This window comes from Telmatherina bonti, assembly GCF_933228915.1.
Source record: "Telmatherina bonti genome assembly, chromosome: 6".
Taxonomy (NCBI): domain Eukaryota; kingdom Metazoa; phylum Chordata; class Actinopteri; order Atheriniformes; family Telmatherinidae; genus Telmatherina; species Telmatherina bonti.
In genome coordinates this window covers 26,443,026-26,568,073 of record NC_136624.1, presented here as the reverse complement: position 1 = coordinate 26,568,073, position 125,048 = coordinate 26,443,026, and the positions used below count along the sequence as shown (strand labels likewise).

The 125,048-nt window shown below is 37.6% G+C and overlaps 1 protein-coding gene across 8 annotated transcripts; it reads right to left on the bottom strand.

Annotated features, from left to right (window-relative positions):
* Nucleotides 1-19,798: 19,798 nt before the first annotated feature.
* Nucleotides 19,799-87,179, bottom strand: atp2b2 (ATPase plasma membrane Ca2+ transporting 2; the record flags this gene model as incomplete). Of its 8 annotated transcripts, none has more annotated exons than XM_079242989.1 (22): nucleotides 19,799-20,110; nucleotides 25,032-25,214; nucleotides 25,339-25,446; nucleotides 25,541-25,752; nucleotides 25,838-26,051; nucleotides 26,294-26,485; nucleotides 27,767-27,873; nucleotides 28,023-28,110; nucleotides 28,287-28,466; nucleotides 35,385-35,619; nucleotides 36,992-37,233; nucleotides 45,862-46,104; nucleotides 46,285-46,499; nucleotides 47,936-48,100; nucleotides 50,223-50,264; nucleotides 52,326-52,418; nucleotides 54,075-54,107; nucleotides 54,578-54,703; nucleotides 57,542-57,667; nucleotides 58,711-58,968; nucleotides 61,864-62,064; nucleotides 86,981-87,179. In XM_079242989.1, the coding sequence occupies 22 exons, from the start codon at nucleotides 87,177-87,179 to the stop codon at nucleotides 19,799-19,801; spliced, it is 3,774 nt and encodes a 1,257-aa protein (XP_079099115.1). The 8 variants fall into 8 exon arrangements, with proteins under 8 accessions (XP_079099115.1, XP_079099117.1, XP_079099118.1 ...); XM_079242991.1 differs by having other exon boundaries at nucleotides 54,075-54,098; XM_079242992.1 differs by lacking the exon at nucleotides 54,075-54,107.
* Between the last annotated feature and the right edge of the window lie 37,869 nt (nucleotides 87,180-125,048).

The window sequence follows — 125,048 nt, the reverse complement described above, 5'->3', positions numbered from 1 at the left end:
TCTCTGCTTTAATGTCTGAGTTTTAGTGAGTTTTGCAAATAGTTTGGATGCAACTTCAGTATCCACGCCTGCCATATTACTAAGAATTGGCAGGATGGTCCTTTTAATCTTTGTTCCAGAGTACATAAAGTCCATTTTTTCAAAGAAATGTTGAACATTAATTAGTCTAACTATAGGTTTGTACAATGTGATTTTACAGCTAAGAGAAGTCAGTGCTGCCTTTGTACAAGCTTAACACATTGTTTTTTCTTCTGCATTGTAAAATTTTAGACGAATGTCTGAGAAATTCAAGATCATTGGTGGCTAACTCAGATTTGTGCTTCCATCCTTTTATACAATGAAATTCCTCCAGATTCTTTGCATTATTTGGTAATATTGTTAACTTTCTAAAGCATATTCTGTCAGTTCCAGGGTGTCCTACATGTCAGACGTGCCAGAAAATCCAGAGGTGTCCTCCCAAATTTTTTACAGCAGTTTTTCCATGACAGAATATGTTAATATGAATAATAACAAGAATGACACATTTTATTTGTTTGGACATTTCAGGTCACCCAGTGTCACTTTACAAGTTTATACAAGGATAGAAATAAATATAACATCAAACGATAATAAAACAGTGCAATTATAGCAAAACAAACAAAGGTAGTTAAAGTATGCCAGTTTGAGCAGGTGTCTTTAAGTTTGTATTTGAGTGTTGTGATGTACAACTGTACACATACACTCTAGTCAAAAACTTCAAGAGTGTCATTCAGAAAAAGGTTAATGGCATTTCAGCAAAACAGCAATAGAAAAACTGCACTTTTCCTGTGTGATATTATTAGATCAAATTCTTATATAATAATATTTTTATCAAAGTAATGAAACAGATAAGATAAGATAAGATAAGATAAGATAAGAAATGGAACCTGTGATGAAAAAAAAAGAGAGAGAGGCATGGGGGGGGGGGGGTTTAGACATAGCAATCCTGATATATTTCATACTGTACTTCATGTAACTATTCAGCCAGAGAGAAACTAGCCAAATGATCGATGAAAACTTTATCAAGCATTGTTGTTTAGCAGTGAGACATGTTTTTTTAAATATTGGAGTTAAACATTATTTTCTCTTTATACCTACTATAGCTGAATGCTGGGGTGGAGGAGGGTCTCAAATCAAAAGCATCAAATATGCAGTAAGCAAGAAAACACACATTGGATGGCTATGTTTAATTTGTTGAATTGTACTTGTACAACACTTAGTCACATTGACTATTCAAAGTAAATTACACTACATGCCTTTTTTACACATACACATACCCCAAGGTATGATAAGTACAACAATAATGTATATGATTTATACCAGAACCATACTATACTATATTCTGTGACCATAGCGGTAATGCATGTTATACTTTTGGATGTCCATGTTCTTATATAATGATTTAAACATGTGCATATTTGGACATTGCTTCTGTTTTTCCCCCAGCCCATCCCACAATTTTGATCATTCAGATAGAACCATTTGTGAATAAATCCCAGTCGGCTTGCTGGCATGTGTGTGTAATGTGTGGTGCAACAGTAAGCTATTGGATTATATTGATGTTGTGCACTGAGATGATTCAGATATGTGTTTTAGGCTTGGTCAGCATTCACTTAAGCAAAGAAAGAATGACCATGACAGATTGTGGCCTGCAGTTTCGGCTCAGAAGATTAATTTCTGTTGAACAGGTCGTCCATGACAGAAGCTGCTGTTCAACCTGGCCGGAAGGTCTTTGTGGAGCCAATTTGCTAGAACCTTTAGTTCAGTATGAAGATCCTAGAAATGAGACTATCCAAGTTATGAATGTTTAAAATGCTCCATTGGTTTTATGTGCATCAATGAAAACATCTAATGCTGTGAAATAAACCCATCATGCTCGATGAGCTGCAGTTATGAGCAGAACAATCCAAACTAGAGATATCCACGTCTTCCTTCACCTCCTATGTGAGTCACATTTCCACACTTATAGCATTTTATCCAGCGGATTTTTCCTGAATGATGCTTGTCAAATAGAGACTGACTGGCCAGAAGAATAAATCTGAGCAACTTTCTGGTGGTTAACCCCTTCAGTTTTCACTTTGTCTGCTGGAGATTTATTGTTTCACTGGAAAGATTCAGTTGGTGTCTGTGACTGTTTTGTGATGGAAATATTTTATGAGCTGATTCTGCATTAGCAGGTTTTATTTAGCTTAAGCCTAAATGATACTTTTAATTTGTTAACACGGGACTACAAAAGTTTCTCTGAGGATCTGTGACATAGATCTGGGAGTTCAGACTGATACTCAATCCACAAATCATATCGATATCAGAGGCTGACACCAGTATTAATTCAGATGGTTCTGAACTCTATGGGACTTGTCTTTTGACATGTTTTTTTTTTAATATATATAATCAAATAACAACTCATTGCATCAGTTGTGGTTAAATAATTTTTTACCAGGATAGTGACTCATGTACGGAAGCATAGAGCTGTCATCCTCATAAAAAAAAGTTTGGGACTTATTATGTTATAACATGATAAGTTCTATTGTAAAAACGTAAAACCACTTGAAAGCTGGAGGTATTATATCTCTCGGCTGGCCTGGGAACGCCTTGGGACCCCCCTGCAGAGTTGGCAAATGTGGCTGGGGAGAGGGAAGTCTGAGCTTCCCTGCTTAGGCCACTGCCCCTGCAACCCAACCTTGGATAAGTGGAAGAAGAGGGATGGATAGATGGATGGCACTTGAATGCAGCTAAGATGATGTAGTTTGTATTCATAGCGATTTTTGTGCCGCTCAAGTTTCAATCAGAAATTATGCCACGTCATGGGGATCGGACCCGGACTCATTCTTCCTTCTGTACAGACCCATGCCTTTTAAAACTGTCCTTAAACTACACATATTAATTACAATGTCATCCAAAGTGTTCCAAAGCACCATAATTTCACAATGTCTCAACCCAAGTATGAAGAAAAAACTCTATCAAGTCTTGTAAATGAGCCATTTGTGCTCTCCTATCCACCCCGCACACAATTTCCTCATCTAAAGTAAAAAATGACCAAGTTTGCGTTTTCAGATACGGGGTGTTTCACGTTTTTACAATAAATTTATCACATCATAACATGATAGTTTCATGTTTTTACAATAAACTATCAAGTTATAATGTGATACGTGTCACATCTTTACAATAAAAAGGCCCAAACTTTTTTTTAATTAGGATGACAGCTCTACGCTTCCGTACCCATGCAATAATTATCCCAAAGGAGGCTCAAACCTGTTTGGTTATTTAAATCCAGGTGGTGAATTTGTTTTTAGTCAGGCAGTGTGTTTTATCGTGTGCCCATGTGGGTATTAGTTGCTTAGTTGTGTGTTTGTTGTGTTTATGGCTACTTTAGTTTGTTAGTACTTGTTCAAATAGATTTTTGTGATTTCTGTTCTGTTGGTGTGACTTTAATGGGATTTTTCTGGTAATCTCAGCAGACGAATGTTTTGTTTTTTTTATTTTACATACATTATTTGATATGTATTACAAGGTGAAGAAGATACTGAAATATGTGCAACAATCAGCTGACTGACTGACAGGATTTTGCAGCTCAAACTCCGTCAGTTGTGTCAACCGGATGTGTAAATAAAAAAAAAGGAAAAGAAAGGAGGATGAAGACCAAACTTGTACATGCTGTCCTGATTAAGTATTATTCTATAGGAGAAAACTGAATGAAATCCCCTGAAAGTTTGCATTTGGTGTGTTTGTTTAGAGTTAAGCAGACTCAAAGGAAGAAACTAAACTGACTGACAAAAGACAGTCATAACCTGCGGCCAAATCTGCCATTTAGCACTCTGTGAAGCCAACCCTTCGCCAAGTGTATAAACATCAATCTCAATAGAGACACCACCCCACATCTTCATATCAACAGCAATTTGTTTGAGCAATTCAACCAGACGCCCCCAGAACATTTAAACACGGGTCACTTCACCGAGAAAGCTTTAGACTGCATTGATGCACAATTTTCACCAACAACAAAAAGAAACTGTGAGGGAAAGTGGACAGAAAAGAAGCAAGGGGGAAATGCAAGACAAAGGAGCCAGTGCAACAGATCCCAAACTCAGGTTCAACAAAATGAGCTGCAGCCAGCCAATCCACTATAACTATTCAGGCTAAATCGCTTTCATCCTCATGCAACAATTGGTCCAACCAGAGGTATTTACAGAGGTATTTACACTCAACAGCAGTGTCAGAGTAGCAGCATTGGTAACAATATAAAACTGTGATAATATGAAAATTTAGCTTCTGTTATGAGCACTTGCATATTGCAAACACTCTAGCCAATCATTAGAGCTCGTTTCCAATAGTTTTCTACATTTGGCAGGAGAGGAGCATTGAGCAGCTACCAACCAGGCCACCCAGTAGTGAGTCTGGCTACAAACACTCTAGGTCACATGCTAATAGAGCCAAGGGACTGATATTGCTATGCTGAATATTAAAAGGTTGGTGCACGTTAATAGAGCAGAATCAGATGTAAGCACAGAGTTTTAAAAAAGTAAAAGCAAATGTATTAAATATCAGCTGGATTTTTCCAAATGTATTGCAAATATAAAAGAAATTTTGAGAAAATAAGCTTAGTATAATTTCAAGATGTGTGTATGTGGCTTTTCTGCTGTTATGTGATGATTGAATCTGACCTTGGAAGTTAGCTGGTACCAGTTTTCCAGCCAGAACTGCAGAAGAGCAGGAAAAACATACCACCAGTAAAAGCTATTAGATTGGATTATATCCAAAGCTATTCAGTGCTGAGTGCATAAACATATACAACCATAATACCTATGAAGTTGGGATGTTGTGTACAACATAAAGTCAGCACAGCAGTAAACAGCCAGATCACAGCAGGAGAAGCCAGTTTGGCAGAAGACAAAAGACCAACCACTTTTAACCAGCCAGGATCTGCAGGATGAAGTTAGGCCACATGAAAAATAAAAACACCTGTGACATCAGAGTAGGCATCCCAAAATGCCAAAATGCCAACACCAGTGAACAGGCCTCCAGAAGTGACAAACAGGAGAGATTAATAAGATGTGCGGCCAGTTTGGATAAAAAAGATGGAAGGACAACTAAAAGCGATGCATCAAACTGAGAGAAGCTTAAACAAGGGACACAGTGAAACTAAAACAGTGGAAGCTCAGCTGTGATTAAGGCAATCAGCTCTGGTCTGAGTAACTGGGATATTCTTCAGCATGACCTCACACTTCCCCAGCTGAAGACCATCTTAAAGGGGCATTTCAAAGAAGACAGTTCAGAAGACATTTATCACAGGCTTAAAAACATCACACAAGACAGAGCAATGGAGCTCAAAGAAAGGCTTTTAGTTTCATCCAGGCAGCTGGGGTCAGACACACAATGTAGTTCTGAGTTCATTCAGAGGAGATCGGTTAGTGCTGGGAAACTGTGTGACCATATCAAGTTCCAGCTTGAGCCCCATCTTTATCATCTAGGTGTGACAGATGACAGGCTTACAGATAGGATGAATGACGCCGTGAGTGTTCAGTCAGAAAGAAACCAAGCAGAGAAAGACCACAACCAGAGTTCCAAAAGTTAATAAACTGCATACAGAAATGCAGACTAACCAGCCAAACCAGGATGCAACTGAACCAAGAGGGAAGGTGTGAGAGCAGACAGGAGAAGCTGTAACGCCCAGATATTCCAGAGCACCTCCAGTTGTCAGTTCAAGAGAGAGGGAACTCTGTGACACAGTGAGGTTATGTAGGGAGGAAGTAGCTCAAATGATGAAAAGCATGTCTAGCCCCAGCCACCATGTGAGGAGAACCACTAAGAAAAGGACGCAAAGCATATCACGAAAAGGGTCTGGGCAACTGGTATGAGCATGGTTTAAGTGTTGGCAAGCGGGACACTTATCCAGAGGTTGCAGAGGAAATAGGAGACTGGAAAGGAACTCTGGTGGCATGAAAGTGGCAGTTCAGACTGTCATACACTCCTGATTATTCATTCTAAGCCAAGTGGAAAGATATGATGAAATGCATGAGCTGCTCTGTGACTGAATTAAGCAAACAGAGGAGCAGTCAGACCACTCCTCATTTAATGACCTGTTACCACCTATGGGCCTGACTCTGACGCAATGGTTTGATGTGATTGGTTCACTAAATTCTGATTTCTCCTTTGTTTCCCCACCCAACAATACACTTATCTGGAAAGTAGAGTATTTGACAGATGGCAGTCAATGTGTCAGTTACATAAACGCATAATGCCATTGAATTATGTGATATGGAAACAAAGGAGGAGGAGGATGAACATCCAGCATTGTGTGCCTTTTTCTTTTTGGCATGGGGTCTTAAAGAACAACAAAAAAAAGATACAATATTTAAATGTGGCACTGTTGCCATTTTGTTCTTATTGCAAGTTTTTTTTTTACTAACAAACAAATGGTACAGTGTTAAGCTTCACTCTCTTGGGTTGGATGATCAATAAAATTACGTGCCAGGAAAGTTGAATGGAAAGGATCAAATATTCCTGCACCAGTCTCATCATTTCATGCTTGTAAAAAAAAAAAGAAAAAAAAAAAAAGAAACAATCATAATGCATACAAGCCCATCTTGTGGAAGCAGGGCTTAAGGTGATATTCACACTGGCATGTCTGCTTTAAATTTGATATTATTCGATTTGACAGACAGTAAGATTTGTTTGGAGCAGTTTGATTCACTTGCAAGTGAACGCTGGTGCGGTTTATTTGCAATGTGAATGCAAACAAACCAACCAGTGAGCAGAGGAAGTGGCAAAGGATGCATCACAGCATATGCTGGACAGCTCGCTGCCTCTCCTGCTGCTCATACTGGAGACATACTGGTGAAAGTGACATTAGATTTGAGCACTACAGTAAAAATCAGAAACCCTAAGTTTCTAAAAACAGATCCTACTCCATTGTTGAAATGAAGAAAGGAAAGAGGGATTTTCAGTCCTGGCCAATCAAATCAGTTAGAAAGGAAAAAAAGAAATCTTTCTTTCTTTTTCTTGTTCAGTGGCTGGTTTGGGGAATGTTACTCATAGCAAGCTATTGTTTTAACTGCAAGATATTGTTTGGCCTGTGCATAAATAGAGGGCAATGCAAAAGCAAACCAAAAAAAAAAAAAAAAAAAAAAAGTAGCTAATTATTGGAATTTTCTGTCCAATCAAACTGAGTCTTCCCAGACTATCCTGGTGTGAATCCACCTTAAATCGTGGATTTTTCTACAGAGATCTTCTGAAAGCTTTCTGTGTGATTCAGTATCGAAAGATAAATCTCTTTAGCCAGGGACCTTTCTGGGGTCCTTTGCATACACTGGTCAAATAACAGTTAAGAATAATATTTATCTTTATTACATTCAATTATTCCTAATGCTTTATAACATTATTATACACAAAAAGTTTAGTGGGTTAATTTTCAAAGTGTATAAAAGGAAGACCATCATTTTCACTCAGACACCAGCTTGAAGAGCTTCAGGGAGGTCATTTTACTGAAGCCTTGCAGATTTATTTTCTTCTAATCTGTGACAGGAAATATTAAACCTGATGTGAAATTTTATATTTAACCAAATTTCTAATGCTGTCTCCATACTTATCTGCCAGACAAGCTATGATGCATGAGATGCTACCGCCTCCCAGAGTGCATTGGACCATGGGTAATGAAGACAAACAGGAGACATCAAACAAATAATTGCACCTGGTGGTCTCCATCTCTCTGTTCTGCTTTCCACTTTCATCCATCACCCTCCTCTTCTTTAGCTCATCTCTACCACAAGATGAAATGTTGATCAGTCTGGGAAATGTGACACCCCCGCATCTTTCTCTGAATTTGTCATTTCACTTATCGCTGCCTGACATCTCAGTATCGACAGAGTGAACAGGGGGAATGGAGCAATTATACCTGTGAGGTTCAGATGTGGAACAGTAATCACAGACCTGTCCATCTGCTGTCATCTGACAATTGAGTGGGATTGTGTGTCTGTGTGTGAGAGAAAGCAAACCTGCCTGGCTGACATTTTTACGTGTATTTTATTTGTGTGCAACTCTTTCTAGGCTATGCATCTAATTACAGGCTCCTAGAATTTATTGAACGAGTTGGAAAAATCTCATATGATACATTTTCTGTCATCAAAGCCCAAGAGGATTTAGCTTCAGTAAAGCTTTTCTCTACTTTTTGGTCAATTAATTCTTCTTTATTTTGTCCAAATTTAAACAAAGAATGACAAAAAATCATACATCTCAAATGTTGATGTTTATCTTTGTAACTTTACTGAGAAAAGGAACTATCTGTATTCATCTTGACTCGTCAACACATAAGCACAAGTGTCATGGTTTGGACCTTTTTGTGGTTTTTTTGTACCTTCCTGTTTTATTTAGTAGTTTTACTTACCATGTGTTTCGTAGTCCAATTTGCTTCCTGTTCATTACTTCACCTGCTTTGATTTATGGAATTATTTCACCTGCTCCTTGTTACTCCATCTCTGCATTTATACACCTGTGTTGCAGTTTTGTCTTTGCTGGCACATTGTGTGTGTTACCTTCTAGTCTTCTGACATTAATGTTTTTGAAGAACAGGCTCAAAACTCATCTTTTTAACTTGGCTTTTAATTAGTATTTACTATATTAGTCTGGGCATTTAATTTATTTATTTGTACCTAATTCTATTTAGGGATTTTTTTTAAAAAAAATCTGCTTTTATAATCTTTATTGTATTGTTTTTACTTGAAATATTTCTTGTTTTATTATTACTACTATTTTATTTTTCGTTTAATGTATTTTATCATTTTTAGGATATTTTCCGGTGTTTCCTGAGAGGGAGCTCTCTGCACTGGGTGTCATAATGGCCATGGCTGCAGGGACGCCATGGCTTTGGTCTGTAATGGTGCCCCTGGTACTGTGGTCTGGTCGACTCCTGGTGCAGAGGGCTTCTGCGATGGTGTTCCTTACCAGGCTCATCTGAGCTCAGCAATAAATAACTAGGTAGGTGTATGCGTAATGTTTAAGAGTAGAGTTGGAAATTGATGTTGTTTGGGTGTGTGTATGAGTGTGTATGCATTTGAATGTGAAAAGGGAGTGGCTGATGAATTTTCTCTGTTGTGTTTTTATATCATGTAAAGCACTTTGTGTTGCATTTTTTTATTGTAGAAAAAGTTCTTTATAAATAAAGTTTGATTTGATTCTGACGTTTCCTTGTTCTATCTTCCATTTAGTGAAGCTTAGAATTAAAAAATCTATGTTTAGCATCCTGCCTCCCATCTCTACTTTTGGGTCCTCACCTCCACTTTTCATGACAATAGGCTTGTGGTATTTTTTTGATACAATGATTAAAGTCTGGCAAATCAGTTATGCATATTTTCATCATGAAGTCACATGATAGTCCACAAATAATACAAAAAATAATATAATTTACAAAGTGATTATCAGTACTTACTATTCTTCTGAGGTCTGTTGGTACTGGCCATGATGTCCATGAATTGAAGAAAGTGCTTTACTGCCACTATTTCTGCTGAGACTTAGCAGCGACTTACTGTTAGATCATTTGTTGGAAGAAACAAAAAGTTTAATCATAAACTCTCACAGTAAAAACATTTCAGTAGAACAAGCTGTTTTTTTTTCCACCTTCTGCCATTTTCTACATATGCAAAAACAAATGCCGGTTGTAGCACTTTATATTTTAAATCATCACAACAGTCTCTCCCACACCAGGAATCCTCAATCCTGGTCCCCAAAGGCCGGTGTCCTGTAGGTTTAAAGTGTCTTTGCTGGAACACACCTGACTCAGACTCAGAAAAGCTCTGCATATGTCTGCTAAATACACACTGCTTTGAATCAGGTGCATTGCATCGGAGACTCTTGGAAAACCAGGACACAAGCCCTCCATTTCATTAAATTTCTACATTTATTTCTTATTTTCTTGACAAAATATTAAAAAAAAGTTAGAGGTAGTTCAAGATGTACGCAAATTAATTCAGTTCATGTTACTTTGGAGAACCTTTTTTTTTTTTTTTTTTAACTCTCCACAGCTTTTTCTTTGTTTCCTGCACAAACTGACATTTTCTAATGTTCTTACATCCTGTTTGCCACAGAAGTTGTGATTTGTGACAAATGGTGTTTTTGGTAGACAACAGCACTGTTGATGAGACTGCTATGGCAAGTGCAACATTATGGCACAAATGACTCCTAGTGGTCAGAATAAGTCACTGCAGCCTAAAACCAGCATACAATCATTTCATTCTCCTCGAATAACAGATTATGAAGTGCTCTGATAAACCACACACAAACATAAAAAAAAAAGTTACCAAACCAAATCCAGAGTGTTGCTTCTGTTTTTTCTATAATGTTTTTATTTGTAGTTTTGTGCCTCTTGATGAATTTGCAGAAAATTTACGGCTATGAAGTGATTGAAGGGATAACAAGTCACCAGATATTATTTTTGTTTTTTAATCAACCAGTAACATCGCTAGATTGTGCGCATGTTTTCCCACGTCAGTCCCACAGCTCCATCCCTCAACAGGAACTATAGCTTCCCCTTATCCCATTAAAACAATTGCCAACACTGGCATTCAAACATGTGCACGTGTGCACATTTGTGTGCACGTAACCACAAGCAGAAACACACATATACGGACGAATGCACACAAGTATACCAATCTGTACATACACTGGGCAGAGAAGAAGTAATTTCAAAATCAATCCATTTAGGGGAAAAAAAAGAGTGAGAAAAGAAACAAGAGCCCCCAAACCTCCATCAGTGTTGGCTGATTGTAAAGGACTGTCAGTTACTGCAACCTCCTTTTGGGCCAAAGGGAAGCAGCAGGATTCAACTTGGGGCCCAGTAAAGGGCTATTCTTCCTGGAAATTGGCCCTTGCACATGGGCCTGAATGCACTACGTCGCTAATCTTCTGAGCTGTGGGAGCCCACTCTATATTCACAGGCCATGCCACCACAGCGGGCATAGCCATGCATGCTGATCCTACAAAGCACACTGTTAGGCTAATGCCATGGTGGACATAGGGTTAATGTCTGGCATACATCTCAAAAAGCTTGTTTAAGGGATCAAACAAAAAACAGCTTAGTGTTAAAGATTTGTAATGCCTAAAAATCCCAAAAGTTTTTGTTTTGAGAAAAACAACTTCCATCTGAAGTTAAATGGGACATATTTACACTTCTAGTTGATTCATTTTAATTGATATATATTTAACTGTTAAAACCTCTGAAATCAAGGAAATGTGCTTTTAAGATGTGTGGAGATGGATACAAAGTTTTTTGTTGCTTTTTTCTTTATTAAAACAGTGTTAATTAAGTGAAGATTATTTATAGAATTCAGTCTGATTCAGTGCTATTTGTATAGCACCAATTCACAGCGATGTCATCTCAGGATACCTTACATACAATCAAATCAAGCCAGTTTATTGTCATCAAATCAGTATTCATACAATATACATATATGTATATATATATATATATATATATACATCATTTATATTATGCACTTTAAATTGTCAACTCCAGGTATTTGTGAAGTTACATATTTTGGTCACTAGATGGCAGCGTTGGGCCTAAATGTTGATTCTGCCAAATTTCAGCAAAATGCATCTTGATGTCTCCTCCTTATAAAGAGGAGACATCCTCATAAGGAGGAGATGGAGGAGACATCAAGAGGCACGTTAAGATATATTTGTGTAATTATCTCTAAGAAGTTATCGGATTGTAGCTAAGTAAGATGGTAAAGGTTAAGAGTTAGAGAAAGAGTAAAGCAAGAGCTAAAATGGTGGTTGAAAGATGATAGTTGTCTCCATCTATTGATTTTCAGACAAACTACATTCACAATAATTAATCACTGACTTTGTTTTCATTGCCTCAGTAATGATGCTGTGAGCCTGACAGGCAGCAGTCAATTATTGCTCCAAACCTTGAACATTTTTTTTTTCTGTTCACTGCAACAGTGACCTTAATTTATCTATGATAGACTAAATCCCATCAGTCTGATGAACATACAATGAACTGTCATTTTCATTCCTACTTTTATCTTCATAACTTTTAAATATATATAAGAGAAATACAAATAAGAAAACAGGGGATTTATTTAATTGATATATGCACATTAATGTGAGGATAAGTAGGTCATCACTTCAGGGGTTTCATGATTCAAAGCAATTGCAGCATATCCTGTTTGTAAATTTATATATATATATATATATATATATATATATATATATATATATATATATATATATATATATATATATCTTTGAATCGGTATTGTTGCCAGAAACATGCTGCTTTAAAATAAATAGAAAAAAATAAAATAAAAATCTAGAACATCAAGGGGGTCATTATTTCTATAAAGCTCCACTTGGCAAAGTAAATTTGTTCAGTAGAACACAGCATCCAGACAATCGATCTTGCTTAAATGCTAAACAAGACAAAAAAAAAAAAAAAAAAAAAAAAAAAAGAAACATGCTTTATATTAGCTCATTAACTACATGTAACAAAACAAAACTTGATTGAGCCTCAAAATCAAATGTAGAGCTTCAAAGTCATGATTTTTGTGTCCATAATGGAGGAGGACTGAGTACATGAAGCAAGAAACACTGACTCCACATCAGACACTGATACAGACCTACCAGAGAGTATTTGCCTCGGGTTTACCACCATCGAGTTATTTGTTTCTGCTTTGTCAAAGAAAAATCTCTTCCCTGGATGCCTTAAGAGTTTCCCTGGGATCAATATATATTTGTTCTTTGTTTTTCTTTAACTTAATCCCATAGCAGATTTAACAGAACTTAACCTGTCCACAGAAATGACTGAAAAACAATGAAAACAAGAAAATAATTGATTAATTTTGTGAAGAGTGTAGCTAAATCCAAGTCCCATCAGAGGCCTTACAATCCAGCAGCAGGGCAAAGCGAAGGTTTGAGCGCAGCACACCTAATGAATTGAGCAGACTGAGCAGATATGGACTTGGACACTTTTAAGGTTAATTTCATGACCACCAGGTACTTTTACAAATACAATGATACACTCCTGCAACCACCAGTCATTCATTCTTTCTATTCAGCTCATACTTCACTGAATCCTCTCCAGTTTGGACATGTCGAATGTGAATGTGACATGAGAATGTTTTATAAATTAACAATGTTGTTCTCCGAGTTCACAGCCAGAAAAATTTAATATCAGCTAAATGTATTTTTCATTTTTACATGAATACACTTCCTTAGTTAGAATGGAGCACCGTGCATGTCACCTGAGATGATCTGAGATCTTTCTTCTCTGACAGCAGAGAGCACTGTTTATTTTCCCAAGTATGTCTGATTGCAAACTACAATTATACCCAAATCCACGTCAAAATCCAAGTCCATCAGTGCCCGGTTTCACTGGTGGTGCAAAGTGGGTTTGATTAATAAAGAGATCAAATTGCTGTTAATTTTTTATTCATTCATTATCACTGAGAGATTCACAAGATGTGTCTTTGATGTGACAAGCTCCAAACTCATTTACGCTTAGCTAAAACTTTAAATGAAAGCGTTTAGATATTTCCCGTCAGTTTGGACACTCTCATTAGCAAAGTTATAAGTTTGTTGGTGTTCTAAAATCTTAAGTCATTCACTTTTGACCGATTGAACATGAAATGTCATCTGTGTGAATTTTTATAAAGATCAGGTTGTGGATTATTCAGTTTTACCTTTGATAACTGAATTAGTACTACAGTGTTTAGACCTAAAATATCTCTAGTGAAGTGTTGCCCCCCAGTGGACATATGTATATAAACATCACCCATCACCAGGCTGTTCACCTCGCTTAAATTATATATATCTCAAGAAAAATGTCAATTTTTCTTCTTTTAATCTTTCAGTTTTGCTAGTCATCTCATCATTAAATAAGAATGAATTCTCAATAAATTACCTGGTAGGATAAAATTTAAGTTGAGAAATGACAATAACAAACAATATCAAGATACAGCCACTTTTTCAAATAGATGTTCTTTAGTTAATAGTGTTGCTCACCATCAGAAATGAGTCCTTCCGAAGGCTACTTTAGAAGTGTGACAGGTATCAGCATTGGCATGAAAATTCCACCATTTTGAAATATTTCACGTGACTACACCACCTTCAAATAAGGATAAACAAGTCATATCATCCAACAGCTTCAGCAGGGCAGTAGTGTTATCACTACAGTTTGATGGAAAATATTAAAATACTATTGATATGGAAAGGCAGGCATTTCTAAGATTTGATTTGGATAAACTTGTGAGATGAGAAGGAAATGTTTCTATGTCATTACCAGTTAAAGCAAGGGGCTTAACTCCCACAAAATCTTTACAATATATAAATCTTTTAGCTGGTTGCTTAGATGTGTAGATGTGTTAATATGAGCACAGAAATTCTAACAAGTAGCTTTAATGTCTTAAGAGCATCTTTAACTGAAATATGTAAAATGTACTGCAGTTTAAGTTCAAATTAGCCTATTTTCCTTGAGTATTGTGTTCAATTGTTGTTTTCTGTCCTCGCATGTACAAAGATGCAAACCTGTTTTACCTTTTACTACAATGAGCATCAGTGAGGCAGTATCCAGGCCTCCAACCTCATCCAGAGCCCAGACACAAATATTCATAGCTTTGAATACCTTTGTTTCCCTGATACATAGTATGAGCGTTTACTTTAGTATATCTAAGCCTTAACCCTCGAGTCAAACATATCATCAGACAGTTTCTGAGACATTTTGCATCACTTTATAAAAAAATGTTCAAAATCTTGTTGACCATTTTTTCATGGGTTTTTCATTAAGCAGGTTTTGCCTGACAATTAAATATTTTAAGAGTTGTTCAAGACATTGCCTCAGTATTGTCCGCCATGAACATGCCAGTGTTTTGATACTAAAGTTGTTCTTTAAAGAAACATTCCCTCACTTCTGAGTTTTATGACATATCGGCGCGGTCCAACATCTTATTAACATCTAAATCTCATTTAAACCTTCAATTGAGTGACAAAATGGTGACTGTGAAGCCAGCAGAATACAATTGGCATCACAGTTGTACTCCATAAACTATTAATAATCTCTGCCTGCCCAGTTGGCGACGCTGTCATTCTTGACAAGGACACTCAAGAGAACATTTCAGTGTCAGATGAAGGTGATCGTTCAAAATGTTGTGTTGATTTTTTTAATGGTCTTTTCCTCTGAGCCATGCCTGCAAAATCCCTCCACAAGGACCCTTGCAATGCATGACACAGTAGTTCAGATTTCGTCTTTCTTCATCTAAGAGTGTGACACTACAAACTGGGCAACCTCCCAAAGCTCCTTAAAACTTTCCCCCAAGTGATTCTGATCACTGCTCAGTGGTTAAACTGAACGTACAACATTAAAGAGAGATTAAATACATATTTATGTCCATGTGACAGTTTTGCCTGCATACTCAGTTGTGGTAAGTGTGGTCAGGTGTGGTTAGAAACAGTGCACTCACCTCCCTCCATCAGTTTTCTGTTTTAAGGGAAGGGAAGTTTAAAAGGAACCTGAGTAGTATCTCATGACTGCTGTACACTGGCATTTTCCTTTTATTTCATTATCTGTATGAAAGTTTTTATCATTAGGCCGGTCCGTTTGGTCCTTTCAGGTATGTTTTTTATAGTAAAGGTATGCTGAACAAACACTTCTGTGTTAGAAACCTATGTAGTCTGACAGGAATGATGCTGCACACTTACTTTGTCCTGGTAAGAGACTGTGATGAAACTTGATTGTAGAACGTAAAAGGAAAAACAACTTCATCATAATGTGGGTGGAAAAGAAATATTTGCTCATTGACTTCAGGGAAGCTTTAACCTGCTTGTTGTGTATCCCAGTCATGAGACGGTGGACACAGACATGGACAAGAACCAAGGAAGCTGCAACTGCTTGGTCACTGGATGCTCTGGAATTGCTGCATTATATCTTAAAGGCTCTGACCCTCCTGTCAATGAATGATGATATCAAGAGTTATTTGTTTGTAAAATAAAAATCCAAACCGTGAGCACTGGTTGAATCTTTAGAAGTAAACCAGTAAGAAAAGGAGAACAGCAAAACAATCAAACTGATAGTGGACATTTAAAAAGTGAATCACAACAAAATCAGAACACGACATGTCACACGGGGCCAGGACACACCATGCTGGGTCATGCTGCTCTGGGAGATTTATTTAGTGTATTTTTGTTTTTCTTTTTATTATTATTTATTTTTATTATGTTTTTCACTTGTGCTCCTGTCAGGAGTGTGGTAAATGGGACAGTTAAGCAGCAAGAATCACAGTCCATCATCATCATCATCATCATCATTGTCACCACCATTATATCATCCTCCTCATGGTTTCATAATCATTTTCAGCATCATATTACTTCTTCTTCAGGCTAGAAAATAATTTACATCACATAGTTTTTACTGACTTTTGAGACCACAAACATTCCAGCAACACACTCTAGGATTAAGGGTGGGTAACAATCAGAAAAGCATGACTTTTTGCATAGTATTAAATGAACAAAGACATTGAGTTCTTTATTTACAATTATTGTATAGATAAAAAAAATATCATAAAAATGAGATGAACACTTAATTCACTTACCCATAAATGGCTAAGTATGCCAAAAAGCTATCTGTTGGCATTTCTCTTTTTCTTGGTTCCACAAACTGCATGCTGCTAAATACAGTACATCGAGGCAGGTGAGAGTATATTGCAAGAAGTATCATCATCATGATCATCATCGTCATCATCATTATCGTCGTCATTATCATCATGGGCGTCATCGACATAGTGATTGGTTGTTACAACACGTGTTATGATTTGGATGTAATCACAATGGTTCAAAGTTTCTGACAGAAGCAGTGATTGATTACATGCAGCCAAACAGCTGCATCGGCAGTTATGACTTGTCCTGGTGTGTGATGGGAGATGTGGTCAAGAAGAGTTCCTTATTTTCACACCAGTCTGCATCAGAGTTTCTGTCCTCAGTTAGACCCATCGCTGTATTTACAAAACTTATCATTAAACTGGGTGTCATTGCATCCTCTTAAAGCTGAACGTCCTCCCGGGTGTAAAAGTAGTTTGAGAATGTTGGCTTAAGTCTTCTTTTTATATCTCTTGAAATTCTGCTATATATATATATATTTATTTTTTTTTTCCTTTAATTTTTACAAACAAATAAAACAATGTGTCAGGTTGAAACATTGGCAAGAAAATTAAAAGAGATCAACATTGTCTAAGGAGAATATCAGAATACAGACCGTTTTCTCTCAACAAAAATGAGACAGATTTTAATAGATGGTTCATGTTACTTTCTCCAACACGCCTGAGCTGATTAATAAAGCTTGTGCATCCTGTCCAGATGGACGGATCGGCTGGGCGATAACATAGGAGGAAGATATCAAAAGAAAAAAAAAAAAAAAGACAGAACTACTTGGATAAATGATTGTTTATATTCTGTACTGTATAGGAATTTTTTTTAAAGTAGAAAAATTTGGATATTTTTTTTTTCAAGTTGCATAATGAGTCCATCACATCATGCTTGCCACTGACTTTCATTAGTATTAGAAATAAGAATAATAGAGGCTAGTTAGGTAGCCTTGCTTTCTGAGTGCAAGACGGGTAAATGTGCCTTCTGTATGTAACTTCTCTCTGGTAATGTCTGATTGGTCAAAGCACAATAAATAGTTTACAACTAGTGAGTACAGTTGAGATGCTAGAGTACTGTATATTCTGTGACGGCAGGAAGACAAGCTTGGTTAAAACACACAAAAGCACATCTAGAGTTACATCACAGAAGTTTTCATTCATAACCAGATAGTGCAGAAAATCCTTTTTTTTAATATATATATGTAGAGAGATATATATGAAAAAGAGTCAAAGCAACATTCCTTTTCATTGTAATTTGTTTTGTTTTGTTTTTTGTTTTTTTTGTCAGTTTTTCCTTTTTTTGGGATGTTAAAAATGCCGCCAGCTTTGTGGCTCTCTCTCTCTCTCTCTCGCTAGCTCGCTCGTTCTTTCTCTCTCTTCTAAAAACAAAAAAATGAACCTAAAATAAAATAGAAATAAAACACCAAATAAACAACATCATATGTTCAATATATTCCAAGTGCTAAAGATGTTTGACTTTCCTGCATGCAGATAAACCAACCAGAACTTTGCAAGTTTCTATATTGACTCAACTGTAGCCTTTTCGATGGTCACGTTTATCTGTCAACAACAGGTTAATTTGGTGGACAGTTGGATAAAAATGTCAGCTGTTGACTAAATTTCCGACCCCATGTCGGAGTGTAAGCACAGCAAAAACTGAATATAATTTAAAAAATCAAGAAGAAGTGAAAAAAACCAACAAAAAAAACCAAAATCAACGATTCACCTCTGTCACAAAAAGGAGGCCTCCGTTAAGAAAAACCAAAGGCAAGCTGCTTCTACTTGATCCCAACAATCATATAGAGTAATACTAAGATTCCACATATACTATTCATTCCTTTATATTTTGGTTTCTTTTTATCGTTAATCCTCTAAAAATATCTACATTATTTGACAATATAGCAGGCAATTTCCAGCACATGGTTTTTCAGTAATACACCAACACAACTCTGAGCTCCAACTTCACCTGCCTCCTTTTAGAAACCAGGAAGTTTATCTCTACGAGGTTGTAAACAATTACATTCTTTTTAAGACATAAATAAGTCAAAGTAATTCGAGCCATTTAAGCAGGAACAAGGCAACATGCCAACAAACAAAGATAAACTCTCTAAATATAATTTTATGAATTTATATGTATAGAATATATCCCATAAATGCTATTATTATTTTTATTATTATTATTATTATTATTATCATCATTATTATCATTATAATCATCATCATTAATATTATTTTGCTTTCCTCTTTTTCAACAGGTGCAAAACTACTGTGCAAGTTGAGCCCTACCACCACGATACACATTTCTGTTTATGGATGAAATCAATTTTTACAGTCTGGAACATGTTCATGCCACACAGAAGAGGGAGCGTTGCAGACCAGGAACTCAGAGAAACTGTCTTTAAATATGCAGTCCGCTGTGAGGCCCAGCCCATCAGAACCAAAGAACTCCAATAAAATTAAAACCCTTTTAAATAAAACTTGAGTAATGTACATTCATGCAGGAGCAATAAGAATAATAACAATAATAATCAGAATCAGAATAATAACAGTTTTCAATTAAATTTAAACTATTACTGTATTAACAATGTTATTGTTGAAGAGAAGGAGTTTAAGGAGAGTTTAAAGTTGGTCCTGCTTTGTGTTTATTCCTCAGTAGTCTCCCTCCTCATCGTCCTCCTCCCGGTGCCACTGCAGAGACAGTTCATACATCAGCCGCTCGCTTATACAGTACATGCTAACCAGTACAAGCGTATAGTCATACACACCACCATGGCTGGCACCATACACACACAACCACAAAAGCAGGATGGCTGTGTAGGTTTTGTGGCTTTCTCGCGCTTTTTTGATTGTGTATTGTTTTTTCTATTTTAACCTTGCCATTATTCTAATAATCGCCCCCATTTGAAAGGAGACGAGAGCTTTATGGGCTCAGGTTGATGGAATGGATGGGCTTTTTTTTTTGTTGTTTTTTCTTTAAACAGGACCGGCCCTGTGTTAATGCTAAATTATGCTCCGTGGTGGGGAGGGGGAAACGGTGAAAAGAAAAACTGGGTGAAATTTTGGGCAGACAAGGTTTTCAGGAACGGATAAAAGTCTGGAGGGACTTCCAGAGGTGCCGCCGAACTGCGAGGTTAGAGCTGATATAAGGATCAGGGTTAGAGGCTGGTCTCCAGGCTGTGCAGAGGACTGGCGGGGCTGGAGGAAGCAGCGGATTTACTGATGTCGATGGTGAGATTGATCCCACTGTCAATGGCGTTGTTGTTCTTGTTGGGAGATGAGGGCTGGCTGGAATACTTCCTCCTCCTCCGGGCAGAATCATCGTCCGTGTCGTCAATGAGGGGGATGTTGGGTGTCGAGTCTTCTATCCTAAACTCGGGGTGTGTCATGAAGTTGTGGATTGATGTTCTGGAGTCTGGTTTTTCCAGGCCTTCATAGAGGGAGCTACGGAAAGCATTCACAACTCGGATCTGTTGTGAGAAGGAGACGAAAGAGAAGAAGATGTGTGAGATGATGTCAGAGATTAAACAAAAAGGGTCTGAGGGAACCTTGGGATGAGAGAAGAGAGGGAATTTGAAGAGAGAAGGCAAAAGAAAGGAAGATAGTCCTCTTAATTGAGAACATAGATGTGTAGGAGGAGGAAAAAGTGAGGGGAGAAACATGAGAGAAAGCAAGTTCAGTCTGTGTTCTGCTTTCATAAGATGACTACAGGTCACGAGTCAACTTTGGCGTGCACTAAGGAAAACTGTGAGGAACACAATCATAAAAAAAAAAAAAAAACACAAGAAAATCATACATTTCCAGAAAAAACCAAAGCAACACAAACGCTCGTTGTAAGTATACGCTTTAGTCCAATGTGCTGTATACCTAGAAACAAGCCACGTTAATAAATGGAATGCTCACAGAAAAAATTAAAGGAGAATATCACATGCAAGTTGGAAGATATCTGGTGGACGAGGTCAGTAAGAAGGAAGGAGGTTAGATCTGAGAGATCCAATCAGGCAGTTTAAAAACTTCTCGAGGTACCAGAGCACTGTCTGGGACAATATCCACACAGACTCTGGATGGGACACACTAACACGTAAAGATAGCACAGGGTGGGTGAAGCATGGTCCCAAAATGGAGAGAGTCTGCGTGGGATCTGCTCAATGCAAGCATCACAGTGTAAACTCACATCAGCACAACACATAGTGGCATGTAGACGACAAGCAAACGCAGCAGGTTGGAATATTATGAAGAGAAAAGTTAACTGAAATCACATGCAACGAGACGACAGGACGGTAAAGACACACACGCACAAACAGATGACACAAAACACAGGGGAGTGGATGATGGAAGTAAGTTTTATCGTCAGTCTGACGTTTATAGCGTATTCTCAGCTCCATGCACGCCTCAGTAAACACTCAAGTATAAGTCCCGAACCGCAGTTGAGTTGTTAATGAAACTAAACAGGTTCTTGTGTTTATTTAATGAAAACATGATAAATTGTGTTGTTGTGATCAAAACAGCAAATCACATTAACAGCCTGGGGTTTGCACAGGGCTGACTAAAGTAAAGGCTATCGGGCCATTTTGGATGCATCAATAATGTTCATGTTAGCATCACATTTGTCTTAAAGGATTGCTTAAAATATGCTTCTGCATAAACATTGCCTAAATGCCTCTTTGTTTGTAAAAGGAAATAAAGTTAGATATTTAATACATTAATTCTTTTTGTTCCAGTCCTACATAAACACATGATCTTATAAATATAACAAATCACTTTATTTTTCCTTTTCTGGATAGAATATCATCTTGTTTTAGACCTGCAGGTAATCATTGTGTGTGTAAATGAAATGCCAGAAAGTAGCAACAGTTGCTGATAACAAGGTGAGGATGTTCACTTGAAGCAAGTGTCAATCACTATCAATTACGTTGATTAAAAAGAAAAAAAAGCTGTTTCCCTTTACATTTGCAAGCTGTAGCAGTTTCTACATTTTCACTGTAGAAATCACTAAAATTATAAACAGCAACAAAACAATATCAGAATGTTGGGAAGTCTTGTTTAGCTTCAACCTTTTACAGTAAAAGCTACTCTCCCATAGAGGCTGATAATGATGTGTTTATTTAGTATTTAGTATTCTGTTTTAGGTAGCTGCTTGTGTCAATGTAACAGGTGATGTACTGATCGTACTGAGAAGGAATTTGGGGATTTTACCTCATAAAGTAACTAGTACTATTTAAATATTAACAGTTTCCAGTTAAATCTCTGCACGAAATGGTAAAAGCTGAAGATTAGTGTTGAATAGCTATTTTCAGGCCGCTCAGGCAGAACTGCACTAAAACAGACTCAATCCAGCAGTAGAAGTCATGAGCTCAGGAACAGTTTTTTAAAAGCACGGTCAGCAAGCACATTTTTACTGGTGCGCTCACTAATGCAAGTAAAGACTTTTGGAAATCCTGTCATGATATCTGCTTCTTCATTTAAGCTGAAGAAATGAGGGACCATTCAAGTGTTATTATTCTTAATACTGCAGGATTTAAATGATTTTTTTAAGGAGTTGGCTTATGTTTTTGGAAACCGAGTTATATAAGGTTAAAAAAAGGGAGTACGGTATTGTTATAATGCACCCACTGTTCTGCAGTTCCATTAGCAACTATGGTAGATGATGTGGCGGACATACAAAATAAACGCGGAGCCTTCCTGATGAATGTGTATGACAGGATGTCTGACAAGTAACACTGATGGAATGTTAGGAAGAAGAGGAAACGGGGCAGTCAAATATTTGTCACGGCTGCTGCAGAAAATCTGTTACTATGGCAACGTGATAGTCAACTACTCTGCCAGTATTCAGTGAAAAGATGGGATGAATTATTGGTAGAGCACTACCTCGTGGAGATTTGAGTTTCACACATCTGACATCCTGGATGTTGCTTTGATCTTTATCAAGCATGTGAACATTACATGAAGACAGGACAGGTGTGTGCGCGTGCGTATGAGGGAGTTAGAAAGAAGATGAAAGTGTTGTGAAAGTCTTGACACTGAAATAGTGTCTACTTGTGGATTATTTCTGTTTCTCCTTTCTGTTTCTTCTTTTTAGGAACAATTTTTTTTTTTTCAATCTTGCAAGGTGGTAAAGATAGCAATCCTTGAAGTGTTTTAAGCCACAAAACCATACATGGTACAGAAGCTTTCTTAATGTTTCTTAGAATTAAGGAATTTAATTTAAACACAGGCAAAATGAGTTTAGTCTCAAATCATTGTAATTTGTCACATTAGTTACAACCTTGAAGGGAAAGTAAGAAAAGACTGCTCCTTATACTTGAATGTTCACCCAGTCTTTTCACAAGTTGACTGGAATTAGTTCACATTAATGTTCGCTGAGACATAAACATGAGAAGACTGAAAGATGGGGTGATATATGGGGGGGGGGGATGAGCAGAGGGAGACAAACTCACAACCTGAAATGTCACGCCGTGGGTATCACCCTTAGTCCTGCGCTCCTAGCACTCTGGGGAAACAAACACACATTGACCAATGAGAGGACAGTACACCCAACCATGGGAGGAGATATCAAGATGAATTTGAAACCAATATGAACAGCAAAGGACAGAAGAAGAGAGAAAATGAAAAAAAGCAGAGAGCAACAGAAGAGAGAAGACAAGTCTTCAGAGATGCCAACCTCAGAATGGAAACAGTCAAGGTAGTTTTTTTTTCTTTTTTTATTTTTTTTTATGTATTATTAACTCATGTAAATGATTGTCGCTAACTTGGATGGCACCCCTGAAGCAAGGAGAGCAGACAAGCAGACTGACAGAGTTCTGACTCACGGCCAGTAGTGGGGGGAGCAGTAGCAGCAGTAGTGCTTGTAGGAGAAGAAAGGGCATTGGACAAGGACACGTGACTAGGACTAGAAACATTGGTTACATCCTGGGTCTGGCTGGTGGTGGATGACTGGCGTCTCAGAGCCCCTGCCCCCTGAAAGGAGGTGCCGCTCTTGAAGGTGTTGACTACTTCAATCTGTGAAGGAAGAGTGGGACAGGAGAGGACAAATGGCTGCTCAGAGTGACACAGACCAAATGGCAACATGGGTTGATTGGCTGGGTAAAGGGAGTACAGTGTCTCAGTCTCAGTCGTGACACGATGGGGGGGGGGGGGGGGGGGGGGGGGGGGGTAGCTAAAGGTCAGGGTGTGGTATCCCATCAACAAAATGGTAAGTCTGACTTCAAGGGTTGGTTCACCCAAATGGAAAAAATGAAAAGCTGTCATTGCCATTAAGAATATTGTTTAAAAAAGTGTATTTCTGTCTCCATTCTTAATAAACAGAACTGCAAATCGTCAGGTATTGTTTAAGAGGCAAATTATCTGCACAGGCAAGTACCATGATTAGAACGAGGTCAGTAAAAAGATGATGGTCCGACCCTTAAAAGCTCAAGAAAATATCACATTTTTAAATGTATATATCTTCAACTACACCCTAATATGAGGTGATAACTGTATGTATGGAGTTAAAGAGAAGGTAATTGTTTATTGTTTATTCAACTTTTCATTTCATTTTTAATTTCCTCTTCCATAACTAGTGAAAATACAATATCAAGAGGCTCACTCTCTGATCTTAGCAACAAATCAGTGACTAAATCCATCTTATTGACTGAACAACTGGCTGGACTTGTGGTAAATTTTTTACTGTCTAAAATGTGTAGATCTCCTTTGCAAGTTCACATTGGTCAGTTTTATATTTTTCTTGACCCTGTTTGGCTGCATCAGTCAAACATACCATGCTATGGGATAGCTACACCCAGAACAATCAATGACACATCAGTGAGATGAAACCAGGTTCAACGCAGCCAGAACTGTCCTAAATATCACAGTGATAGCGGTCTGCAGAGTTCATCGCAGTCACAACAGTCCAGGAACCATGTCCAGTTCATGTCCTGTTGTATTTAACCTCGAGGAATGACTGTCCACAGGTCCACAGTGGTGATCACCGCTGTCCACAAAGGCAAAGCAGCATCTTCATGTTCCTAAATTACTCAGCTTGAAATAAAATTACTTAAAAGCTGTAACTTACAAACATAAACATCCTGAAGCATCTAACATTACTCTAAAGGACAAGTTTTTCCATTTTTTTTTTTTATAGCTTTATCTTCCATTAGGAAAAGAATGTGACAAATACATGCACACAAAAATAAAAAAAAAGACACTCCAAGTAACATCTTTGTCTAGTTTTGTGTTTTTGATTTGACAAAACAACTACAAAGATTCAAAAGTAACTGTATGAAAACTTCCTTCAGAGTAACTTGAGAACTTTAGTTTTTTTTCTTCTAATTTTAAAACCAGTCCTGTGAAATCTCTGAGTAAAATGAAAGTGAACATGGGACTGCATTTAAAGTACCTGACGTATGTCCTCACCTGAGTCTGGATACGGTTAAGCCCTCTAAACCACAGGATTTGTCCTCTCCTCAGCTCCCTTTCTGCATGGTCGATCTCCTCGTTTTCTTCATTTACGTCCTCTTCGGGCAACTCATCTTTCTGAGTTAACTGTCCCGCCCTCCTCAGGAAGCGCAGCCTGCTGTTTGGTATAGTGGCTATTACCTAAGATCAGAAAACATGCAGCACTTTGTTAAAGGGGAAAGTGTCACACTTTGTCTAGAATAAAACAAAAAAAAGTTGGAAGTCAGGGAAAAATAATGACGTTAGAGAAACATGCTTCTGTTACCTGTCCCCAGACAAGCTCTCCCAACCCGAGGAAAACACACCACATCCACTTTTCCAGGTTCAGAGGTTGGCAGCTGAATGGCTTCCCTCCAAACTGCACAATTACAATCTGCACAAAATAAAATCATACAATGTATACTTGGAGCAAAAAGTAATCATTGCAACTATCTTGGAAAATTGTATACCAAAATATGGGGGTTCACCTGTACTGCAAATGTTCCGAAAACAATGGAACAGAAGATAGGGTTCCTGAAAATACCATCAAAGACATTCCTCTCTCCGTGTATTTTACGGGCATTTATCTCATTAAACAGTTGCATCATGACGAAGGTGTTGAAGATGATGGTGTAGTGCTCAGATGGAGGGGAGTGAAGAGGAGCATTGCGGCCACTGTCAATGTCAAAAATTTGCTCACCTAAAAGATCAGAGAAGGCAGTGTGTCATTAACTCTGAATTCGGTAATGCGCCACATCACCAAAGCATAAAATGACTGTACACACCAACAAAGAGGAGTGTGAAGATGATGACCAGCTGATAGACTCCATGTCCTAAGATGTTCTTTGTCATAGTGCTGGAAATGAGAGGCTTATTTCGACCATACGGCTTCCTCTTCAGCAGTGACTCTGTTGGAGGCTCTGTCGCCAGGGCCAGAGATGCAAATGTGTCCATGATCAGATTCACCCACAACATCTGCACTGCTTTCAGTGGCGAGTCCTGAGGAAATTAAATAAAATTAGTCTGAGTCTGTACAGTGCTACCTTAACATTCTTACATAAAACATTCACATTTATTATATTTTTGATGAACTACACTCTCATCTGCATTTGAACTTTAGATTAGCTAGCTGCTACGCCTTTATAAGCCATCCAGCAGGATTCTGTAATGTGTGTCTAATATTAACAGAAGTAATACTATTACTACGGATAGTCTTAATCTGTCTGTTTAATCCCTCTTACCTGTGTGATGCAGGCTCCAGTGAAAGCCACTATGACAGCTACAACATTGACAGTAAGCTGGAACTGAAGAAATTTGGATATACTGTCATAGACGTTTCGGCCCCACATAACTGCTTTGACAATGCTGCTGAAGTTATCATCAGTGAGAATGATATCCGACGCCTCCTTCGCCACATCCGTACCGGCTATACCCTGGAAGAGCAATGACAAGCTGCATTCAGAACAGAACTGTATTTTTAATATAGTTTAGAGTTCCTTTTTTATGTTTATGATATGATTAAAATATAGTTGTAATCACAATGAAATAGTTAGAGATTATTTAAGACAACTGTTAAAACAAAACAAAAACACAAAAAGCTTTATGTTTATGTTTATATATAAAAAAGTACAAATTTATACATAGAGTACTCTGGCACACATGAAGCTATCCACCTGAAATGTGTTGCTGACATCGGATTTAAAATTTTTATTATTTGTTTTGTTTGGTTTTTTCCCCCCAAATTAATGAGTCTCAGTTTCACCATTTGACATTATTACTTTGTATTTCTTTAAATTAGAGGCAAGACTACAATAGTTTTTTTTTTTTTTTTTTTTTTTTTGCAAACAGTATAGAACTTTATGGATTAATAATGCAGCATACTGCATTGTTTGCCCAGATATCATGCACAACAACAAAAATCTCTTAGATGTGCAGGTGATCACTATATAGATTTGGACTCTAGACATGAGTCATCTTCACTAATTGGTAAAGATAAGAGTAACTGAGGACTCAGCATCTGCATTGGAGTTTAATATTAACAGAGGGTGCAGATCCTTCATCTCATATCCTGTTTGTTATGCACAGCATGATAAAAAGCATGCGCCTTAAAAGCAAAGGGTGCATTTGGAGAAGTTCATGTTTAACATTGAATGTGTGAATACTTTACCAGTTAGGACATCTTTATGTGTACATAAAGTCATGTTATGTTTTTTTTTTGGTAGTATAAACTGCCTGAGACAATGCTTTTCCACTACAGTACATACATAAATACTCTTGTCTAACATATCATAATAAGAAATTTATTGTGAATCACGACTCAGCCAGTAGTTTCACATGTTAGCATCAAAAGCACAAAAAAAACAACACTTTCTACCAGAGGCTGGCAAAGCTGGGGTACAGACACCGTGGGTATACTGTAAAATAAACTAAAATCACCAGGGAGAAGAAAAGAAACACCAACTCTTTCAGTAATCTGAATGAGAGGAGCCAGTATTTATAAAGTGAAGAAGGTACTGCAGGCAAACGGTGTAATCATATTTATTCACTAGGGGGCGCTCCTAATCTGCAAAGATGGAAGCAAAGTGTGCCTGAAAGGAATCCTTCATCATGCAGAGGGGAACAAGGCATCTTCATATGTTGACTGCTATCAGTCTAAAATGGATAAGTAAGATTAAAGAAGCAATACATAGAAAGAGAAGAGCTGCTCTGCTTACCATGGCAAACCCGACATCTGCTTTCTTTAGAGCAGGTCCATCGTTGGTCCCGTCTCCTGTCACAGCCACCACCTGCCTCTGGTCTGCCATAGTGCTGTCAATAATACCTGCCAAGAACACGCACAGCGGCATGTACAGAGGAGCATGTTTACTGATCAATATATTTTTACTTTGACAATAATGTTATAAAAATGTGTTTTTGAAATTAAATCTTGTAAATCAGAGTTAAAAAAACAAATATCTGCAACATATTCACCTTTGACAAGTGTGTGTTTGTCTGTTGGAGAGGATCTTGCCAGGACTCTGAGTTTAGGCCATACCTTATCAATACGCTCTTGTTCGACCTGAACACACACACACACACACACACACACACACACACACACACACACCCACACACACACAGACACGCACAAACATTTGGGAATAGAGAAATGAATGGATGCAGTTCAGGTATTTTTTTTATTTATTTTTTTTTATCGAGTTTGAGTCTCAGTTACTCTGACAACAGTGCTCACACCTCTCCTTTCTCATTACGGATCCTCCTGTTGAATTCTTTGCCATCGATGCAGAGGAAATCCTCTCCTGGATGGATGATGCCACATTTGATAGCTATGGCCCTGGCGGTGTTTATATTGTCTCCAGTCACCATGCGCACTGTGATGCCTGCACGCTGGCACTTCTGAATGGCATCAGGTACCTAAATGAAGTTAGAACAGAGACCGATTATTCAAACCTCTATTCAAACAAACTTTAAAACGATTGACTTTTCATCACCATCTAAGTGAGCCTGGCAAAACATTTATCAAAAGTTGCCTTTAAAAGAATCATTCAGACGTACCTATCTTTTATTTCAAGTTGCATTTTTGCTAGATCAATTGTAAGTTTTTGCACTCGTTTTGATTTTCATCACGTCCAGATGGAATTGTTGACTCTATCTGCCATTTGGAGATGTGTGTACAACTGTTGTTTAAAACTTTAGTACCAACTTTAAGTCTCTGCAGCACAGTGCATCTGCAAACTGGAAAGCCAAAACAATGAACTTTATGGAACCTACATAAAGTTGTTATCAATGTTGAATATTAAAATATTATGTAAGTAATTTACATAGGAGCCACATTTTTAAAAAATATACATTATAAAAGATCATTCATCTTTCTTATTTATTTTCTTTGTATTAATCAATTACATACTGATGCTTATCGATTTAATTTCAATTCACTCAGACCATTTTAGCGATCTAGTGAATTAAATTCGGTATGTCAGTGCATGAAGTCTGATCTGTATTAACAAAAGCTTGCAAAAGCACAACATTAATTCAGAAACACTTTTTCTTCGTTGGCAAAGGTCATTGTGGGCGAGATCAACTCTGCAAACCCACACATAAACAAATGTGTCCACATACAGTAATGAGAGCTCCCATCGATTTGTACACACATGCAGCATTCTACTTTCTGTTCCCCTGTTTTAAATGCAGGTACAGATAGATATCACTCTCACACATCTACATGAATATCTGTATACTTTTTTATTTATCATACACTTGAGTACCGTCCACATGCACGTGGAAGCACGCTTGCAGGTACAGCTGCATTCACTTAGACAGGCGCACATGTTAAGAATGTAACATGATTTAATCCAGTACAATACAAGTGCTGCACATTAAAAAAGTCAAATCAAGCTGATCACGCACAAAAGCATAAGGAAACACACATGTCTTTAATGAGCTGGATGTTAAACAAATAAGAATAAGAATAAATAACTTATTTGTTTCCGCAACAATTTATTGGACTAAGCGGTTAGGATAATGAGTTAATGAATGAGACTTAATTGTCAGCTCATGTAAGGTTAGCTCAAAAGCTCCAATACAGGAGAATGTTTCTTTCAAAGTGTAAAAACCTGCAGCAATATAAAGAAGATCAAAGTACATTCTCTGACACCTATAAAGCAGTAATAAGCTGCCACAAAAAAGACATAAATATGGAGCCAAATTTATCTTTTCTATTTTTATTTAGTTAAAAGAAATAATCAGGTTGCTGAGTAATAAATCTTAAATTTTCTTTAAACCTTCTTCAGTACAGCCAATAATTTAGAAAAATGAACAGTTAGTCAGTTATTACTTAAACAACTTAGCTAAATAAGGGTCGCAGGGAAGCTGTAGCCTCTTCCAGCAATCATTGGGTGAGAGGCATATATATATATATATATATATATATATATATATATATACATATATATATCTTCAACTTAATAGGAAATAATAATCCAACATTATATATTCTATTCACATATGATACTAAAAGAAGCACAGCTAGCTACCTGCCCCGCCATTTTCAAAAGGAAATTTTATTAAAATATTATGGTGCCATTAGTTTATTTTTCATCCTAGGACTTTCTCATAAACTCTCATTACCTTTGGATTTTCACTGCTCACACTGAATGCAAAAGAGGAAGATTGGAAGCTTCTTTAAATTACAATCTGTCCTGACAGAGGAAGAGGGTAAGAGTCTAGAGGTTAGATTGTAAAACAAGCCTCTTGAGTCTCTGATATGGATCTGGTTACAGTCTAATTTTCCTCCATTTCGGTCCTTACCCATCTTCCTCCTCTTCCTGTGTTCCATCATCTCTGTGACATGAATCTTGTTTCTAATATGTTTATCCGTCTCGGTCTGTGTCTCTTTTTTCAGTCCCTGTTTTTCTCTCAGAGCCTCCTCTCTGCTCTCCTGTCTCTCTGGGGCAGCCCTACACAGCAGCCAGTTATTAAACGAATATCACATTCTAGAGGAAGAAATTAGAGACTAATAAAGAAACAAAAAAACATGTTTACCAGTGTGTGTGGCCTTTTGTAGCAGAGGGGAAAGTCATCTAATTTGAAAGATTAGTGTTTCTTTGCAGGAGACCAGAAAAGTTGTTAGTGTGCCATTGTTCTGTGCACTGCTTCTCATTGGCAGTTATTCAAAATGACTGAAGCTATGTAACATTTAGGGTAGAAGAAGCAAGGAATTATGAAAACTATCAGGTTTTGCTCAACATGCAATGCTTTACTCAGATACATCTTGTTTTTGTCAAGTTGTTTCCTCTTAGTTTTTTTGTTTTTACTTTGAATATCATCCATATTTAGGGTAATAGTGCAAATACTATTAAATACGCAGAAACAAACACAGTATACCACTGTAATACCACTGGAGTTCCCTGTAAACGTCATCAGATTTTATTTTATGGATTGTTTGCTTTTTTTTTGTTTGTTTTCTTATTTTTCTGTCCTTGGTTTGTTCAGATTCTTACATAACTAAGTTTAAGACAGAAGAAGAGAAAGAGGTGCAATGCGATAGATAACAGAAGGTGCGGGGGAAAGCATTGGAATAAGAGCAACCAAAGAAGGGTGAAAGTCAGAGCTTACAGCACAAAGAAAGGTGAAAAGGGTAGAGGGGCGAGGCAGAATGAGAGATGCTGTCAGGGGGTGAGGAGGGAGGGGTGAAAAAGAGATGAAAGGAAGAAGTTGAATAATGCAGTAGTTAGTTTCCTGCTTTCCTGTACCATCACTGGTGCTGTCATTGGAGGTCAGCTTTCTTACTGTACACAGCTACTACTTTCTCCTAGTTATAAAATCGCTTTTGGGCAAAATTTATCAAAAAATTCCATCTTATTTAAATTCCATCTTATTTAAATAGTTTCTATCTAGCAAACACTCATGAACATATTTCTTTTGGCTACTGATACACATCCCAGATTATGCCATTAAAATAGCTTAAATATGTGAAAAAGTAGGATATACCTTTTTTTTCTCATAATTTATTCTGGAGATAAAGACTTGTCCTGGATGTATTTTCTCACAACAAAAAATATATATATATTTCTTTTTATGTAAAATATTAAGTATGACAGTTGCAACAGCGATTATTATCATAATCACCTTTTTGCATTTAAATTTAATCATCTTGATTGTAATTTCACAACATGCAATGCTATAACTCCACAACATATGTAAGCAACAACAGCATGTTTACAATATCAGTTCACTGTTTTGGTATTAAAACTTTAAACTTTAAAGACAAAGATTATGCAGATGACTGCAAGAGATCGGCCCTTTTTTTAAATGTACATTTTTGACTCAATATTTATTTAGTGCAGCTGTTGTTAATAAAGCAACAAATCTTACAAGTGTCAGGATCTACATGACAGATGATCTCTTTCCATCGGAACACTGCATAACAGTGATTCTCAACCTTGTCTGAGCCAACGCCCCTAATCTATCATCCAGGTCCCTTTCTGCCAAAATCCCATATATTTTCCTGTTCTGGATCATGGTATCCAATTTTGCCAGAATCCAGATTTAACTTTCTTATTTTGTAAAATCTGTTGGGAACTTCTCCTGAACGTATTGGCCCAGCACCTTGACTATTTGTTGTGAAGTTATTTGGATATATTCTGAAAAGGGCCCTATCTTGCAACAATATATAAGAAAAATTTCCTGGATCCAGATGGTGATCTGGATAACTTCCAAAATTCAATGGAATCTAAGTTAAAACAAGACCCAGCCTCAGAAAAAAATTATAAAATCCATTGATTGGTTAATACATAAAGTTGCTAACAAACAAACAAACAAACAAACACTCGGATAAACAGACAAAAACATAACCTCCTTAGAAAAGGTAATAAGGATGATAGACATCTTTCTGTGTATGTAACCATTTATTAAGATGTTGTCCAATCAGAGGTCGTGTCTGTCTCATTTCAGTGATATAACACATGCTGACGCCGCGGTGGGGCATGAGAGCGAGAGCCTGGTGGCTGGGCCTTCACCTGTGGGGCCCGGTTGGGCTTAGCCCGAAAGGGTTACTTTGGCCCCCCCTCCCATGGGCTCACCATCTGCAGGAGGAGCCGTGGGGGCCGGGTGCAATGTGAGCTAGGTGGCGACAAGAGGCGGGGACCCTGGCGGTCCCATCCTCGGCTGCAGAAACTGATTCAAGGGACACGGAACATCACCTCACTGACGGGGAGAAGGAGCCTGAGCTTGTGCGCAAGGTTGAGAAGTTCCAGCTAGATATAGTCGGACTCACCTCAACACATGGCTTGGGCTCTGGAGCCAGTTCCCTCAAGGGGGCTGGACCTTCTTCCACTCTGGAGTTGCTAACAGTGAGAGGCGCCAAGCGGGTGTGGGCATTCTCATTGGCCCCCGGCTTGGTGCCTGTATGTTGGAGTTTACCCCGGTGGACGAGAGGGTAGCCTTCCTCCGCTCTCAGGTGGGGGGAGGGGTCCTGACTGTTGTCTGTGTCTATGCACAGAACAGCAGTTCAGAGTACCCACCGTTTCTGGAATCCTTGGAGGGAGTGTTGGAGGGTGCTCCCACTGGGGACTCCCTTGTTCTGCTGGGAGACTTCAATGCTTGCATGGACAATGACAGTGAAACCTTGGAGGGGAGTAATTGGGAGGCATTGACCAGCACTATACCCTCTTTGGGGTCCTGGAGGGGGCATGAGAGTTTGCTCAACCAGTCTACATGTGCTTTGTGGACTTGGAGAATGCATTCAACCATGTCCCCCGGGGGCTCCTGTGTGGGTACTCCGGAAGTATGGGGTACCGGAATCCCTGATTCCCATCTGGGATGAGAATCAGCACCTCAAAATCTGAGACCATGGTCCTCAGCCGGAAGAGAGTGGATTGCCCTCTCCAGGTCGGGAGTCAGGTCCTGCCTCAAGAGGAGGAGTTTAAAATTCTCAGGGTCTTGTGAGGGAAGGATGGAGCGTGAGATCGACAGGCAGATCGGTGCAGCATCTGCAGTAATGCAGACTCTGCACCGGTCTGTCATGGTGAAGAAGGAGCTGAGCCAAAAGGCAAAGTTCTCAATTTACCAGTCGATCTATGCTTCTATTCTCACCTATGGTCATGAGCTGTGGGTTGTGACTGAAAGAATTAGATTTCGCATATAGGTGGCTGAAATGAGCTTTCTTCCGCAGGGTGGCCAGGCTCTCCCTTAAGACAGGATGAGAAGCTCGGTCATCCAGGAAGGGCTCAGAGTAGAGCCGCTGCTCCTCTGCATCGAGAGGAACCAGTTGAGGTTGCACAGGCATCTGGTCAGGATGCCTCCTGGACGCCTCCCTGGTGAGGTGTTCCAGGCACGTCCCTGCGGGAGGAGACCCCAAGGAATACCCAGGACACGCTGGAGGGATCATATCTCTCGGCTGGCCTGGGAAGGCTTTGGGATCCCCTCGCAGAGTTGGCAAATGTGGCTGGGAAGAGGGAAGTCTGGGCTTCCCTGCTTAGGCTGCTGTCCCTGTGACCCGACCCCAGATAAGTGGCAGCGAATGGATGGATGGATGGATGAATACCTGGCTTAATATTGATACTTCTGTTATATCTCAAAAAAGACAAAAAAAAATATGCGGTGAAACTAAAACCATGTGAATAGAAATTACATATGCAATGCTTATCAATACGAGAATATTATATGAGAAAGTTCAAATATGTTTAATTTACAAACAGGGTCACAAAGCATCCAATAAAAAGTAGTGATGCTGCTACACGGTTATTCTGATCTCTGTGTTTGATGGTTTTTCACTCCAGGTTGCAGAAAAGAACATTTCAGCTGTAATGTCAAATCCAATGAATTGCTGTACTTTTAAGGGTCTGGAAAGCTTCATTGAGCAACAAACAATAACACAATTTAAAACCATGAGATGAACCAGGACTGGTGTATTGAGGAGCCATAGCCTTCTCTGTATAGAACACCTGCCCTACCAGCGGAGCTAAATACAGGCCCCTGATAGCAACACTATAAATGCATACAGCACAGACATGCTATCCATGCTATATATATATATATATATATATATATATATATATATATATATATATATGTATATATATATATATATATATATATATATATATATATATATATATATACATTATTTATATTATGCACTTATATATAATATAAATATATATATATATTTATATATATATATATATATATATATATATATATATATTTATATATATATATATATATATATATATATATATATATAGAGAGAGAGAGAGAGAGAGAGAGAGAGAGAGAGAGAGAGAGAGAGAGAGAGGCTACAGTTTTTCCATCTCTTATAGTATTCTGTCTTTGGGTTCACTTCCTTGTTGGTGTTTCTAAGGTGAGTTTGAATATTAGCCCTTGTTTTTTCTGATTGGTCGATAGAGGTGTTAACCATCAACATAGAAGAGTGAATTGCCAACATCTCTCATGAAAACCTCAGTGCCCTCTTTTTTATAACATGCCTTTACCTCGTACATAATATTTTTAATGTTCTTTGTAAGCATATGATGATTTTGACTTTGAAGTAGCTGCTTTGAAGTAACACAAATCCATCGTCCATGAAATCCATAAAAATGTTAATTTGCTTAACCCTGAAGGACAAGGTTTCGAGAACCACAATCCAACATGTTTTCCATGTAACCCTGCTCCAACAAACCTGACATGAATTAGTCAAAATGCAGAACTTGATACGTTGTTAGTTCTATTTCATTTGAAGGGTACAACAGTGACAAAGCTGCTGACAGCTGATTTAAGGGACCTTTACCCCTACATCCACTGCTCTTAACAACACATCACACACTGTCTTACCTCTGGTCTCACAGGGTCCTCTATTCCAACAACACAGATGGCTGTAAGGTCATTGAGGATGTTGTTCTCGTCATCCCAGTTGGGCTCAGGATTACTGGGAAAATCACGGTACCCCACACAGATGGTCCTCAGACCATCACAAGCCATGGGTTCAATCACCTTCTTCACCATCTCATCCTTGTCTCGTGGACGGAATACCCTTGGCTCACCAACTTCATTTAGTATGTAGCTGCATCTGCAAAAAAGGTTCAGTAGGTGTTTAGTTGTTTTTTTTGTTTGTTTGTTTTTTTCTATAATGACTTTAATACAGAGCACAGTTTTCTAAAAGGCTACTTCTCTTTTTTTCCAATGCAATAAATTAACGAGTCCTGGTCACATTTTTATTTTACAACATAGTGTAGCAAAATCAGTCACCAATGCAGTGACTGTGGATTCCAACCTGAACACAAGCCAAGACCAGACAACTCACATGCTCAGTGGAGAAAGCTTCAGGAATTATTCCTTTACAGCTAAGTTACACGCACAATGAGGAGCTGTTCAAGTGACAAAGTAGGGAATACTACATGGAAAAGTTGACACATGCTAGGAGAAGAAGGAAACAGAATCGAGGAGAAGAAGCTACTGGCAAGATGTCGCTCTTGTTGTGATGATAGCAGATCTGATTTATTCTGTTTAGGACTGTAATTTTATTGTATCCAGTCCCATCAACACATCATGTATAAGCCTTTTCATCTTACCTAGAAATGTTAACTCCAACAGAAATTTGATTCACTTCATTTTGGGACTTAGTGGTTTTACATCAAAACTACCTGAGAGCACAGGGGTCTACATTATGTATATGTAGAAAATCTGCTTTTACAAATTCAGTTGAGAGATTTATTTATTTAGCCAAAATATAACAAATAAAACAAACATTTTTAACTGGCTTTGAGAATGGGGATTAATCCTGATCTTATCCCTTCATATACACATACAAAACACATAAGGCCACTCTCAGTGAGAAACTGCGCCCCAAACTTTCCACTGGTACTTTATATTGATATGTAATAGCCCACAGCATCAATACATGCAAAGCAAGCAGTATTTTAGCACAGTTCTCAATGTTGTCAAATGACTCATGAGTGCAGAACAAAACCACAGCAGGAGCATTTTCTGATTTTCTACAGCTCTCTAAACCAAATGCACATCTGATATAAAGTAAATGGATTTCTCATTACTGAATAAATTAGCATCTGCACAGAAGACAAACAGGTGTACTGGCATACATCCACATTTAACAGCTGTACACTGTTAACAAAAACAAAAAAAAAACAGCAAGTGAACCATCATTTTTGCAAAAGGGATTTTCGGCATTAGTAACCTACTGTTCTCTTAAATGCCGTTTCAATGCATGTGTTTTGTCAGGAAATATCTTTAGTTAGTCCCTGCCATTCTTAATGTAAGCAGTCTGAAACAAGTTTTACCTTAAGTTTACTTTATGTAACTAACAAGAACCTATGCAACCTTTTTTATGCTTTATTATGTTTCAATGGAATTGGTAAAATTACCATAAAAATGTTATAGATTTCTTTGAAAAAAAAAATTTTAATAAAAAAACGTGGACTCACTTTTTGAGTACAATCTCAGAGGCTCCCTTGCTGTACATGCGGAAGCTCCCATCAGGAAGTTTGATGACAGTACTCATGGATTTCCTGACGGAGTTGAAGGTGTAGACTTTGTAAAGCTTCTCCTCCGGGATCTGGTTTCTTATTGGCTGGTAATCTCGCTTCAGGTCTAAGACCAATCCCAGCAGGCCGCACTCTGTCTTGTTGCCCACCTGTTTTGGTAGCCCACCTTCCTTATCTGGAGGCTGAAGAACAGAAGAAGAAAATAAGTTTTACTTTTAACAATATAAACATTTTTTTTAGAATGTGCATCTTTAATATACAATAAATGTGTATAGCAGTGTAATTACAATTGTTCAGTCTGTACCATTCTTGAATTATGTCCTCAAATCAATGGTTGCATCTTCTGATAAGTATGTATGTAGCTTTTTAAAAGCATTTATAACTTCAGCTGAATATTATATAAATAAATACTGTCTAGTTTTGTAAATGATAACTTATTTCCTTCAGATAATTTCCCTCTATTCTATTCTATTCTATTCTCCAAAGCAACTTACATCTGAAAATATGAAAATATTTAACACCTGAAACTGCTGCTAGTCACAATTAAGCAACCAGCAGGTGAACGGGTTACTCTGTGTGGGAGGACAGGAGATGAAGAGGCAGGGATTAAATTTAAAAGTTCTTACTTCATGCGAGTAGCTCTACTCTCTAATCTTTAAAATGTTCTTTATAACAATGTAATGAAGTAGTTTAGTAACAAGTTTGTTTATTCGAAGCTATAAAAGGCAGCAAGTGCAGCACTTTTTCTCATTACATGTTCATTTTACTTTGACAGGATATTTTTTAGGATGTGTATGTTTCTGTTTTAGATTTTAAGTTCTTTTTCTGAACAAGCAATTTGCTCCTAAATTCTTGATTGAATGCTCATTAACTTCCAGAAATGATGGAACGTTTAATTTTGAGAAGTCAAAGTTCAAGTAGACTGTCTAAACAACAGTCCAGTCCATGAAAATCAAGTTTGAAATAAAAAAAAAAAAAAAATAAAAAAAAGAAGACCAGGGACTAATTAAAATTTTAATGTACACCATAATAAAAAAAAAATACATTTGGTGATGGCAAAAGACTTGTTTTTTTTTGTGTTAATTAACTGAAATGTGATTAAATACATTCTTTTTAGTAGATGTGAATACCTTATCACGCATCTTTTCCAATCTGAGCATGAGCCTGGTGAGTTGCTACAGTACACGTGTACAATCATGTGCTTACTGTATGAGCAAGTGTGTGAGTGTGGTCAGCTTGTGGAAGACTAAGCGTTGCCATGGGAACACTGGGCAAAGCACACTTGGAAGATGAGACTTGGGAAAAGAGAGGGTGCGTTCTCCACCACTTGGGGGTTCTTACCCTCTGGCTTTGATTCTCTTACAAGATTCTCACTCATCTCCACTTCACACATGTCCTTGGATTATTTTTTATTTCCCTTTTTATCATTTCCCAAGCCTTGTTTATTAGTGTTTTTTCAGAACCTCACTCCTTTTTGAAAGTCTTCTCTTTTTTTTTTTTTTTTATAGATATCACAGAGAAATACAGGGAATACCGCAAATAGAGATTTCTCACTGAGATAGAAAATTCTCGCTCATACACAAACATGACCGTGACACTGACGCTCACAGATCTGGACACAGACACGCACTCAGAGTACATAACATGCAGCCTTCACTGCACTTTTTATGACATGCCTCTTCACACAACCACACATTCTCAAGCTGATTTAACGTACATTCAATAAAAGACAAAAATGCTGGTTTCACTCAACAAATGTATCAACAGAAAATGCCAGCTTTACTCATGCAGTCTAGGAAACAATCAAAAAGATGAAGAACAACCACGTGTGAGTGTTGACAAATGTTGTTCAACAGTATTAATGAGCACAATCCTATTTGCTTGTATTTTATGTCAAATCTGCTTCGTTTAGATTCCTATTAGCTGGCGCTGAGCTGACAGCTAGTCTCCCTGGGGTTTTGCCTCATACAGTAGTACCTACAATACGCCTGACACCTACACGCACAGCCAAAGAACAGTTTGTCATGTACACTCACTTTCTCTTAAGCACACAGACACACCAGCATGTAACACACTGAACACAATTCTTCTACCTTGCTCCTTAGCAAACTCCTTCAGTCTGTGTTTTGCCTCAAAATAGATTGACTGCATAGTTTGCTGCTCGGCATCTGAACAAGTCTCTTACCAAGATTAGATTTAAAAGAATAGCTTGACATTTTGATGTTTTGTATTTCATGTCATTACACTCTTGTATTTTTCACTCTGAATTTGCAACAAAGTGTTGGAAAAGATTTTGCGCTGGGAGTGTAGCTATTCGAATTAATAACGTTCACATTTTCCATGAAAAACTAAATAAATAAAAAGCCTGCTAACAAGAGTTCAATTGCATATGCAAACAGACTCTGTCTAAGTTCCTGTTTTAGGCTGGCAGACAGATAACAGAATTATAAATGTATTTTTGTGCAGCGAAAAGAAAAACATTGCAAAACTGCAGAATGTATTGAAGGCATTTACTTATCCATACAGTTTACTGCCAGTCTGCTGGACAAGGTCTTTGTCATCCTTCTTCTTCCTTTACTTCTTCATTTAGTTATTTTTCATATTCAGTGGTTGCTTTTGCAAAATCTACGCTAACAGTGTGATCTGAATTGCAGTAACATTTGGGAATCTGGACTACGCATTTAATAGTTGCACCTATGTTGATCAGTTACACCACGATTACCACGATTTTTTAAAGCACATTCTAACTTCTGCAATTTCTTTAAAAACTTAATGAATTTGTCTGGAAGGTCTGTATCCAACATTAGTTTAACATAATGAAAACACAGTAACCTGAACATGGGTAAATATTAATACCAGCTCTGACATAGTTTACTTACACTTTAGCTGCAGTGGCGTAAGCAGCCAGGGCGTATAGCTGAGAGGTTAGAAAGTCTGTTAAAATCTCATTAATCATTAAAACCCAGTGACAGTGTTGGCCCATCTTCACTTAGTAATTGGACATATCTGGTTGTTGTCCAGCTGCGGGTCTCATTGACACAGACTGGAGTAAAAAGACTTTTCTGCTAAATAATAGAATTAATGCCTTTTCCTAATGACCAGTGATTACATCAGGAAGACACTGTCTGTCATTGGCTAATGACAGGATGGAACAAATGACCTCATCTTCACTGTCTGGTGGTGTGCGAGAGAACGGGCTTTCAACCAGAGGACACCATAAAGTTAAACCACTAAAATACATGACTGCAGAGGACATCTTGTAGCTTTATAAGATCATTTTAGATAAAAACTGGAAAAATCTGGTGCAGGGAGAACAGTGGCAACCTTGAAAAAACAGTGGTTACTGTTTTTGAATTCAGATCTGGGGTTGCTTTTGTAGCTGACACAATGAGTGCTAAATGCTGTTTAATAAAAGGAAAAATAAATAATGTTTATTGATATGTGTTAATGTGTATTGATTTAAGTCACGGCTACATGAAAATCACCTTGGGAAAAGGCCTAACTCCTGCCACAGTAGGAATATTTCATAGAGAGTCAAAGAGCCTGACAACTGCTGCAATAATCAAGCGAGGCAGGCGCGAGCAGTGAATAGGCTGGTCATAAACAAAAGACAGCCTCAAACACTGCTGCCATTTATTATCTGAGATTCCACAGAGGTTTAGTTTGACGAGGATTTCGGCACTAGAGGACAGATACTGGCATGAATCACTCAATGTTGGCATGATTGTGCTGTTTCTGGCACATTCTGGTCTTGGATGTGGCTTAAGACCAGCTGCCCTCTCCCTGGTCCTTGGGTGTTCCTGCAGGCAAGGACATATGCCAGAGGGATAGCTGGCAACTTTACTTCCTATTCCACCTGGGGCTCTCCTTAATCCATCCCTCCTGTTTTTACCCTATCCCTTGTCATGATTTCCCATCTCTTTCTATTTCTCTTCCAAACCAACTCACGTTTTTACTACTCTAAGTGCTCCTTGTTTTCAGTCTTGTTCTGTCTGTACCTGTTTCATCGCTTTGCATTTCTCTATTCCACTGTTGTATATAGAATTAATTTTATTAACCTTAATATCAGTTTCCATAGTTTCTTATGAGGTACTCCACCTCTGCTGTCTTCTTTTCCTTTTTGCTCCTTCTGTGCATGGAGGGGTAGATGATATTTTAGCTCTCCACATGACTGTACAAGCCAACTGGGCTAAAGCCTTGGAGGTGTGCTGGAGGGCCGTGATACAGTCATGGAGTCCAGGATGAGGACACCTGTCACGTGACTCTGGCTTCTCTTCTGTCTATTCTGCCATCCTTTTTTTTTTCTGCTCTGATCCTGGCTTTGCTTTTCTCTGCCTCTTCACAACAAAACCCCTCCTCCAATTATTTCAGCGTACATTTTCAACATCTATTTTCTTTTATCCCAATTAAGAGAAGAGAAGAGAAGAGAAGAGAAGAGAAGAGAAGACAAGAAAAGAAAAGAAAAGAAAAGAAAAGAAAAGAGAAGATTTCCTCAAATACAAGCAAACTGGGGGCTTCCAACTCAAGACATCTCACCTCTACTCTAACTCCCCTCCACAAGTATGCAATGTTCAGATGACATAAGCACGATGAACACCCACTGTAATTACATGAAGACATCGCCACAAATTCCCAAACATAAGGAAGGACGTTATTTTTAATTACAAACTCTAAGTTGTTGATTGTAGACCAACATGGTAATGTGTTTTGATAGTGGCTCCTCTATTTACATCTAAACACAAATAGTTGCATGAGCAAAGAGAAAACAAATGATTAGTTTTTTATGTTTTATATTTATATATATATATATATATATATATATATATATATATATATATATATATGTGTGTGTGTGTATTTGCAGTGTTATGTGCCTCTCTCTTTCCAGACTGGAAAAATGACCTGGGCAGGTGGTTGAAGCTACATGAAACTGAGCGCCAAGGATATTCACACAGTCATGCTAAACACATGCCACTGTGCAGTGAGAACACACACCTGTGGTCTGAATACCTCCAACAGCACTAGAAGGACTGACATGACAGATGTGAGATTGTGTGCTGCTGTGCAAGCATCAACTCGCTTGTGTTTTCGAGTTTCATTATGGTACATGCAGGCTAACTAAGAGGAAGGAGAGGAGGGGAAAGGAAGAGAATTTAAGCGAAGCTGAATATTTTGGCGGGGTGGGGATCCTGCCACTGAGAATGGTGCATGTTAATCCAAAATGACGTTGGTATAATATCATCACTCGATGCTTCATAATTCTCACTGTGGCACGTTTGACCTGACTGCTGGAAACATCCAAAGCAAACTACTATGGTAAGATTCTACTGTGCCCACTTGCATGTGTGAATTTACAGATCCTCAGAATTTATGAATAAGTGCAGACGTGCACCAGAAAAAGTATTTATGTACAAGTGTACATGCAGCATGTGAGTCTGCATATACTGTTTGTGAGTATAGCTTACTGTGTAAACGAGTACAGTAAATATGTCCCCTGGGGGTGAGGTTTTGCCACTGGTTACTGTTGTATGCATGTGCAAAGGAAAGAGGTGGAGATGTAGCAGTAGCTGTATTATGGAGCCAGAGAGCACAAGGGGGATTGATATGGGTATCAAAGCGTGCCTCTTTGCCTTTGTGCCTTTGTGTAGTGGCCATCAAAGACTTCCATAGCCATCCTGGCATCCCACAGGATTGGCCTCTTATATAAGAACACACCAGCCAGCATACTGCAAGACTGAAGTGGTGGTGAGGGAGTGGAGGCGGCTGACGGAGGGAGAGGGAGACGGACTAAATATTACTCAGAAATCTCTCTTCTGCATCCTGCTTTCCTTAATTAATTCATCATTCTCTATCTTACTTTCCCTTTATTCTGCTTTCAAATAAATCCATATCACATGTACCAGTAGTTAGCTGCAAACTTGTCAATGTAAAGTCCAGTTTCACACCTGAACATTTACAGTGTACTGCAGTAAATAGATGGCTATAAAGTCACTACATGGTTTTGGGAACAGTTCAGTCAATTATGTGCTGTATATTTGCCATATGTAAACAGTATCTGAACTGATTATTCAAGCAGCTTGTACTCAAACTTACACATGTACATGCCAGTCAGCTAGTGTTATTCATTGTGATTTTCTTAAAAACTTCTTACTAGGTGAAAAGTCCGAACTGAGAAGAAGACCTCCAAACACACTCTCACACTAAAAGCTAGTTTAGAATCCCCGCTTTACCTTGGACACCGAGAGGAAGACAGAACACCTGGAGAAAGTTCATATATGCCAAGGTGGACTGTGTTATTTCCTCACTGAAAGTGGCCAAATGTCCACTTCACTATGACAGTGTTAACCTCTGTGGCACTATCCTTATGTAAATTTAAAAAACCAAGAAAACTAAAGTTTTAAACACTGCGGCCTTCTAAAATGTGTTCACTGAAAAAAAAAAGTTTTCTGTTAAAATGTTTAACACCTTTTCAGCTGGCACTGTTCTGGCACAGAACAGGGACCTATTTGTGACAGGGCTGGGGTACGCTCCTGGAGAGGTTCACCCCTTTCTTATCACACACACCATGTTTGTGGAGAGCCATGCGCTAAACCACTTGCAGATGGCCTGCAGTATACGTTCCGAAATGTTCTGGAGTTTGGAATTATCATAGAGAAGGATAATCCTGAAACAGAAAACTGTTTAAATTTCATGATAAATTTACATTTAAAGTGTCGTTCCTGTTTATCTATAAGATACGGTATAGTGTATTTTACATATATACATATATGTATGACCTGCTGTTTGCGCTCATAGATGCGTTTGCATGAGTGTGACATAATTAGGTGTACTTGAGTTAAAGAGAAGCTTATAACCATATCCAGTTATTATGGTCATATCTACTTGGAGGCTTTATTCTGTGCAGGGGCTTCCCAGTGCTTCCACTTGCTGATGAGGAATGCCAGAGGCAGGGAAAGCAGCAGCAAAGAAAAGCCCAGTGTACGGGATGGTGCAGCATTCATAACAGACATGACATTGATTAAGTCAGACAGAATGTTATGAGAGACCCTTCACTGTTCCCTAAAAACACATACAAATCTTAAATAGTATGCATGCATTTCACACGAGTGGTATTTGCAAACGTTTATGTTTTTACACAGCGCATCAAGTGTTAGTCTGGATATTATGCACGAAAAGATGTAATGCAGTCATGATCAACTAATGCTTTTTGTGGCAATCACACTTTTTATACATTTTTCAGCATTTCTAAAGATAACTGGTATTTCTGAAGAAAGAAAAACCTTTCTCCTTCTTTCAAATCTATCCAGCCAATTAATATTATTTCATTCATTTCTTTTTGTACTAAGTCTGATTCCTACTTGTCATTGACTCAAACTCAGAACTGGTCTGATTGGTTTTACTCATACATTAAACTTCTTGGGATGCAGCAAAGTTTACTTCAAATCAACACAGATAATCAATCCGGGTCAAACACAGTGTGAGAAGTGAAAGGAAAGAAGCGACTTGTACTTTTCTAGAAAAAGCCATTTCTGTATTTAAAGCAGAAATAGGTTTACGTGTATGGTTTGCAGAGGAGATTTGATTTTGGTGAACAGTGTACATCGCTGAGGAATACATTATTAGAGTTATTCATTGGATATAAAAATAAATGCACTCGTTAATATTAGGAAACTGACAAACTAATTATTACAACCAGACAAACTGAAGTGCAGCTGTCTGCTGTCAGAAGAACCAAATCAGAAGCCCTCCATTTTAAGAATCCCAAGTACCAACATTCAGGTTTACCAAAAACTGTGAGGGGTCTTGAGGGGTTAGGAAGTGAAATCAGCGGGATGCTTCGATCGCAGATGTCCCCCCTGTTCAACTCATTCACATGGGTGTCCCATGAAGGCATTTGTCAGCTGCTCAGCCATCATTGACAAGACTCTACAGGAGTTTACAAGGTTGATCACACTTCCACTGTGTGATCAACCTGGTGTGTGTGTGTGTGTGTTTGTGCATGCAGGTGAGTACACATGGTCATGCCAGGAAAAGGATTACTCAGACATCTTGTTCTAACAGGCTGAAGACATCCTGATCTTGGCAATCTTCGCTATTAGAACATTTACTCATGAACTTTATGATAGAAATAGTGTCTCCGACCTGTAACCTGGACAAATACACACACATCCCTGTTTCATATGCTGCAATGAGGACATGTTATAGTATTTGAGCGAGTCTCTATGTCCAAATATCTCTCCTTTTCTTAATGCAAGTAGATCTAAATTGGTTCAGAGGAAATCTCTGTCCACTGCATGCATTGTAAACAAGAGACCATCTCCAGCACTTAGACAGATTGGATTCAATTACAGTCTGCTACGCTCTGAATATCAGATAAGACAGAATTACACAACCGTTCTCAAGGTGACAAGTTGAGTGAATGCCTGATGAATCTAAAGCAGCAGCCAAGGACATCGACTGCCCGCTTTACCAAGAAGGAAGTACTGCCAACCTGTCTTGCCTTTTCTGGGAGGCTGTCATCATATGGGTTACAGCCGACACAAAATAAAGTGATATCCAAAGACCCTTTCCAAGATGTTTAAACCTTATTCTTTAAAACAACAATAACAGCATATCCTAAATATTGAGATTCATTAAAAGTGTCAATCACAGTTTACACTTATTCAGATAAAAAAAAAAGAGATTTTTCATTTTCAATTTACAGCCATGACATTTCATTTCCTTTTTTAAGTGATAAATAACTAAATATATAAGAGAAGGCCACTTATCCAAGCTGACTGTTAGAGGGGCTATAATCACAGATGGCTTACCAGTATCTTTGTAGTATATGCACTGTTGATAGCGATGGCATTGATCAGTAATTCCAGGGTTTTGGGTGGTAGTACTCCAGGATCTGGAATTTCTTTGTAGTGCACATCTCCGACGTAACACTGCACGGCTGTCATGCGGTTGGTGGTAAGCGTGCCTGTCTTGTCAGAGCAGATTGCGGTGGCGTTGCCCATTGTTTCACATGCATCCAGGTGACGCACAAGGTTGTTGTCTTTCATCATTTTCTGTTGGTGGGAAGAATAAGTGCATTTCAAATCGAGTGAATGCCTCCAACAGCCCAACGGCACAGGTGATAATTGTAACAGTGTCATATTAGATAAATTATAAAAACATGAATTATATGGTTGAGTACTGGGCTGCAATGTCTTATCTGAGGAGCTGTTTGTGTTTTTGCTCTTCCTCACCTTGACAGAGTATGCCAGCGAGATGGTTACAGCGAGCGGCAGCCCCTCTGGCACGGCCACTACTAACACAGTCACACCAATGATGAAGAACTTGACAAAGTACTGGATGTAAATGGGAGCACACTCTGGCATCCAAGGGTGCTTCTTCATCACAAAGTTGTCAATGGCAAAATACAGGACCAGGATGATGACTGTAATGGCTGACATGAGCAAACCTGGAAGATGTACAGAAGGTGTCAGCTGAGGAGAGGAATGGTGGAAGTAAAACCTGGAAAGAAGAGTTACTTTCAATTCATGCTCTTGATTAATGACTCAGCCAATGAACTGTGACTGGTTATTGTGTGTTTGTGTGGAGGAATTTGTTTTCTAAACTGAGCAACTCAAGATCTTTCTCCCCCACAGAAAAAAATAACCTCTGAAAGAAGAAATTAGGAGAATGTTTAGTGATAAATAGATAGATTTCACCTCAGATATGCCACACTATACTCATACATTTTTCTAGCTGTCATGTTAGCGTCCACAGAGAGGATTCATCTTAAGAATCAATTGAAAATAAGCTAGGCTAAATTCATACTGATGCTGAACTGATCCCTTGAAATGTTTTCAACAAAAAGCTGGACATTATAACCTTTATAGCAGGTGAGCAAAATGCTGAAGCACAGTTTATCACACAACTTGTGCTTGTGCTTCCAAAAATGAGAAGGGAAAGTTGGGGGATTCATTTGCCAAACTATACCAGAAACTATTTAAATGGAAGATATTCTACTGAGTGTGTGCTGTAATAAAATGTAGCAATAATATTTCTTTAAGTCAGGGGTTTCACAACAAAAACCTGCAGGATACCGGCCCTCGAGGACTGGAGTTTGACACCTGTGCTTTATATAGTCTGAAAATTGGAGGTCCATATCCCTTCTTTTAAAACAGGCAGCTACACGACAGGTGGACTGTTCAAACAACAAAAGTTATGAAGAATAATAAGTCCAACAATTTTACAGGAAAATGATATCATGTCCCAGTGCTGCCTGTATGCTAATCCACCCATAGCTTGCATTTGTTCTGACACCATGTCCCCATTCTATCACTCAGGACAACAGTCTGACACAACAGCACACTTTAAAACAAAGACTTGGGTGGATTCTATAAAAAAATAATTAAAAAAAGAAAAGGTTGACAGGAAAAAGTTAAACTCCAACTCTCACAAATAGAATTTATTCCATGGCTGTGTTTCTGCTGTGTTGCTACTGGAAGGACACCTACAGGGCTACTGGGAATCGGACATGTTTTACAATATCTGGTATATACAAATAATATGCACTAACCCATTTAATAACATTTGTAACAACTGATTAGGACACTACAAAATTAAAGAACATAGTTGCATTTTATAATCTTAGTTGTTTGTCATTGAAATGATTAATCAAGTACCGCAAGGGAATGTCATTTAGACAAATGGTGAACAGGCTTTTACAGTTCTGCAATCCAGACACCTCAGATTCTTTCGTAACTGCTTTGATTGCTTCAAGCAACTACAAAGTAGGCCCTCTGAGTACAACATATTTCTTTGATGGACAGGATGATAGTTCAGTAACTTGTTGTTGCTGATTTTCTGCCTGACTGAGTGATGGATTTGTCCATGTGCAATTTGCTTTACCTGCTTTGCCAATCTGGACCGCTAGTTTGGTCAGCTTCCCTTGCAGCACAGACTTCTCTTTTTTTGGAGCTGACACTTTCTTCCTCTCCTTCTCATCAGCCTCCCCGCCTTCAGCACTCTTCAGAGGCTGCATTTCCATGGCAGCTGCTCCATCCTGCTTCTTCACTACATACACATATATACATAAGACAGAACAGGAACAAGAAGCAAAAGAGACAGAAGCTGTGTTAGCGATAGAGATAAGACTAGTGAAACGAGAAGGAATTGCAGCACCTGAGTCAGTGACTTGCTCTGGGATTTTTTTTTTTATTGGAATACAATTTAGATTTAAAACCAATGAAAATAAATTTGACATCCTATGATGAGAGGGGAATTCAGTGACATTTACGAAGCTCACAAAGGCTATCAAAATTTCTACTGAAAGAAGTTGAGGAGGGTAACTTAAACAAATCTAGTTAATATAATAAATAAAACCTCATATTAAACAGACATGGGCAAATAAACGTGTTTTACATGAAAACAAAAGACAACCTGAAAGAAACGTAAGTAGAAAGGGATACAGTGGAAAAGCCTGTATTAAAACTATTTTTTTTTTAAAAAAACAAAACAAAAAAAAAAAAAAAACAATGCAGCAAATACAGCTTTTTACTCCAATTTTTTAACTAAAATTGAATAAATGTGTAAAAAGCCCAAAAGAACTTCTGGTATAAACTTCTGTCATAACTGATGTGATGTACATGTATCATAAATAATATATACATATATATATATATATATATATATATATATATATATATATATATATATATATATATATATATATATATATATATATATATATATTAAAACTGGTTTTCAATTACTTCAATCCATCTTTATCCATCTTAATCTTATTCTAACACAGTCACACACATACACTGCAACACACACAAAACCACATACATCCACTGCTCCTCTCTTAATGTGGCCCATTACAACAGTCATTGCAGCCTGGCTTTCTGATCACAATGAAATGGTTAACAAAAATCATTTAGTGTTGCACATTTGTCTTTCTCTGTGGTTGTACATTTTGCTTTTCCACCCATGTGACACAAACAGAATGTGTCATCTGTATCCAGTTGTCATTTAGCAGATGAGCAATACTTGGTATTAATACAGTTTGTTCTCTTCTATTATAGCTGAATGTGATTACATCTTCATAATACCACTACTTTGGTCACAATAACTGCTCCGTGTTATTCCTATATGATAAAGGGTTTTTACGGTTACTGATATTTACACATCTTAAAAATTCTCACAAGTGTTTCCTTTATTATTACTCCAAAAATGATCTAGATAGACCTTGCGGTTGCAATAATATACTTATTTCACTACACATATGCATTTCTTTTGATAAGTACTACAGCATAAGTTAACAAACCAGTTTAGCTGAAAAGTGTCTTTGACCAAACTCTGGTGTTTGAAAATAAATAAATAAATAAATTTCATTGTATAATGCTAAGAACAGCTTCTGAAATGTGACTTTTCTTTTAGCTTTTTCCTGTCGGGAGTTTTCAACACACAGGTGACAACTAGGGACCATAAGTTAAATCAAATAGAAATCATTCAGAGCATTGCAGAACACAGAAGCAAACGTAACAGTAACTCTCTATGCCACGTCAAATTATGTCAGATTGTGAGGGGCAAAAGTCTTGAAGCAGTGAAAAGGGTAAATATTCTATGACGAGAGCTCAGATGAGGGTTTTGTGTGTCTGGAGAAAAGGCAGTTGTGAGGTCAGTGATAAGGACACAGGATAGCTAAGGGAAAGGTTACTGTTCTCAGAAAGAACAAGATGAGCCAACAACAAAACAGGAACAACAGACCACAGACGACACATCAGTGACAGACAGTGACTCGGTAAAAACAGGAAAAATCGTCTAACCTAAGGAGAGTGTGGGTAAAACCTGGGTCTTATAAAAATGTCTAATCCCTTCTAATGCACGTCTGAAACTGACTTCAGCCAGTGATGAACTCCGCTGTCAGCAGAATCCAGTCTGTCTGTGCAGTTCTTTTAGATGCAGCCTGTTGTCAAAAACAATGTGAGCTGACATAAATAGAAAATGGTTTGGTGGGATTCCCCACATGCTGTTGACCCAGAGTTTATGCCGTACAATACAAAAGGTAAAAAGATAAATAAATAAATAAACAGAAAATCTTTTTAAATTAGGATAAAAAAAAAAAGACAGGAGAACAAAGGAGGAGGGAGGAAGATCAGGGAGGAGAGAGTGAAATGAATGGTTTGGTTACCTTTAATCTGGTTGCTCTCCATATTGCCATCTTGCATTTTACCTATGATGAAGACATACAAGACAATAACGACAAAAATAACCAAGGCAGACAGGTCAACAAATTAACCCCATGGAGACATCACAAACAGTGAGAACCAAAGGTTACAAACAGGGAGACAGGAAAATGACTTTTAATACAACATCTTTGTGACAGTAACATAGAAAGTCTTCTGATACATAAGAGATGTTATGTAACAGTAAGCTACATCCACTAACAAGGAGTTAAAAAGCATAAATTGTGTTAATTAAACAGGCTATGTCAGTTCACCTCTGATATAACTGAAAGAAATTAAATTTCAAAAGTATTATTTGATATTTTACAGCATCAGCAAATATTCTGACTATCAGAAATATTCAATGAGTTTATTTGTGATGAATTTTTTTTTGACAAGACGTACATTAAATATAAATGGAGTTATGTAACACTGAAAACTTCACATCTTCTGCTGACTTTCCCTGTTTTATCATAGCATAAACATTACCAACAATATGAATCATATCATCATAATTATAAAATGAAGTTTAGGACAAACAGTAGACAGAGCATAACACTGAGTACTAACAGAGCGAAAATACACCACAAACACACACGTATGTTACACACAAACAAGAGACAGCATGCATAAGAGGAAAGTTCAGAAAACACATGCAAGATCACACACTCAGAGGGAAGCAGATTGGAGATGTGAACAACACACAGAGAGAAAGAGTGCCTGAAGGAAAAGCCTCCCACATGGTGAAGTTACATAAGAACAACTGTAGGAATATTGAAAGCTCAGCTCAGGGACAATAAATTCATTATGCTGTTCGAGTCTTAAAAGGAGTGAACTTAATTAAAATGTGCTGTTGAGTCAAACAACTATCAACTTGTGGGCAGTCTAATACAGATGCTCAAAACCTTGTTAGGAATAGAAATGTACATTTTTTGTTTGTTAAATCAGAATAATGATATATATATATATATATATATATATATATATATATATATATATATATATATATATATATATATATTATAGTGTATATATATATATTATAGTATATATATATATATATATATATATATATATATATATATATATATATATATATATAGTGTAAAGAGTCTATCAAAATCAAAGGGTCTATTTGGAGAAAGCTTACATGACAGGATATTATAACTGGATAAAAAACTATTATTTTAAAATCCTGCATTGAGTCATCTTTTTTGTCCTTTTTCACTATTTATGTCTGTGGGAAGATAAGAAATTAGACTGGTTTTAAATGCTTTGAACACAAATGTCACTGAGAAAATTATTCAGGTAAAGCCGAGGACCGGCAAACTGGAGCAGGGTCATTTCATCACCGCTTCCACATTAGCCAGTTCCCTGGAGTCACAATAAAGCTTAAAATGACAAATCGCTGTGTTCCAGCCTGGGACAGCACAAGGTCACCATTACAGTGCAAATTACGGCCCTCCCCTCTTGGGTACAAACAGTCTGGGGCCGCTCTCCAAGCAGATGGAGACAAGAGAGAAGCCCATGCAACAATTAAAGAAGTTCATCTTCCTGCATCTTTACCAGCTAACACAAAAATAGAGGGTTTTTCCAAACTGATCTCAGAGGACACGTAACAAAAGCAGTGGCGTTTTAGCACTCTAACGTTTTAGCATTGAGCATCCGCTCCGAGATTTAGATTAATGTAATCATAAGTGTATTAGCTCTCTTTAATTCTATTATAAAGGACTAAAACTAAAATAATTTCATAGCTTTAACCTAAAATATTAAAAGATTAATTTATTTGCTGTTGTTTAAAACCCATCACAAATGTTTTCATGGCAGCACCACACGTTGACCAGAAAAGCATTACAAGACAGTATAAAGACAGGAACAAATGACAATTTCTACAACTAAAACAGGCATGCACCAACAGTATGGACACGGAAAATTTTCAGAACAATTGAGGGCAGAATTAAGTAGAAAGGTGTGCACCCATAGTGGGAGGCAGTCATAGAATGGAAAAGGTAGAGGAGTCAAAAGTCACAACAGAAAAGGGTCAGAGATCAGACGTGTTGTCAACCTACCATTAATTAGGCTGGCACTGCCAGGGGCATTAATGCCTGCAGCCCCATCCGTGGCTATAGTCGCAATGGGGTGGATAGGGGGATGGGAGCAGTCTAGCAGTAACAATGAGGGCCAAACATGAATAAACAAAACACGCGCGCCCCCACAAACACACCAAACCACATGCACACACAAGACAGTGAACAGAAATAACATGGTTATAGCACATAAAAACGATTCAGCATATTATGCAAACTGTATGTGGTCAGTGTGGATTGTAAGCCTGTGTATTTGTAAATACAATCTACTAAAGTGAGAGTAAATGTCAGTAGACATCTGCAACTGTGATGACAGGCATGAAACATGAAATTTGAAAAAACGCGGAAAACTGTCATTATGGATAAAAGAAAACAAGTTACAATAAACAACAGGTTTGCTGTCGGATGGTTTTTAATTGCCTTTGCTTTAGTACACAGCGTGTGATATGTATACAGAATCTGGAGGTCAATTCCCATGTTTGACTGTGTTCATGTAATTCAAACCATGTTATTCATGTATTGACTTTTAGCACTTAGAAATCATCATTGCATTTGTTGCCGAATCAAATTAACAATAAAACTCCCAGTGGAAAATAAAGCATAAGAGGTATCCAATTATTTACCAGGGAAATACACATGTGCTAACCAGTTAACTGAAGAGGATAATGAACTGTAATGGTGTAAATGAGAGAAGGAGTCATTATTTTTGACACAGTAGTTGCTGTTTGTATATCTGTGACAGCTTCTTTATGACTTGCAAAATGAATTAGTGCAATAATGAGGGTCTATAATTGCATTCTTAAATAATTTAATGTTTCACACAAATGCTCACATTGGAATATTTAGAGGGTATATTATAACGCTTCTTTATATCTTATTAGTATGCAACAGTCCAACAATAACATGCTGTAACACCGTAGATAAACCAGTGAGACCAGATGTATTTCATTATGTCCTGGATTTTTTTAAAGTTGTGATTGATCACATAAATGTCAGTTATTGGCTCAGTCTGATGAAATTTGCTAAAAAAAAACAAACAAAAAAAAAACTATCTTCCTCCCTTCCTGCCCTTTTTCCTTTGTGATCTTTACTCAGTTAAATTGCAAAACAGACACTATAAAACTAATACCAAGAAGACATACAGTATTTGTTAGTTTTGGACTAGTTAAAAATCACATTTAGTTTTTTCTTTCTCTGAAAGAAATCTACAACAGTGTTAAAATCTGAATTTTTCAAAACAGGAAAGCTTGTAAAACATGTAAATTGATACCAGTTGTAAAATATGTGGGAAACAAACTAATGAGTAAAATGTAAATTCCACCGTAAAGACAAGTTGATATTGTCTACTCTTCTCTCTACTGCTAGTGGATGTACTGTAAACCTGCAAGGTTTTTACTCTCTTGTCATTGTTCTATAAAAGAGCTATGACATGAGACTGAGCGCCAGTAAACAGGGCTGATATTGGGTATGAGCCAGTTAGTTTCATGACTGCAGTGCCCAATACGTGAAATACTGTGAAATACTTCTGTCATTTGTCAACACTTAAAAAGATGCAGTATTGTGAGTATGAAGCGTCTCTTTTTAAGTGAGGAATTAACCTGGTGGAAGGGTGCATAACTCCAGAAAAAGGATGAGGGGGAAATCAAGGGCATTGACTTGGAATCACTAAAGGATTAAAGGTGATAAGGATCAAGTACAACTCCCAGGAGTCAGAGAAAGGTGATACTCTACCTGTATTCTGGTGTCCGTCTTCCACTGCCCCTCCTTTGAGGCGAATTTGGAACAATAAGAGAGTAAGGACAATGATGCACCTAAACCCACAAAACCTGGATACTGCAGCTCACAAGTGTTCCACCAATACTCATCTCATATTGTGTTCATACAGACTCAGGTACTGTGTCACAAATACCTACAAAACGTTTGTATAAATTAACCCAGACTTAACAAATAGATATTTCTTTATTTGTATGTTTATTCTTAGAAACTCTTCAGATAACAAGAACACTTAAAAAACACCAACAATACACAATGAACTACACAGACTGTAAGTACATAAAGTAATGAAGTGACAAAAAGTTGTTTTTTTTAATGGTATGTTGCTGGGCAACACTAACCAAAATACCCCAAAATATAAAAGAAATAGAAAAACAGAAAAAAAAAACAAAAAAAAACTTGCTGCAATTGCAGAAGAAATCTTGTGGAAGATGTAAGAAAATGAGCGATAAAGGTCTTACCTTTCTTTTCTTTTTTCTCTTCTTCCTCTACTCCAGCTCCCAGCAGGGTGAAGATGATTCCAGTCTGAGAGTTGACACCAACAGCAGTCACCACCATACGTCCTGACCCCTCCATCACATGAGTTCCTAAAGAAAGAGGTGGTGTTAATAAGAAGTACAAGACATATTTTTAGTAATAAAAGCAATCTTATTCTGGGGTATCTATCTTGACTCCTCTGGACTATTCTATAAACTTGTAACATACAAAAATCTGCCAATCATCAGTAACAATTATACACCTGTAAGGCTAAGTGGAGAGCCTTCAGTCATAAGAATACACAAAGAAATATGAAGCGGACATCAACATAACTGAGGCAGTATTTGTTATAATTAACACATTTTGTCTTCTAGGTGAGGAGATCCTGGAGAAATCTGTTTGAGCAAGCTACATTTTTAGAAAACACAAAAAGTCCAAACTCCTTTTTTTTCAGACTTCCTTCCAAAGTCACACCTCTAGAGCCCAGAAAGACACAATGCTTGTCACCAAGTTTTTTTTTTTTTTATTATTATTATTATTTATTTATCACAAACACATATACAGTACAAGAACAAAAAATTCACATTTGTATAACCGTGTACCTTATTTGAGATATTATAGATACTTTAAATACTACCCCTTACTTACAGTCTTCTGTTTAACACCATTATAAAGCAAATGTTTACATACTGAATCATCAATCAAAAGACAAAATTAAAACATATCAAATCATGAATTGTTTTCTTTTTTTTTTTATTTATCCAATAACCATTCCTTATGTTTTTTTTTGTTTTTTTTTGTTTTTATGGAAAATATTAATACATGATTTCAAATCATCAATTAATCAATTTCACAAGTTTACTCCATAAAGGGGTATAGATCTGCTTTTAGGGCAGTGTGTACATATGGCTTTTTAGTTCATAAGCATGTGTACTGTATTTTGATGTATAACACCATTCATTCCTAAAGATGAGGTCCCGATTCATAAGCAGGACACAGGAGATTTAATGTGGGCTTCCAAATAAAGTATTTTTCCTTCCGTCCTCTGTAATGATCAAGATTTGAATGTGGAGTTAACCTATCTGCCACAGGTTTTTGCTGTACTCATGGTTTCTTATTTTCTTGTAGCTTCAGCCCTGAATGTTTAAAATCTGGCCCCGGGTTGCCAAAACTACTGTAATCTGTTCTGTACATTCACTGTTAAACTTAACTGCCATCGAGAACAATAAAATTCACAGTGTATATAATTACTGTAGCTTGTTTAGTCTCTTGTGTTATGTTCGTAGTGATAGCTCATAAAGTTTGGGAACTTCTGTAATATTCCAGCTAATGTAACTACCATAGCTCTGGCTGTTCCTTAGCTGCCTTTACATGTGCTCTGAGCCTCTCAGAACATGTGCTTCGTGGACATAAAGGGGCACATGGCAGAAGGGTTCGAGGGGCAAGGGAACAAATGACAGTTGAGTTTGACATATCACCATTCAATTGTTTAGAATAGGCTGATTAAAATGACTGAATGGTGGTTTTTCGGGGTTTTTTTTTTTAATGCTGTCCGTTCCACAGTTTTTTTTGTTTGTTTGGTTTTTTTTATTTTTGTGTTAAAGTCCATAATTAATTGGCTGCAATCAGGGTATGAAAGGGATTGTAAGCAATGAAGTAAAACTTGCTCCTGGAAAACATCTCAAAACCCTGCCTTTAATACATGTTAAAAGCTATTTTAATTAAACTTGCTGAATTGTGGAGCTGAAACGTTGACAGTTTTTCATCGATTTTCTGTTCAGAATTTTCAAGGCTGCTCTCAAATAAATTTTCCATGACAAACTAGGAGTGAGTGCGCAACTTAATACCACCTCAAAGGACTCGAGGGAAGACGAGATGATGATTTATAATCATTATAGTCAATTTAAAGTTTTCTTAATAATCTGTCTCCCTGTTAGAATTTTCAGTCATTTTTACAAGTTTAAAAGGGAGCAAATATAGATCACCTCAGAGTGTGCATTGGTCGTTCACAGTCTGACTAAACAGACGAATGATCATGTGGACCTTTCTTAAAGGTAAAAATCTACCTAAAACATCATTAAAGTGTCAGCACATATCATTATTTCCTATTTTATTTTAAAGAGAGAGTGAATAAATGTGTTACTATGCAGATTTCTGCCGACTGAGGACAACATTAAACCTCTGTGCATTTGCACCAGTTATACACACTTAATACACACACATACGCACAAAATGATCACCCTTTGAGAGAGTGAGTTGATGTGGGTGAATATGAGGCTAATTAAGGTTGGCAGCAAAAAGCCACAGAGCTAATTACCCACAGAAAAAAAAAAGATATTTAAAAATGTAACACGTGAGATCAGATTGACTCACATTTGTGTTATCGGTGTTATTCTTCTTTTCTAAGAAATACCATGATAAATTCTGTGATCTGATGCTGAAAGTAATCCACCAATAAAAAAAAGTGGAAGAGAACAACAACATCACCCTCCAGGCTGTTGTCAGGACCTCCTGATTTGCTATTCACATTGTAATGATGATAATTAACACACTCTGTCTTCCCCTCTGAGGTAATGGCATGAATGTGGCTTTAATTTTGAGCCACTCTAACCTTAAGCCTAATAAATAATTGAAAGAAACGCAGCATCCACAATAAGACAAATGAGATTATAATTCCTTTAACAGATCTTTCAAAGTTTCTTTCTTCCTTTTTTTTTTTTTTCAACGCCATGACATTTGGTTGGTCAGTATAATAAATCGACCTACTTTATTAACTCGTGCTCAGTGCTGGTGACGGGATGACAAATCTGTCTCAGCATGCTGACCAAATAGAATGCCTGAGACTTAATTGTTTGTCCCGAAGTCAAAACACAAAGTGCATGAAAATAAGCCTGTCACTTTCATTATGTATTATCTAAGCCATGGGAAAGCAGCAATGCTCAACATACCAGACAACAGCATGGGGTCTTTGTCTGCAGACTTCTTGACGTGGTCAGACTCTCCAGTCAGTGATGACTCATCAATTTTCAGGTCATTACCTTGGATCAACACTCCATCAGCAGGAAGCAGATCACCTGCAACATAACAGGCAGATGAAATCATATCGAACAAATATTCACAAACAAGAATGAGGTTTTGATTGCGTTTCTGACAGTGTTGTGCTGTATCATGGAGGTAGGACTATTAACTATTAACATGTTACTGTAACACCGGTACTGTTGTCAGAAACTAACACTGTCACGCATTGCTCTCAAAAAAGTAACTCAGATCCTGTTACCTTGTGGTGTGTCTGTTCGTTGCTAAAGACGAACTAAATTAAACCTTTTTTCGCCAGTAGCTGAGTGTTTCTTACTGTTTACAGCAGCGTGGCGTGCAGTCTTACCATGTCCACTTGTTGGGATTGTTTTTTCTGTGAGGTTGCTTGTAATTATTGTTAATAGTAGATTTTTGGGTTTGCTTTCTAAAGCGTATTTGCTAACTTGGGATTCTTCTGCTCCCCTTGTGAAGGAGCCATCATGATTCTTTCATGGCTGTCAGCTATAAAAACAAGAATTCCTGGATACAAAGCAGGAAACACAAACACAACTGTCCCTTTGTTTTTTGTTTTTTTTTTTCATTTTTTTCAGGAACTAACTCAGGAACTTTTCTTTGGTTTGCACGGCTGTCCGAATGGTCACACATGCACGCACAACTTTACTAAAAAGAGAGACAAATCTAAAATGCCTGGAAAAAAACTAAAGATATATGTAAATGAAAATATGATAAATAGGACAAAGAGTAGGTATGCTCACTATGCAGAGCCCATACCCCCATCCATCCTCATCCTCCATGCGACTGAGTTACTTTTTGAATGGAGTAACAGTAAATAGTTACTCATTTCAGTAACTTGCAAGATTCTGGTCTTTGACTATTATCAAGTTGCATGTCTGAAACTGACATATGCTGTTTGTTGGAACATATACCAGGCTTTTGAATCATGACGATTACTTCACAGAGAATAACAGGTTGTTGACTTAGTTAAGACAGTTTTGTTCCAAAGTCAAGAACCCCGCCAAAAAGAAAAAACACACAAAAAAAATCAAAAAAACAATTTTATCTCTTTATATGTCCCACTCACCGTATTTGATCTGGGCGATGTCTCCCACCACTATATCTGCCACAGGTAGCTGTATGACCTGACTACCACGGACCACCTGGAATTTCTGCTCCTGCTCAATGCGGCTCTGCAGCCCCCGGAACTGCTTCTCCTTCGACCAGTCGTTAAAGGCTGTGACCAGCACCACGCACACCACAGACAAAAGGATGGCAGCACCCTCAATCCAGCCTGCATCCGCCTCACCTTCATCTTCCACTCCACCTGCTGCCGTAGCACATGCTGCAAAACAAAGAGCAAAAGATGTCAAATGTACACACACACATTTAAACTGAAATATTTTCATGTATAAGCCAAGGGTTTGATTTACACAGAGGACTCTATTTGCACACAAAGTCAAATTCAATGAGAATATTTTTATTGCTTTTACTGCTTTTATAAGAGGGTTTAATCACCCCACTACTTGGCAGAAATGATAGAAACAGAAAATGTGTGTAAGTGAAGTGTACATACATGAGGTAATGTCTGAATGTGGGCAACTTCATATAGATCAAACTAAGTTTGCTCACACTTAGTAATCCTCTAAATGCATCCATCTAACAGATCCGTTTCAGTATAGACGTATACTTTAGACATCAGTGAAGTGCTCAGTCTTTTGCATGGATGTGCATCCTGCTAATACAAAAAGGATAGCTGACGCAGGATGCCATAACTGCCCACACCCGCCACAACATCCTTCTTTAGGGTCTGAGTTTGGCTTCCATTTTGTGGGACTATTTTTTCTCTCCACATCCTGCTGAGATAAGTGTGATGTAGAAAAGTCAAGATCCTAACGTAGATGCCACATATGTGCATATCCACCATGAAAATATAATGTTTTCTGTGTAAGCTGACTAAATGCACATGTGCAATCACTCCAGTCATGATGATGTGTACAATATAAATAAGAACTCGGAAATTAAATCAAATCTAGCTGGAATTGCCCCAAGAAAACTAGATTCTCATTCATACATCTTGTTTAAAATAAGCCTCTGTATTCTGTTGCAGTGTCAGCAAATTTATTTTGATTTGGATGGATCAATGCAATTTAATTAACATTTAATAAAGTATGAATGTAAACATGCAAGTTTATAGCCTGACTGTAATTTCCATATATTACCCACAAAACAGGATACTCCTGGAGTCATTTTGTTCCAAACTTCTAGTTTGTTTAAAACCAAAACCCACACATTGAAGTGTAATGCTTTGCACTATTAAACACTATATATATATATATATATATATATATATATATATATATATATATATATATATATATATATATATATATATATATATATATATATATATATATATATATATATATATATATATATGTGTGTGTGTGTGTGTGTGTATATATATATGTGTGTGTGTGTGTATACTTGGGGACTTAGCAAAGACTTCAAATTAAAGACATCACATGTCAAGGATTCCATTTTATTTAGACCTTAACAATGGTGATGAAACACTAAACCAAATGTGACTCTTATTCAATATGTTGTTCACGAATTAAACTGCAATTAGAAACAGACCACACCTCTCTCACGCTGTAATATCTGTAAGTGTGAAAGGATGAAGCAATTTAATTATGTGTCAAAAGCAGAAAAAAAGGAGATAAAATATGTGGCGAAAATGTCAAAACAAATCTTATGTCAGCATTTTAGACAGAGTTTTTTTTTTTTGTTTGTTTGTTTTGTTTTGTTTCCTTTACTTGACTCTTTTTTGCTCGCTGAAGGCAAAGACAAGACAGCAGGACGGTAAATGTAGTATCTGTCCGTGGTCCTGAATGCCCTTCTCAGAGCTCAGCTTAACTGAATCAAATATGGGTGAAGACAACAGGCTCTAAAACTGAACACAATGTGGTGAGGTCCTAACACTGCAGTCTTTTGAATTACTAGCTGAAAATAAATCCTCTTGGTTGAATTGTATTTTAAACAGTACTTCATTTGTTTATTTTTTATTATCAATTCTTTATTGAAGAATGTACATAATATCCACAGATTTCCCCTCTTTTAATCCTCCAAAATTTGTGGACACAAACATCGTTGTAAACCAGGTGAGCTGATGAACAGGAAGCAAAACAGGCTTCAATATGCAAGGGAGCTAAACAGGAAAAACTACTAAATAAAACAGGAAACAAGAACCAAAGACCACACAAACAGTTCAAACCACGCCATCTTCTTGCGCCTGATTATTACTCAGTATCACTAAATGTCGATAAATCAATCAAATTGATATCTGCCCCTTTAAAACACAAATAAATATGCATTCAATATGTTACAAGTGACAACTCAAAGTGCGTCACATCCACATGCCTCTAATCTGCTCTGCTATTCTTATCTGTTCATTTCCACAGCAGTCGGTTATGATTTACATTCATATGCAATCACTTCTCTTTTGCATAAATTTAAAGTCAATTTTGACTCTGCAGATGTATTCTGGTATTCGAATTTTTATGTCTACAGCATTTCTCATACCAACTATTCAGGACATTTACCACACAATTATGCTGTTTATTGAATAAGTTATGACTCGCCAACATAAAGATCTTAATTACAAGTAAACAACTAAAAGTTTTTCTTTCTGATTTTATTAGTGTCATAAAATGTTTTAAACCTCCAAAGTGATGACTGGACCCTTTGGCAGGGGAAATGAATTTCATTCCCGTGATAATGTTAGCAGCGATGAGTGATGTTGCTGACTCAGCGCCTCTCTATGGTCGTGTGTCTTCATTTCCTGTTTCACAGCTCACAGAACTGATGTATGGGCCCTGAGAGCTCAAGGTTATTTCTCTACTCAACACTTCATTAACCTTCCCAGTACCTCTCTTTCGCACATTTAACAGTCATAATGTGCACAAATGTACACACAAATACACACGCATAGGCACTCGCACAAAAATTAGCCGCGTGCTTGATGAGTCACTTGACCTCTTTAGGCAGGCCACAAACAAACTGTGACCTGCCTCACCAATTAAAAAGCATTTGTGCACACAGTGTGTGCCTGTAATGTCACTGGAAGAGATGCCAGGAGCCCTTTCCCAGTTCCCAGGAACAATAGCATGTTTTTGCCTCTAAACAAATGGCAGACAGCAAATTTCACAGGCAACAATGTTACAGGAGCTGCATCACTCACCCTCTCCGCTGCTTTCTCCAGGAGGATGATAGAAGGAGAGGCCCAAAGAGATGAGTGCAGCGATCTCCAGGATGATGAGGGTGACGTCCTGCAGGGCCTCCCATACCAGCTGGAGGAAGGTTTTTGGCTTTTTTGGAGGTATCAGGTTTCTTCCAAATATTTCTCTTCTCTTGTCCAGGTCAGTTTGGACATCTGCAAGACCTGTTTAAAGAAGGAAAAGACAAAAAATAAGAAAAATTTCATTTTTGATTATACAGTAAATCACAGTTTACATGGGACACAATGATCACAGCTACATGTGGGGAATTTATGTTTTATTTGTTAATACACTGCATTCATTTATCTTAACCTAAAGTGAATTACAAGTAGAAAAACAGATTAGAAGCCAATCTGGAGTTAATTCAAAAATATCTCAACAAGTAGTTTGAACCACAAACTTTTATTAGAATGACAACCATTTTGCTTTAGTAACCATCAGCATTTCACATCACAGGCACAGACAGCATTCTTATTTCATTTCACAATTAATAAAAAAAAAAAAAAAAAAAAAAACTGAGCTCACTTTTCTTCACAGCACTGCGTACAATTGTTTTTAGAATATTCTATGAAAATAGCAATCTCCAGCAAGCTTTGCAATTGATCTTTTGTTTCAATCTCCTTTTCAAGCTTTCCCTCTTTCACACTATCAAACCGCACACAAACCACTTCTAATTACCAGTTAGTCATGATGGGCCACAGATCTGCATTCCTTATATAATTCTGCTTAAGCGAAGAGGGCCTTACGCTTTGACCACATCCACCTCCTCACTCACTGTTAACTGTTGTACAGAAATATCTTCAGCTCTTCTATGTGGAGAGCTTCTCGCTGGCTCGAGGCACAGTTTACTTTTAGTAAATATTCCAGTGAAGTATTTTTATACGTGAGTTTGAACAGCCTCAAATGTTTTGGCAAAAGCAGTGGTTGAACCTCGCCGTACCATCGTAGGGATTGTTTCATATCAGAAAGCCTTTGTTCTTTGTTTTTTTGTTTGCATTTTGAGAGTGACGTTATTATGCCAACATAAAGCGGTTTACTAGGGATCAATTTCACAAAGCATCACAGCCTCCACGTTAACTCAACCATCACAACCAGAACAGTTTCTGCCTTAAAACCACACTAAATACATTTAATGTGGGATTATAAAAGATGATTGTGTGTCTTAAAAAAATGTAAACTTTTCATTTTATATTGTCTGTTAATAAACAAACTTAATCATTGAAAATAAATGAATGATGGAAAATAAAAACTAACAAATTAGAATGAAAGGATGATGATCATTTTATTATCAGGAACACTGTAAACAGACTAATTAGTTTTAATTTTAGTTGCTTTTAACAATAATTAGAGATGGCTCTAATTCTCTATGGTATGTGGGTTTTTTTTTTATCTTTATTTTGATTTTACTAAGCCTAATCATTTGGTTGGCATTGATATGAGATTGTAAATTAAATATTGACGTAGTAGAGGGCGAAAGATTTGCAGGTGCTGATTTAGTTGAGCAGCCAGCATGAACTCGTGCTATGGGACGAACAAAAAGCATCAAAGGAGCCAAGAGAGAGCATCAGTTCTGTGGGAGCGGGAGCAGCAGGCAGCATGGCAATAAAACTAATGTTACTTAAAATGACGAATGATAATGAATGCAGAGTGATCAAGGCTAAATCTGCCTTTAATCACATCCTTTCTTTCTCATTTCTGCTGCATTTTAATCTGATAACATGGACTGCAGATTAGAATCTTCTCTACTGGTCAAGAGTTTTTTTCTGATTGATTTGTGCATTTAAAAAAAAAAAAAAGAATAATCAATTTAAACAAGAACATTCAGGTTTGTTAGAAAATGTCCTAATTTTGGTGATTTTTGTAAGCTGTAACTAATGCTGTGTCACAATATAGAAGTTAGGCTTTTTTCTGAGCTGAATCTGCATTATTGATGATTCAGAAACTGCCATGGGTTGTAAACTACCTCAATAATCAAACATTCATACATCTATGGATAACATTAAATGCAGTAGCTGCAATGCAAATTCTTTCTTTCTTTTCATCACATAGCATTATCAGTGTAGAATAAAGCTTCCTTTTATTCCTCCCATCTGGCAGCTTTTCAGTATTGTATCATTATCTGGTTGCTGAGTGCACATATGACCACAGAGTATATTCACAGTTGCTCCCTCTGTCTGTCTCCCCCACAACCACATGAATTGCCACAGCATTATGTCATGCATGCTGCGTCACTGGGTCTCCCAGGAGCAGCCATGGATTGCACCTGATAACTCTGCTGCTGCATTGCAATGTCTCACACTGGAATTTATATGGCTGCTGAGCTGACTTATTAACATCTGTAGAAAATGAACAACAAATCAAAAAAAAGAAATCAATAATGACTGAGCCAATATGTTACAAAGAAAAAAATAACATGTTGAAAAAATGCAATAATATGTGAAGATATACAAAAAAGAACAAGCAAAAGATGGCAAAGGTGTTGATGTCGTTGACATCTGACGCACAAGAATAACTCCTAGATTAAAGAGGGTTCTGGTTGCAAATAGATTAGTCTGGAAACAGACCAAATAACAATTCTCTAAATTGTCTCCATGATCAGACATATTGCTCACTCCCATTGATCCCAGAAGCATCTTGATTTATATCACACATAAATGCATGAGGGTTGAGAATGCATGTGAGTGCGTGCACTGGTTTTCATAAGTCATGGCCTCATGTTTTTGCTTTTTGTGTAATAAGGCTGGACAAGCATGCCTGCAGTTGCTTCCACTACCATCATAAATAGAGCTCACTTTTTTGCCAGTTAAAGTTGGCCAAATGCACATAGAGTAACACACACACACACACACACAAAATACACACAAACAGAAAAATGCTGTAAATGGGAAGGCACAAATAGATGTACACACAGACAAATTAGCACACAGCTTTTACGGAGCCCCGACCATCATTTCAGCTGCATGTGGCGGAGATCAAACATAGCTTTCATTTTCTGCCTTACAAACTGCATCCACAGAAGTTTGTCCGAGGCCGCCTACAGCAACAAATACATATTCATTTAATAAATACATCGTATTTCACCAGCACAGTAATTATTTATCATTTTACAATGATAAACAAAAATAATTGTAGATTCTGTTCTGCAATGCTAAACTCAGGGTGATAGATTTTGCTCTGTGTGATGGTGCTTTGGTACAGATTCATGGTCATTTTTGTTCTTTGGTCATTACAAACTCAATGCTTAATTGGAAGAAATCGCCACCACTAACTTATTCTCCCGCGAATCTGCAGCTGCAGTACTATTTACCAAAATACAATTATTTGCTGGATTATCAAATTTTGCAAGCTAAAAACTGTCGGCCCATCTCGCTGCTCTGACTGTGGTTTTTGAGGAGGCAGAAAATTGTGATGGTACACAGATGAGTCACAACTTTCTCAGGAAGAATTAAGGCTTAAAGCGAGGGAGTCTTTGTGTGTGAGCACCATTACAAGTTGTAAAACTGAAATACAACAAACAGGCTTCGTTGTTGTCAAGATATGAGAAAAATTTTTAAACCATTTTAATACTGAACGAGAACACATTAGAGGATCTCAGAATATATCTTATGCGTTATTTGCCATCATTCTTACTGCCTGTTTCAACCAAGATCAGTTCTCCGTCCTTTAAATAAGAAAAAATGAACTTTTTGTTTACTAATTTTTAATTCATTTCATCCATTGTCCCACGGGTTGTTTGCAAGTTTGTATAGCATTCTTCCTCTAAAGTCGCTCAAAATCAGAAAATGTCTTCCTTCTGCAACACATTGTTCCACAACAAAGATTTTTAAGCTACAACAAATAACAGAACATAATGATTCCATGTTTTACTACTAGAAGATTTACAATCATTGTTATAAAAGGACTGGATGTGCGACCAACCAAATGTGGCCATTTTTTTCTTTTTGCATTACTTTTTCCTGCTCATTATTTTTTCTCATCTGATTAGAATGACTTTTTTCAGTCATTTCTAGGAAATGAGGAAGTCAAATAATCCTGCTGACAATTATTACATAACACTTCATTTCTGTCACTGTTGGATCATATACTGACATAAAAGTTACCTTACACACAAACCTTGTCACCTTTACACGTTTGAAATACTTCATAACATTTCAATATATTCTTATTTGGGAGATTCATGGTTAATAAAAGCTGCTCTTGTGTCTGTAATTTAAAATACTTTTTTTTTTTATTTGACACCTTTTTCTTAAAATCTATAAATTGGTCCTTTAATATTATGCTTTTATATTTAACTGAGAACAGTGATGAAGAATGCGATGATGATGATTATATTTTCTAACATTTTTTTGTGAAAATAATCTTAAATGCAGTGTTAGATCAGGGGGAAAAAAACATGCTATGATTCTACAACCAGTGTCTCCTTTTAAACGCCATATTTTTTGCCTCTCAGCATGCTTTCCACTAACCCGAAGATTTATGACAAGTAATGCATGGATCTGTCAAATCCAGCCCGCATGTGATCTAAATCTGCTTTGACAAATGGTACATTCCTAATATCCTGTTTTCAGATGAACAAGACAGGGAGAAGACAAAAAAAAAAAAAAGAACTTGGTTCCTTCATGTTTGCAGGATCTTTTTCAGCCAGAGAGAATATGATGGCATATTTTAACAGTTGCCCTTTTTTTGTCAGTGGCTAAAAATAGATCTCCATGGAAACACTATGCATCCCACTCACGGAACGGAAATACCCACGACTCTGAAGCATGGAGAATGTTTTAATATCTAAGTAAGTGCATGTTTCATAGGTGAATTTCAGTGTAACAGGGTGTGTGTGCATGTGTAGTGACATTTCCACTAAAAAAAAAAAAAACAGTAAAGACTGAAATAATGTAATGACCTCTAAATGTCCTTGCACAGCGGGGCCATCAGAGTAATGCAGGAGATTTTTTTTTTTTTTTGACATTTTAAAGCCATATGTGATAAAATGACTAACAATGTGACTGTCTTAGCCTAACTGACCTCCCCCATCCTCACACTTTTACAAAAATCTGTCTCTACTATTTAGTTCTTTCCTATCCCTTATATTCAGCCTGCAATAGATCTGCAATAGTATCCAAAATATGTCACCAAGGCAACAGGGCTCTGCAATGATGAAGATGATCTTCATTTCATTTAAAAATGTTTATCCTTTTTTTTTCTGCAGCAAATCAATATTCTCCACATGTATTTTCAGCTTTTACCATTTTAAAAAAAATGACAGAGGGTACGAAGAAACAAGACAGAGATGAACAAAGTGTGACTCAGAAAAAGAAGTGAGGCAGAGAAACAGAATGGGAGTAGGATGAATGTAGAGTAACTCTATGAATAATAACCCATCAGTGGCTAAAAGGTGGATAATTACCATGCTGTTATTAGAAGAGAGATTGATGGAGAAATGTGTCACAGTGTCCTTGAGGATAACAATGACACCATTTTTTGTCATACAAGCACACAAGTTTAAAACTCTACACAGAAACGAGGAATAAAGACAAAAAAGCAGATGTATAAATATGACACTGCTCCCATACATAAATATAATGGATAGCTATCATGTGATAGTGTCAGAAAGCAGGACAGAAGGCTGTGATGGGAATGAGGCATTAATTAAAATGTGCACCTAAAAGAAGAAGTAACTTTTAAATGTAAAGGAATAGCATTTATTATCTAATGTAGGAGAAGAGATGTAATTTCCATTTTTTTTCTAAATGTGAAAGTTTCTTTTTTTCTTTCTGGCAACTATATACTATAGTAACTATACTATAGGTTTTTTTGTATTTAAGTGATCATAATATCAACTACATATAAGTGCTCTAACTCAGTTTTCATACTTTTGACATTTCTATCCTTCACTATTAAAAATTTCTGGTCATCCTGTTCCAGGAATTCAGTGATTTTCCACATACTGAGTTGTTTTTTTCTTTGCTGATGCCAGAGGAAGGTAGAAGATGCTGGGTTAGAGCTATGTGTTCTCACTAACTCTAATTCTTTGTTGGCTTTGTCACACTGCAGGCTCGGCTGGGTAAACCCACAGTGTCAAAATAAGTTTATTGACCCTGCAGTTCTTCTTCCATTGTTTATCCTCATCTTAAAGAGACATAAATTGCAAGCTGTGGGTCCTCCTGACTCACAGTGAGAAACTTACACTTTGAAGCTATTAAAGTTATAAGCATCTACACATATTTTTCTACAATCAGTTAAATACAGAGCTGCTGAAAACCTGAGTCAAATTGTGTGTACACTTAAAAGCGCACAATTGTTTTTGTGTTTCGATAGATGAGAGCAGAGTTTGAAAGAATATGTGTCATGTAACTAAATTAAATGCATTATTGCTATGAAGGGTCCCCCATCCAGTAACAGAGACAGAGCACCCCGATGTTAACAGTAGACGTGATTGAAGAAATCATGCTTTGAATTAACAAGTGTGATTTTGTGTTGTGCTACACCAGGGAACAGATGTGGATGCAGGACTAAGCATTGCCAGGTAGGGAATTCTCCTGTGTAAAGATCTAGAACAGTGTCTTATTTAGGTCTGTCTTTAAAAAAAAACAGCCTGGTTAACATGTTTTAATGGATATTTTGTGTTATATAATTCTCTGCACATGCTAAACCTTTTCAAGAGTCAGAAGATTGAGTACACAAGAGGCCAAGGCAAACAGCAAGCTCTATCTGTGGGAGTCAATGTGACACCTCACACGTAGAAATACTCACTCAGTCATGCATTGTGAGGAACAAACCGTCGACAGATCATGATCCAGCAGGTCAAACATGCATGCAGGCACACTGCAGTGTATGGAAACAAACAGCTGAGAGATGTGTCTGATTTCATGATGAATCGTTGAGTCACATAAAGACACTCATAGGCACACACATGTAGATCTATCATCCATGCCCCTGAGGACATCTAAAAGCTAATGGACTGGAAAGTGCCATTTCTGACACTTTGTCTTATCATGAGTGTACTGTATGTGTATGGTTACACTCCAGGCCGTCATACTTAAATCTGTTATGGTACGTGTTTGCTAAATGGCAGACCATTTGGATGTCAGGGATGTACTTAGTGAAATCTAGAGAGAAAAAAAAAAACTGTGGGGACCAAAGTCACAACTTCAGAAAAACTTTTTCGCACCCCATCATTTTCTCACTGCATAATGATACACCTGAAACTTTTTTTCTGTTTTTCTGTTTAATAACACTTGAAACAACTAATAGCAAATCCCAGATATTACAAATTCTTGCTTTCAGACATATTTATAATATGCCACATATCTCCCACATCTCATTTAGGAGCGATTTTGACAATGACACATTTCACACCTGGTGTTCTGTGACGCTCTTTTAACAGAATTAGTGATCATTATTCTCCACGTGCCTATACTTCTTTGTTAAATGGGTCCAAATCTGGATGGTTTTTCACCGTTTTCCAAAAATGAAAGTTAAATGTATGTTGCAATGCAGAAAGTAAAATATGCAACTGTGTGTGTGAGAGTGTGTATGAGAAAAAGAGGCTGTGGGGGCAGCTGTACAAGTGGGTGAGTTTTGCTGTCAGGCTCTGTGCTCTATGAGCCTGACTCATGCGAGAAATGGCAGAGTGGAGTGAAACAACCAAGCTCACAGCTCTCTCTCTCCAACACACACATACACAAAACACACACACGCCACTTTCTCCACAAGATAACTGCTAATTACTGAGTGTTCGTACTTTGTGCAACATATCAGCATGAGTGTTGGAAGCAAAGTTGTATTGTGACAACTAGATGAAGACGGAATGATACGCCGCACGTTCATTTTAAAGTCATTCTGACCTAAATTATACAGGCGCTTTTGTTTCTATGACAATGCTTTCATTTATTTTAAAATGAGGAAAAAAAATAAAAGTTATGCAATATTTCAGAAGAAAAGAAAACACTCTATAATTACAAAGCAGCAAAAAGCTAAGAGATTTGTTTGGCATACCGTATGCTGCTCATATCACAGAATTGAAATACCCAAAGATTTAATTTCAACCCTTGAGAACATTTCTGGAACATAACAGAGCAGCATGGATGCTGGTGGTGACTCATGTGGGATGAAGGACTCAGTGCATATGGTCCTTTTCAAAATTCAATACACACTTACAGTGTGAAAATAAACTCCATCTATGAGGTCCACTTAATATCAAGGATCTGTAGCACACACACACACACACACACAAAAGTCCAGAACTGTAAAGAACATGTGTGTGCATGTACAATTGTCTGCATATTTACTAATGTAATTCTTTTCTAGCCATCAGAAGAGAAAATTTGTGATTTTAATAATGAATTTATTAGCCACTGTGTGTATTCCTTCCACCATCTGAGCCTCAAACACCATAACGTCAGCTGGCCTGAATGCCCTACATGTAGACACAACTTTAATGAGACATCTGTTTACTGACTCTCCATGACTTTGTGTGTGTGGCAAAGAAGGAGACAGCAGTAGTGCGGGTGTATTTAGACACAACTGCTTAGTGATAAGGGCAAAGTGTATTGGGGTCAGTAACTTCATCCTGTAATTCCAGACTGGTCAACCATTTATTCAGTGGAGCTACCCATGCATTGCTTCTACCTTTTCATCCATCCCTCATCAGTCCATCTTTCATTCGTTTATCCATCTATTCAGTTAATTGTTCGGTTACAATCTCACGGAAAACACCCTGCTGTTCTTGTAAAAACATCCATCCTCCACCATGTTAGTGAAATGTTTTTGGATAATTATAAAAACTCTAGATGTCACTCAGTGACAGTAACAACTCAGCCTGTCATTTATTCCCATACATTTAATTTTACACTTGCAAATGAAAGACACAGAACTATCCCCGTCTTGTGTGTCAATGCAGTTTTATAAGACTGCTGCAGGATAGCATCAGAAATATAACAGATTATAAAAATAATAACAATGCCACTGGATCAGAAATGACTGCATGCATACAATAGTCTAAATCAAAGTTTTTTTTTTTTTTTTTTTTATCAATTTATATTTCTTGCAAGCTAAAACATGTAAACATGCACACATACACATTAACAAACCCTGGGAGGGAAAGGGAGAGCATGAAGGGCCAAGAGGCTGAAAGGGAGAGTGACAGTGGTCTATCTGCTGTCTCCCATCTGGGTGTCAGGCTCTGGTTTCGCCCAGGGATTCAGATCAGCTCTGGACACAATAGGGACAGCTATTAAAATTCAAACTACTAGAAAGAGTCATGAAATAGTCATGACAGGTAAGGGAAATCAAGACACACTAATGTATACCTTATCGTCTATCTGCTTGGAGCTGCAGGGGGAAAACCCTGTTTGTAGTCGGTACTCATAGTTACATGTAAGAAATAGCAACTGAAATTAAGAAGAAAAAAGAGAAAATCTGCATTTAAATGCTGATCTATAAGAAAAAGAAAAGAGAATGCGGAGTGTGTAAATAGAAATGACAGCGTATTGATCTTTGTGTGGATATGTGTGCTGAATTTTTATTGAATTGGAAAGTGACTGAATGCAATGAAGCTCTATCCAAAATTCTCCATCTGTTACACAAATGCACGCAGCTCCAGTAACGGTGGCGACATTTAACAGATACTCTAACACTGTATTTAGCACAATTGATTTTTCCACATACTACTAATGTAATGCTAGTCAATGATGCCATAGTTGTATTGATTTGCTGCGATGATATATTAAAACACCCGTAATAGTCTTAAAACATTTACAACAGAGTGGACAACTGATTTCCTTTTGTAGCACACTGCCTGTTAATGGAAAATAAATTTCCACATCAATTCTAATCTAACAATGTATAGTGTATTACATTGTTAAAATGGTTTAAAATACTTATCAAAACTTCACACATCTTAGGTTAACTTTTATTTTTTTCACTTAATTTATGAATAAAAATGTAAAGCTATTCTATTCATAAAGATGTCAAATATAGACAATCAAAAGATTTTATTTAATAAAGGTTTGGAAATTTGCATTTGATAAAGGACTAATCAAAGAGTTGATTATTCTTTTATAAATTATTTCATTATCAGACCAAAGTTTTGAACTGTAAGCTTTTTTTACAAAGAATAATACAGAATTACTTGTGATTTTGACCCGTAGTTGCTGGATAAAACCACAAGTGTGAATTATGCCATCAGAAGAAGAAAGGACAGATAACAAGAAGTCAAAACAGAATATTTGCAGATCAGGGAGTGTTTGATTCATGTTTGACCCCTTGTCTTTTGGGTAAGTTAAAATATTTTTCTAGCAAAATCCTTTTTCTCCCAGGGAAGAATAAAATGACCTAACTTCTGTTTCCTTCATGCAAGCCAGTGGGCAAGGCTTGGAAAAATATTCCTTTAAACTAAAAAAAAAAAAAAAAAAAAAAAAAAAGTGCCGTCTTTTTGTTTTTTTATGTAGTTCAGTAGTTGTGGATTCATTCATGTGCATTTGTGGAAAGTCAAAGTTGATATAAAACTGTTTTCTGTCTAAGAGCAAGGCATCATTTTATCTGGTTCAAGATGATACTTTGCTTCTTGTGACAAGAAATTGCTGTATGTCTGTTTGGCAGTGGTTGTGACATTCTTGTTTTGCCCCATGGCGTGAGAAAGAGAAGACAGAGGTCAACTTAAAAACAAGAAAAGAAAAAAAAGAGCTGACATGGATAGAAACAAGCCAGTTATAGCCCTGGAATCTGCATATCCAGCTAAAAGCTTAGCTGTGCCTGTCAACTCTATCCATAACACCGGCTTCCTTCAGCCAGTTCAAATCCAGGACATTTCAGAGGGCAAGAACTGAATGTAGATACTGTACATGACAGCAACCTGAGGCACAGAAGCATTTAGAGATGTCAGTTTCTGGCATTCAGTTTTCGTCTATGAAAACAGTCTGTATAAAAGGTTGAAAAGTAAGAAGCTGCTTTTGTTTTTAACATAGAAAGAGGGACCATACAGTAGTGTATTTGTGACAGTGGGTGAAGACAATGCTTGTAAATAAGAAATTCAAAGAGACAGACTTGTTAAACTGTTGACAAATTTATATTACATCAACATTCCTTCAAGACTGTAAGCATAATCATCGTGTGATTGGTAAAGTCAATTCAATGTTCATATTTTTGTAATTAAAGTGACACATTTATTAGTTACTGATCTATCTTTAAAAAAAAAAAAGCAATTGTGTTACTTTCGATTCTCATGCTATTGACTGAATGTCTTTACAGTTTCAGGTCTAGAATTTGCCTGAGCAGCCTTTGGTCTTCCATTTTTATTTGGGCTAGTTATTTACAGTATCAGTTCATATCTTGTAGTATACATTCAAGCAGAAACAAACAATTTGTACTGCTGTGGCTCAGCACCAAGCACCACAGGAACAGGCCAGTAAAGCCCGTTTTTTGGCAACACTCCTCTTAATTCAGTCAGGCATCTCTTGGGACAGCTGACTTCACTGTTGGCCATGTCCTGCATCTCCATGTGAGTGTGCACACATGTCAGGGTTTCTACATATCTGTTTGTCGACAGAGTCTGTCTCTGTCTAAAGAGCTTTTGTTTAACAGAAAAACCTGCATCTCTAACACCAATTGAACACTTCATGTAAGATCCAAGCATCAAAAAAAACGGATGCTCTCCAAAACACAATCCAAAAGGAAACACTTATAATCCATTATCATTTCTTCACATTATCTCCTGATTTATTTATGAAACTAAATTAAAACAACTTTTCACGACTGAAAAGTTTAATCATTATTCATGTGTTTTCATAAACATAAATATTGTCTTTGTTGGTAATTAGTCATAAATGCCATGAATTATTTTTGAGTTGTTGAATTGAAGGTTTTGTCTTCAATATTTTATACTTGGCAAACAGATATTTTTTGGGAGTCTTTCTTTCTTGTGGTACAGTTAAGTGTTAGGGTGGTAAATTCAGTCAGAAAGCCTTTCTTGCACTGGTCAAATCCTGATAACATCTGACTTTATACTGCAGTGTGAAAGCAGTAAATCTGCATTCAGTCCCTGATCAAAATATTCTGCAGTAGCGGCCATTTGTCTGCTGGATTCAGCTCATCATGGCACTGATGGGAAAACAACTCCTGGGAGCAAGTTAGTTTTCACTGGATTTGTTGCAGTTTTGACAACAATCAATCAATGAATCAAGAATACTTTATTAATCCCTGAGGGGAAATTCAAAGTTCCAGTACAACCCGTCCAAGGTCAGACATACAAACACAAAACAATAATGTATGTAGAACAGGACCAGGCAGAACAAGACCTCGCAGACAGCTTTATCCGACACTGCCGCTCAACAGATAAGAACAGCAGTACAAGAAGTACAAGAATGGGCTCGGAGAAGAAACACATGTTTACCAGCTGTAATGTCTCGCATGGAGGGTCTTAAACTGACAGTACAACCTGCAGACAAAAGGACCATCCTTAAGTGGCTCACTCTGTGCTGCTGTGTGGGGTGGAAGTTGGCCTTGTTAAAAATAATTAACAAGTGTTATTATCACAAACAATCATAATAATACAGCATACAGTGCAATAGCATCACTGTTGTTGCAGATATTGGCTTGTCCACTAGTGACCAGTTAGAGGCCTCAGGGCGCTGAAGGTAAACACTTTCTCACAAAGGAAAAGGATTTTTTTTTTCATGTTTTAAAAAAAATTGTTTCAACAAGCTATTTTCATTGTAGCAACAATCAAAAGTTATTGTCAACAAGTTGTTTTGTTATCTCGTAGGAACCAAATGATGTTAAAAATCCTTAGGTATTCTTTGATTTAAAAGAAAAAATAGAAAAGCACTTGGTGGGGGTGATTAAAATGACAAAGATCCACTATTTTTTCTGTTCTGAATCAAAGTATCTGGGAATTTGCCAGGATCCAGCTTTATCTTTGATATCTTATAAAACCTGTTGGTAACTTCTGTAGTTTTGGCCAAGCATCCTGCCCATTTACTGTGCAGTTATATGTATATGTAACCAAAATGGCCCTATCTTGAAATTATAATGAATCCATGAAATCATCCCTGGATCCAGATGGTGGTCCAGATCAGTCTAAAATCTAATGGAATCTAAGTGAAACTAAGACCCATCCTCAGAAAATCAGTCTTTGTGGAAGCTTTTGCAAATTGCTAACAAACAGACTTGCAGATAAACACAGGCAAAAACTTAACCTCCTTCTTTGGCAGCAATGAAAAGCTATTAACCTTGTTATACAACAGTACAAGTCTCGAAGCGAATGACAAGGGACGGTTTCCTGCAGGTTTTTGTCGTCACAACGCCCCAACCCACCTGACTGAAATTAATACATAGGTTGACAAGAAGCTGCTGGATCCAGTTGATTTGAACCAGGTGTGTTGGTAGAGAGAAACAACAAAACCCAGCTGGACACCAGCCCTCGAGGACAGGAGTTCAACATCCCTGTTTAGCTTTTAAACCTGACAAGGATGTTTACTCTGTCAGTTGGGCAAGCTTCAGCTCCCTGAAGTCATGACAAAGCTGAAAATGAATGAATTAATGGGTAGTTTACAACTCTTAACTTGAAACCACTAACTTTCCATTGGTTCATGTGATTAATACTTTTTAAGAGTTGCCTGAAGCAATGAGGTACTGGATAATTGAATATAGTATTTACAATGATGATATAATTTAAACCTGCATTGTGTAATTTATTCCACTATGCTGACATTCAGTGTAAGAAGAAATGTCAGAGACTTTTAAATATTCTTTCTGCAAATCTAACTTTCCCAAAAAATCAAAAGCTTAAGAATCATACCTTTTCCTAATATCCCACTTCCCCAATTCAATGCAATCCACTGGTTTTCTTAACTAGTCAGTAAAAGTACACTGAGGTGACTTTGTTGTGAACTGATGCTACACATTTAAAGCTGCCTTGAATTTAAGTGAACTCTCTTCTGATTGGTCAGTTCCAGCGGCCCAATCAGGCATAGCACGCTATTCTTTACTTGCTGTCCTGAAATTTCAAACCCAAAAGAAGCACTTCATTTCACTGGGCCGCAAAGTTAAACTACACCTCTAAATATGGGTCGAGTCAAAACTGTCAAAAAATACCAACACAAACACACAAAACAACTTTGTTCTATTTACAGGCAATGCATTGGTATTGAAGTGATGCATTGTGCATGGCACCATAAGAAAAGGCTCTTTTAATAACATATCACTACAACTTGAAGACATAAAGATTCTGAAGCAGATGAACCACTCCTTCAGACAGCTCTTTCCTCTCCCTGGTAAATCTTGTTCATATTACATATAGTCTTATTGCAGTGATTGACTGCTATGTCACTGTACTGCTACAGTCTGCCTCAAGGTCATTGCTGCTGCACCAAGGGAACACCTGTGTGAGTGGTAGTGTCTGTGTGTGTGTGTGTGTATGTGCCTACCCACAGTGTGGTTTTGCTTCCTTACAGAGCAAAATGGCTGTGTATCATTTATAATCTGTCCTCTGAGAGCCATCCCATGCTCCCTTCCTCACCGCCTCCAATTTTACTCTCTCTCTCTCTCTCTTATTCTACCTTTTCCAGCCCTTTTTACAGAGTCACAAGGGGAAGGGAGAAGAAGGGAGAGCAGATCTGAGAGAGAGAGAGAGAGATAGGAGAAAAGGAGCAGAAGAGTTGCAGTGCAGGAGAAATTGTCCTTATTAAAGAGACGGCAGCTCCATGTGAGAGATCCCTTGTGGGACAGAGATTAAATAGACTGCGTCAGAGGGGAATGTGCTCGAGGTGCTGCGACTGGAGGACGTGATTAGTATGATCATCAGGGAAGGATAGATGGAGGGAGGGTGGAGAAGAAAGGAAGCAAGGAGGTAGGACGGGGACAAATAGATGAGAAGGATGGAGGCCAAGAAAGAAAAAGAGTTAAAAACCGAAGAGGTGTGTGTGTGTGCAGAGATGCCACACACTAAAACAGGACATTATTTCAGAGGAGGGATAAAAACAGATTAGGGCGAAACAAAGAGAAGACGAGCAAAGAAGAATGAGAAAGAAAGATGATGACACAGGCAAGCAGGTGGTATATTGCAAGTGAACTCTGCAGTCATCGAGATGAAGGAGGGTGGAAAGGATGAAGAGAAGGGGGAAGAGGCAGACAATAGATGAAAGGGGCAAACATTTTCCTGAGCTATGTATGGAGTTTATAAATACCTCATCATGGTAACAGGATAGAACAGGGTGAGTAAATTGTGTACAGTAGGAAGAGTAACAGAAGAAAGACATATTTAATAGGGAAACAATGCAACATTCACACATCTGATCGTCTGCATTATTCTACAGGCATCAAGTCTTAATCCAGAAAAAAGGTCTCTTAATAGTTTTTCAGTCCTATCATACTTTGCTTATCACACCCCTATTTTTTTCTTGTCCGTTTCTGTTTACAGACTTTGCAGCAATGTCTGTAAAACTCAGGAATTTATTCTGTTTTAATAAACGAACATTGTATATGCATAAATCATTATGACCTATTGGCACTCCAGATCTGGTGATGGTGTGTGTATGTGGATTTAAACCACATTCTGCTATGTAAGTCAAGCTTTGAAGCATTCACACAGGAACCATCAACCACCCAAACAGAGGCACAGCGTATAATGCTATTACCTGTCCATTAGCCATTACCATCATCAGCGCTTAAAACGGCAATGGAGGATCTTTTCTTCTTTGGAATCTGTCCTTTGCCAAATGATAGTCACCTGCATTTCTGCAAGATGTTTTGCCTCACTAATCAAAGCCTACTGAGACTAATCAATTTAGAGTAAAATCAGCTTAAGTAATATCTCAACCTTTCTTTATGTAGTTGTCAGTTCTGTTTGCTTTAGCCATTATTTACTAATTTTGTCTTTTGAATACTGTATGACTAATATGTGACTTTTACATGTTCAGAATAAATTCAAATTCAAATTCAACCTTTCTTTCAACAAAGGCACATTAATTAATACCATGAAGACAATGTGCTACTTTCCTGGCATTTCTGCACTATGACTTACTGAGTGAAAGAAGTGAGAGTAGAAGAGAGAGACGATGAAGGTTATACATGTAGAGCAGGTCTATTTAGGCTACGCTGCACACTAGCCCACTGGGATACTCGCGTCCGACCAGTACACTGAAATAGAAATGGGAGCAGAGGAGAGAAGAGAGGTGGGAGGAAAGGTAAGGTGTCATGAGAAGAGAGGGATGGGAGGTGGAAGCAGATAAAGGGTAGGAGAAAGAAGTGATGAGGAGGAGGCCTCAGGGTAACAGGAAAGGCAAACAAGGAAGTGTAATGGATGGTAGGAAGTGAGCGGATCTTAATTCATAGACATCCATCAAAGAGCAAAATAAGTGGAAATGTTTCCTGCATTTAAAAAGCTTATTTTGAAGATACAGCATGACATGCTGAGAAACAACGTTATCAATTCAATGTAAAACTAAATGGCATGAACAACACTTTTCGTTCTATTTGATGTTTTTAACTTATAGGAGTCAGCACTTGTTAAATTACTTTAGGATATGTAAGAAAATCAGGAAACAACCATTCTGACTTATTTAATTATATTTTTTCAGAAGTATTAGCTGTTTTTATTGGAAACAAAATGCTTCGCCAATCTAAAAATAAAAAAAAAATATTCAAAAGCAAAAATGTTAACTTGTGGAAACTCATGTGTAATCTGGTTTTATTTGCAATGTCTTTTTTATGGACATTTTGTGCACAAAAAAAAGTCACAAAATATATAATTACTGGACTTTTTCAAAACGTTTATAAATTGACCCAAAAAGTTTAAATCAGCAGATCAAACTGCATGTTTGGCAGCAGTTAGAGAAACTAAAATGTGACGCTATTGTGAGTGATCAAGAATCCACATTTTATAAAATGTTATTTCCACATATCAAAACTGAAAACAAATATTCAGGTCCCACCCTCACACAGACAAGAAGCTTAAACATGTTATATACAGTATTTAAAATAAATTAAAAAAAACAAAAAAAAAACAAACAGGATATTTAATTGCTCGTCTTCTCTTTTAATGATTGTAATGACTGTTTTCATGTTCACATCTAAACAACTTGCCACTCTATTGGCAGAATAGATTAGATTTGTCACTTTCACAGCAATGTAAGTCCTAAGTAGCTTTATTAACTTTCTGTGGGTGGAAAAAAGTTAAAAAAAAAAGAGGCAAAAATTAAGAGAGGACATACATTGTGGATGTGTTGGTACTTTGCAGCTGTGAGAGATGCCATCAGGTTCTGAACAAGACAGCCTATTAGATGTAGATCTGCACTGCAGTTAAGCTCAGCCTTTGTTTTGGTCTCTGATCAAACACAGGTGTTAAACTCTCCAGAGCCGAGTAGTCATGATACAGATACCCTTTTCATTACCCCGGGGGAAAAATGTTATAAAAGACTTTGTTGCTACTACTTTGTTGCAATGATGCTTATCAGCATCCATACATATTTTCTGGTTGTAAATGAGGCATTGCATTGAATTTTAAGTTCATCAGCAAGCTGTGTGTTGTGTTATTGGCAAGATTTGAATTACAGGCGAGCTTGGCCTCCTCGAGAGGCACGAAGTCCCCTCAAAACTTAGACATTGTGTGGATTCATCAAAATAATCCGCATTCAGGTTACATTTAATTTTGTTTTCCACAAGGTTACTGATGTTTCGAAATTATAACCATTCACTTATCAATCTTGTTCAATTGCAATATAAAACATATTGAATTTTCAAAACAATGCCGATTTTCTAACTTTTCGTCCCGATACAAGAAGTTTCTGATTGGATCTGATGCATACAGTGACTTGCTGGCAGTAACCCAGTTTTTGACAACAGTGCTGTGCACTAATATATATTTAAGTGTGAACATGACTTGGAAAATCATGATGAATACTCAAAAAGAAGGCTCCCCAAAAACTCTGTGTAATTTGGACCCCGGTTGTCGTCATATATTTCTGTTTTCATCTGTTTGTGACAAGAGGGGTTTTGTGTGTCAGCTGCAGTTAGCATACAGCACTGTTGGTACTGACAATGCTGCAAATGAAGATGTTGTCTGCCTTTTAACGTTAAACTTTACTTTTTTTTTTTTTTTTTTTTACAACTTAACTTTAAGGCTGAGGAGGACGAATATGTGTTTTTTTAATGATCTCACAACATTTAAGGTACAATCATTAGCACATTGTAAACAGCATACTAAGACACATCAGTTACTTCTGACTATGGGATTGATGAAGTACACTTATTTTCATCACTTGATATAGTACCTGCCAATGTCACTAATTTAGAATGAATGAGAATGAAGCAGTCTGTTGAAGTGAGGCAGGTAAAGTTGGACAGGCAGTGCCAGTTTCACTATCACTGAACTAAAAATGGTGTTTATTGTCATGGAACAATTACTGTTTGATACTATATGTTGATTTCAAGGCATTAGTTTGGATTTTTGTTTTAAGTGAGTAAATGAAGACTGCTTAACAAACAAACAAAAGAAAATAAATTATGTATGATTTTGTGTGCAGACATTTTGTTGTGAAACATGCTTCATAAACAAAAGTGATTTGATTTCACATATTGTAGCTTGTTTTTTTGTTTGTTTGTTTGTTTTTTTAAGTAAAATTGCTGTATAAGTAATTGATGTTAACTTACATTGTCTTTTATGTAGGTAATTTGGTTTAAGAATTCCATCCCAACCAGTCGAGGCAGATGGCTGCCCTCCCTGAGCCGCGTTCTGCCAGAGGTTTTCTTCCTGTTAAAGTGAGGTTTTTTCCTTCCCACTGCTGCCTTGTGCATGCTCAGGATGGGGAATTGGATCAAAGTCATGATTCAATACAATCAGTTGGTTTCTATTATAGGCTATGTATGAAATGGCTTGAAATGATGTGTATATAAAGTGCTCTGTGACAACATTGTTGTGAAGTGGCGCTATACAAATAAAGCTGAATTGAATTGAATTGAATTAAGAAATGTTTCATTATTTTAAATGTTATTATTGATGTGTAATTTGTAACTGTGTGCAGTACAAAATTGTTTGTCCTGGGTGGAGAAAGGGTAAGTGACTTGAAAGCTGTAAGTGACTTGGATTGGCATCAGGGAGAAAAAAAAGCTCCTGATGGGGACATGATTACTATTTATGAATAAAGGAAACCATACAACAACGGGATATTGACAGGAGGCGGCATATCGATGTAAGGTGTGGTGATGTTTTATGGGTGTAAATAAACCATTAGAAGGTCATGTCAGGATGAATAAATTAATGTCTGGGACTTGGATGACTGAAAATAAAGCCGTTCGGCCCCAGTTACCATGAAATTTTAAAAAGTTAACCTAACATGTATTATTTGGGAGGAAGCAGAAATAACCACAGAAAACCCAGGCATGCACCGACAAAATCAGCTTTGAGTCAAATTGGGAACGTTCTTTCAGTGAGGTGAAGGTACAAACCATCACGCTGCCGTGCAGCCAGCTCCTCAAACACTGAACCAGGAACAACTATATCCATAGACTTATTTTACAATGTCTTTCTATGTGCCTTGAACCTTCCAGTATAATACATGTCACTCTCAGCTGCCTCTTGGGAAAATAGTTGCACCATTCATGCTGAGCAATGGACTTCTCTTCCATCTCAGCAAGAGCAGGTAATTCGCTATCCTTTCTTGGAAACTTAACAGTAAGTTTCCAGTCTGATAAAGACTCATTTTATTAGCTTGCTAGCTGCCTGACAGAATGGCTCCCTGTTCCCCTCACAGTCAAGTAGAAGGCAGCAATGTGTAAGTACATCCCGAGTTTAAGTATACACTAACAAGGAAGTAAAACAGAAAGAGGCACGTAATTCAGGAGGGCTAATTTCTCAATTAAATATTTTCCTGGAACATGAATATTGTTTGTTTTTTTTCTTAAAAGTCTATCTTGTGTGTAATGCAAAATTTGAGTTGTCTCAAGTCATTCTGTGTATTTAGTTACAACACTGTCTGAAATACCTATCAAAGAAAAAAAAAGATTACTCTAACATTTCAAAGCTGTCCTTTGTATCACTGTATTAATTATGCAATGTAGGCTGACGCATTATTTGCCCCATTGCAGTAATAATCTTGAACCTACCATGTGACCTTTTCACCAGTTGAATTTCTGTATTTCTAAAGCCATTATGCATTTATGGAGGAAAACATACCTATTCATAAACTGTTAGTATCAAATGAAATGGCGGGTATGGGCAATATTACAAAGGCTAATAGGTCAGCCATGCTCAGGGCTTCCTTCCATCAACTGCTACCCCCTGGGACACATAGACATTACGCATACTATACATGATGACAGCAGGCATTACTATGATCATATTTCTGAGTTAACATATGTTGTAAGGAAGAAGCACACGGCACAGAAGGGGAGCCACAAGCTATAAACACAGAAACAGCTAGTCGCTGATGCAAGCACCACCAGATACCTTTACTCAGATTCCACTTGGTCAATGTTCTGTGACAGAAAACAATTACCTAATAAGAAGAATAGTTATAAGCAGGAATGAAAGAAACGTCCTGTAGTAAGATGACCTTTAAGGCACAAAACAAAGCTATTTAATCTCATTCAAATTCAGTGGAACATTTTCATTAGAGAAGTATTGAGTATGTTGTAAAAAAAAAAAAAAAAAAAAAAAAAAAAGCACATGTTCACACTCTTTAGTGTTTTCAACAACTGCTTCTGTGTCTACTTTAAGTTTGGCTATACCAAGTTTGAGATTGTGTGGATTTGAGTTTGCTATATTTCAGCAAAAAGCAAAGATATTGATCTTTTTGCATTGGTTGGAGCAAGATTGGAACCTGCTCTGCTAGGATTGGTTGTTTTGCTGTCAGTGGGGCTCAATCATCGGTGTGTAGCAGGAAGAAGTACTGGAATCATGCTCACAGCTGTTCATATGGTTAGCTTATTTGACTAAACAGTAACAAGTGGGTGTAACCTGTGTGTGCACTAATGATTTCACATTCTCTTTGTTGACTGACATTGGAATCACGAATCAATGCAGACTAAAGAGGAAACTGTGTATTTCTGTGGGATGTAATCATAGTGAAACACACAATTTCCATGTTGTTATCTAATGTCACAAATTAATGTTGGGTTAGTGTTTTGGAACAAACCATTACATTTCCTAAACCTAACCACGAATTTGGTACCGAACAGCAAATGTAACCAAAAGAAGGAGATGAGTTTCACAGGAGAGGTCACAGCATTGCCAATTCACATTATGCTTCATAAGTGAAAATTAGTCAGTAAATGGATTAATTAATGCATCTACTTTTGCTTTGTGACGCTGCACACTATCTTCACACTAAATGGACAGTGCCATTATTAATTACCCTCTAAAGTGCCTGTGTGATTGTTTAAAATACACTATCCACATTAAACACAGGCTGGTGGTCTTGTCCACAAATTTACTGCTATCTAGAGTTAAAAACAAAGTTATACTAAAAAAGAAAAAAAAATCAATCAATTTGATCCCTTAGATAATGCAAACACATTTCTTATCCTGTATGACATTCTCATTGTTTCCTGACCTGTTAGTTAAATGTAAACAATAACTGTTGTTCTTGTTATCACATCCCTCTGAAACATCCACAATAAAAATACTGCCCTGTAGCTTTATTTATTCATTTGAATGGGACAGTACATGCTGATGAACAGGTAAAAACTGCTGTAAGTATACTGGATTTAGCAATATGCTGATTTCCATCCATAGTCCCATGACAGAAAACACATAACATTGCCAATAATACAAGAATATAATAAAATATGACAGCAATAAAATGTTAGAAGAATCAACATGGGCTTCAGTATTAATATCTCAAATAAGCTCAAATTTTTAAATGGGTAGATGTGTGTACATTTGGAAATGCAAATACACACACACAAATACTAATTCATGTATGTACACACACACACACACACACACACACACACACACACACATTCATAAACAACTCAATGTTGACAATGCTGATTACAGATCAGACATGCTACAAGCTGATTTTTAAGGCCATATATGTGGAGCTTCTGAATAAATGTCCTTTATTCATTTATTTCAAAATACTTACTATTACATATAAATCTGTGTACATACAAATGTGTGTCCTCAAATGGCTCTAATAGAAACATGCACTCATGAAGACAAACAGTCAAACAGCTAGTCCTTTCCAAACAGGCTTGAACTGGACAGACATTGCACTATATACAATAAATAAATAAATGGTAAATGTCACATATATGAAAACAGGACCACTCAGAGAGTGCATCCTCCACCAGAAACAATGTTGCATTTCACAACGTGAATTTAAATCTGATTTGGTAGAAAACAGAATTGTAAATGGAAATGATATTACTCCAATTTGGCTCTCTAATGGGACACACACATTTGCATTTGGAGTATTTTTTATTAATTCGAACAGGAAATAATTTAATTTAGATTTTATTTATATTTGAATAGTTCCTTGCAGTCTTTTTTCATTACTCTCCTCATTTTTATGAAAATCATTTTACAGATTGGCCATTATCAACCAGAAGGAACTGTGATTCCGAAGAGCATTAATTCAGAATAAAATGAGAAAAGAACATTTATTAGCATACATTTCCCCTTTTTATCAAACTTGCTCTAAATTTGATTCATTATTCAATCATCAATCTCACCTTGAGTAGTTAGATTTAGTTATTATGTAATTCATCAAGCTAATTAAGCATTTATAACACAGTGCAATCACCAAAGGTAAACCATTCGCCAAACAAATGAAATTTTTCATAACTGACTGTATACTAGTAATTACCACATATTGTTTTAATTTCTAAGCTTTAACTACTGTGGCTTTGATATAATTGCTAGTCTGCAGGCTGTTATCCCAGGTAGCTGTTCTTCTCAATGATAACATATAACATTTATGCATCTAACAAGATTGCTCACAATATTAGGAAAATTAAACTATAATTTTAAGTCATTTATGCTCATTTTGTTGTTCATTCCAATTCAGTTTTATTCCAATATTGCTGTAACACTGCAGGCATTGTTTCACAACTAAGTTGCAAATATGGTGCACAGTTTCCAACTAAAACAGATTAATAGACTGTGTAAACATTGTGCAAGTGTTTAAAACTTTCAATTAAGAAAAAAATAGTATAGTCAGCGTAGTATTAGAGATCCACTCTTTTGAAATATGTGCAGGCCTACATTATATCCATTTTCTTTTCTCTCTTCGGCTCCAGGCCCTAATAGTCTACCTTATTCACGGCATCAAAGACTACCCTGAGGATCTCATTGCCATCCAGAGCTTGGAGAAGCAGTTGGATCCTGAGCACGGTTTCACAATTTCATACCGCTGGCCCAGGAGAACCTGCCTATGTGTTGCACCTTTCTGCTGGCGCTTGAGAGCAGAGTTGCATTGTTATCTCCACCAAACAGACTTTTCTCCTCCCTCAACCGAGGCAGATTGTATACCGAGCAGCTCAATGCTGTCCGTTCTTCGAAACCAAGCAGCAGCGTGACAACCTATCCAGTCCCTAAATGATTCATACCAGTCACCTGCTGGCTACTTCTGGGAAATGCAAGCTATTCAATGCAATGTTACTTACAAGGCAACCCATGCATAAATACACCCTTGGTATAGGGTGCAAGGAATCATGCTAATGTGAAAACTGGAGAACAACAGCTGGTAATCTATCTGAGTCAGTGTTCAGCTGTGCTTTTGTTCTGTTTAATCGCACTTTGATCTTTTCTTTATTTACTCTTTATTGTCTCTGCCAAAGAGGTTATGTGGTTGGTATAGTTTGTCTGTTTGTTAGCAGTATCACTCAAATCCTGAACCCTTTCCTGAAGGAATTCCATGAAAAATGTTACCAGAGGAACCCTAGCTAGGTAATTATTAACTTTTGATGTGAACCCAAATGCTACTGGACTTCTCTATCCAGCCTTGGTGGAAGTGTGCAATGTCACAATGGTGTTCAACTCTTTTAACAGAGAAATTGGTCTGAATTTACTCAGTCCGCTCTGATGTATCGTCTCTATGAGCTTACCAAGAAGAGTTTGAACTGGAATAAGTAGTTCAGGGAATGCAATCTAATTCAGCTATCAGCCTATAAGGTTACAAGATACCTTTGATATCACACAGATGACTTCACTGGAGATTGGTCTCCATGATAAGATAAGAATTGGATGACTTCCACACTGCTGTAAATATTCAGCACACTGATGTAGCTGTTCGTTTTGTGTGTTTGTGACACCACAGAAAATCCAATCAACCTCAAGACAACACTTAAATACAGAATGTTTTGGTTATGTAAACAGAAAAACTCACTCACACAATCTAATAGCTTGAATTAGGCTTTGTGGGAAAGCTATGAATGAGCAAGTCAATGATTTTCCTAAATTTCCATGATCAGAATATACAAACAGAATTCTTTCTCATGCAATTTAAAATAAAAAATTAGCAAGAGATATTTGTTTTTCACACTGCACAAAGTACAGATTTGTCCTTTCTAATGAAAGACATCATTCCTTTAAAGATAAAGAGAAAGAAACTGATATGCTGATATATGAATATGCTTTTGTTTTTTGTGTTCTCATTTGCAAACGCCAAAGCCCACCCCATGTTGACAAGAGCTGTACGTGTTCTTTCAATGGATCTGCCCCTTAATAAATCTTTAGCTGATTGGCTGAACAGGAGGACGACATTGAAGGTTGGGATGCTTCTGCAGAAGATGGCTATAAAGAAACTGTCCAGGCAGAGTTCAATGAATACAAAACAGGTTTAACACAAGCTAGGCTGAAAAGGATGTTCACGTTTTTCCTCAAACGGGATTCCCCCTCCTCAAGTACAGCTCAGATGCTGTATTCATCTGCATTGCTTTTATTTGTCACTTCCTTCAGCACTTAATATATACAAGTAAGTAGACCAAGTTTACTGTAATCCATACAATCCAGACAAAAATGAGAACCTATCTGCATACTTAGAATTACATACCTGTACAGACATCTGCAAGATAATACCCTTCCCACAATACACACCAATGCATACATTTTACTCACAACCTTGCACATGCATGGGAACTAACCTTCAGTGGGTGAGGTTTTCAGTCGTTTGCACAGTCCCTCTACTCCCCCGTAGTCCTCTTGAAGCTTGACCACCGCCTCTGTGCCACGCAGCTCCATCAACGAGCGCAGCTCCATGAGCGAGCAGCCGAAGCCTGCTGCATGGTTGCCCTCGTTTCTTTGGTTCTTGGCATAAAAATCGCTGTTGGACATGTCCCCCATGATGTCAGCTAGTCAAGTCAGTTAGATTAGTCTTTGTTATTGCTTATAGAACAAAAAGCTGCACAATAGTGCTCAGTCTCATAAAAAAAAAACCAAAAAAAAAAAAAACCAAAAAAATAAATAATTTTTTTTAAAAAAATCCTTAATTGGTTTCAATAGAGAACACTTCTTGTGGGTAAAGTAGCAGTTAAAGAGATGAAAAAGGAAGGGAAAATCCAGGGGGAAAATTTTGATGAGTAGCTTCTGTTTTTGGAAAAAAAAAACAGATTTCAGCAGACCAAAAACCACCCAAGAGAAGAAACAGAAGAGGAGGAATGAGAGCAATGGAGCAGGGGAAGGAGAGGGGATGTCAAATCACAAGTGGGGAGCATCCAGGTAAGCGTTGAACAGCCCCAGTGGTTAGGTCCTGAGAAGGGCAATGATGGTGGTTTCAAGTCCTGCTGGTCTCAGGCTCACCACGGCTGCAGTCCAGACCCACTCCATGTGTGGCTTCCCATTACTGCTATTCTGCTCTTGCCTCCGCTGCCTCTCTGTCTCTACATGGTGGTCTTCCCCATCACTGCTACAGAGAAAGAGAGACAGAGAGAGAGGGAGATGAATTCATTAGATGAATTCAGAGAGGATGGTGAGGGAGGAGCAGGGAGAGACAAAAAAAAGAGAGCACAGGAATGAGCGCTGCGGTCTCAGGACAGGGGTGAATGCAGCGGTATATGTTGCACGGCTGAAGGACAGCCTCTCCTGGCTGCTGCAGTAACTGTGCCTCTGCTGTCTCTGTCTACTGCTGCTGCTGCTGGTGCTACCGGTGCTGCTAACCTCATTCTGAGTACACACACTAACGGATAGAGAGAGAGAGAGAGAGAGAGAGAGAGGATGTAAAAGAGAGGGAGAAATAAGACTGCTCCTTTCTGGTGCAGAGCAGAGAGGAGTTGTGCGCGGGCGGGAGGCTGAGGCTGCTCTGACGACAAAGCGGAGAGGCAGAACGTAACGCTGCGATGTCACAAGGAGGATGGGCTGAACAGCAGACCTGCCGCCACTATCTCACCAGTAAGTAAGCTCCGAGTGTTTGCTACTGTAAGTGACCTCTCCTGTGCAGTCATTCTACCTTCGTGACACCTTCACCTCTGCATGTTGACTTCTCTTCTTACAAGTACAATTTTGCATTTCAAAAGATTAAGTTAAGGAAATCCACATATTCATCACCAAATGGCTTAAAAAGAAGGGGTTTTGTAGATATCTAGTGTTCTACTAAGTCATTTTAAGCAGCAGTGCCCTGGCTCATTACTATAGTAACAGTGCATGCAGTTTTTGATTGCTTTTCAACATCTATACAAGTTTAAGAGAGTCACTCACTCAAAATGTACTGGGATTCATTTAGTTAACATTCATGGGGAATTTGATTGTGCACACACATTAAACAGCCTCATACTTTATTTTACTGATTTCCTGCATTCTAACCTTTTACCTAATAAAGATAATCCTATAACACAAAGTGCAAAAACTATTGATCTGTCTCCAATAATTTCCATGTGTGACCTTATGTTTAATCAGCGACATCAGTGACTCAGCTTGCACCACACTGATCACATCCTCAACAGATGATTCGAAGGTTCATCATTAATATCATTATCCAAAGTAAACCTTTGCCTCACAGCTGCCCTTTATCACCACCCACCCACACAGAAGGGAACCTGGCATCAAAGCACCCTAGTTTTGTATTCTGCTGAACCCTGCAGCGGTTGTACTGTCTTTCCATCATCTGTAAATAATTCCACTGTGATGTTCTCTAAAAAGCCACAACGTTTCAATTTGATTAGATGCATTTTGCATGTTTATATAAATAAATGTATAAATATAAATATGAATATAAATCCATCTAAAGAACACTGCATGCTAAAGCTAAAGCTAAACCACTATCAGTTGGCAACTTCATTATCATTAGGTGACTTTAATTCAAACTTTGGATATAGATTCACTTGTGTTTTAAAATACACAACAAAGTCCTACATGTGAGATGTCTGTGCACTTAATATGTATTAAAAGCTCACCAAAGGCACTGTGTGAGGCTATGAGAAAATGTAGGTGCACCGCATGGAAACGGTGACATTTTCATCACAAGTAAACACTTAATACTCTTTGAAGTACGTGTATTGAGATTAACATTACTATTAATGAATATCACACCATTATTAATTTTTTTTTACAATAGCTTAAACTAAAAAGTAATGTTTATCAAAAGCTATGAATTAAATGCAGGTGGTTAAAAAAGCATTCTGGAACGACCGGTTGATCCAGTCTCATTTTAACACCTCAATCTTAGCATGTGGTTTTCTTTGGCATACAATGCTTCATATTTGTTGCCATCATGCTCAGATTTAAAGATTCCTTTGTGATTGAGAAAAGGATGCAAAGCTGTGTCTAGCTGATTTTGAAAAACATTATCTCACTGCATGGAAAATCGTCTACTAGTGATGCTTATTTGAGAAAACTTAGTCACAGTTGGTTTGGAAGTCATAGATTCACCCATAAATTTTATTTCAAATAAAACAAAAAGGCTTGAGGACTTTTTTTTTCTTTTTTTTTAAATGAATGTATTATTTAGTAGTAAAAGTACTACTACTATAAACAAGTGACAAGCACGTCTTCAGTTGGTCTGAATAACACAATCACCTGGGTGTCCAGTTCCTGATGTCAAGTGTTATGATGCAGATGGGACTTGTACCAGATACAACTGCAGGCTTCCAAACAGCAGGCCACAATCTTATCACAGCAGGGTGTTCAGAGAGTCTTCTAGCATGTAAATCTACTTCTGTTGGATGGAGACCACCTCTACAGGGGACAGTCCTGTCTGTTAATAAGCTCCAGCATGTCCTGAAGTCAGAAAGTTAGACAGCTTTGATAATAACACAGAGACAGAACAATCTAACATACCTTCTCGGCATGCTTTTTTTCTTTTTGTAAAGTTGATTAAGGAAATTGATTCAAAGAGAGGTTTTTTTTTTCTGTTGACACCCTGTTTTCTGCTTTTACAAACCACTGATTACCATGATATTGACGGATGGTTTCAATTGGTTTCACAAATCTTTACACAACTCTTAGAAGACACGAGGACAGACTTATCTTCCTGGGTCTTTTCTCCAACCTTTGATGCAGTCCTCCATCTTTTGCCTGACAATCAAGTCCAATCAATGTTGGCAGTAAAGTTATGCCAAGGCAAACATGTGTGCCGGCCAGAGTCTCAAAAGCCATCAAACAAAGGCAAGCAAATGCTCTCCCAGAAACGTGTATATAGGAACATGTGCAAGTGGTTTTTTTTTAGTATTAGCAAAGGAAAAAAACTACAGCACACAGGTAAATTATTTCTATGTTGCAGCAGATGGTCCAACTGCAAGAGACTGAAATGTGGCCACCACCTATTCTTGCATACATTTACTACACAAGAATAATTAATTTCATATTCCACGAGGCTGCCCTTCCCAGCTGAGTAAATCACTTATATAATAGCCCAAAAAGGAAAGAAATGGGGCTCTTCTTCCTGTAAAAGCCGGATCTGCCCATGCAGCTGTAGTTGTTAAATAGTAACACTAATAAATGTAAAGACAAAAATGAAGAAAAACATATTGAAATGCCAAGACCCCTGACTTGAGTACTAATCACTAAAAGCTGCTTAATGTTTTTATTTATAGAAACTAAACTACAAGAGAGAGTGGCATGCAGCTCACTCCACGACATCTCTTCTTTACCAAGCATGTTTAAGTTTCCCATCATAGTGTTTACTACCACTGGTGGTGATGTTGTACTATACTGTGCTGTTTAAATTACAGTGTTGCTTAAGAATGGGAAAAATTGAAATTTAACTGAGATAAATAGATAAGGATGGGAGGGGAGAGATGAGGGGCTAATAACAGCAAGAGCAAAGGTGGAAAGACAGAGGGGGATGTGGAACAAAAGAAAGGATTAAAAGAGTGATACGTAATCATGAAATTAATGGGGAAAAGCACTAAAAGACTGAGGCAAAATAGAGGTAGGGTGCACTGCTAATGCCTGAGCTGAAAAGCTTAAAAGAAAATGATGCTCTACTTTTTATGGACAGAGAACAGAGGTAGTTGCACAATTGTGCAATGTATGTACAAAAATGGAGCTGCTGGTGGTGTTTGTGCACCTTCACAGATGAAAGCCTGCGGAAACCGGTAGTTACTAAACTACAACCCCATGCTCTGCACATTAAAATTACAAATAAGTTGTCCAAGCAATCTATGTGATATATGCTTTTGTTCCTGTCCATCAGCGTCTGACTATGGCGTCTCCTGCTGTGCTCTCCTTCTGTCTGCCTACCTGCCAATGAGCCAGTTCATCTGCATAATTGTTGGCATGCTCCTCATGATTTGACAGTGAGTAATGAGCAACATCTGAACAAATAGTCAAGGAGAAAGTGCACATTTTTCCATAATTAACAGCTTTTTACCTAAAGTGCAATACACACTTAATGGGACTTCATGAACTCAAACACCATATGGGATCCACATTAAAATGTGAAGCTCAATGGCCAGATGCTTACACCATCTGACCAACAAACTGCATTGTGTTTGCCTTATGGAAAGCTCCTAAAAACACAGAGGAATCTGTTATAACTGAATCTGTTAATAAATGCAAAGAAGGCTATCATTACAGAAACCTAATCAATTTTTATTACAGTCACAGCAATTTTCCATTTAAATGGCATTTTTGCACATTAAACTAAAATCATAACCAGGGGCTTTATGTAATAATTAGGTATATAAACGTTTGGTTGGGAAATTACTTTTGTTTGATATTCTATTCTTAATAGCAGCTTTCAGTCTAAGCATGCTAACTTCTATTAGTAATTTAACCTCTTCAAGTATATACTTTGTTGACTGTACCTGGCTTATTCCTTCATGTTACACTGATTAGATGTAAAATGTTTTCAGATTTGATGTTAAGCGTTTTATCTTAGGTTTATCGTTGAAGCTATCATTTACCATGTCTTTTGACTGTATGCACTGTCTTGTCTCCCATGGAGACGTTTCTTGAGCACATGTCGTAAGGGCCATTTTGAAGTTAATTTCATCCTTAAAGTTAGGTTCATCTATGTGCAGCATCGTGTTTTGTTTGCTGGTTTCTGTGTTCTGTGGTCTGAGAATATAAAGAATGAGAGTTTATCATGAAACCGTGTCCTTATGATTCCTTCTGTCTCCTCAATTTAAAGTTCCAGTAGACAGTTTGCTGCCCTCCATAAGCCATATGAAGCTGTGCTCATTCCCCATGCGTCTGTCTCTAGATGTCCTTGAGCACAGTGAGGCAGAGCTGAGGTGTGAGCTGCGCCTACTGCATCATCACCACCAGCAGTACAGGCATACAGCCCCCCCTGCCTGTGAGAAAACATAGTGCAGATTTTTTTCTGCACACCTGCATGCTCACTCATTTTACATGATAATATATTGACAGGTTTATTCATGTTCAGGGGTTTGTATAATAAGATAATGGTTTCCTTTTTAAAAACCTTTTCAAAACCATTGATCATTTCCATGCTTGACAGGGTTTTAAGATGAGCAGTTGAATTTATTATTTGCATCTATTTTATAGGACTTTTACATAGCATCAACTGGGATTGGCCTGCATGCAACCCTGCATTAGAACAAGAAAGAATGAATTATTGTATTACATAGTTAATATGCTGACAGTATTTCTATTTTAAAAAAAAGTTAATAACAGGCAAGCTGTCCCAGTTTTAAAGGCATTTAATCAAAACCCAGACCTACTTTGTGGCTCGCTAAATAGTGTTTGAATATATTATAAGAAAACTCAATCAATTTCCATGACCTGTAAGATGTTACATGAATAGCGCATAATCTATACTGACTTTTCTTTAGTGAAATAATAAAATAATACATAGTATCTGTCAAAAAATAAAAGTAAGATGTAATAATATAAATATAAGCAGAGCAGCAAAAGACTTGTAATATGTGAAGGGAATCCCCAAATACGTAGTACATTAGATAGCAGCTGCATTGCAGTACTGTACTGGCATATCTGAGCACAGCCAGAGAGAGAGAAAGACATGTTAACTGAGGTGAACTGTTATATAACAACCACATGGAGAATCTCTTCTCTGCCACCATTACTGCTATCTAATTGGGTTGAAATCAACTGTCATGTTAAGTAAGTGCAGCACTGAGTGCGACAAAGAAAAAGGATGATTGGTAACCAATGTAAGTGCCTGAAAAGACAGCAGCCTCTCGAAACAGAGAGGTAAAAGACATACAAGTAATTCAGACAATGGCTGAGAGGCAGATCCACACATGAAAATGCATAACTATGTGTGTGCGTGGCTTTTTTCAGCCTACTGATGGTGAGGCGCTCAAGTTTTTGGCCAACTGATAGTCAGAGTTCAAGACAATGTGTATCAGCACAGAGTTTAGAGTGAGCAGGGGGGCTTTTTGGCTTTTATAGGGGCTAAACAATTGTAATTTCTTCATTAGCAAAACATTTAAATAAATATGTTCATTCATTCATTCATTTTCTGAACCGCTTAATCCAATTCCAGGTCATGGGGAAGCTGGAGCCTATCCCAGCTGGCTATGGGCGACAGGCAGGGTACACCATGGACAGCTCGCCAGTCCATCGCAGGGCCATAAATATGTTAAGATTTAATAAGAATTATTTGTTAGACCCATCACATCCCATTAAAGGCACAGGTATTGTGTTGTTATTTTGCCAGTTATTTTCTGGTGCTTCTCAAAGTTAAGGGTTCTTGCTCAGTAGGATGACTCCTACAATATCATCTTTCTTAAGCTGGAAAAGCAGTTCTTTGTATTTGAAAACAAAAAGGAATTCTAAAAACAAGTGGGCAAATGTCACAGCAGTGGCCCCACAGTCAAGTGTATACATGGGCAATTTATTCCTTGCTGTCCTTGGTCCTGTAGCGATAGATTCTGTTGAATTCATTTCTGTTTGAAACCTTCTTCTTATTCAGTAAAAGGGAATTATATGAGCATAAAGGGTGAGAATAAAGACCATTATATGTGAGCGTCAGTGTAAGGTAGTGGGTAGTCAATATTCATAGAAAAGCAAAAGTATTTTAAAAAAATGTTTTTCTTTTAATTTTTTACATAAAATATTGTCAATAAAAGCAAGAAAGTCTTACTGCTGTCTCATTGCAATTATGTTGCAATGAATAGTGGCACAGATTACGCTTAATAATTTTGGTGATGCTGGTGCTTTAGAGAGTTGTTTGCATCTGTGGGATATCATCCTATTAATAAATAGCAGTTCTTCTATCCGCTGCTTAATCTTCCAATCAAACCAGACTCCCTGCTGGACTTTCCCCAAGTACAGTATTGTCAATCAATGTGTGCATTAAATTGGAGGAGTAGAAATATTGTAAAGTATAACAGAAGAGAAGGGAAATGAGGTTTTATTTTTAGAAGAAAAAAAAATCCATCCACACTTAGTTTCAAAACCTAAATCCCTGGTTATTTATGTCCACATGCAAATGAAAACACTTTGGTTAAAACCAAGAATTGTTTTAATGAAAAATGTAAATCTGCACTATCATACAGATCATGGGCCAAATTGTAGAAAAACATTTCAGTTTTGTGAGATACCCAGCTACATGTGGACAGGGCCTCAGTTACAGTGTATGGAGCAGGTTTAATTCAGTAATGCAACTCAGGAAAACTACAAAAACAACAGGGAGCTAAAGTCCCAAACAGTCCCAAACAAATAAAACAAGAAAAACAGTGTTTCGTATGGTATAATTTCAAACAAATGAAAAGCATAGTTTGTCAAATGTAGAATAGAATTAGCTAACCACAACAGCAAAACATCAAAGATTCAGTGTGTTGGCAGAAAGCACGCCCCCATACACACCATAAAACAGAACCATCATACAGTAAAGTTTCATGTTAGCATGTTTATGAAATTTCTTGTTACTGGCAGTCGTGTTTATTTGAAACGTATCAGGTGCCGGTAAATGATGTACCATATCAACTCTTAACTCAAAAAATAGAATCACAATATCATTTATTTACCAATGTAATGTGATTTAGTCTATTTCCTCTTTAAAGATGTCAGTACAAGCATTTTATATCTTTCAAGAACAGCCTTTGCTAGTTTCCAGTATTTGTGAGCAACAAGCTGAAGTACATTTGTTTTCAGCTTGACCTCATTAATGTTACCAATTACTATCCAATATTTAAAAAAATGAATTTAAAACAGGGTGAGAAGTGATAACATCAGAAGATCACTTTATTTTAATATTGTATTTCAATATAGTGCAGAAGAAACACTACATAAGATTCTGACCTTAAAACTCAGTGCTTCTGGCTCATTTTGATGGCATTGACATTCATTATAGACATTATAGACTGGAGCTGTCAGTGCTCTGTATTATCTTGGGGCTTAGAAACCATAGTTAATGTGTGCATCGTGTGACATCTGCATTTTGCTTTACAGCATCATACCACACATTACCAACTGAATATCGACCCACTAGTCGTTTTGAAGGTCCAACGCAAACAAATGCAGCAGCACTTGATCACAGGAAACAAGGAGCAGGAAGTGAGAGATGGAAAGATTGGGAGAAAAGAAAAGAATCAACATCAGACTGACTTTCACCATCTGAAGAGATCTTAGAGAAGAGATAAGGTACATGGTGAATTCTAAAATAGCCTCAATTTAGAGATATAAGCTAAATGATGTTGATTAGGCAAATACTAGGGGTGGGAAATCGAATTTTAAAAAAAAATCTGGATTTTTTTTTTTGCTTCACAATTTTAAAATAGATTTTTATGTAAAAAATGTATTGTTTTTTTTAAATAAATAAAATTAATTCAATATAAAACTTTTGTCATTTTTATTATTTTTGGGGTCTTTTTACATGTCTTCTTGGGCTTTATAGCATCAGAATGATGGTCTGGCTACTTTTTGTTTTTTCCAAACTGAAATTAAGAAAAATAGGGAGCAAGAAAAGTATTGTACTTTTTTGTTTTGTTTTTAGTCTACAAAAATCAGCAATATCCAGAATATGTGAGAATCATAATTTAAATCAAATCGGCACCCAAAAAAACTGGAATTGAATCGAATCAGGATAAAAGCATTTCGTCATAGCCCTAATAAATACTACTTTCTAGTTATTTTATTAATACCATAGTAAGTAATAAAAGAAAACGCTCATGTAAATATGCCATGTGCACATTTGTGTTTTTGACTAATCTCTCATTGTCTCTTTCAGCTGACTGGCCAGCCAGCCTGGCCGTTATGAGGCCTGTCGCAAGCATCCTGGAGGCCACCAGCCTTGCCCGACCCATTTCAGCATCATTTGGTTTTCTTGGTATTTTGAGTTAGGAGTCTCCGGTAGTCCTATTTTTGGTTTCTGGTCTTTGCTTTGCGGGGGGGTAAAATCAAGGAGGAGAATAGAAGACAACAGTGGTTGTGAAAACTGGATCCGAGTCAGTTTTACCTGCCTCTTCTGCTTCCTCAGACTTTGATGTGAACAAGTGTATTCATGGGATTCAGCCCTTTTCTGAAAAGGATGTTGGCAATTGTACATCGGTTATGTATGAAAATACCTCTGCTTTCATCTGACAAAGAAACAGACTTTAGTTTAATTATTTTCCCAGGAGTAGAAAGTTCAATGATTAAGTTGGCTATATATTTTTTTTTATTATTATTTGAATCATTATTTAATAGTAATGATCTTAATAATTAAGATAAAAAATTAAGATAAAATATTTACTATATAATTATCAGATTAATCAAAAGAATAATTAATAGAGTTCTATATTATAAAGTAATCAATTGCCGCAGGTGTACTTGAGGAAAATTGCATAAAATAAGAGAATAATAAGCATGTTGATATTAATTCATGTTCAGTCTGACATATGGTGCAGTCCAGTTGTGATATGGCTCACAAAACAGAAATAGTAAGCCTTGAGCTTGCTCAGGAGGGTTTCTAGCAAAGAAAGGTCCTGCAAAATATAGTGAGTCATCATCGCTTTTGTGGCTGAATGCCCCAGGCTTGCATGTCATGAACAAGAGACTGTAAATTTTAGCTTGTATGCTGAGGTTTTCAGACAAATATCTGACATACCTAAGGCTCTGACTGCTCGTATGAGAAAGCATGAACACGGGCTCGGAAATGTTTTATCTCTTAATCACAAACATTCAAAGCCTGAGCCTGGCATGTTTGCAAGACTTTGTGTGTGTGTGTCTGTAAAAGTGGCTTTTATGCCTTATGCTACCATTTTTTTAGCAGTGTTGTCTTTATATATTTTGTGGGGGGGGGGGGTTTAAGAGAAAAAAGACCATTGGTGTTGCTCTCACCTCTGTTAATGTCACACAAAAGCAATATTGCTTTGTCATACACGTGCGTAGAGGCAACAGCATGGGTGGTAACATAAACTTTTGGTTCCAGGCAGCTTTATTAATAATACTGATGTCACAAAACCGACATCAATTTGGCACTACACCTTTTCTGTGTGTACTAAATCATTAAGTGACAAAACAAAGTTGTTAAGTCTAATTGAGTTTCGTCCTTGGCTTCAAGCGTGTATTTCCCTGAGGAGAATAAAGGAGATAAGCTAAGAAGGGAGACAAGAACAGGAAGCCTTTTTCATGGGTCTAGCCAGTATGGCTAAGTACTATAGTGGTAGAGAAAACGAAAATCCAACCTATGCTGGGAAAACTGGATGACAGTGAAATTTCACACACTGTTTACACTGACTAATCCATTTTCGATGGCAAACACACATGAACAAACTGTGTGATAAGTCCTAACATGGGGAGCCTTCGAGTAAATAAGAAGGTGACGGTCCTTGAAACATACTATGCACATTTATATACATGTTTCTGATCATCTATTGTCCTCATGGCTTCTGGATCTGACATGAAATAAAATTACCTTAAAAAAATCATTATAGTTGAGGAAAGTATTTAATGTTCAAAATTATGGGTTAATTTGCGCTAACTGTGCAGCTTTTTCAATATGATGTAGGGTCTGGAACCAAAATTTATCTAAAGGCAGATCTCCAAGCACTCACTAGAACTTACCCTTCAAATCAGGTAAAATCTGATTTGTTTTTGGCCATTTGTCTTGGGTCCTTTAGTTCTTGTCACATAACTATTTTGTTGAAAATTGTTTAATATAGTTTACTCTGTGATCAGATATATTTTAACAAACTGTAAATGCTTCAGTGTGTTTCAGCAATAATTTAAGTATCTATGGTTAGAAAACAGGAAAGAAAAGGAAAACAGACAGAAACAAGAAAAGACAGAGATACACCACATAGAAAACAATGCAATCCAATCTGGTTTGGTAGTACAATGTAAATTAAGTAAAACAAGGATTTATTAAAAAATAAATAAATAACTAAAATAAAATAAAATAAAATAAAATAAGAATTCAGAGGGGATTTTTATTTCCACAAAGCTTCTCGTGGCAAAGTAACTTTTCTAACCACAACACAGCAGCCAGACCATCATTCTGCTGGCTTTAATGCTGGACAGGAAAAGTTAGTTGTTTTTAGCTTTGTTTACTTTATGTTGTTTTTTTGTTTGTTTGTTTTTCAGGTATGCATGTGCATGTAGGGGAGTGTGTACAACATTAAATTAGCCACGGATTAACCAGCACATTACACTTTCATCATTTCTGGAAAAGGAGAACAGTAAAAGACTGCCTACAAGGTCAGCAGCTTGAAGAAAAGAAATATGGTTGCTATGTGGGAGGCTAAGGAGGCAAGAGAGCAAGAGGCACAGGTGGCTTAGGTCATTAGCATGTTACCAAAAAAGAAAAGGGCCAAAGTTGTGAACTCAGGCTGATCAAACGTTGAAGCCAACTGTTGGGAAAACAAATGTGTCTTCAATCATTTAGTCACTGTCAGCCTATAAATAATGTGCAAATGAAGGGCGAAGGTTTTTTAATAGAGTGTCACCTTTGCACCTCCTTGTTTTTTTGTTTGTTGTTTGTTTATTCGTTTGTTTGTTTTATGTTAGGCTACAGTTTCTCAACAGTTTTTTTTTTTTATGTGTGCTGGATAAGTGGAAGAGAGAAATGGACTCTGCAAAGATCAGTCTGATGTTGCCAACTATCATCCAAGAGCAGCATGTAAAATGAATGTTTGCAAAACAAGAGAGGATTTAACAATCCAGGCATGGAAAAAAGAAACGACTGATACTAGTGTTTGAGTTTGCACTGAAAAGCAGGGCATCAAGTATGAGACATAGCTAAGGAGGAACTGACATGTTTTAGTACCACTACAGTGATTCCCCCGGGTTCACAGCCTTTGGATGAGAGACAGGATAGATGGATTGATGGATGGATTGAACATAGCCGAGTAACAATAAATTTTATTGGTCTTTTTTGACTTTTCAGTGTCTTCCATGGTAACTTACATACATGCCAAATGAAACTCAAGAACTTTAAAATCAGCTCTGCTGAATTGTGTAATAACGAACTCTGTAACTGTGACTATTACAGTGTGAATATGACAAACATAATAATGACAAAATAACTTAAACATCATGTGACAGGGCGCTGTGATGGACTGGCGACCTGTCCAGGGTAAACCCTGCCTCTCGCCCATTTATTTCTGAGACAGACCCCAGCTTCCCCATGACCCTGAACTAGACTAAGAAAATGGCACAGATTAAGAGAAAATGAATGAATGAAGGAATCATGTGACAGCTACACTCAGTTATGAAGTCATGTTGCATTTACAAATTTCATTGTGGACCAATTTTCCATTAATGACCTAAATTCAGTAATATAAAAATAAAAAACACAGACAGAAAAAAAGGATTTAAAATGTCCTGATGAAGAGCATTTTATTCTGTTGCTCCAATTATTCTTGAAGTTCAGATCTCAGATAACATATTAACGTTAATCAAACCTTAGAAAGAATATTGGATTCATTTTAATCCATAATACGACTCGGAAATAATTACAATAACGGTTCAGCTTGTTCAGCTGAGCGCTGTTCCTATGATGGACATGAAGGTCTTGGCGCCATACCAGAGCAGGAGAAATACTCCAGCTGCTCCTTACTGGAGTGGCTGGACTATTTCCATTTGAACTTCCCGAGGAGAATTCAATCAAGTTTCACATTTCTGTCTGATTTTCAGCTTGTTGACGCGCATACATGTCTATGCGTGTGGCATCAGGGAAGAACTCCACCGTGGACACAGAGCACAGCTTTGACATGCTGTCATGTAAATCAGGTAAATAGAATCTAACTGTTTAGTTTTCAATTAAAAAAACTGTAGATAGCGGTTCTAATGGAAAACAAATTCGAAAGTACTTCTGTTGTGACCTGACACTGTATAGAAACCCAAATTTTAAAAAATTAACGTGACCTCTCAGTAGAGGCAGTGGGTCTAGTTTGGGCGTAGCGTGGTGCCCCCCTAATATAATGGTAGGAAAAACATTGTACTGTTTACATGCTCATCTACATAACTGTTAATAAAACAAAAGAAAGTGCATACAAAAGCTTCACCAGCAGTCATTTTAGTCCAGCAGAATGCATTTATATGTTGAATTAGCACTAGCATTTCAAACAAGGAAAATAACAATCCAGTACATCTATTCCTTTATTACAATTTACTATACAGAAATCAGACCTTTTATGCTTTCAATACACATATACATGCCTTGTGCATATTCCTGTTCTTGCACAGAGAAATTAACTTCCTGCTGCAAGGTCACTGGAAAGCAGAAGGCAGGCAAAAGAAAATGTGTTGTGGCCCTCTTCTTGCTCCAGATGAGTCTGTAGGACTCATGAGGGAGTTATTGGTCTAATTAAATTCAACACATGCGGGCTAAGTGTGCAACAGGGAGGGTTGGGAGGAGAGGAGAGGAAAAGAGAAGAAGAGGAGGAGGAAGAGGAGAGGAGAGGAGAGGAGAAGAAGAGGAAGAGGAGAGGGGAAAAAGCTATTAAGTAGGTGACTCTAATGATGATTCTTTTCATTTTAGTGTTTTCGCACAGATTACGTTCCACAGAAGTAGTTTGCTCAACTGGCATTTTGCACTGATGATCAGCAGTTGATGACAAGAAACTGTCATTACTCTAAAAACAAATCAGCTTTATGAATTTCTACAAGTTGCAGGGTGATGTACGTTATCATTCAAAAGTTTGATCACACTTTATTAGTCATCTTAGTGGGAATATGTGTCCAAATTTTGACTGGTAATGCTTTACACAAACAGGCTGGTATAAAAACGTAGACATGCTAATTTAGTGATCGATATATTATATAAATGTGCTTACATATAGCAAGGACACCAGAGAAATTTTTTCTGCTCATAAACCACACCTATGAGCTTTTCATCTCCAGATAAATAGCTTAAAGTACAATTAAACAAGCACAGTTTCATCAAAATTGTAGCGAAGAGGGGCAAGAGCCCAGGAAGAAACGAGCCATGCTTTGGAATTCATTGATCACCTTTTGTCACAAGTGGAAATTGAGTCATGTCTCCATCACATGTTCACATTTTGTTGACAATGACAGCGGCCAGACTGCCATTCTATTTTCAGTCTTTCAGTCCATGCAACTACCACCATTTTTCATTTTAAATTTGCTTTTATGAGTATTTGTCATTATTTTTGCTTCATGCCTTATTGTGACACCAGTTCTGAAGCTGTTTCTCTGGGTGAGACATAAACCATGGCTGACCTGACACACTGAATTACAGTTAGAAATCCTGCAAGGTATGGACGAACTTCAAGAAAGTCCAGCAGCATAGTGGGAACCCATCAATCTGACTTTGCTTCCTTTTGGATACAGGAACAATCCAACCATAATGGGCGCCAATGTGTCACCTTAGTCAAACACTCTGACAAGGACAGATCCCCACTCATAAGTTGCTATAAACATGACTGGTGTTACATAGATTGGGGATAGTAAATTAGTCTTCCGTTATTTGTCACTGACGCACAATCTGTTGAATTTAGTTTAATTTAGAAATCCTTTCTTCACTTTCTTGAACCTTTTTAAATAACACTATGGTTAAAGTCATTCATGCCTTTTAGATTCAGCATTTTCACACCTCTTCACAATATAAACCTGCTAATATTTAGATATTTTCTGTTTATGCTTTAAATGTTCCTATTTTATCTTATGCAGTTTGGAGAAAAGTTAAATAAATATCTAATATTATTTGAACTGTTGTCTGCGGTTTCTTTATACGGTCCTTTGGTCAATGTAAACTAGATCTCTATGAAAAGCATTCCAAAACTTTCCAACCTTAAAAATCTGTTTTCCAGATCCGTTTGGTGGCACAGTGTCATCTATTGTGTGCATTTCTGGAGCTGTTGATTCCTTGCACAGTCTCTGGGGCTGAAAATCTTCAAATACAACTTTTGTCATCTGGGTCATTACAGCTCTTCACATGCTAGCAAACAGACATATACACAGCTGTCATTTTGAACGTGCACCTTCACTCTGTTACTTCGGCATGTATCTTCTGAGCTCCCTCCAGTCAGTAAAAGTCAGCCCAATGTTAAGTTATGTGCTGTCACTTTCACCCTTATCTGTCTTTGCGTCTTTTGACAATGTCCTCCTGTGTTTCTTTGCTGAATCAGCCATGCTGTGCATGCAACTGACCACTGTATTGACATCCACTTGCTGGCATTTGATAAGAGTTCCATAAAGCAGAATGCAGCCGTCACATGATGCTCTGATAAAAAAAAAGGGTTTTGAACAGCAGTATCTCAGCCGAAGGGGAGCAACAGCTCCAGAAATGTGCATAATCAATGTCAGTGTGCCATCAAAACCAGTCAAAGGCACATGGTTTTAAGGTCACAGACTTATGTAATGTTGCTCTATAACCCCGTAGTGCCTGAAGTAACTTACGTGGTTGATTGTAGTTTACCTCTGTCACACCTTTCCTGCTCGCACAATGCATCTAAAACAATCATGAAACCACTAAGCTGTAATCACATTCCAATAGCAAACTTGCCTGTAGCTCATTACGAAAAATGAGAGAGAAAGCATAATGGTCAAGGTTGATGATGCACAAGATCCAACACAGGTCCTTTCCGGTCGGGTCCAGCAGCATAAACTCTGTAATACAAGCTATTATCCAAAACAAATTGAAAAATAAAATAAGAATCAAGAAATACAAGGGGATCATTACATCTACAAAAGTTCCCCTTGGCAAAATAAATTTGCTCAGCAGAACACAGCATCCAGAACATCAGTCTGCTTGCTTAAATGCTGGACAAGACAAAAAAAAAAAAAAAGATCCAACACAGGTGACTCAGAGAAAAATGATGTGTGGAGGCTGCAGCACAAAAAAGAAACGAGTCCTGTGACTGGCCACAGAGCATTGGAGTTAATGGGCAACGTTAAGCTTGCTAGAGAGTCAGAAGAGTTTCAGCTTGAAACATTAAGGTAAATAACATAATAGATAATAAATCCTGCACATATTTTGCATCACAATACTGTATCTTACTCAATATTTTGTTAAGGTATTTATCTATTTTGAGACAACAAACCTACACTTGTGCCATCTCAACTACTGGTTTGCGATAGTAAAGTGGGTATGTGTTATGCTCCTGAGTTTTCACATTTTGATACTTTTAATCAGGTAAGAAAACCCCAACCATGTATGAAAAAACACTAATTGCAATTAATATATAACTGCAGCGCAACAAAAACACGACGACTACGGGAATGATTTAGGAATTAAGCCGTCTTTCATGGTGTGACATATCTGTTTGTAAACACACTGTGTACTGTCAGATTCTGACATAATGGGTGACTGTAATTAAAAGTCTTTGAGCTGCTGCACTCAGATCAAGTTGTGCCAGTGTCAATACTCAAGTGTATACACTTTGCTTTTAGATCTCTTTTAGAAAACATTGCTACTTCAGAAGCATTTTATGACCCTAATTTTTTCTTTTTTTATATATTAATAAAATAGTTTTGCTTCAACCATTTAGATGACATAACCCCCCCCCCCCCCCCCCCCCCCCCCCCCCAAAAAAAAACATAAAGCTGCAAATAAAACATACAGTGTAAAGAACTATGCCACAGGCCACATGACAACTGACTCCCAACTCGCTTTAAAATGTATAGAGCTTATTGCATGGTCATCCCATCACTGAAGATCATCTTGCATTGTTACACTTCCAAATGACAAAAGATTGTTTAACTTAATTTTGTGTTAATTTGTTTTAAATAAATCAAATAAAAATAATTTTGGAAAAAACTAAATCTGACACTACCTGTCCTTGGCTAACTTTGGCACAGGAGAAGCATATTTTTTCATGGTAAAATGACGGTCAAGTCTTCTTTACAGCTGTGTCTGTCACCGTGCTGCAAGGGGAAGGGGTAATGTTGAGCTGTAGGATTTCATGCAGTGCACTGCTCTTGATAATCTGAGATGTGACGGAGCCAAGCAAGGTATGAACGTTCTCTGAAAGTGGTTTGATTTATTAGATTGGCTGTAAAAAAAAAAATGGCAACATATGTGCATTTTCTCAAAGCCAATGAAAACTGAGATTTCTCAATCAAGTGAAAATTGTAGAAGTGGGGATTTGTGATGATAGTTTAGTTTGGTCTTTTTAAGAGCAAGGAGTTTCAGTCAGCAGCTACATCTTCAAACAAGCTATTACATATTACTAACATTTTTTTTACTCTTTGTGCCATATAGCTGAATTCATTTCTACTCTTTTTATTCTGTGCACTTGTTTATGTGACTTTCATTAATCTTTGCCTCGTCATTATGCTTCGTGTGTTTTACAAATGCAACATAAAGTGAAAGAGTTAAATGAAGACAAGAGAGCAGATTTGGGGTAAAGGAGAACTACTCTGTCTCTGAGCTGTCCTGCGGTCTTGGTGCAGTAGAGCTGATGTTTGAGGTCACACAGTCCCAATAGAGACACAATTAGTTTGCTATGACAGCCTATGCAGACGATCTAATGACCAAGAGACTTTCTTACCAAATGAGTGCTTTTAGTGGTAAATGAATAACTAGTTGTCCGACTGCTACGTGCCTAATATTGAATACATTTTTAAGAGTTTTTTCAACACTGACCTACAGACTGTCAGTGTAAGTGACAGGTAAGTCATCCAACTGGACAACAAGCCTTTCACACTGTGACTCATTTGCTGTGACAATCAAAGAATCCCAAAAAAAAGCAAAAAAAAAAAAACAAAAAAAAAAATGCATTAAAAAAAACAGACTATTATCTGCCACAGAGCCAGGCAGCCACAAAGGGAAAGCTGACAGCAAACAGATCAAGGAGGAGAGGTGATAATGTTCCCTATTAATTCAGTCGTCGTGCCAGATAGTCAGTTGGCTAATACAGTGAAGACAGCAAACATACATGATAAGCTACGGCAGCAAAACCTGCTGCTGTGCCAGAACCAGTCAGTTAGTATGACAGAGAGGAGAGACTGCAGACTTCACCCAACCAACAGATGGCCTGAATAATGCATCTTCATCCAGAAAAACTACAAGACAAAGGGATCCAAACGCTCGGAAAAAAAAATCCCAAAATCAAAGCTCGCTATAAGAACATATATACCCTGCATAATACTACATTATATATGAAAATACATATACTTCCACTGTTACATACAATGTCTTGTGCTTAGACAGATCATGCACGCAGATCAAACACATTATCCAACGTGACTCCTCGTCCCTCCTCTTCTTCTGCTACAAATCACCTGCTCTTTAAGCACATTGTATGCAGTTAGACAACAGTACTATCCCTGTCATACATTCCCACAAACTATAGACACACACAAGGAATAATCTGTACAATTCAGAGCCTCCTGACGTGCAGGTGTTTTCACGGCAACACAATCAAAAGCAACTAATGACAGAAGCAGACACAGACAAGCTGTTCATTTCACACAAACACAGCATATACTTACATAGCAGAAAGGTTATCACCACCAACACCGTGATGTGGAAATCCTCTCACCTTAAAATGATGTTGCAACTGCACATGCAGCAGGGGACTGGCCACCACAGCGGCGTGCTGTATGTGTGTGTGTATGTGTATGTGAGTGAGTGTAGGTGTGCGTGTGTGTGTGGAGACTCGCTAAGCTGCACTCTCACTGCTACTGCCTCAGCTGGGGCTGTCTCAATGCACAGCCTGTACCATGTCGGCAGCCAGCAGGGGTGGGTGTGAGTATCAGTGTGTATGCGTGAATAGTGCGGCATAGCAGAGAGGCAGTTCTTCAAATGACAAGGCTTTTTTTTTTTTTTTTTTAATTCTACCTGGAAAGATGGATGAAGATTAACAGAAGGAAAGATAAATTGATGGATAGAATGATTAGCACGGAGGAAAAGAGGGGTCGACGGCATGGAAAAGCAAAGGAAGAAGTCAACAGCTTGAAAAGAGAATCTGTTTCCTTACATCTCTCATTTCCCCGTGACTCCCTCTCCTCTTGTTGACATTTTGAGCCTAAAAGGAGAGCAGGGGGTCCACCGAAGACGTGTAACCTAACAGCAGACATGACTACATAATGATGAGTAATAATGAGTGGGGGGGGTAGATGGAATAGATAAAAGATGCAAAGGAAGATGTCCTGAAGCATCATAGGTGGAAAAAGGTATGAAAGGGGGCGTATAGGGGCGAGGCCATAGAAACGAGTTAGAAACAAGAAACTATGAGAGACAGTGAAGTCTTCAGTAAGAATAAAAGATGTAGATAACAGATGTGGAGGAAAAGGAGAATTTAAAAGAGAAGAGAAATGGAAGGGTGGTAAGTTTCAAGGACATGTGTTCGCATCTGGATTATTTTTGCGTTCTACAGATTGGAATTCCCAAACAGCACACTCACACTCGCACACAGCACACCACAGTGAATATAATGCCTCCGTGTGGCTGCGTGTGTGTCACTGACTCATCCATCTCCTGCATACATACACACAAACAAGCACACCTGTTCTTCCCCAACCAGTCATCGGACTATCCAGCAAGCCAGCCACGACATGAGTGGATAACAGCTTTGTGTCATGTTGCACGTCACTACCGCAAGTCTCATTGGGTCACAGCTTGCAGGGAGAGATGGGGGAAGGAAGTGAGGTGTGAGAGACTCACAATGTCAAACTGCATCCCCTCCTCTTACATTCCTGTCTGTTTTATCAGTTTGGGTTCCCCTTTACTCCCCCCCCCCCCCCCCGTTTCATTTTCCTCTTTAGGTTTCCTGCGTCCCTCTCCATTTGAGTCACAGGTGTATTATGTAAAAACCGAGATACTGAACAGCACCAGCATCAAAAGTAGCTTTAGGGTATCCCCACTAGGATGAATACATGTTAAACAAAGCTGAGCTTGGCACATACTGCTGGGCTCGGGCTGAGACAGCAGATACAGTACACAATATGTACTGACATAGCTACAGGGATATAAAGGCTCTCGGTCTGGACAACATTTGTTCCAATTGTTCCGTTTAAGAAAGGTTGTTCCACTGGCTGTCTGACTAGTTTCAAATAAGAAAATGAAGTGTTCAGCACAATATTTGCAACAGCAAAGAAAAATGATGGGGGGAAGGTTGTAGCCTATTGTAGCCTGTTACAGCTGATGTAAACCAACAGGTTTAGTTCGCTTAGAAAGACTTTTAAAAATTCCAGCATAGTAGTCACATCTATCATCATGTAGGCATCTGGAAAAAAATATGTACCTGAATGATTACAGTTGTTCAGTGAAAGCGATTAGTTTGTTCTGTATCTGTCTGTTTATGTATTCATGTCTTAGAACAGCACATTTATCATTTAATACATTGAATATAGACTAGACTAGAATAGAATAGAATAGAATAGAATAGAATAGAATAGAATAGAATAGAATAGAATAGAATAGAATAGAATAGAGTTCTGTTTTACAAGATTAAGAGAGACTTACATCACTATGGTGACTAAATAACTCAACTGAATTTGATATTTGCTCCTGTGTAGTGACTGAGTTAAGTGAAGAAAACTACAGTGGAGTAAGAAGAGAGAAGGAAAGAGACTGGGAGCAGTGATGGGGATCAGAAACAGGCCCTGAATATCAATGCAGCATGTCTAACAGAATTCAGGGCTGCAGTGCACCAAAAACAGGGAACCTGGGAAACAGAGCACAAGACCACAGTAGCATCACAGCAAACAGAGCTTCCCTCTCCAGCCCATATGAGCCATAACACATCATGACAGGTGTTTGTCTTTGTCTGAATTTTCTGCTCCATTTCAATTGTAAAATGTAAGTAAGATGTTTCAATATAAATGGAAATGTTTGATCAAGGAATGCTTCTGAACATGAGAAAACATACACCTGTTAGTGTTAACTTATACCTGCATCATTTACATGAGTCAAGCCTCCACCCACTCAAGTACCGCAGCCATGCCTTTACACTACAAAAATACATGTATTTAGCTTTAGAAGACTTTATGTAATACATCTTATTTAAAGGAAAGTCATTTGAAAATGCTTATTAGACCCATTTATACAATGATACCTGCCTTTGCTTCCTTTCCGGCCATAAAACCTCCATTTCTTTCCAGGAGGATTTTGTTAACCCATAAAGTGCCCATGTCAGTCTCAGATCACCCTGTATCCTTGTAGCCACCAGCCAATAACCATTAGTCTTATTAATTGAAGCCTCATACTATCTCCTAAGTGCTGTAGTAAAATGTGACCATGCACTGTGCTTTTGTGTGGGCATGCACACATGAACACAGTTAATGAGATGAGTCCCAACGGTAACTTACCTTTCTATGTCCAGGGTCACCATAACTCGGATCCCCCTTTTACCTGATTTGTTTCTCACACACTTATTTATTGTAGTAATAATCCAAGGAAGTAAACAAATGTCCAAGTTTATTGGTAATTTATTTAACAGCATCAAAATGCCGTTGGAGGAATCATATACTGTTTCTAATTAGTTAAGAATTGTGTGTGTCATAAATCACAGAAAAGCATTTGCAAACATCCATGAAAACACTTATTGTCCCTTACATGTTCTCTGCCAAGAATTCACTCACACTATCAAGATGTAAAATACATATGTGGTCTATTGCACCTTCATGAGATACATCGGTAATCTAATTATATTATCTTTTACTTTTCCTCCTGCATGTTGACACTAGTCTGATTTGTGCTCCACAATCAGCAATCCTACACTGTGCCTTTTAGAAACCTATATACTGCATTATCATTAGAAATAAATAAAGAACAAGAATATTAGATTATGCATATGCAAAAGTTCTCTAAAGTTTCAAGTTATAAGTCAGGATTTTCATCAAATGTTCCAACATTTTCACAACTATTTCCTCTCAGCATTGATTATTATGCCAATTATTTTTCTCAATGACACCGTTTCTTGTTTTACTTACAAAATGTCAGAAAACAAAGAAAATATTTCACAATATCAAAATCCTCAGCCAATATTCTCAAATTTCTTTAAAAAAATTCCTTGCAATACAAGAAAAAAATAACCAAACAAAATTAGTCTTTTTATTTCTAATGATGATCAAGAGTTAAGTTTTAGCAATAGAGTATGTGAAGTTTGGTTTGTCATGTTATCTTTGGCAGTAAATGACTACAGTACTGCATTCACATTTAACATAGAATCTCTACAAGGTCAATCATACTGTGACTCATATAATCATAACTACCTTTGCAGGCAATTGTATAGGGCCTCATTATCCTGCCCCATTTTCCTCTCATACCACTCTCTCCAACGCAGTTTCCTTTCCTCTCATCTCAGTCCTTGTTCTGCAAGTGATGGAGAGCTTCATCCTACTCCCCAAAGACAGTCATAAGCCAGACACTAATGGGAACACACACACACACACACACACACACACACAAACACAAGCTTGATAGTTGTGCAAAAACTCAAGTCACCTACATCCTCATCCACAATCCCACACAAAGAGCCGGCAGACAGGGAGACATCGTCTGACAGCTTCGGCGGACTAAGTTAGATTTTCTTTGGCTATGCTCAGAGCATACCAAACCAGTTGCAAGGGTAGACGGAGGAGAAGGGGACATTATGCAATGATAGATAGTACCGGCAGTGCATAAAACATCAGCAAGCGTGCACTGTACCCTTTCAATCTGAGGCTGCATCCTTGATGTCAAATGCAGGAGTTTTGCCAGAATGATAAATTTAGAATTTCTTCATTTGTGTGAACCAGCAAACTACACAATCTGTCATTTAAGGACAATATCCCTGGATCAGTTGCAATACTGCAAACTTAAAGATGACCCCTTCTCCAAACATCTTCTTGTGTCATGCTGTCTAAGAAACAGAGAGCGAGTTGGGGATCTTTAAAATGATGATTCAGGACTGTCCTACTAGAAGATGTGATTTCCAGAATGCTTCAAATATATTGGGATGACTTCAGAGTACTTGGGCAAATACTTGTGTATAAACTGAGCAGTAGTATTTTACCTTCAGTCAACAGGAATACACAGTTTTCAGTTTGTATTGATGCCTATTTTACAAAGAAGGATATAAATCATCACAATGCCAGCTACATCATGTAAATGTGTGTAAGACTCAATCTTATAGGGCTGACTTAAATTTAGAGGAGAAGTCCAGTTTTAAATTGCACATCCATGAACATTAACAAGCTGATTAGAGGCAGGCAGGTCGGTAGCTCAGCATATATGGCAATACTGACAAATTAATGAATGAAGAAACAACAATTTTAACCCTCTAAGCATCAAAGCAGCAAAATTTCATAAAGTAATGGTTCGTATCAGGGGAGAGGAGGATGGAGGGTTTATTCAAAGTATTTGAGGAAATCGAGTTTGAAAGACACCATGCGGCGCTGATTAGGAAGTACTCATAGTCAGTGATGCAGAGTTGATGACAGAGAAAACATACAACATAACAAAATGCTTTTTCACTGTTAATGAAGTGCTTATTCAGCTATTCACCATCTCTGATCTGCAAGGGAATATTTTCCTCTTGAGGATGACAGCTGGTCATCTAGTGACCCTGAATGTGATGCTTCTGTTAGAAATCATGATGTGTCTGTCCATAAATATAATGTACCCACCCAAATTCATCACCTGCTATTTATTAGTTTACTTGTGTAACCCCTAAAAAGCAGCATTTAAAATTATTAAAAATAAGCTAATTTGGTCGCAACTGAAAATCAGCCACATGATTGTGAAATATCTTTAACTTAGATGTGATGATAATTTATTCTTAGTTAAAAGTGATGAAAAGGCTAATAAAAACACATATGAACTCATGTTTGTCTATCTTTTCATGTATAGTTTGTTTTTAGTAGGTTAAGTTGAATTTGAGCTCAGAAGTATTTACTGGCAAGGCTTAACAACTGCTTGATCCGTGCTTCAGATGTATGGATCCTGTGCAGCTGCATATGCATTTACTCAAGCAGACAGGTACAAGGGAGAAAAAGACAGATTTCCATTGGCTAACCTAAACCTCCTCTTTTCTTTTCATGCATCTTTTCTTTCTCACATTTTCTCTACACATAAAGCGTCTGCTCAATAATCACACAATCACTCTGTATTCTGCCTTTACAAACAGGAAGTAAAACCTGACTGGGATGTAAGCATTAAGCTGTCATCGTCATCCCTGTCATTTATATATCTGCTTGTAGAACAGGAAAGGTGCAAAGCAACAAGTACAACATATGCTAACTGTTCTTGTGGCCAATTTTCACTTGAATGAAACCATCTTCCTTACAGCATGGAGCAATAATTAGAAAGCTGTTTTTATTATTATGCTTTCATAGACTATTCCTATGCTGTGCATAATTTAGTTTCCAGTATCAGAACAAATTACATGTATGGATATTCTGCTCCATGCTAAATAAACACAATTATGACAAGGAAGTCTCTACAGGGAACTCTAATGCAGCTTCCATGAAATAAAGAAATAAAAATGATCTAAAACCCTTTTGTTGGAAGATATAGGGTTATATGGAGGGCATCTCCACAGCACGAGAAACAGTTCAATTAAAGACTACTGAGTTTTCTAGGATGGAAAAACAAAATGGCAGTGATAGCATGATTATCAGACAATATTGCTGGAAGATGCCGTCTTTTTAGTTGAAGGCTTACAAATATGGGACACAGGCAGGATTAAACTTTCTGCAAACTGCAGATTAAGATACACTGTCAAAAATGACACAAAAGTATTAAAAAAAGAAGAGGAGCTCTGCCCACAGCACACAAAAGAAAAGATCTTTTGCTTTTAAACTGCAAATTAATCAGAGCCATCTAAGTATGATGAGAAACGCTCTTTAAAAAGAAGGGCAGGACTGCAAAGAGAGAGAAAGGAAGATGAGGAACAGAAAAGGGGCAACACTTTCCTGCACAGACCCACTTTGACTTTGAAATGAAAAAGGCTAAAGAGTGATTTAATGAATGCATGAAGGCACATTCATCATATTGACTGGTTGCCTATGTGACCTACAGTAGAGTCTGTTTCTTACTTGTCTCTAATGACAGGCTATTCTCACATAAATCAATGCTTTCTACTTATCGACAGTGTTGGGCACATGACTTTTAAGACAGTAATTTACTAAAGTTACTAATTACTTCTCTTAAAAAGCAACAGAGTAACAGTATTTTAGGAGCAAACATATTATTAAAGTAAATTATTTTGTTCCTTTGATATAAGCTTGAATATAAGCCAATTGCCTTTCACACTAAAGTTCTATTCTATTGTAGTCCTTTAGTAAACACTTTTCTCCAAAGCGACTTACATCTGAGAGTGAGAACAACACAAGCAAGAAATAAAATAGTATGGGGGTCAAAATTAAGTTGTTGACTGCTGTGAGTTGAATTTAGACTCCATGTTTAGTGCTGCCATGAACTGCTAGGCGGTGGATTGTTTTTCTTTTTCTATTTTGTTGTTATGTTTTTGCCCCTTTCCCTTCCTTCCAATAGTCCCTTGTTTAAATACAAGAATATGATTACATCAAGTAATACCATTTTCGGTCTGAGTGCATTCAGTTTGTTTAGTGCTGAGTTGTGTCAAAGAGCCTGACAATTCTTTCTGATGCATTCTGATGACTAGAAGAATGAGCCATTCATTCATTATCCAAACCACAAAGGCCGATTAAGGGTTTCGGAGGAACTGGAGCCTATTCCAGCAGTCTTTGGGCGAGAGGCAGGGTATGCCCTGGACAGGTCCCCAGTTCATTGCAGGGCATAGAAGAACAAGTTAAGTCTGGAAATGGTCCTAGAAAAGCTGAGAGAAGAATCTGGTGGTTGACCATGTGAAAGGTAGCAGATAGGTCCAGTACTGTAAGGACTGAGTATTGACCACTGGGTCTGGTAAGCGGTAGGAAATCCATAACTGACAGGAAAGCAGTTTCTGCAAAGTGGCCTTGCCTGAAGCCAGACTGATATAAACTGAACAGGTTGTTGTCATGGGCTAACTGTGAGAACATGACGTAAGATGACACGCTCTTGTAGTTTTAACATGAACGGAAACGGTGAGACCAGCCAGTAGTTTCAACCTGGGCTGGGTTGAGTGTGGGTTTCTTTAACAGCAGGGTACCCAGAGCTTGCTTTAAGGTAGGAGAGACACCAGATTTAAGAAAGCTGATAATATGGTTAACTGCAGACTTGATTGACGGTAAAGTGCTCTGCAGAACCCATGTCCTGTCCTCTTGACAGGTCGTGGGTTTTGAGTTGACGAGAAGTTTAGATACTTCGTCCTCATTTAGAGAGTGGAGCGAGGAGAATGAGGCACCGGTAGCTGGTTGGAGCGGGCTGAGCTGGTCAGGCTAAGACAACTGATCACTGATGGTAGCAGACTTTTCAGAAGTGTCTGCAGCAGCAGCTGAAGTAAAACCACTCAGACATCTGCGGCATGTGAAGCAAATCCTGCTGCAGCAGAAGAGACCCGAACTACGCTGGCTTGTAGTTTTAGCCTTGGAGTAAACAATATAGATTATCATGACAGTATAAATATTATCTTCTTTCCACATGCATGTGCTGCTTTGCACACATAGACAATGTGCATGTGGTTCATACAAGTGCATTTCTGTTTATAAACTCCTTTACACATCCCCCTGCAGAAACCACTTCCAGTTGTTTTGGCTTCAGTGCACTTCTTGATACAGCATTGATCCATCTCTGCTTATCATCTTTTACAGAAAACTTCCTCATCATTTGATCCAGCATGATGGGAATCTAACAACCCAAAAGCACAAAATGTTGTATGCTCAAAAGGAGCACCTGTGGCTGAAACAAAATAGGTAGAAATGTTCATATTTCACTTTGCTTTACAAAAAAATTCTGGAAACTGATTTTAACAGAACTGCAAATTTATCTGCATGTTTACTTATTCATAATACAATGGAATCTGAATTTGAAATGTGAATTTGAGCTGACTAATAAATGGAATGTAAACTTAATGGATTAAATTACTAATATTAAAATGATGAACACTTATTTCAGGCTGCGGAATGTCTCTGTCTCCTCCTCAGGAGAGATGCTTTATATTTGATCGCAACTGCTTACAGTCACAATGAAGGAACATTTTGTTTCTGGTCACAATGAACATTTCTTCTTCTTTCTTGTGTTTTATCTCTGTGAGGAAAAAGTTATGTCTGTGATCTAGTTCAAAGCTCCTTCTATTTTCTCTGGACTCAGCGTTGCTGCATCTCCTGGTTGTGCGTGCGTGCGTGTGTGTGTGTGTGTGTGTATTCAATCATCACCAGTTAGGCTATGTACATGTTTGTTTTTCCCTCTATTCAGATAAATCTAGCTTCAGTGAGCAGAATTACGGTGTAACACCATCCCCGTCTTCAGCATTAACTATTTACTGAATTCTGGAGGTAAAAATAATTCGGGCAACTTCTGGCTTGGACATACGATGCAGCTTCATTCTCAACTTGCATTTAGTCACCGCAAAACACAGTGACTCTTCAACTCAAACATTGTGTGTTTTCTCCAGTTTCAACCGCATCACTCTGTCTACTCTCCACTACAGCAGTAGCACAACATGGTTCCCAGAGATTTCAAATTTATGTTTGCCCAAAACAAAAATTAATCTGATCATACAATAGCAATGGGCTGTTCGTAACTTCTCATAATCAGAAACATAATAGCATTTTAAAGATAAAAAATGAATTAGTTAGATTTCCTAACACAGACAATAGCAACGCTGCTAGTAACGGCATTTATTTTAATGCCTTTACTCCCATCACTGCTTATCCATAGGATTTTAAATTACTCAAAGGTGCACTGACTAGCCTATCCATTGATTGTGCAAATGACAAGTAATCATGAGCCAATAGTGGAGAGGTTGATTCCAGGCTTCCCCTGACTATGTGCCGAATTGTCCTTGGGCAAGATACAGAACCCCAAGTTGTCCCCCAATGTACCTATCGGGGAATGAGTGTGTGGTATAGGTGTGTGTGTGTGTGAATGGGGGAATGTGACATGTAGTGTAAAGCGCTTTGAAGGGTCACCATGACTGGAAATGTGCTATATAAGTACAAGTCCATTTACCATTTACTAATAGCATACATTGTGCGAATCCAGCCACCTCTTCATTCAGGATTACTTGCTTCCCCTCTATACATCTGTGTAGCCATGTCTAAAGTTTTTCTTTTTTTTAAAATAAGAGTTCAGCTATTTATATCCGCTGCAACTTACATCAGTAGTATTGATGCAAGAAAACCAAATCATCTGCTATATCTAAGTGTTATATACAGAGGAGTGTTTTTAACATACAGTTGGCTGGGGTGAGGCTTGAACAGTGGCCTTTCTGTGTGGAGTTTGCATGTTCTCCGTGTTCTCTGTGTATGCGTGGGTTCTCTCGACCTTTCATCGGACTAAAGCGGTTAGGATAATGAATGAATGAGTACAGCATATGTTGGGAACAAAAATGTTGTAATACTATAGCCCAGCAAGCTTTTTTATCACTCTAAAATGAATAATGAAGTGAAATAAAACTTAAGTTGGCTGTGAGCTCAAAATGTGCCTTTGAAGAAGAAAATCATTCAGAAATATAGAATAGACAGGCAAAAATTATTCTCCAGAAACAGCAAAGCTAACTCAATCCCCAAGCAGAGGGAATTACTTATGAGAACAGACAAGATAAAGTGTGAAACGTACTGAAATTTCATTTACTATATTATCACTAGTTACAGATGGTCAGTCTCATTAATGAAAAGTAAAGAGGGGAGAATAAAGGGTTATAGTCTGTAAAAAGAAGGAAGGTTGTAATCCACAGCAAGAAGAAAGGTTATTTAACTGGATTCAGCTCTGACCTCTAGCACCCTTCAAAACGCACACACACACACACATACACACACACACACACACACACACACACACACACACACACACACACACACACACACACACACACACAAGGCCTGCTGGGTAAGCACTCCATAAGGTCATTAATACCACTTCTTACTGCAGACACCTCTGCAGCTTTACAGTATAGCATATCCCTTTAATGCAACCTGTTAGTGTGTGATCATGTACACATTTACACTGAAGCATAAAGTTAAGTTTGATAGATTACACATTCCAACTATAACCGTTCTTTTAATGTATATTGCAATATCTGTTTGATATAAGAAAACAAAGAAGTATATAATATTATGAACAAGCCTAGAGGAATGTCAGTCTTTAGTTTAGCCCAATTGTCTTAATAGGACCGAGGTGGACATCATATTTAGCCTACAAATGGCATGACACAGAAAATGGAAAATGTTGTGTCTGCTTTTGTTGTTTTTGGTTCTTTAGTTAGGCGTTATCTTTGTTGCTGGATCTAACACATTTGCACTACTAAGACACAGCCAGGCCTTGAACAAAGTTCATTTTTTCAGATTCACGGGTCTAAAAAAGGCAATTAGGCATCAGAATGTGCAGAGCATATATAGCTTCTGCAAAGTGGGTACGATATTTTCCTTTAAGACGACAGGACAAAAATAATGAGCGCTCAGGTCTCTTATTACAAAGATTAGCCTTAACCTGCAGCTAGTCTACTAAATAGAGCAGCAGAAAATGACACTTACGCGGACCTTGTCATTTCTGAAAAGTTTCTAATAGAAGTTTATGCGCACAAAGAATATGTGCTGGGTTAAACATTAACAGCTGCCTGCTTGTCTTGGGAAACTAAACTCTGTTTGGGTAAGTGAAAGGTCTCATGTAATTGTTCAAATGAGAAGTTAAAAGCAAATGTGATTCATTCATTCATTTTTCCACGCTAAAGCTGTGTAATTATTGTTATCCAGGGCATTTAATGCCAAGTCTGTCAAGGTTACATTCATACTGCAGGTCTTGTTGGTCAAATCCATTTTTTTTTACAAAAACTTGGCTTTTTTACATGGTCATTTATGTTATCATTTGAATGTGACCTTTATCACACTTAAGTATGAACAGTACAAAGACCTGAAGTGACATGCATGTGCAGGGGAAAACACAACATCACAGCTCATTGAATATGGAAATAGCATGTGTGTATCCATGTTGGAGTTGCTGTGCAGAGGTGAAAAAAAAAACCCCAGTTTCATCCACTGTTTATATCTAATCTCACTGTCCAGTCTTATCTGGCATATTGATATCTGTCTCACCTCAATGATGTAAGTTGGATGAAATGTGATATGATTGATTGGATGTATCCTAGGCTACTTGGGACCACATGTGAAAGCAGTCTGGGGTAACTGGGGTGGGATAACATAAGCTGATGCTTCTACCCACTCCTTTTGAACGTTTTGTCATCTCTTATTTCTATGTTATGTTTTGTTTTTTTGTGGGTTTTTTTCTTGTTTTTGTTTTTAGATTTCATTATGTTCAAATAAACTTTGCAATCAAATCAAAGTCTGGGTGTATTTTAAAACAACCTATATGAGTCATATGTGGGTAAAAAAATAGTGATTGGGTTGCAGTGTTAATGTAGCTCAACTGGCACTTAAAAATAATTTTTCATCACAATGAAATGTATGCATAGCATCAGTATAGAATAGGTGTTTCTGCCGTTCATTATTAATTTTATGTAGTGTTTTCACTACATACAGTCGACAGTTATTAGTGTGTTAGCATCATTGATGTGTTTACAAATTCAACTTATGCAACAAAGGAGGGAAGTGGTGGCCTAGTGGATAGCAAGGTGGCTCTGCAACTGAACAACCAAGGTTTAAGTTTTCAGGTTGGCTACAGACCACTGTGGGTCCCTGAGCAAGCCCACTTAACCCCAAAAACTGTACAGTAATAGAAATAGGGCTGTAACACCATGCTCTAGCTTCAACTTGAACAATAACACCTGACCCGCTGCTGTCTAAATCCAGGCATTACTAGAAGTTTTGTTTTAAACTTTGCATTTATCGCCACGTGTTCGATGTTGAGTAACTATGTAAAACTTTAAACAGGGATTTTAGGGCATGAACAGTATGTATTGCTCTCTTTCCATTTTCGCTGTTCTTGTGCTTGACACATTCCACTGTTGAAAGATTTCCTGCCCTCGAAAAGTTCTTGTTGCTATGCAACTGATCTGCCTGGCGCTGAGAATAATGCTAGCTCACAGAGGCTACACAGAGTACAACACTTCACACATACACACACACCAAGCAGCTCTTAACCTACATCCAGTGTAAGAAGAAGAAGAAAATTAGGTTATTAAGCTTGTATGAACAAAATATCTTAAGTGTTTACTGACTGAGTGGAAATTTACATAAAAATGCAAACTGCATTCTGACAGTTTTTGTTATTTTGTTTTTGTTTATATACAGTGTAAGCTGTACCGTATGCTGACACTTAAACATGCATTATTAAGAAACAAAGTGCTTATATAACAGATAAAAACAAAAGACAAGGCAAGACTAATTTATTTATACTGTACAGCACATTTCCTACACCAAACAAGCCTATGTACGAGCATGCTTGTCACTTCCAACATGGTTTAGGTCAACAAAATTGCATTTCCAACATGAGTGCAGATAACTACGACCATTGTTTGATACATAAAAATGTTATACATGATTATTGCTGGCATTATAATTTTGTAACCACACTGTGTGACAGTATACAATGAAAAGGGATGTCCAATGTTGGCCCTCAAGGGCCATAGTCTTGCTGTTTTTAGATTTTTTTTCCATGCTTAAATAAACCTGATTTAAATTAAATGGATTTCATCAACAGCTTGCTGTTAAGTTCTGCCCAAGCCTGTTAATGACCCATCAATCTGACCCACATGTGCTGAAACAGGATATCCCTGTAATAAAGGACTGCATTTGGTTCAAGATTCTGTGGGATTCAACAAATCTTTTATCAGCAAGAAAGAAGCTGACGGAAAGATTGAAGCAGAAATTCATACTGCAAATGCAAAGTAAGTTGAGTGTGTCCAGAAGCAATGAAAAGAAAGAGCGGAAGAGACAGAATAACATAAGAACACCAAACACTGTTTGCTAGCTTTACCTACCCTTCATTTTTTCCTTGATGCTACTTGTATGTAATCTTTACAACTAAGTATATGGATGACCAATTTCTTTTTATACATGTGGCTTTATGTTAGTACTATCCTTGAGTCAGTGTAATCATTCTGTCAGTCATTTTTATGAATGCCGTAGTGTCTTGTCTTTATCTATCCCTGCTGTACTTTGTAACTGTAAATCGCACTGCAATTGTAAGACCATTTACACTAGAAGAATGAAGTGGGAATGGGATTCCTCAGGTCCTGTGGGACCTGACACAAATCTCACTGGAGTGTGGGGAGTTGGACTGACATCTAACAGAAGAGGGAAAGAAAAGAACACACACACTAAGGGAGTGGGCGGTTATGTTCATAAATGTATCACTTTGTCTTAAGTGATTTTCTATTTGAGTAGAACTTTATCATGATGAAACTTGAGTGCTTTCCTCTAACTAAAGATGCCACTGGCTGCCCCAGATTTAACATCTTACAATTATTTATGCTCTCCTTTCAGTGCTTTTTATGTCTTGAATTTGTGAACTGCACAACAAAAATACAAAAGAAAGTGTATCAGCAATTTAAAGAGGAGAAAACAGTCCAATTCCAGAAACAGGTGATCACAAACAATGCAGGAGAGATGAGAAACCAGAGTGGGTTTGGGAATCGTGAGTTTCAGAGGACAGACTGCCTGGTCTGAATGTTAACCAGGGTTTCCTGGTGAGGATGCATTACGCAAATATCACAGACTGGTGCTAGTGAGGAAAATCGAGCACACACACAAGCTGTGCTTCTTTCACTCCCCATCTCTTATGATCTGAATAAACACTTCAGTATATGCACATGAATTCACAGAGAAGATAACTTGCTCACTCACTGGCTTGCTACTGCAGAGCTTTAGCCTACCTCTCTCACGGTCACACCAAGGGCATCCACTTACTTGAAACACTACAGCACAGCTTGTCATGGGAGAGGAGAGGAGAAGAGAGGAGAGGAGAGGAGAGGAGAGGAGAGGAGAGGAACCTTTTGATGATGTTGATCTCGCTCATAGAAAGAGAATATTATGAGAAGGAAAGATGGAGAATCTGATATTCAAAGAAACAAGCAAAGCATGAAAATCTGTCATATCATCAAAATGGAAGGAAGAAATGGTGCAGCTATGTGGACAGAGAAGATGAAAAAAGCGGAAGGAGAGGGCAGAGCATCGCTTGGTAATGGAGATGAGATGTTAATGTGCCTGCTAGTGATGCACTGCAGCAAACTGAGGGAAGAAGGAGAAAGAGAAGTAAGGGGAGGCTGTAAAGGACTTGAGAACACCCTGATTAAAGTGAGGAGGAAGTGGAAGATAACAAAGATCAAGAGGAGGAAAAAAAAGAAAGAATGAGGACATAAACTTGGAGAAAAGGAGCCAAAGGAATAAAAGAAAAAGGGTGGGGTGGGGGGAAGTGAGGTTGAACTTTGATGAGGCTGAAGATGCAGTGAGATGATGCTTGAATAAAGTGATACTGATGCCTCTGATGAATCTATAATAATTCTGATAAGAGTTTAAAAGCCATCACTCTATCTCCTCATGAAGCATCTTTGATTTTCACAGATTCCTGAAGTACAGTCTTGTTTCTCTTTGGGCCACACCACATTTGTTTGAAAGGTTTCAATTTCATAACACACTCATCTTTATTTCTTAAATGCATTTCTCATATGGTGAATTTTTGTTCCACAAGATGTTTGTAGAAGTGTGTATATGGCTCAAATGTCATCTTTCCAAAACATACACCATGATTGCAGGTTGATATGGCACTCTAAAAAATCGCAGACATTTTTGTACAACTGCTGTTAAGAAGGAAAGAAGCAACTAATCTTGCATTAAGCTTCTGTCTTAATGTTTACAGTAAAGAGATCAAATAACTGCAATTGTAGCTACAGATTATTCGCAAGAGGAAAATGAAAGCCTTAACACAGGTCTGGTCATTGAGGGCCACAGTCCTGCAGGTTTTCCATGTATCCCTGTTCCAACACAGCTGACTCAATCTAATCACACATTGTGCAGAACTTCATTGGCTGTTGGATTCATTTAACGGAAGCCAGGTGTGTTGGAACCGGGAAATGTCAGAAACCTCCAGGACTGAGGTCCTCGAGGACCAACTTAACCAGTATCATGAAACAGGACACCTAATAGGAAACTGTAAATGTTGGCTAAATAAGCAGCAAAAAAAATACATAATGGGCCAAATTTACTAAGATCCCAATTTGTTTGTAGTAATTTTTGTGTGTAATCAAAAATTGCGTGCATGGAGCTGAACCACAGTTTGTCGCCAATTTACCACGTGTATTTGCGTAAATGGGGGCAAGTGCAAACAGGTTGAAGAGACCCTATTTAAATGAGAGTTTTGCATGTTTTGTTGTTTGCAGCATGGCAAGTTTGAAGAGAAAGGACAAAACAAAATTCAACCTCATGGAATTGGAGATGAGGGTTTATGAAGCCAAAATCCACTTAAATGAATTACAGTGAAAAAAAAATCTGGCTGCCACACAAAGCAATGCTATAAGAATGCAAATTTGTGAAAAAAGTTACACTTTTGTTACAGTATATCAGGGGTCACGAACTCCAGTCCTCGAGGGCTACCATCCTGCAGGTTTTAGTGTTTCCCTTGTACAACACATTTGATCCAAGTGAAAAGGTTCTCCAAGAACTTGTTGTCATCTTCTGCACCTGCCTGTTAATGAGCCATTGGTTTGGGTCAGGTGTGTTGTACCTGGAAAAGAATAAAACCTGCAGGATGGTAGTCCTTCAGGACCGGAGTTGGTGACCGCTGCAATATATAATAAAACATCTACAAAGAAAACAGGTGGGGGACTAGGGTGCACTATCACCCAAAAAAACAATATTAATATGACACAATCAAGTGCTCCTGTTACTCTGGAAAATCCAGCTACTGCAATAAAAATAAAAAAAAAATTCTTATGAACATGGCCACACATCTGAAAAAAAAAGGATTGGGAGATCCCCAGCTGGGAAGTTTGTCATTGCAGATACTGCGTGACTCCTCGTCATTCCAAACCCATGTCAGGATTTGGGTTTTTTCCCTTTGCTTTGTTTTTGGGCTTCCTGTTTTATTTTGTAGTTTTTCCTGTTTAGTTCCTCGGTTCTTGTTTAGCTTCATTGATTTCCCGTTATTGAGTTCACCTGGGTTCATTTAGTTAATTTGTTTCACCTGTGTCTCGTTTTGTTCTGTGTATTTATACTCCTCAGTTTTCATTCCTTGTTGCTGGTTCATTTGTTGGTTTTTGGCCCTCACTTTGGCATGGATTAAAATGATGTCTGATTCCTGCATACCGGCTTCCCGACTCCTGCATTTGGGTCCACATCACTACAGCCACCGTGACAACCCATCCTAAATTCTTTCCTAATTCCTAAATTCCTAAACAACTTAATGACAATAATGGATAAACAACATGTTTAGAGTTTTTTTTTTTTTTTTTGTCGTCTTTAATCCCAAAAAAGTCACACAAGCCAGAAAAATATATTTCCTGTGTCTCTTTGCTTCATTTCGGTCTTATTCTAGCGACAATAACCACAACCATTTGTGTGCAATTACACATACAGATAGTTAGCACCTCCTTCTAATACATGATAAATATAGGCCGAATTGCATAATTTGCAATAAGCGTGCACACGTTTTTCCACATGCAAACCTTTAGTATTTTTTGTGAAAAACAGAGAATAAACATTCCCTTTCAAAGTCAGTTGTTAAAATTAAAGTCTGTGACCTAACCTTGTAAACTTTCAGTTTATTTAAGCAATAAATGCTACTATAAAGCCACCTCATCATAGGTGATCATCTACTTTGTCAGAGTAAGACTGACCTCACATACCCCTTTCATGAAGGCATAGCTCCATGCAGATGCCAATTACTGAATCCAACTTTGAACCAACCAGAAAGTTGAAACAGAAAAAGTCCTCAATAGGCAAGGATTGGGTTCATCCAAACACCAGACCAAATAAGCTACAGAAGTGATTTAGGAATACCACAATGGTTTTTAAAACAAAAAGACTTGGGTTAAACTGGAGCTGTACATTATGTTACTTGTCAACCTTTCAAGCTGCTGGATAGTGTAAGGGGTCATTGACCAACAAAACAGGAAATAGGAGCATTGAATTCAGCCACTGCACCAGCCACAACCAAAGACTATTCCTGCTATCTCTGGGTCTTCCATAAATGAAGACAGTAGGCTGACCGCAAACTGGACAAAATCAAGCAAATAATTCATCTGCCACTTTTTTTTTTTTTTTTTTTTTTTTTTTTTTTTTTGCTGCAATTAATACTGTAGAGTAAAGTCTTCCCACTTTGGTTCTGGTCAAACTGGTGTGAATGCAGGCCAGTTCTGCAGAAAACACCAACGTTCTGAAACTCCAGAAAAGAGCTGGAACTAAACCAATGTCTGTCTGAAAGCACTAAAAGAGGTTTTGGTATCGGAAAGCTTCACATGAAAATGATGAAATATATCAAAGCGTTTCATGAAACCCCTACTCCATTGGCTATCAACATGCATGTCTAAACCAAATGGTATTTCAGTTTTGCAAGATGAAGACAGCAACATAAAACGATTTACTATTTACAAGACCATTTGCAAATGGTATCCCCTTGCGTGACACACACTCTTTTAAACCTAGAACGTGATTTTGCACGTCAGCAAGCTTATCTGTCCCAATGCTGATACTAAAAGAAGGTTCACAAGCAGCATTCATGGCTATATTTATCATCAGCACTGAGTAAGCACAATGTAGAAGATATGCAGCATTTAGCATTTACTATGAATTATGTAGGTCTGGCCCAAAGCTAAACAGGCCTTTCATTCACAACTTATTGTATAGCTATGACATAAGAAGAACTGTCTTTGTTACTTGGACTTCATCATAAAAAAATGAATGACAAACATCTGAACATGCCCTTAGCTAGAAAGGTTTTTTTTTTTTCTATTTTGTCACATTAAATATTAATGTCATCCACAGTTCATTCAAATGAAAGAAATTCTGAAATATTTTGTCCTTGACACTGTAAATTTGAATACCTAGATTGAAAATGAAAATATTTTTTACTTTTAACCTTTGTTTTTAGAAATAAGGTATATAACAATGTTTTTTGCTTTTTTGTGTGCATTAAGTTAGATCTGCAAACAACGTGTACCCCAGATTTGTCAAATAAGGAACAAGATTCAGGGGCCAAAAAGAGAAAGCAGTATAGAACAGATACGGTTAATAAGAATAAAGTCCAAAAAGTAACTGAAGGAATGTAAATAAGAAGGTATATATTATAGACGATATATGTATATTCACAGATTAAGGAATGAGAGAAATTTAAAAGTGTATTATTCTATTTTTATTTATTATTTAATAAACATTAATTTATCATTCTTTAAGCATCAACTGAATTGCTTCTGGTGTGTATCCACAATGTCAATAAACATCCATCAATCTCAGATGGACAGAGTA